The sequence below is a fragment of the Triturus cristatus genome, chromosome 6 (assembly GCF_964204655.1).
Source record: "Triturus cristatus chromosome 6, aTriCri1.1, whole genome shotgun sequence".
Classification (NCBI taxonomy): Eukaryota; Metazoa; Chordata; class Amphibia; order Caudata; family Salamandridae; genus Triturus; species Triturus cristatus.
This window is the reverse complement of record NC_140589.1, coordinates 1,250,426,864-1,250,571,042: the sequence shown is the minus strand read 5'-3', so window position 1 is coordinate 1,250,571,042 and position 144,179 is coordinate 1,250,426,864.

Here is a 144,179-nt window from a genome sequence, read left to right as displayed (position 1 = left end):
TAAAAAGTAGTTATTCAACATGAGGCACAATCCAAATGACATTTTGAATCAATTTTTCTACAGTCCAAAAAATCAATTTTCTGATGAAAAACGATGACCCGTGACCTGTCGAACTTTCTCCAGATGGTCAGAAATGGTAATTTTTTATTGTGTTGTCTTTTGACGGTAACTGACTATTGCATGTTAATTATCACTTTTGGAACTAAAATAAGTGTGTTTAGAGTTGGTTTAATGCCTGAAATTGGTCGAAATAGAAGCTTCTGAGTAGGAGAAAAAGTCTGTAAAAATGGCAATTTTGGTCACATTGAGGCTTTAAAAAGTAGTTATTCAACATGAGGCACAATCCAAATGACATTTTGAATCAATTTTTCTACACTCCAAAAAATCTATTTTCTGATGAAAAACGATGACCCGTGACCTGTCAACTTTCTCCAGATGGTCAGAAATGGTCATTTTTTAATGTTTAATTTTTTGACTGTAAATGACTATTGCATGTGAATTATCACTTTTGGAACTAAAATAAGTGTGTTTAGAGTCATTTTAATGCCTGAAATTGCTCGAAATAGAAGCTTCTGAGTAGTAGAAAAAGTCTGTAAAAATGGCTATTTTGGTCACATTGGGGCTTTAAAAAGTAGTTATTCAACATGAGGCACAATCCACATGACATTTTGAATCAATTTATCTACAGTCCAAAAAATCAATTTTCTGATGAAAAACGATGACCCGTGACCTCTCGAAATTTCTCCAGATGGTCAGAAATGGTTATTTTTTAATGTGTGGTCTTTTGACTGTAAATGACTATTGCATGTGAATTAGAACTCTTGGAACTAAAATAAGTGTGTTTAGAGGCATTTTAATGCCTGAAATTGGTCGAAATAGAAGCTTCTGAGTACCAGAAAAAGTCTGTAAAAATGGCAATTTTGGTCACATTGAGGCTTTAAAAAGTAGTTATTCAACATGAGGCACAATCCAAATGACATTTGAATCAATTTTTCTACAGTCCAAAAAATCAATTTTCTGATGAAAAACGATGACCCGTGACCTGTCGAACTTTCTCCAGATGGTCAGAAATGGTCATTTTTTGATGTGTTGTCTTTTGACTGTAAATGACTATTGCATGTGAATTAGAACTCTTGGAACTAAAATAAGTGTGTTTAGAGTCATTTTAATGCCTGAAATTGGTCGAAATAGAAGCTTCTGAGTACCAGAAAAAATCTCTAAAAATGGCAATTTTGGTCACATTGAGGCTTTAAAAAGTAGTTATTCAACATGAGGCACAATCCAAATGACATTTTGAATCAATTTTTCTACAGTCCAAAAAATCAATTTTCTGATGAAAAACGATGACCCGTGACCTGTCGAACTTTCTCCAGATGGTCAGAAATGGTAATTTTTTATTGTGTTGTCTTTTGACGGTAACTGACTATTGCATGTTAATTATCACTTTTGGAACTAAAATAAGTGTGTTTAGAGTTGGTTTAATGCCTGAAATTGGTCGAAATAGAAGCTTCTGAGTAGGAGAAAAAGTCTGTAAAAATGGCAATTTGGTCACATTGAGGCTTTAAAAAGTAGTTATTCAACATGAGGCACAATCCAAATGACATTTTGAATCAATTTTTCTACACTCCAAAAAATCTATTTTCTGATGAAAAACGATGACCCGTGACCTGTCAACTTTCTCCAGATGGTCAGAAATGGTCATTTTTTAATGTTTAATTTTTTGACTGTAAATGACTATTGCATGTGAATTATCACTTTTGGAACTAAAATAAGTGTGTTTAGAGTCATTTTAATGCCTGAAATTGCTCGAAATAGAAGCTTCTGAGTAGTAGAAAAAGTCTGTAAAAATGGCTATTTTGGTCACATTGGGGCTTTAAAAAGTAGTTATTGAACATGAGGCACAATCCACATGACATTTTGAATCAATTTATCTACAGTCCAAAAAATCAATTTTCTGATGAAAAACGATGACCCGTGACCTCTCGAAATTTCTCCAGATGGTCAGAAATGGTTATTTTTTAATGTGTGGTCTTTTGACTGTAAATGACTATTGCATGTGAATTAGAACTCTTGGAACTAAAATAAGTGTGTTTAGAGGCATTTTAATGCCTGAAATTGGTCGAAATAGAAGCTTCTGAGTACCAGAAAAAGTCTGTAAAAATGGCAATTTTGGTCACATTGAGGCTTTAAAAAGTAGTTATTCAACATGAGGCACAATCCAAATGACATTTGAATCAATTTTTCTACAGTCCACAAAATCAATTTTCTGATGAAAAACGATGACCCGTGACCTGTCGAACTTTCTCCAGATGGTCAGAAATGGTCATTTTTTGATGTGTTGTCTTTTGACTGTAAATGACTGTTGCATGTGAATTAGAACTCTTGGAACTAAAATAAGTGTGTTTAGAGTCATTTTAATGCCTGAAATTGGTCGAAATAGAAGCTTCTGAGTACCAGAAAAAATCTCTAAAAATGGCAATTTTGGTCACATTGAGGCTTTAAAAAGTAGTTATTCAACATGAGGCACAATCCAAATGACATTTTGAATCAATTTTTCTACAGTCCAAAAAATCAATTTTCTGATGAAAAATGATGACCCGTGACCTGTCGAACTTTCTCCAGATGGTAAGAAATGGTCATATCTTAATGTTTAATTTTTTGATGGTAAATGACTATTGCATGTAAATTATCACTTTTGGAACTAAAATAAGTGTGTTTAGAGTCATTTACATGCCTTAAATTGGTCGAAATAGAAGCTTCTGAGTAGGAGAAAAAGTCTGTAAAAATGGCAATTTTAGTCATATTGAGGCTTTAAAAAGTATTTATTCAACATGAGGCACACTCCAAATGACATTTTGAATCAATTTATCTACAGTCCAAAAAATCAATTTTCTGATGAAAAACGATGACCCGTGACCTGTCGAACTTTCTCCAGATGGTCAGAAATGGTCATTTTTTGATGTGTTGTCTTTTGACTGAAAATGACTGTTGCATGTGAATTAGAACTCTTGGAACTAAAATAAGTGTGTTTAGAGTCATTTTAATGCCTGAAATTGGTCGAAATAGAAGCTTCTGAGTACCAGAAAAAATCTCTAAAAATGGCAATTTTGGTCACATTGAGGCTTTAAAAAGTAGTTATTCAACATGAGGCACAATCCAAATGACATTTTGAATCAATTTTTCTACAGTTCAAAAAATCAATTTTCTGATGAAAAACGATGACCCGTGACCTGTCGAACTTTCTCCAGATGGTAAGAAATGGTCATTTTTTAATGTTTAATTTTTTGACGGTAAATGACTATTGCATGTGAATTAGAACTCTTGGAACTAAAATAAGTGTGTTTAGAGGCATTTAAATGCCTTAAATTGGTTGAAATAGAAGCTTCTGAGTAGGAGAAAAAGTCTGTAAAAATGGCAATTTTAGTCACATTGAGGCTTTAAAAAGTATTTATTCAACATGAGGCACACTCCAAATGACATTTTGAATCAATTTATCTACAGTCCAAAAAATCAATTTTCTGATGAAAAACGATGACCCGTGACCTGTCGAAATTTCTCCAGATGGTCAGAAATGGTAATTTTTTTATGTGTTGTCTTTTGACTGTAAATGACTATTGCATGTGAATTAGAACTCTTGGAACTAAAATAAGTGTGTTTAGAGGCATTTTAATGCCTGAAATTGGGCGAAATAGAAGCTTCTGAGTAGCAGAAAAAGTCTGTAAAAATGGCAATTTTGGTCACATCGATGCTTTAAAAAGCAGTTATTCAACATGAGGCACAATCCAAATGACATTTTGAATAAGTTTTTCTACAGTCCAAAAAATCAATTTTCTGATGAAAAACGATGACCCGTGACCTGTCGAACTTTCTCCAGATGGTCAGAAATTGTAATTGTTTTATGTTACATTTTTTGACTGTAAATGACTATTGCATGTGAATTATCACTTTTGGAACTAAAATAAGTGTGTTTAGAGTCATTTTAATGCCTGAAATTGGTCGAAATAGAAGCTTCTGAGTAGGAGAAAAAGTCTGTAAACATGGCAATTTTGGTCACATTGAGGCTTTAAAAATTAATTATTCAACATGAGGCACAATCCAAATGACATTTTGAATCAATTTATCTACAGTCCAAAAAATCAATTTTCTGATGAAAAACGATGACCCGTGACCTCTCGAAATTTCTCCAGATGGTCAGAAATGGTTAAGTTTTTTAATATGTTGTCTTTTGACTGTAAATGACTATTGCATGTGAATTAGAACTCTTGGAACTAAAATAAGTGTGTTTAGAGGCATTTTAATGGCTGTAATTGCTCGAAATAGAAGCTTCTGAGTAGTCAAAAAAGTCTGTAAAAATGGCAATTTTGGTCACATCGAGGCTTTAAAAAGTAGTTATTCAACATGAGGCACAATCCAAATGACATTTTGAATCAATTTTTCTACACTCCAAAAAATCTATTTTCTGATGAAAAACGATCACCCGTGACCTGTCAACTTTCTCCAGATGGTCAGAAATGGTCATTTTTTAATGTTTAATTTTTTGACTGTAAATGACTATTGCATGTGAATTATCACTTTTGGAACTAAAATAAGTGTGTTTAGAGTCATTTTAATGCCTGAAATTGCTCGAAATAGAAGCTTCTGAGTAGTAGAAAAAGTCTGTAAAAATGGCTATTTTGGTCACATTGGGGCTTTAAAAAGTAGTTATTCAACATGAGGCACAATCCACATGACATTTTGAATCAATTTATCTACAGTCCAAAAAATCAATTTTCTGATGAAAAACGATGACCCGTGACCTCTCGAAATTTCTCCAGATGGTCAGAAATAGTTATTTTTTAATGTGTGGTCTTTTGACTGTAAATGACTATTGCATGTGAATTAGAACTCTTGGAACTAAAATAAGTGTGTTTAGAGGCATTTTAATGCCTGAAATTGGTCGAAATAGAAGCTTCTGAGTACCAGAAAAAGTCTGTAAAAATGGCAATTTTGGTCACATTGAGGCTTTAAAAAGTAGTTATTCAACATGAGGCACAATCCAAATGACATTTGAATCAATTTTTCTACAGTCCAAAAAATCAATTTTCTGATGAAAAACGATGACCCGTGACCTGTCGAACTTTCTCCAGATGGTCAGAAATGGTCATTTTTTGATGTGTTGTCTTTTGACTGTAAATGACTATTGCATGTGAATTAGAACTCTTGGAACTAAAATAAGTGTGTTTAGAGTCATTTTAATGCCTGAAATTGGTCGAAATAGAAGCTTCTGAGTACCAGAAAAAATCTCTAAAAATGGCAATTTTGGTCACATTGAGGCTTTAAAAAGTAGTTATTCAACATGAGGCACAATCCAAATGACATTTTGAATCAATTTTTCTACAGTCCAAAAAATCAATTTTCTGATGAAAAACGATGACCCGTGACCTGTCGAACTTTCTCCAGATGGTCAGAAATGGTAATTTTTTATTGTGTTGTCTTTTGACGGTAACTGACTATTGCATGTTAATTATCACTTTTGGAACTAAAATAAGTGTGTTTAGAGTTGGTTTAATGCCTGAAATTGGTCGAAATAGAAGCTTCTGAGTAGGAGAAAAAGTCTGTAAAAATGGCAATTTGGTCACATTGAGGCTTTAAAAAGTAGTTATTCAACATGAGGCACAATCCAAATGACATTTTGAATCAATTTTTCTACACTCCAAAAAATCTATTTTCTGATGAAAAACGATGACCCGTGACCTGTCAACTTTCTCCAGATGGTCAGAAATGGTCATTTTTTAATGTTTAATTTTTTGACTGTAAATGACTATTGCATGTGAATTATCACTTTTGGAACTAAAATAAGTGTGTTTAGAGTCATTTTAATGCCTGAAATTGCTCGAAATAGAAGCTTCTGAGTAGTAGAAAAAGTCTGTAAAAATGGCTATTTTGGTCACATTGGGGCTTTAAAAAGTAGTTATTGAACATGAGGCACAATCCACATGACATTTTGAATCAATTTATCTACAGTCCAAAAAATCAATTTTCTGATGAAAAACGATGACCCGTGACCTCTCGAAATTTCTCCAGATGGTCAGAAATGGTTATTTTTTAATGTGTGGTCTTTTGACTGTAAATGACTATTGCATGTGAATCAGAACTCTTGGAACTAAAATAAGTGTGTTTAGAGGCATTTTAATGCCTGAAATTGGTCGAAATAGAAGCTTCTGAGTACCAGAAAAAGTCTGTAAAAATGGCAATTTTGGTCACATTGAGGCTTTAAAAAGTAGTTATTCAACATGAGGCACAATCCAAATGACATTTGAATCAATTTTTCTACAGTCCACAAAATCAATTTTCTGATGAAAAACGATGACCCGTGACCTGTCGAACTTTCTCCAGATGGTCAGAAATGGTCATTTTTTGATGTGTTGTCTTTTGACTGTAAATGACTGTTGCATGTGAATTAGAACTCTTGGAACTAAAATAAGTGTGTTTAGAGTCATTTTAATGCCTGAAATTGGTCGAAATAGAAGCTTCTGAGTACCAGAAAAAATCTCTAAAAATGGCAATTTTGGTCACATTGAGGCTTTAAAAAGTAGTTATTCAACATGAGGCACAATCCAAATGACATTTTGAATCAATTTTTCTACAGTCCAAAAAATCAATTTTCTGATGAAAAATGATGACCCGTGACCTGTCGAACTTTCTCCAGATGGTAAGAAATGGTCATATCTTAATGTTTAATTTTTTGATGGTAAATGACTATTGCATGTAAATTATCACTTTTGGAACTAAAATAAGTGTGTTTAGAGTCATTTACATGCCTTAAATTGGTCGAAATAGAAGCTTCTGAGTAGGAGAAAAAGTCTGTAAAAATGGCAATTTTAGTCATATTGAGGCTTTAAAAAGTATTTATTCAACATGAGGCACACTCCAAATGACATTTTGAATCAATTTATCTACAGTCCAAAAAATCAATTTTCTGATGAAAAACGATGACCCGTGACCTGTCGAAATTTCTCCAGATGGTCAGAAATGGTAATTTTTTTATGTGTTGTCTTTTGACTGTAAATGACTATTGCATGTGAATTAGAACTCTTGGAACTAAAATAAGTGTGTTTAGAGGCATTTTAATGCCTGAAATTGGGCGAAATAGAAGCTTCTGAGTAGCAGAAAAAGTCTGTAAAAATGGCAATTTTGGTCACATCGATGCTTTAAAAAGTAGTTATTCAACATGAGGCACAATCCAAATGACATTTTGAATAAGTTTTTCTACAGTCCAAAAAATCAATTTTCTGATGAAAAACGATGACCCGTGACCTCTCGAAATTTCTCCAGATGGTCAGAAATGGTTATTTTTTAATGTGTGGTCTTTTGACTGTAAATGACCATTGCATGTGAATTATCACTTTTGGAACTAAAATAAGTGTGTTTAGAGTCGGTTTAATGCCTGAAATTGGTCGAAATAGAAGCTTCTGAGTAGGAGAAAAAGTCTGTAAAAATGGCAATTTTGGTCACATTGAGGCTTTAAAAAGTAGTTATTCAACATGAGGCACAATCCAAATGACATTTTGAATCAATTTTTCTACAGTCCAAAAAATCTATTTTCTGTTAAAAAACGATGACACGTGACCTGTCGAACTTTCTCCAGATGGTCAGAAATGGTAATTTTTTATTGTGTTGTCTTTTGACGGTAACTGACTATTGCATGTTAATTATCACTTTTGGAACTAAAATAAGTGTGTTTAGAGTTGGTTTAATGCCTGAAATTGGTCGAAATAGAAGCTTCTGAGTAGGAGAAAAAGTCTGTAAAAATGGCAATTTTGGTCACATTGAGGCTTTAAAAAGTAGTTATTCAACATGAGGCACAATCCAAATGACATTTTGAATCAATTTTTCTACACTCCAAAAAATCTATTTTCTGATGAAAAACGATGACCCGTGACCTGTCAACTTTCTCCAGATGGTCAGAAATGGTCATTTTTTAATGTTTAATTTTTTGACTGTAAATGACTATTGCATGTGAATTATCACTTTTGGAACTAAAATAAGTGTGTTTAGAGTCATTTTAATGCCTGAAATTGCTCGAAATAGAAGCTTCTGAGTAGTAGAAAAAGTCTGTAAAAATGGCTATTTTGGTCACATTGGGGCTTTAAAAAGTAGTTATTCAACATGAGGCACAATCCACATGACATTTTGAATCAATTTATCTACAGTCCAAAAAATCAATTTTCTGATGAAAAACGATGACCCGTGACCTCTCGAAATTTCTCCAGATGGTCAGAAATGGTTATTTTTTAATGTGTGGTCTTTGACTGTAAATGACTATTGCATGTGAATTAGAACTCTTGGAACTAAAATAAGTGTGTTTAGAGGCATTTTAATGCCTGAAATTGGTCGAAATAGAAGCTTCTGAGTACCAGAAAAAGTCTGTAAAAATGGCAATTTTGGTCACATTGAGGCTTTAAAAAGTAGTTATTCAACATGAGGCACAATCCAAATGACATTTGAATCAATTTTTCTACAGTCCAAAAAATCAATTTTCTGATGAAAAACGATGACCCGTGACCTGTCGAACTTTCTCCAGATGGTCAGAAATGGTCATTTTTTGATGTGTTGTCTTTTGACTGTAAATGACTGTTGCATGTGAATTAGAACTCTTGGAACTAAAATAAGTGTGTTTAGAGTCATTTTAATGCCTGAAATTGGTCGAAATAGAAGCTTCTGAGTACCAGAAAAAATCTCTAAAAATGGCAATTTTGGTCACATTGAGGCTTTAAAAAGTAGTTATTCAACATGAGGCACAATCCAAATGACATTTTGAATCAATTTTTCTACAGTCCAAAAAATCAATTTTCTGATGAAAAATGATCACCCGTGACCTGTCGAACTTTCTCCAGATGGTAAGAAATGGTCATTTTTTAATGTTTAATTTTTTGACGGTAAATGACTATTGCATGTAAATTATCACTTTTGGAACTAAAATAAGTGTGTTTAGAGTCATTTACATGCCTTAAATTGGTCGAAATAGAAGCTTCTGAGTAGGAGAAAAAGTCTGTAAAAATGGCAATTTTAGTCACATTGAGGCTTTAAAATGTATTTATTCAACATGAGGCACACTCCAAATGACATTTTGAATCAATTTATCTACAGTCCAAAAAATCAATTTTCTGATGAAAAACGATGACCCGTGACCTGTCGAAATTTCTCCAGATGGTCAGAAATGGTAATTTTTGTATGTGTTGTCTTTTGACTGTAAATGACTATTGCATGTGAATTAGAACTCTTGGAACTAAAATAAGTGTGTTTAGAGGCATTTTAATGCCTGAAATTGGGCGAAATAAAAGCTTCTGAGTAGCAGAAAAAGTCTGTAAAAATGGCAATTTTGGTCACATCGATGCTTTAAAAGTAGTTATTCAACATGAGGCACAATCCAAATGACATTTTGAATAAGTTTTTCTACAGTCCAAAAAATCTATTTTCTGTTAAAAAACGATGACACGTGACCTGTCGAACTTTCTCCAGATGGTCAGAAATGGTTATTTTTTAATGTGTGGTCTTTTGACTGTAAATGACCATTGCATGTGAATTATCACTTTTGGAACTAAAATAAGTGTGTTTAGAGTCGGTTTAATGCCTGAAATTGGTCGAAATAGAAGCTTCTGAGTAGGAGAAAAAGTCTGTAAAAATGGCAATTTTGGTCACATTGCGGCTTTAAAAAGTAGTTATTCAACATGAGGCACAATCCAAATGACATTTTGAATCAATTTTTCTACAGTCCAAAAAATCTATTTTCTGTTAAAAAACGATGACACGTGACCTGTCGAACTTTCTCCAGATGGTCAGAAATGGTAATTTTTTATTGTGTTGTCTTTTGACGGTAACTGACTATTGCATGTTAATTATCACTTTTGGAACTAAAATAAGTGTGTTTAGAGTTGGTTTAATGCCTGAAATTGGTCGAAATAGAAGCTTCTGAGTAGGAGAAAAAGTCTGTAAAAATGGCAATTTTGGTCACATTGAGGCTTTAAAAAGTAGTTATTCAACATGAGGCACAATCCAAATGACATTTTGAATCAATTTTTCTACACTCCAAAAAATCTATTTTCTGATGAAAAACGATGACCCGTGACCTGTCAACTTTCTCCAGATGGTCAGAAATGGTCATTTTTTAATGTTTAATTTTTTGACTGTAAATGACTATTGCATGTGAATTATCACTTTTGGAACTAAAATAAGTGTGTTTAGAGTCATTTTAATGCCTGAAATTGCTCGAAATAGAAGCTTCTGAGTAGTAGAAAAAGTCTGTAAAAATGGCTATTTTGGTCACATTGGGGCTTTAAAAAGTAGTTATTCAACATGAGGCACAATCCACATGACATTTTGAATCAATTTATCTACAGTCCAAAAAATCAATTTTCTGATGAAAAACGATGACCCGTGACCTCTCGAAATTTCTCCAGATGGTCAGAAATGGTTATTTTTTAATGTGTGGTCTTTTGACTGTAAATGACTATTGCATGTGAATTAGAACTCTTGGAACTAAAATAAGTGTGTTTAGAGGCATTTTAATGCCTGAAATTGGTCGAAATAGAAGCTTCTGAGTACCAGAAAAAGTCTGTAAAAATGGCAATTTTGGTCACATTGAGGCTTTAAAAAGTAGTTATTCAACATGAGGCACAATCTAAATGACATTTGAATCAATTTTTCTACAGTCCAAAAAATCAATTTTCTGATGAAAAACGATGACCCGTGACCTGTCGAACTTTCTCCAGATGGTCAGAAATGGTCATTTTTTGATGTGTTGTCTTTTGACTGTAAATGACTGTTGCATGTGAATTAGAACTCTTGGAACTAAAATAAGTGTGTTTAGAGTCATTTTAATGCCTGAAATTGGTCGAAATAGAAGCTTCTGAGTACCAGAAAAAATCTCTAAAAATGGCAATTTTGGTCACATTGAGGCTTTAAAAAGTAGTTATTCAACATGAGGCACAATCCAAATGACATTTTGAATCAATTTTTCTACAGTCCAAAAAATCAATTTTCTGATGAAAAACGATGACCCGTGACCTGTCGAACTTTCTCCAGATGGTCAGAAATGGTAATTTTTTATTGTGTTGTCTTTTGACGGTAACTGACTATTGCATGTAAATTATCACTTTTGGGACAAAAACAAGTGTGTTTAGAGTCACTTTAATGCCTGAAATTGGTCAAAATAGAAGCTTCTGAATAGGAGAAAAAGTGTGTTATAACGGCAATTTTGGTCACATTGAGGCTTTAAAAAGTAGCTATTCAACATGAGGCACATACCAACTGACATTTTTAATCAATTTTTCTACAGTCCAAAAAATCAATTTTCTGATGAAAAACGATGACCCGTGACCTGTCGAAATTTATCCAGATGGTCAGAAATGGAATTTTTTTAATGTTTAATTTTTTGACTGCAAATGACGATTCCATGTAAATTATCACTTTTGGAACAAAAAAATGTGTGTTTAGAGTCACTTTAATGCCTGAAATTGGTCGAAATAGAAGCTTCTGAATAGGAGAAAAAGTGTGTAATAATGGCAATTTTGGTCACATTGAGGCCTTAAAATGTAGTTATTCAACATGAGGCACATTCCAAATGACATTTTGAATCAATTTTTCTACAGTCCAAAAAATCAATTTTCCGATGAAAAACTATGACTCGTGACGTGCCGAAATTTCTCCAGATGGTGAGAAATGGAAATTTTTTAATGTTTAATATTTTGACTGCTAATGACTATTCCATGTAAATTATCACTTTTGGAACAAAAATAAGTGTGTTTAGAGTCACTTTAATGCCTGAAATTGTTCGAAATAGAAGCTTCTGAATAGGAGAAAAAGTGTGTAATAATGGCAATTTTGGTCACATTGAGGCTTTAAAAAGTAGTTATTCAACATGAGGCACATTCCAAATGACATTTTGAATCAATTTTTCTACAGTCCAAAAAATCAATTTTCTGATGAAAAACATTGACCCGTGACCTGTCGAAATTTCTCCAGATGGTCAGAAATTGAATTTTTTTAATGTTTAATTTTTTGACTGCAAATGACGATTCCATGTAAATTATCACTTTTGGAACAAAAATAAGTGTGTTTAGAGTCACTATAATGACAGAAATTGGTCAAAATAGAAACTTCTGAATAGGAGAAAAAGTCTGTAATTATGGCAATTTTGTACACATTGAGGCTTTAAAAAGTAGTTATTCAACATGAGGCACATTCCAAATGACATTTTGAATCAATTTTTCTACAGTCCAAAAAATCAATTTTCTGATGAAAAACTATGACTCGCGACCTGTCGAAATTTCTCCAGATGGTCAGAAATGGAAATTTTTTAATGTTTATTTTTTTGACTGCTAATGACTATTCCATGTAAATTATCACGTTTGGAACAAAAATAAGTGTGTTTAGAGTCACTTTAATGCCTGAAATTGGTCAAAATAGAAGCTTCTGAATAGGAGAAAAAGTGTGTAATAATGGCAATTTTGGTCTCATTGAGGCCTTAAAATGTCGTTATTCAACATGAGGCACAATCCAAATGAAATTTTGAATCAATTTTTCTACAGTCCCAAAAATCAATTTTCTGATGAAAATCGATGACCCGTGACCTGTCGAAATTTCTCCAGATGGTCAGAAATGGAAATTTTTTAATGTTTAATTTTTTGACTGCAAATGACTATTCCATGTAAATTATCACTTTTGGAACAAAAACAAGTGTGTTTAGAGTCACTTTAATGCCTGAAATTGGTCGAAATAGAAGCTTCTGAATAGGAGAAAAAGAGTGTAATAACGGCAATTTTGGTCACATTGAGGCTTTAAAAAGTAGCTATTCAACATGAGGCACATTCCAACTGACATTTTTAATCAATTTTTCTACGTCCAAAAAATCAATTTTCTGATGAAAAGCGATGACCCGTGACCTGTCGACATTTCTCCAGATGGTCAGAAATGGAAATTTTTTAATGTTTAATTTTTTGACTGCAAATGACTATTCCATGTAAATTATCACTTTTGGAACAAAAATAAGTGTGTTTAGAGTCACTTTAATGCCTGAAAAAGGTCGGAATAGAAGCTTCTGAATAGGAGAAAAAGTCTGTCATAATGGCAATTTTGGTCACATTGAGGCTTTAAAAAGTAGTTATTCAACATGAGGCACAATCCAACTGACATTTTTAATCAATTTTTCTACAGTCCAAAAAATCAATTTTCTGATGAAAAACGATGACCCGTGACCTGTCGAAATTTCTCCAGATGGTCAGAAATGGAAATTTTTTAATGTTTAATTTTTTTACTGCAAATGACTATTCCATGTAAATTATCACTTTTGGAACAAAAACAAGTGTGTTTAGAGTCACTTTAATGCCTGAAATTGGTCGAAATAGAAGCTTCTGAATAGGAAAAAAAGTGTGTAATAATGGCAATTTTGGTCACATTGAGGCTTTAAAAAGTAGTTATTCAACATGAGGCACATTCCAAATGACATTTTGAATCAATTTTTCTACAGTCCAAAAAATCAATTTTCTGATGAAAAACATTGACCCGTGACCTGTCGAAATTTCTCCAGATGGTCAGAAATTGAATTTTTTTAATGTTTAATTTTTTGACTGCAAATGACGATTCCATGTAAATTATCACTTTTGGAACAAAAATAAGTGTGTTTAGAGTCACTATAATGACAGAAATTGGTCAAAATAGAAACTTCTGAATAGGAGAAAAAGTCTGTAATTATGGCAATTTTGTACACATTGAGGCTTTAAAAAGTAGTTATTCAACATGAGGCACATTCCAAATGACATTTTGAATCAATTTTTCTACAGTCCAAAAAATCAATTTTCTGATGAAAAACTATGACTCGCGACCTGTCGAAATTTCTCCAGATGGTCAGAAATGGAAATTTTTTAATGTTTATTTTTTTGACTGCTAATGACTATTCCATGTAAATTATCACGTTTGGAACAAAAATAAGTGTGTTTAGAGTCACTTTAATGCCTGAAATTGGTCAAAATAGAAGCTTCTGAATAGGAGAAAAAGTGTGTAATAATGGCAATTTTGGTCTCATTGAGGCCTTAAAATGTCGTTATTCAACATGAGGCACAATCCAAATGAAATTTTGAATCAATTTTTCTACAGTCCCAAAAATCAATTTTCTGATGAAAATCGATGACCCGTGACCTGTCGAAATTTCTCCAGATGGTCAGAAATGGAAATTTTTTAATGTTTAATTTTTTGACTGCAAATGACTATTCCATGTAAATTATCACTTTTGGAACAAAAACAAGTGTGTTTAGAGTCACTTTAATGCCTGAAATTGGTCGAAATAGAAGCTTCTGAATAGGAGAAAAAGAGTGTAATAACGGCAATTTTGGTCACATTGAGGCTTTAAAAAGTAGCTATTCAACATGAGGCACATTCCAACTGACATTTTTAATCAATTTTTCTACGTCCAAAAAATCAATTTTCTGATGAAAAGCGATGACCCGTGACCTGTCGACATTTCTCCAGATGGTCAGAAATGGAAATTTTTTAATGTTTAATTTTTTGACTGCAAATGACTATTCCATGTAAATTATCACTTTTGGAACAAAAATAAGTGTGTTTAGAGTCACTTTAATGCCTGAAAAAGGTCGGAATAGAAGCTTCTGAATAGGAGAAAAAGTCTGTCATAATGGCAATTTTGGTCACATTGAGGCTTTAAAAAGTAGTTATTCAACATGAGGCACAATCCAACTGACATTTTTAATCAATTTTTCTACAGTCCAAAAAATCAATTTTCTGATGAAAAACGATGACCCGTGACCTGTCGAAATTTCTCCAGATGGTCAGAAATGGAAATTTTTTAATGTTTAATTTTTTTACTGCAAATGACTATTCCATGTAAATTATCACTTTTGGAACAAAAACAAGTGTGTTTAGAGTCACTTTAATGCCTGAAATTGGTCGAAATAGAAGCTTCTGAATAGGAAAAAAAGTGTGTAATAATGGCAATTTTGGTCACATTGAGGCTTTAAAAAGTAGGTTTTCAACATGAGGCACATTCCAACTGACATTTTTAATCAATTTTTCTACAGTCCAAAAAAATCAATTTTCTGATGAAAATCGATGACCCGTGACCTGTCAAAATTTCTCCAGATGGTCAGAAATGGAATTTTTTTAATGTTTAATTTTTTGACTGCAAATGACGATTCCATGTAAATTATCACTTTTGGAACAAAAAAATGTGTGTTTAGAGTCACTTTAATGCCAGAAATTGGTCAAAATAGAAGCTTCTGAATAGGAGAAAAAGTCTGTAATTATGGCAATTTTAGACACATTGAGGCTTTAAAAAGTAGTTATTCAACATGAGACATATTCCAAATGACATTTTGAATCAATTTTTCTACAGTCCAAAAAATCAATTTTCTGATGAAAAACGATGACCCGTGACTTGTCGAAATTTCTCCAGATGGTCAGAAATGGAATTTTTTTAATGTTTAATTTTTTGACTGCTAATTACTATTCCATGTAAATTATCACTTTTGGAACAAAAATAAGTGTGTTTAGAGTCACTTTAATGCCTGAAATAGAAGCTTCTGAATAGGAGAAAAAGTGTGTAATAATGGCAATTTTGGTCACATTGAGGCTTTAAAAAGTAGTTATTCAAAATGAGGCACATTCCAACTGACATTTTTAATCAATTTTTCTACAATCCAAAAAATCAATTTTCTGATGACAATCAATGACCCGTGACCTGTCGAAACTTCTCCAGATGGTGAGAAATGGAAATTTTTTAAAGTTAAATTTTGTGACTGCAAATGACTATTCCATGTAAATTATCACTTTTGGAACAAAAATAGGTGTGTTTAGAGTCACTTTAATGCCTGAAATTGGTCGACATAGAAGCTTCTGAATAGGAGAAAAAGTTTGCAATAATGGCAGTTTTGGTCACATTGAGGCTTCAAAAAGTAGTTATTCAACATGAGGCATATTCCACATGACATTTTGAATGAATTTTTCTACAGTCCAAAAAAATAAATTTTCTGATGAAAATCGATGACCCGTGACCTGTCGAAACTTCTCCAGATGGTCAGAAATGGAAATTTTGTAATGTTTAAGTTTTTTTTACTGTAAATGACTATTCCATGTAAATTATCACTTTTGGAACAAATTAAGTGTGTTTAGAGTCACTTTAATGCCTGAAATTGGTCGAAATAGAAGCTTCTGAATAGGAGAAAAAGTGTGTAATAACGGCAATTTTGGTCACATTGAGGCTTTAAAAAGTAGCTATTCAACATGAGGCACATTCCAACTGACATTTGTAATCAATTTTTCTACAGTCCAAAAAATCAATTTTCTGATGAAAAACGATGACCCGTGGCCTGTCGAAATTTCTCCAGATGGTCAGAAATGGAAATTTTTTAATGTTTAAATTTTTTTACTGCAAATGACTATTCCATGTAAATTATCACTTTTGGATAAAAAATAAGTGTGTTTAGAGTCACTTTAATGCCTGAAATTGGTCGAAATAGAAGCTTCTGAATAGGAAAAAAATTCTCTCATAATGGCAATTTTGGTCACATTGAGGCTTTAAAAAGTAGTTATTCAACATGAGGCACATTCCAAATGACATTTTGAATCAATTTTTCTACAGTCCAAAAAATCTATTTTCTGATGAAAAACGATGACCCGTGACCTGTCGAAATTTCTCCAGATGGTCATAAATGGAATTTTTTTAATGTTTAATATTTTGACTGCAAATGACGATTCCATGTAAATTATCACTTTTGGAACAAAAATAAGTGTGTTTAGAGTCACTATAATGACAGAAATTGGTCAAAATAGAAACTTCTGAATAGGAGAAAAAGTCTGTAATTATGGCAATTTTGGACACATTGAGGCTTTAAAAAGTAGTTATTTAACATGAGGCACATTCCAAATGACATTTTGAATCAATTTTTCTACAGTCCAAAAAATCAATTTTCTGATGAAAAACTATGACTCGTGACGTGTCGAAATTTCTCCAGATGGTCAGAAATGGAAATTTTTTAATGTTTAATATTTTGACTGCTAATGACTATTCCATGTAAATTATCACTTTTGGAACAAAAATAAGTGTGTTTAGAGTCACTTTAATGCCTGAAATTGTTCGAAATAGAAGCTTCTGAATAGGAGAAAAAGTGTGTAATAATGGCAATTTTGGTCACATTGAGGCTTTAAAAAGTAGTTATTCAACATGAGGCACATTCCAAATGACATTTTGAATCAATTTTTCTACAGTCCAAAAAATCAATTTTCTGGTGAAAAACATTGACCCGTGACCTGTCGAAATTTCTCCAGATGGTCAGAAATTGAATTTTTTTAATGTTTAATTTTTTGACTGCAAATGACGATTCCATGTAAATTATCACTTTTGGAACAAAAATAAGTGTGTTTAGAGTCACTATAATGACAGAAATTGGTCAAAATAGAAACTTCTGAATAGGAGAAAAAGTCTGTAATTATGGCAATTTTGTACACATTGTGGCTTTAAAAAGTAGTTATTTAACATGAGGCACATTCCAAATGACATTTTGAATCAATTTTTCTACAGTCCAAAAAATCAATTTTCTGATGAAAAACTATGACTCGCGACCTGTCGAAATTTCTCCAGATGGTCAGAAATGGAAATTTTTTAATGTTTATTTTTTTGACTGCTAATGACTATTCCATGTAAATTATCACGTTTGGAACAAAAATAAGTGTGTTTAGAGTCACTTTAATGCCTGAAATTGGTCAAAATAGAAGCTTCTGAATAGGAGAAAAAGTGTGTAATAACGGCAATTTTGGTCACATTGAGGCTTTAAAAAGTAGTTATTCAACATGAGGCACATTCCAACTGACATTTTTAATCAATTTTTCTACAGTCCAAAAAATCAATTTTCTGATGAAAAACGATGACCCGTGACCTGTCGAAATTTCTCCAGATGGTCAGAAATGGAAATTTTTTAATGTTTAATTTTTTGACTGCAAATGACTTTTCCATGTAAATTATCACTTTTGGAACAAAAACAAGTGTGTTTAGAGTCACTTTAATGCCTGAAATTGGTCGAAATAGAAGCTTCTGAATAGGAGAAAAAGAGTGTAATAACGGCAATTTTGGTCACATTGAGGCTTTAAAAAGTAGCTATTTAACATGAGGCACATTCCAACTGACATTTTTAATCAATTTTTCTACGTCCAAAAAATCAATTTTCTGATGAAAAGCGATGACCCGTGACCTGTCGACATTTCTCCAGATGGTCAGAAATGGAAATTTTTTAATGTTTAATTTTTTGACTGCAAATGACTATTCCATGTAAATTATCACTTTTGGAACAAAAATAAGTGTGTTTAGAGTCACTTTAATGCCTGAAAAAGGTCGGAATAGAAGATTCTGAATAGGAGAAAAAGTCTGTCATAATGGCAATTTTGGTCACATTGAGGCTTTAAAAAGTAGTTATTCAACATGAGGCACAATCCAACTGACATTTTTAATCAATTTTTCTACAGTCCAAAAAATCAATTTTCTGATGAAAATCGATGACCCGTGACCTGTCGAAATTTCTCCAGATGGTCAGAAATGGAAATTTTTTAAAGTTTAATTTTTTTTACTGTAAATGACTATTCCATGTAAATTATCACTTTTGGAACAAAAATAAGTGTGTTTAGAGTCACTTTAATGCCTGAAATTGGTCGAAATAGAAGCTTCTGAATAGGAGAAAAAGTGTGTTATAACGGCAATTTTGGTCACATTGAGGCTTAAAAAAGTAGCTATTCAACATGAGGCACATACCAACTGACATTTTTAATCAATTTTTCTACAGTCCAAAAAATCAATTTTCTGGTGAAAAACGATGACCCGTGACCTGTCGAAATTTCTCCAGATGGTCAGAAATGGAAATTTTTTAATGTTTAATTTTTTTACTGCAAATGACTATTCCATGTAAATTATCACTTTTGGAACAAAAACAAGTGTGTTTAGAGTCACTTTAATGCCTGAAATTGGTCGAAATAGAAGCTTCTGAATAGGAGAAAAAGTGTGTAATAATGGCAATTTTGGTCACATTGAGGCCTTAAAATGTAGTTATTCAACATGAGGCACAATCCAAATGAAATTTTGAATCAATTTTTCTACAGTCCCAAAAATCAATTTTCTGATGAAAATCGATGACCCGTGACCTGTCGAAATTTCTCCAGATGGTCAGAAATGGAAATTTTTTAATGTTTAATTTTTTGACTGCAAATGACTATCCCATGTAAATTATCACTTTTGGATCAAAAATAAGTGTGTTTAGAGTCACTTTAATGCCTGAAATTGGTCGAAATAGAAGCTTCTGAATAGGAAAAAAATTCTGTCATAATGGCAATTTTGGTCACATTGAGGCTTTAAAAAGTAGTTATTCAACATGAGGCACATTCCAAATGACATTTTGAATCAATTTTTCGACAGTCCAAAAAATATATTTTCTGATGAAAAACGATGACCCGTGACCTGTCGAAATTTCTCCAGATGGTCAGAAATGGAATTTTTTTAATGTTTAATTTTTTGACTGCTAATGACTATTCCATGTAAATTATCCCTTTTGGAACAAAAATAAGTGTGTTTAGAGTCACTTTAATGCCTGAAATTGGTCAAAATAGAAGCTTCTGAATAGGAGAAAAAGTGTGTAATAACGGCAATTTTGGTCACATTGAGGCTTTAAAAAGTAGCTATTCAACATGAGGCACATTCCAACTGACAATTTTAATCAATTTTTCTACAGTCCAAAAAATCAATTTTCTGATGAAAATCGATGACCCGTGACCTGTCAAAATTTCTACAGATAGTCAGAAATGGAATTTTTTTAATGTTTAATTTTTTGACTGCAAATGACGATTCCATGTAAATTATCAATTTTGGAACAAAAAAATGTGTGTTTAGAGTCACTTTAATGCCAGAAATTGGTCAAAATAGAAGCTTCTGAATAGGAGAAAAAGTCTGTAATTATGGCAATTTTAGACACATTGAGGCTTTAAAAAGTAGTTATTCAACATGAGGCATATTCCAAATGACATTTTGAATCAATTTTTCTACAGTCCAAAAAATCAGTTTTCTGATGAAAAACGATGACCCGTGACTTGTCGAAATTTCTCCAGATGGTCAGAAATGGAATTTTTTTAATGTTTAATTTTTTGACTGCTAATTACTATTCCATGTAAATTATCACTTTTGGATCAAAAATAAGTGTGTTTAGAGTCACTTTAATGCCTGAAATAGAAGCTTCTGAATAGGAGAAAAAGTGTGTAATAATGGCAATTTTGGTCACATTGAGGCTTTAAAAAGTAGTTATTCAACATGAGGCACATTCCAACTGACATTTTTAATCAATTTTTCTACAGTCCAAAAAATCAATTTTCTAATGAAAATCAATGACCCGTGACCTGTCGAAACTTCTCCAGATGGTCAGAAATGGAAATTTTTTAAAGTTAAATTTTGTGACTGCAAATGACTATTCCATGTAAATTATCTCTTTTGGAACAAAAATAGGTGTGTTTAGAGTCACTTTAATGCCTGAAATTGGTCGACATAGAAGCTTCTGAATAGGAGAAAAAGTTTGCAATAATGGCAGTTTTGGTCACATTGAGGCTTCAAAACGTAGTTATTCAACATGAGGCACATTCCAACTGACATTTTTAATCAATTTTTCTACAGTCCAAAAAAATCAATTTTCTGATGAAAATCGATGACCCGTGACCTGTCGAAACTTCTCCAGATGGTCAGAAATGGAAATTTTTTAATGTTTAATTTTGTGACTGCAAATGACTATTCCATGTAAATTATCACTTTTGGGACAAAAACAAGTGTGTTTAGAGGCATTTTAATGCCTGAAATTGGTCGAAATAGAAGCTTCTGAATAGGAGAAAAAGTGTGTAATAATGGCAATTTTGGTCACATTGAGGCCTTAAAATGTAGTTATTCAACATGAGGCACAATCCAAATGAAATTTTGAATCAATTTTTCTACAGTCCCAAAAATCAATTTTCCGATGAAAATCGATGACCCGTGACCTGTCGAAATTTCTCCAGATGGTCAGAAATGGAATTTTTTTAATGTTTAATTTTTTGACTGCAAATGACGATTCCATGTAAATTATCACTTTTGGAACAAAAAAATGTGTGTTTAGAGTCACTTTAATGCCTGAAATTGTTCGAAATAGAAGCTTCTGAATAGGAGAAAAAGTGTGTAATAATGGCAATTTTGGTCACATTGAGGCTTTAAAAAGTAGTTATTCAACATGAGGCACATTCCAAATGACATTTTGAATCAATTTTTCTACAGTCCAAAAAATCAATTTTCTGATGAAAAACATTGACCCGTGACCTGTCGAAATTTCTCCAGATGGTCAGAAATTGAATTTTTTTAATGTTTAATTTTTTGACTGCAAATGACGATTCCATGTAAATTATCACTTTTGGAACAAAAATAAGTGTGTTTAGAGTCACTATAATGACAGAAATTGGTCAAAATAGAAACTTCTGAATAGGAGAAAAAGTCTGTAATTATGGCAATTTTGTAACTATTGAGGCTTTAATAGTTATTCAACATGAGGCACATTCCAAATGACATTTTGAATCAATTTTTCTACAGTCCAAAAAATCAATTTTCTGATGAAAAACTATGACTCGCGACCTGTCGAAATTTATCCAGATGGTCAGAAATGGAAATTTTTTAATGTTTAGTTTTTTTGACTGCTAATGACTATTCCATGTAAATTATCACGTTTGGAACAAAAATAAGTGTGTTTAGAGTCACTTTAATGCCTGAAATTGGTCAAAATAGAAGCTTCTGAATAGGAGAAAAAGTGTGTAATAACGGCAATTTTGGTCACATTGAGGCTTTAAAAAGTAGTTATTCAACATGAGGCACATTCCAACTGACATTTTTAATCTATTTTTCTACAGTCCAAAAAATCAATTTTCTGATGAAAAACGATGACCCGTGACCTGTCAAAATTTCTCCAGATGGTCAGAAATGGAAATTTTTTAAAGTTACATTTTGTGACTGCAAATGACTATTCCATGTAAATTATCACTTTTGGGACAAAAACAAGTGTGTTTAGAGTCACTTTAATGCCTGAAATTGGTCGAAATAGAAGCTTCTGAATAGGAGAAAAAGTGTGTAATAATGGCAATTTTGGTCACATTGAGGCCTTAAAATGTCGTTATTCAACATGAGGCACAATCCAAATGAAAATTGAATCAATTTTTCTACAGTCCCAAAAATCAATTTTCTGATGAAAATCGATGACCCGTGACCTGTTGAAATTTCTCCAGATGGTCAGAAATGGAAATTTTTTAATGTTTAATTTTTTGACTGCAAATGACTATTCCATGTAAATTATCACTTTTGGAACAAAAACAAGTGTGTTTAGAGTCACTTTAATGCCTGAAATTGGTCGAAATAGAAGCTTCTGAATAGGAGAAAAAGAGTGTAATAACGGCAATTTTGGTCACATTGAGGCTTTAAAAAGTAGCTATTCAACATGAGGCACATTCCAACTAACATTTTTAATCAATTTTTCTACGTCCAAAAAATCAATTTTCTGATGAAAAGCGATGACCCGTGACCTGTCGACATTTCTCCAGATGGTCAGAAATGGAAATTTTTTAATGTTTAATTTTTTGACTGCAAATGACTATTCCATGTAAATTATCACTTTTGGAACAAAAATAAGTGTGTTTAGAGTCACTATAATGACAGAAATTGGTCAAAATAGAAACTTCTGAATAAGAGAAAAAGTCTGTAATTATGGCAATTTTGGACACATTGAGGCTTTAAAAAGTAGTTATTTAACATGAGGCACATTCCAAATGACATTTTGAATCAATTTTTCTACAGTCCAAAAAATCAATTTTCCGATGAAAAACTATGACTCGTGACGTGCCGAAATTTCTCCAGATGGTGAGAAATGGAAATTTTTTAATGTTTAATATTTTGACTGCTAATGACTATTCCATGTAAATTATCACTTTTGGAACAAAAATAAGTGTGTTTAGAGTCACTTTAATGCCTGAAATTGTTCGAAATAGAAGCTTCTGAATAGGAGAAAAAGTGTGTAATAATGGCAATTTTGGTCACATTGAGGCTTTAAAAAGTAGTTATTCAACATGAGGCACATTCCAAATGACATTTTGAATCAATTTTTCTACAGTCCAAAAAATCAATTTTCTGATGAAAAACATTGACCCGTGACCTGTCGAAATTTCTCCAGATGGTCAGAAATTGAATTTTTTTAATGTTTAATTTTTTGACTGCAAATGACGATTCCATGTAAATTATCACTTTTGGAACAAAAATAAGTGTGTTTAGAGTCACTATAATGACAGAAATTGGTCAAAATAGAAACTTCTGAATAGGAGAAAAAGTCTGTAATTATGGCAATTTTGTACACATTGAGGCTTTAAAAAGTAGTTATTCAACATGAGGCACATTCCAAATGACATTTTGAATCAATTTTTCTACAGTCCAAAAAATCAATTTTCTGATGAAAAACTATGACTCGCGACCTGTCGAAATTTCTCCAGATGGTCAGAAATGGAAATTTTTTAATGTTTATTTTTTTGACTGCTAATGACTATTCCATGTAAATTATCACGTTTGGAACAAAAATAAGTGTGTTTAGAGTCACTTTAATGCCTGAAATTGGTCAAAATAGAAGCTTCTGAATAGGAGAAAAAGTGTGTAATAACGGCAATTTTGGTCACATTGAGGCTTTAAAAAGTAGTTATTCAACATGAGGCACATTCCAACTGACATTTTTAATCAATTTTTCTACAGTCCAAAAAATCAATTTTCTGATGAAAAACGATGACCCGTGACCTGTCAAAATTTCTCCAGATGGTCAGAAATGGAAATTTTTTAAAGTTACATTTTGTGACTGCAAATGACTATTCCATGTAAATTATCACTTTTGGGACAAAAACAAGTGTGTTTAGAGTCACTTTAATGCCTGAAATTGGTCGAAATAGAAGCTTCTGAATAGGAGAAAAAGTGTGTAATAATGGCAATTTTGGTCTCATTGAGGCCTTAAAATGTCGTTATTCAACATGAGGCACAATCCAAATGAAATTTTGAATCAATTTTTCTACAGTCCCAAAAATCAATTTTCTGATGAAAATCGATGACCCGTGACCTGTCGAAATTTCTCCAGATGGTCAGAAATGGAAATTTTTTAATGTTTAATTTTTTGACTGCAAATGACTATTCCATGTAAATTATCACTTTTGGAACAAAAACAAGTGTGTTTAGAGTCACTTTAATGCCTGAAATTGGTCGAAATAGAAGCTTCTGAATAGGAGAAAAAGAGTGTAATAACGGCAATTTTGGTCACATTGAGGCTTTAAAAAGTAGCTATTCAACATGAGGCACATTCCAACTGACATTTTTAATCAATTTTTCTACGTCCAAAAAATCAATTTTCTGATGAAAAGCGATGACCCGTGACCTGTCGACATTTCTCCAGATGGTCAGAAATGGAAATTTTTTAATGTTTAATTTTTTGACTGCAAATGACTATTCCATGTAAATTATCACTTTTGGAACAAAAATAAGTGTGTTTAGAGTCACTTTAATGCCTGAAAAAGGTCGGAATAGAAGCTTCTGAATAGGAGAAAAAGTCTGTCATAATGGCAATTTTGGTCACATTGAGGCTTTAAAAAGTAGTTATTCAACATGAGGCACAATCCAACTGACATTTTTAATCAATTTTTCTACAGTCCAAAAAATCAATTTTCTGATGAAAAACGATGACCCGTGACCTGTCGAAATTTCTCCAGATGGTCAGAAATGGAAATTTTTTAATGTTTAATTTTTTTACTGCAAATGACTATTCCATGTAAATTATCACTTTTGGAACAAAAACAAGTGTGTTTAGAGTCACTTTAATGCCTGAAATTGGTCGAAATAGAAGCTTCTGAATAGGAAAAAAAGTGTGTAATAATGGCAATTTTGGTCACATTGAGGCTTTAAAAAGTAGGTTTTCAACATGAGGCACATTCCAACTGACATTTTTAATCAATTTTTCTACAGTCCAAAAAAATCAATTTTCTGATGAAAATCGATGACCCGTGACCTGTCAAAATTTCTCCAGATGGTCAGAAATGGAATTTTTTTAATGTTTAATTTTTTGACTGCAAATGACGATTCCATGTAAATTATCACTTTTGGAACAAAAAAATGTGTGTTTAGAGTCACTTTAATGCCAGAAATTGGTCAAAATAGAAGCTTCTGAATAGGAGAAAAAGTCTGTAATTATGGCAATTTTAGACACATTGAGGCTTTAAAAAGTAGTTATTCAACATGAGACATATTCCAAATGACATTTTGAATCAATTTTTCTACAGTCCAAAAAATCAATTTTCTGATGAAAAACGATGACCCGTGACTTGTCGAAATTTCTCCAGATGGTCAGAAATGGAATTTTTTTAATGTTTAATTTTTTGACTGCTAATTACTATTCCATGTAAATTATCACTTTTGGAACAAAAATAAGTGTGTTTAGAGTCACTTTAATGCCTGAAATAGAAGCTTCTGAATAGGAGAAAAAGTGTGTAATAATGGCAATTTTGGTCACATTGAGGCTTTAAAAAGTAGTTATTCAAAATGAGGCACATTCCAACTGACATTTTTAATCAATTTTTCTACAATCCAAAAAATCAATTTTCTGATGACAATCAATGACCCGTGACCTGTCGAAACTTCTCCAGATGGTGAGAAATGGAAATTTTTTAAAGTTAAATTTTGTGACTGCAAATGACTATTCCATGTAAATTATCACTTTTGGAACAAAAATAGGTGTGTTTAGAGTCACTTTAATGCCTGAAATTGGTCGACATAGAAGCTTCTGAATAGGAGAAAAAGTTTGCAATAATGGCAGTTTTGGTCACATTGAGGCTTCAAAAAGTAGTTATTCAACATGAGGCATATTCCACATGACATTTTGAATGAATTTTTCTACAGTCCAAAAAAATAAATTTTCTGATGAAAATCGATGACCCGTGACCTGTCGAAACTTCTCCAGATGGTCAGAAATGGAAATTTTGTAATGTTTAAGTTTTTTTTACTGTAAATGACTATTCCATGTAAATTATCACTTTTGGAACAAATTAAGTGTGTTTAGAGTCACTTTAATGCCTGAAATTGGTCGAAATAGAAGCTTCTGAATAGGAGAAAAAGTGTGTAATAACGGCAATTTTGGTCACATTGAGGCTTTAAAAAGTAGCTATTCAACATGAGGCACATTCCAACTGACATTTGTAATCAATTTTTCTACAGTCCAAAAAATCAATTTTCTGATGAAAAACGATGACCCGTGGCCTGTCGAAATTTCTCCAGATGGTCAGAAATGGAAATTTTTTAATGTTTAAATTTTTTTACTGCAAATGACTATTCCATGTAAATTATCACGTTTGGAACAAAAATAAGTGTGTTTAGAGTCACTTTAATGCCTGAAATTGGTCAAAATAGAAGCTTCTGAATAGGAGAAAAAGTGTGTAATAACGGCAATTTTGGTCACATTGAGGCTTTAAAAAGTAGTTATTCAACATGAGGCACATTCCAACTGACATTTTTAATCAATTTTTCTACAGTCCAAAAAATCAATTTTCTGATGAAAAACGATGACCCGTGACCTGTCAAAATTTCTCCAGATGGTCAGAAATGGAAATTTTTTAAAGTTACATTTTGTGACTGCAAATGACTATTCCATGTAAATTATCACTTTTGGGACAAAAACAAGTGTGTTTAGAGTCACTTTAATGCCTGAAATTGGTCGAAATAGAAGCTTCTGAATAGGAGAAAAAGTGTGTAATAATGGCAATTTTGGTCTCATTGAGGCCTTAAAATGTCGTTATTCAACATGAGGCACAATCCAAATGAAATTTTGAATCAATTTTTCTACAGTCCCAAAAATCAATTTTCTGATGAAAATCGATGACCCGTGACCTGTCGAAATTTCTCCAGATGGTCAGAAATGGAAATTTTTTAATGTTTAATTTTTTGACTGCAAATGACTATTCCATGTAAATTATCACTTTTGGAACAAAAACAAGTGTGTTTAGAGTCACTTTAATGCCTGAAATTGGTCGAAATAGAAGCTTCTGAATAGGAGAAAAAGAGTGTAATAACGGCAATTTTGGTCACATTGAGGCTTTAAAAAGTAGCTATTCAACATGAGGCACATTCCAACTGACATTTTTAATCAATTTTTCTACGTCCAAAAAATCAATTTTCTGATGAAAAGCGATGACCCGTGACCTGTCGACATTTCTCCAGATGGTCAGAAATGGAAATTTTTTAATGTTTAATTTTTTGACTGCAAATGACTATTCCATGTAAATTATCACTTTTGGAACAAAAATAAGTGTGTTTAGAGTCACTTTAATGCCTGAAAAAGGTCGGAATAGAAGCTTCTGAATAGGAGAAAAAGTCTGTCATAATGGCAATTTTGGTCACATTGAGGCTTTAAAAAGTAGTTATTCAACATGAGGCACAATCCAACTGACATTTTTAATCAATTTTTCTACAGTCCAAAAAATCAATTTTCTGATGAAAAACGATGACCCGTGACCTGTCGAAATTTCTCCAGATGGTCAGAAATGGAAATTTTTTAATGTTTAATTTTTTTACTGCAAATGACTATTCCATGTAAATTATCACTTTTGGAACAAAAACAAGTGTGTTTAGAGTCACTTTAATGCCTGAAATTGGTCGAAATAGAAGCTTCTGAATAGGAAAAAAAGTGTGTAATAATGGCAATTTTGGTCACATTGAGGCTTTAAAAAGTAGGTTTTCAACATGAGGCACATTCCAACTGACATTTTTAATCAATTTTTCTACAGTCCAAAAAAATCAATTTTCTGATGAAAATCGATGACCCGTGACCTGTCAAAATTTCTCCAGATGGTCAGAAATGGAATTTTTTTAATGTTTAATTTTTTGACTGCAAATGACGATTCCATGTAAATTATCACTTTTGGAACAAAAAAATGTGTGTTTAGAGTCACTTTAATGCCAGAAATTGGTCAAAATAGAAGCTTCTGAATAGGAGAAAAAGTCTGTAATTATGGCAATTTTAGACACATTGAGGCTTTAAAAAGTAGTTATTCAACATGAGACATATTCCAAATGACATTTTGAATCAATTTTTCTACAGTCCAAAAAATCAATTTTCTGATGAAAAACGATGACCCGTGACTTGTCGAAATTTCTCCAGATGGTCAGAAATGGAATTTTTTTAATGTTTAATTTTTTGACTGCTAATTACTATTCCATGTAAATTATCACTTTTGGAACAAAAATAAGTGTGTTTAGAGTCACTTTAATGCCTGAAATAGAAGCTTCTGAATAGGAGAAAAAGTGTGTAATAATGGCAATTTTGGTCACATTGAGGCTTTAAAAAGTAGTTATTCAAAATGAGGCACATTCCAACTGACATTTTTAATCAATTTTTCTACAATCCAAAAAATCAATTTTCTGATGACAATCAATGACCCGTGACCTGTCGAAACTTCTCCAGATGGTGAGAAATGGAAATTTTTTAAAGTTAAATTTTGTGACTGCAAATGACTATTCCATGTAAATTATCACTTTTGGAACAAAAATAGGTGTGTTTAGAGTCACTTTAATGCCTGAAATTGGTCGACATAGAAGCTTCTGAATAGGAGAAAAAGTTTGCAATAATGGCAGTTTTGGTCACATTGAGGCTTCAAAAAGTAGTTATTCAACATGAGGCATATTCCACATGACATTTTGAATGAATTTTTCTACAGTCCAAAAAAATAAATTTTCTGATGAAAATCGATGACCCGTGACCTGTCGAAACTTCTCCAGATGGTCAGAAATGGAAATTTTGTAATGTTTAAGTTTTTTTTACTGTAAATGACTATTCCATGTAAATTATCACTTTTGGAACAAATTAAGTGTGTTTAGAGTCACTTTAATGCCTGAAATTGGTCGAAATAGAAGCTTCTGAATAGGAGAAAAAGTGTGTAATAACGGCAATTTTGGTCACATTGAGGCTTTAAAAAGTAGCTATTCAACATGAGGCACATTCCAACTGACATTTGTAATCAATTTTTCTACAGTCCAAAAAATCAATTTTCTGATGAAAAACGATGACCCGTGGCCTGTCGAAATTTCTCCAGATGGTCAGAAATGGAAATTTTTTAATGTTTAAATTTTTTTACTGCAAATGACTATTCCATGTAAATTATCACTTTTGGATAAAAAATAAGTGTGTTTAGAGTCACTTTAATGCCTGAAATTGGTCGAAATAGAAGCTTCTGAATAGGAAAAAAATTCTCTCATAATGGCAATTTTGGTCACATTGAGGCTTTAAAAAGTAGTTATTCAACATGAGGCACATTCCAAATGACATTTTGAATCAATTTTTCTACAGTCCAAAAAATCTATTTTCTGATGAAAAACGATGACCCGTGACCTGTCGAAATTTCTCCAGATGGTCATAAATGGAATTTTTTTAATGTTTAATATTTTGACTGCAAATGACGATTCCATGTAAATTATCACTTTTGGAACAAAAATAAGTGTGTTTAGAGTCACTATAATGACAGAAATTGGTCAAAATAGAAACTTCTGAATAGGAGAAAAAGTCTGTAATTATGGCAATTTTGGACACATTGAGGCTTTAAAAAGTAGTTATTTAACATGAGGCACATTCCAAATGACATTTTGAATCAATTTTTCTACAGTCCAAAAAATCAATTTTCTGATGAAAAACTATGACTCGTGACGTGTCGAAATTTCTCCAGATGGTCAGAAATGGAAATTTTTTAATGTTTAATATTTTGACTGCTAATGACTATTCCATGTAAATTATCACTTTTGGAACAAAAATAAGTGTGTTTAGAGTCACTTTAATGCCTGAAATTGTTCGAAATAGAAGCTTCTGAATAGGAGAAAAAGTGTGTAATAATGGCAATTTTGGTCACATTGAGGCTTTAAAAAGTAGTTATTCAACATGAGGCACATTCCAAATGACATTTTGAATCAATTTTTCTACAGTCCAAAAAATCAATTTTCTGATGAAAAACATTGACCCGTGACCTGTCGAAATTTCTCCAGATGGTCAGAAATTGAATTTTTTTAATGTTTAATTTTTTGACTGCAAATGACGATTCCATGTAAATTATCACTTTTGGAACAAAAATAAGTGTGTTTAGAGTCACTATAATGACAGAAATTGGTCAAAATAGAAACTTCTGAATAGGAGAAAAAGTCTGTAATTATGGCAATTTTGTACACATTGTGGCTTTAAAAAGTAGTTATTTAACATGAGGCACATTCCAAATGACATTTTGAATCAATTTTTCTACAGTCCAAAAAATCAATTTTCTGATGAAAAACTATGACTCGCGACCTGTCGAAATTTCTCCAGATGGTCAGAAATGGAAATTTTTTAATGTTTATTTTTTTGACTGCTAATGACTATTCCATGTAAATTATCACGTTTGGAACAAAAATAAGTGTGTTTAGAGTCACTTTAATGCCTGAAATTGGTCAAAATAGAAGCTTCTGAATAGGAGAAAAAGTGTGTAATAACGGCAATTTTGGTCACATTGAGGCTTTAAAAAGTAGTTATTCAACATGAGGCACATTCCAACTGACATTTTTAATCAATTTTTCTACAGTCCAAAAAATCAATTTTCTGATGAAAAACGATGACCCGTGACCTGTCGAAATTTCTCCAGATGGTCAGAAATGGAAATTTTTTAATGTTTAATTTTTTGACTGCAAATGACTTTTCCATGTAAATTATCACTTTTGGAACAAAAACAAGTGTGTTTAGAGTCACTTTAATGCCTGAAATTGGTCGAAATAGAAGCTTCTGAATAGGAGAAAAAGAGTGTAATAACGGCAATTTTGGTCACATTGAGGCTTTAAAAAGTAGCTATTTAACATGAGGCACATTCCAACTGACATTTTTAATCAATTTTTCTACGTCCAAAAAATCAATTTTCTGATGAAAAGCGATGACCCGTGACCTGTCGACATTTCTCCAGATGGTCAGAAATGGAAATTTTTTAATGTTTAATTTTTTGACTGCAAATGACTATTCCATGTAAATTATCACTTTTGGAACAAAAATAAGTGTGTTTAGAGTCACTTTAATGCCTGAAAAAGGTCGGAATAGAAGATTCTGAATAGGAGAAAAAGTCTGTCATAATGGCAATTTTGGTCACATTGAGGCTTTAAAAAGTAGTTATTCAACATGAGGCACAATCCAACTGACATTTTTAATCAATTTTTCTACAGTCCAAAAAATCAATTTTCTGATGAAAATCGATGACCCGTGACCTGTCGAAATTTCTCCAGATGGTCAGAAATGGAAATTTTTTAAAGTTTAATTTTTTTTACTGTAAATGACTATTCCATGTAAATTATCACTTTTGGAACAAAAATAAGTGTGTTTAGAGTCACTTTAATGCCTGAAATTGGTCGAAATAGAAGCTTCTGAATAGGAGAAAAAGTGTGTTATAACGGCAATTTTGGTCACATTGAGGCTTAAAAAAGTAGCTATTCAACATGAGGCACATACCAACTGACATTTTTAATCAATTTTTCTACAGTCCAAAAAATCAATTTTCTGGTGAAAAACGATGACCCGTGACCTGTCGAAATTTCTCCAGATGGTCAGAAATGGAAATTTTTTAATGTTTAATTTTTTTACTGCAAATGACTATTCCATGTAAATTATCACTTTTGGAACAAAAACAAGTGTGTTTAGAGTCACTTTAATGCCTGAAATTGGTCGAAATAGAAGCTTCTGAATAGGAGAAAAAGTGTGTAATAATGGCAATTTTGGTCACATTGAGGCCTTAAAATGTAGTTATTCAACATGAGGCACAATCCAAATGAAATTTTGAATCAATTTTTCTACAGTCCCAAAAATCAATTTTCTGATGAAAATCGATGACCCGTGACCTGTCGAAATTTCTCCAGATGGTCAGAAATGGAAATTTTTTAATGTTTAATTTTTTGACTGCAAATGACTATCCCATGTAAATTATCACTTTTGGATCAAAAATAAGTGTGTTTAGAGTCACTTTAATGCCTGAAATTGGTCGAAATAGAAGCTTCTGAATAGGAAAAAAATTCTGTCATAATGGCAATTTTGGTCACATTGAGGCTTTAAAAAGTAGTTATTCAACATGAGGCACATTCCAAATGACATTTTGAATCAATTTTTCGACAGTCCAAAAAATATATTTTCTGATGAAAAACGATGACCCGTGACCTGTCGAAATTTCTCCAGATGGTCAGAAATGGAATTTTATTAATGTTTAATTTTTTGACTGCTAATGACTATTCCATGTAAATTATCCCTTTTGGAACAAAAATAAGTGTGTTTAGAGTCACTTTCATGCCTGAAATTGGTCAAAATAGAAGCTTCTGAATAGGAGAAAAAGTGTGTAATAACGGCAATTTTGGTCACATTGAGGCTTTAAAAAGTAGCTATTCAACATGAGGCACATTCCAACTGACAATTTTAATCAATTTTTCTACAGTCCAAAAAATCAATTTTCTGATGAAAATCGATGACCCGTGACCTGTCAAAATTTCTACAGATAGTCAGAAATGGAATTTTTTTAATGTTTAATTTTTTGACTGCAAATGACGATTCCATGTAAATTATCAATTTTGGAACAAAAAAATGTGTGTTTAGAGTCACTTTAATGCCAGAAATTGGTCAAAATAGAAGCTTCTGAATAGGAGAAAAAGTCTGTAATTATGGCAATTTTAGACACATTGAGGCTTTAAAAAGTAGTTATTCAACATGAGGCATATTCCAAATGACATTTTGAATCAATTTTTCTACAGTCCAAAAAATCAGTTTTCTGATGAAAAACGATGACCCGTGACTTGTCGAAATTTCTCCAGATGGTCAGAAATGGAATTTTTTTAATGTTTAATTTTTTGACTGCTAATTACTATTCCATGTAAATTATCACTTTTGGATCAAAAATAAGTGTGTTTAGAGTCACTTTAATGCCTGAAATAGAAGCTTCTGAATAGGAGAAAAAGTGTGTAATAATGGCAATTTTGGTCACATTGAGGCTTTAAAAAGTAGTTATTCAACATGAGGCACATTCCAACTGACATTTTTAATCAATTTTTCTACAGTCCAAAAAATCAATTTTCTAATGAAAATCAATGACCCGTGACCTGTCGAAACTTCTCCAGATGGTCAGAAATGGAAATTTTTTAAAGTTAAATTTTGTGACTGCAAATGACTATTCCATGTAAATTATCTCTTTTGGAACAAAAATAGGTGTGTTTAGAGTCACTTTAATGCCTGAAATTGGTCGACATAGAAGCTTCTGAATAGGAGAAAAAGTTTGCAATAATGGCAGTTTTGGTCACATTGAGGCTTCAAAACGTAGTTATTCAACATGAGGCACATTCCAACTGACATTTTTAATCAATTTTTCTACAGTCCAAAAAAATCAATTTTCTGATGAAAATCGATGACCCGTGACCTGTCGAAACTTCTCCAGATGGTCAGAAATGGAAATTTTTAAAGTTACATTTTGTGACTGCAAATGACTATTCCATGTAAATTATCACTTTTGGGACAAAAACAAGTGTGTTTAGAGGCATTTTAATGCCTGAAATTGGTCGAAATAGAAGCTTCTGAATAGGAGAAAAAGTGTGTAATAATGGCAATTTTGGTCACATTGAGGCCTTAAAATGTAGTTATTCAACATGAGGCACAATCCAAATGAAATTTTGAATCAATTTTTCTACAGTCCCAAAAATCAATTTTCCGATGAAAATCGATGACCCGTGACCTGTCGAAATTTCTCCAGATGGTCAGAAATGGAATTTTTTTAATGTTTAATTTTTTGACTGCAAATGACGATTCCATGTAAATTATCACTTTTGGAACAAAAAAATGTGTGTTTAGAGTCACTTTAATGCCTGAAATTGTTCGAAATAGAAGCTTCTGAATAGGAGAAAAAGTGTGTAATAATGGCAATTTTGGTCACATTGAGGCTTTAAAAAGTAGTTATTCAACATGAGGCACATTCCAAATGACATTTTGAATCAATTTTTCTACAGTCCAAAAAATCAATTTTCTGATGAAAAACATTGACCCGTGACCTGTCGAAATTTCTCCAGATGGTCAGAAATTGAATTTTTTTAATGTTTAATTTTTTGACTGCAAATGACGATTCCATGTAAATTATCACTTTTGGAACAAAAATAAGTGTGTTTAGAGTCACTATAATGACAGAAATTGGTCAAAATAGAAACTTCTGAATAGGAGAAAAAGTCTGTAATTATGGCAATTTTGTAACTATTGAGGCTTTAAAAAGTAGTTATTCAACATGAGGCACATTCCAAATGACATTTTGAATCAATTTTTCTACAGTCCAAAAAATCAATTTTCTGATGAAAAACTATGACTCGCGACCTGTCGAAATTTATCCAGATGGTCAGAAATGGAAATTTTTTAATGTTTAGTTTTTTTGACTGCTAATGACTATTCCATGTAAATTATCACGTTTGGAACAAAAATAAGTGTGTTTAGAGTCACTTTAATGCCTGAAATTGGTCAAAATAGAAGCTTCTGAATAGGAGAAAAAGTGTGTAATAACGGCAATTTTGGTCACATTGAGGCTTTAAAAAGTAGTTATTCAACATGAGGCACATTCCAACTGACATTTTTAATCTATTTTTCTACAGTCCAAAAAATCAATTTTCTGATGAAAAACGATGACCCGTGACCTGTCAAAATTTCTCCAGATGGTCAGAAATGGAAATTTTTTAAAGTTACATTTTGTGACTGCAAATGACTATTCCATGTAAATTATCACTTTTGGGACAAAAACAAGTGTGTTTAGAGTCACTTTAATGCCTGAAATTGGTCGAAATAGAAGCTTCTGAATAGGAGAAAAAGTGTGTAATAATGGCAATTTTGGTCACATTGAGGCCTTAAAATGTCGTTATTCAACATGAGGCACAATCCAAATGAAAATTGAATCAATTTTTCTACAGTCCCAAAAATCAATTTTCTGATGAAAATCGATGACCCGTGACCTGTTGAAATTTCTCCAGATGGTCAGAAATGGAAATTTTTTAATGTTTAATTTTTTGACTGCAAATGACTATTCCATGTAAATTATCACTTTTGGAACAAAAACAAGTGTGTTTAGAGTCACTTTAATGCCTGAAATTGGTCGAAATAGAAGCTTCTGAATAGGAGAAAAAGAGTGTAATAACGGCAATTTTGGTCACATTGAGGCTTTAAAAAGTAGCTATTCAACATGAGGCACATTCCAACTAACATTTTTAATCAATTTTTCTACGTCCAAAAAATCAATTTTCTGATGAAAAGCGATGACCCGTGACCTGTCGACATTTCTCCAGATGGTCAGAAATGGAAATTTTTTAATGTTTAATTTTTTGACTGCAAATGACTATTCCATGTAAATTATCACTTTTGGAACAAAAATAAGTGTGTTTAGAGTCACTTTAATGCCTGAAATTGGTCAAAATAGAAGCTTCTGAATAGGAGAAAAAGTGTGTAATAACGGCAATTTTGGTCACATTGAGGCTTTAAAAAGTAGCTATTCAACATGAGGCACATTCCAACTGACAATTTTAATCAATTTTTCTACAGTCCAAAAAATCAATTTTCGGATGAAAATCGATGACCCGTGACCTGTCAAAATTTCTCCAGATGGTCAGAAATGGAATTTTTTTAATGTTTAATTTTTTGACTGCAAATGACGATTCCATGTAAATTATCACTTTTGGAACAAAAAAAATGTGTGTTTAGAGTCACTTTAATGCCAGAAATTGGTCAAAATAGAAGCTTCTGAATAGGAGAAAAAGTCTGTAATTATGGCAATTTTAGACACATTGAGGCTTTAAAAAGTAGTTATTCAACATGAGGCATATTCCAAATGACATTTTGAATCAATTTTTCTACAGTCCAAAAAATCAATTTTCTGATGAAAAACGATGACCCGTGACTTGTCGAAATTTCTCCAGATGGTCAGAAATGGAATTTTTTTAATGTTTAATTTTTTGACTGCTAATTACTATTCCATGTAAATTATCACTTTTGGAACAAAAATAAGTGTGTTTAGAGTCACTTTAATGCCTGAAATAGAAGCTTCTGAATAGGAGAAAAAGTGTGTAATAATGGCAATTTTGGTCACATTGAGGCTTTAAAAAGTAGTTATTCAAAATGAGGCACATTCCAACTGACATTTTTAATCAATTTTTCTACAATCCAAAAAATCAATTTTCTGATGACAATCAATGACCCGTGACCTGTCGAAACTTCTCCAGATGGTGAGAAATGGAAATTTTTTAAAGTTAAATTTTGTGACTGCAAATGACTATTCCATGTAAATTATCACTTTTGGAACAAAAATAGGTGTGTTTAGAGTCACTTTAATGCCTGAAATTGGTCGACATAGAAGCTTCTGAATAGGAGAAAAAGTTTGCAATAATGGCAGTTTTGGTCACATTGAGGCTTCAAAAAGTAGTTATTCAACATGAGGCATATTCCACATGACATTTTGAATGAATTTTTCTACAGTCCAAAAAAATAAATTTTCTGATGAAAATCGATGACCCGTGACCTGTCGAAACTTCTCCAGATGGTCAGAAATGGAAATTTTGTAATGTTTAAGTTTTTTTTACTGTAAATGACTATTCCATGTAAATTATCACTTTTGGAACAAATTAAGTGTGTTTAGAGTCACTTTAATGCCTGAAATTGGTCGAAATAGAAGCTTCTGAATAGGAGAAAAAGTGTGTAATAACGGCAATGTTGGTCACATTGAGGCTTGAAAAAGTAGCTATTCAACATGAGGCACATTCCAACTGACATTTGTAATCAATTTTTCTACAGTCCAAAAAATCAATTTTCTGATGAAAAACGATGACCCGTGGCCTGTCGAAATTTCTCCAGATGGTCAGAAATGGAAATTTTTTAATGTTTAATATTTTGACTGCTAATGACTATTCCATGTAAATTATCACTTTTGGAACAAAAATAAGTGTGTTTAGAGTCACTATAATGACAGAAATTGGTCAAAATAGAAACTTCTGAATAGGAGAAAAAGTCTGTAATTATGGCAATTTTGTAACTATTGAGGCTTTAAAAAGTAGTTATTCAACATGAGGCACATTCCAAATGACATTTTGAATCAATTTTTCTACAGTCCCAAAAATCAATTTTCTGATGAAAATCGATGACCCGTGACCTGTCGAAATTTCTCCAGATGGTCAGAAATGGAAATTTTTTAATGTTTAATTTTTTGACTGCAAATGACTATCCCATGTAAATTATCACTTTTGGATCAAAAATAAGTGTGTTTAGAGTCACTTTAATGCCTGAAATTGGTCGAAATAGAAGCTTCTGAATAGGAAAAAAATTCTGTCATAATGGCAATTTTGGTCACATTGAGGCTTTAAAAAGTAGTTATTCAACATGAGGCACATTCCAAATGACATTTTGAATCAATTTTTCGACAGTCCAAAAAATATATTTTCTGATGAAAAACGATGACCCGTGACCTGTCGAACTTTCTCCAGATGGTCAGAAATGGTTATTTTTTGATGTGTTGTCTTTTGACTGAAAATGACTGTTGCATGTGAATTAGAACTCTTGGAACTAAAATAAGTGTGTTTAGAGTCATTTTAATGCCTGAAATTGGTCGAAATAGAAGCTTCTGAGTACCAGAAAAAATCTCTAAAAATGGCAATTTTGGTCACATTGAGGCTTTAAAAAGTAGTTATTCAACATGAGGCACAATCCAAATGACATTTTGAATCAATTTTTCTACAGTCCCAAAAATCAATTTTCTGATGAAAATCGATGACCCGTGACCTGTCGAAATTTCTCCAGATGGTCAGAAATGGAAATTTTTTAATGTTTAATTTTTTGACTGCAAATGACTATTCCATGTAAATTATCACTTTTGGAACAAAAACAAGTGTGTTTAGAGTCACTTTAATGCCTGAAATTGGTCGAAATAGAAGCTTCTGAATAGGAGAAAAAGAGTGTAATAACGGCAATTTTGGTCACATTGAGGCTTTAAAAAGTAGCTATTCAACATGAGGCACATTCCAACTGACATTTTTAATCAATTTTTCTACGTCCAAAAAATCAATTTTCTGATGAAAAGCGATGACCCGTGACCTGTCGACATTTCTCCAGATGGTCAGAAATGGAAATTTTTTAATGTTTAATTTTTTGACTGCAAATGACTATTCCATGTAAATTATCACTTTTGGAACAAAAATAAGTGTGTTTAGAGTCACTTTAATGCCTGAAAAAGGTCGGAATAGAAGCTTCTGAATAGGAGAAAAAGTCTGTCATAATGGCAATTTTGGTCACATTGAGGCTTTAAAAAGTAGTTATTCAACATGAGGCACAATCCAACTGACATTTTTAATCAATTTTTCTACAGTCCAAAAAATCAATTTTCTGATGAAAAACGATGACCCGTGACCTGTCGAAATTTCTCCAGATGGTCAGAAATGGAAATTTTTTAATGTTTAATTTTTTTACTGCAAATGACTATTCCATGTAAATTATCACTTTTGGAACAAAAACAAGTGTGTTTAGAGTCACTTTAATGCCTGAAATTGGTCGAAATAGAAGCTTCTGAATAGGAAAAAAAGTGTGTAATAATGGCAATTTTGGTCACATTGAGGCTTTAAAAAGTAGGTTTTCAACATGAGGCACATTCCAACTGACATTTTTAATCAATTTTTCTACAGTCCAAAAAAATCAATTTTCTGATGAAAATCGATGACCCGTGACCTGTCAAAATTTCTCCAGATGGTCAGAAATGGAATTTTTTTAATGTTTAATTTTTTGACTGCAAATGACGATTCCATGTAAATTATCACTTTTGGAACAAAAAAATGTGTGTTTAGAGTCACTTTAATGCCAGAAATTGGTCAAAATAGAAGCTTCTGAATAGGAGAAAAAGTCTGTAATTATGGCAATTTTAGACACATTGAGGCTTTAAAAAGTAGTTATTCAACATGAGACATATTCCAAATGACATTTTGAATCAATTTTTCTACAGTCCAAAAAATCAATTTTCTGATGAAAAACGATGACCCGTGACTTGTCGAAATTTCTCCAGATGGTCAGAAATGGAATTTTTTTAATGTTTAATTTTTTGACTGCTAATTACTATTCCATGTAAATTATCACTTTTGGAACAAAAATAAGTGTGTTTAGAGTCACTTTAATGCCTGAAATAGAAGCTTCTGAATAGGAGAAAAAGTGTGTAATAATGGCAATTTTGGTCACATTGAGGCTTTAAAAAGTAGTTATTCAAAATGAGGCACATTCCAACTGACATTTTTAATCAATTTTTCTACAATCCAAAAAATCAATTTTCTGATGACAATCAATGACCCGTGACCTGTCGAAACTTCTCCAGATGGTGAGAAATGGAAATTTTTTAAAGTTAAATTTTGTGACTGCAAATGACTATTCCATGTAAATTATCACTTTTGGAACAAAAATAGGTGTGTTTAGAGTCACTTTAATGCCTGAAATTGGTCGACATAGAAGCTTCTGAATAGGAGAAAAAGTTTGCAATAATGGCAGTTTTGGTCACATTGAGGCTTCAAAAAGTAGTTATTCAACATGAGGCATATTCCACATGACATTTTGAATGAATTTTTCTACAGTCCAAAAAAATAAATTTTCTGATGAAAATCGATGACCCGTGACCTGTCGAAACTTCTCCAGATGGTCAGAAATGGAAATTTTGTAATGTTTAAGTTTTTTTTACTGTAAATGACTATTCCATGTAAATTATCACTTTTGGAACAAATTAAGTGTGTTTAGAGTCACTTTAATGCCTGAAATTGGTCGAAATAGAAGCTTCTGAATAGGAGAAAAAGTGTGTAATAACGGCAATTTTGGTCACATTGAGGCTTTAAAAAGTAGCTATTCAACATGAGGCACATTCCAACTGACATTTGTAATCAATTTTTCTACAGTCCAAAAAATCAATTTTCTGATGAAAAACGATGACCCGTGGCCTGTCGAAATTTCTCCAGATGGTCAGAAATGGAAATTTTTTAATGTTTAAATTTTTTTACTGCAAATGACTATTCCATGTAAATTATCACTTTTGGATAAAAAATAAGTGTGTTTAGAGTCACTTTAATGCCTGAAATTGGTCGAAATAGAAGCTTCTGAATAGGAAAAAAATTCTCTCATAATGGCAATTTTGGTCACATTGAGGCTTTAAAAAGTAGTTATTCAACATGAGGCACATTCCAAATGACATTTTGAATCAATTTTTCTACAGTCCAAAAAATCTATTTTCTGATGAAAAACGATGACCCGTGACCTGTCGAAATTTCTCCAGATGGTCATAAATGGAATTTTTTTAATGTTTAATATTTTGACTGCAAATGACGATTCCATGTAAATTATCACTTTTGGAACAAAAATAAGTGTGTTTAGAGTCACTATAATGACAGAAATTGGTCAAAATAGAAACTTCTGAATAGGAGAAAAAGTCTGTAATTATGGCAATTTTGGACACATTGAGGCTTTAAAAAGTAGTTATTTAACATGAGGCACATTCCAAATGACATTTTGAATCAATTTTTCTACAGTCCAAAAAATCAATTTTCTGATGAAAAACTATGACTCGTGACGTGTCGAAATTTCTCCAGATGGTCAGAAATGGAAATTTTTTAATGTTTAATATTTTGACTGCTAATGACTATTCCATGTAAATTATCACTTTTGGAACAAAAATAAGTGTGTTTAGAGTCACTTTAATGCCTGAAATTGGTCAAAATAGAAACTTCTGAATAGGAGAAAAAGTCTGTAATTATGGCAATTTTGTACACATTGTGGCTTTAAAAAGTAGTTATTTAACATGAGGCACATTCCAAATGACATTTTGAATCAATTTTTCTACAGTCCAAAAAATCAATTTTCTGATGAAAAACTATGACTCGCGACCTGTCGAAATTTCTCCAGATGGTCAGAAATGGAAATTTTTTAATGTTTATTTTTTTGACTGCTAATGACTATTCCATGTAAATTATCACGTTTGGAACAAAAATAAGTGTGTTTAGAGTCACTTTAATGCCTGAAATTGGTCAAAATAGAAGCTTCTGAATAGGAGAAAAAGTGTGTAATAACGGCAATTTTGGTCACATTGAGGCTTTAAAAAGTAGTTATTCAACATGAGGCACATTCCAACTGACATTTTTAATCAATTTTTCTACAGTCCAAAAAATCAATTTTCTGATGAAAAACGATGACCCGTGACCTGTCGAAATTTCTCCAGATGGTCAGAAATGGAAATTTTTTAATGTTTAATTTTTTGACTGCAAATGACTTTTCCATGTAAATTATCACTTTTGGAACAAAAACAAGTGTGTTTAGAGTCACTTTAATGCCTGAAATTGGTCGAAATAGAAGCTTCTGAATAGGAGAAAAAGAGTGTAATAACGGCAATTTTGGTCACATTGAGGCTTTAAAAAGTAGCTATTTAACATGAGGCACATTCCAACTGACATTTTTAATCAATTTTTCTACGTCCAAAAAATCAATTTTCTGATGAAAAGCGATGACCCGTGACCTGTCGACATTTCTCCAGATGGTCAGAAATGGAAATTTTTTAATGTTTAATTTTTTGACTGCAAATGACTATTCCATGTAAATTATCACTTTTGGAACAAAAATAAGTGTGTTTAGAGTCACTTTAATGCCTGAAAAAGGTCGGAATAGAAGATTCTGAATAGGAGAAAAAGTCTGTCATAATGGCAATTTTGGTCACATTGAGGCTTTAAAAAGTAGTTATTCAACATGAGGCACAATCCAACTGACATTTTTAATCAATTTTTCTACAGTCCAAAAAATCAATTTGCTGATGAAAATCGATGACCCGTGACCTGTCGAAATTTCTCCAGATGGTCAGAAATGGAAATTTTTTAAAGTTTAATTTTTTTTACTGTAAATGACTATTCCATGTAAATTATCACTTTTGGAACAAAAATAAGTGTGTTTAGAGTCACTTTAATGCCTGAAATTGGTCGAAATAGAAGCTTCTGAATAGGAGAAAAAGTGTGTTATAACGGCAATTTTGGTCACATTGAGGCTTAAAAAAGTAGCTATTCAACATGAGGCACATACCAACTGACATTTTTAATCAATTTTTCTACAGTCCAAAAAATCAATTTTCTGGTGAAAAACGATGACCCGTGACCTGTCGAAATTTCTCCAGATGGTCAGAAATGGAAATTTTTTAATGTTTAATTTTTTTACTGCAAATGACTATTCCATGTAAATTATCACTTTTGGATAAAAAATAAGTGTGTTTAGAGTCACTTTAATGCCTGAAATTGGTCGAAATAGAAGCTTCTGAATAGGAAAAAAATTCTCTCATAATGGCAATTTTGGTCACATTGAGGCTTTAAAAAGTAGTTATTCAACATGAGGCACATTCCAAATGACATTTTGAATCAATTTTTCTACAGTCCAAAAAATCTATTTTCTGATGAAAAACGATGACCCGTGACCTGTCGAAATTTCTCCAGATGGTCATAAATGGAATTTTTTTAATGTTTAATATTTTGACTGCAAATGACGATTCCATGTAAATTATCACTTTTGGAACAAAAATAAGTGTGTTTAGAGTCACTATAATGACAGAAATTGGTCAAAATAGAAACTTCTGAATAGGAGAAAAAGTCTGTAATTATGGCAATTTTGGACACATTGAGGCTTTAAAAAGTAGTTATTTAACATGAGGCACATTCCAAATGACATTTTGAATCAATTTTTCTACAGTCCAAAAAATCAATTTTCTGATGAAAAACTATGACTCGTGACGTGTCGAAATTTCTCCAGATGGTCAGAAATGGAAATTTTTTAATGTTTAATATTTTGACTGCTAATGACTATTCCATGTAAATTATCACTTTTGGAACAAAAATAAGTGTGTTTAGAGTCACTTTAATGCCTGAAATTGTTCGAAATAGAAGCTTCTGAATAGGAGAAAAAGTGTGTAATAATGGCAATTTTGGTCACATTGAGGCTTTAAAAAGTAGTTATTCAACATGAGGCACATTCCAAATGACATTTTGAATCAATTTTTCTACAGTCCAAAAAATCAATTTTCTGATGAAAAACATTGACCCGTGACCTGTCGAAATTTCTCCAGATGGTCAGAAATTGAATTTTTTTAATGTTTAATTTTTTGACTGCAAATGACGATTCCATGTAAATTATCACTTTTGGAACAAAAATAAGTGTGTTTAGAGTCACTATAATGACAGAAATTGGTCAAAATAGAAACTTCTGAATAGGAGAAAAAGTCTGTAATTATGGCAATTTTGTACACATTGTGGCTTTAAAAAGTAGTTATTTAACATGAGGCACATTCCAAATGACATTTTGAATCAATTTTTCTACAGTCCAAAAAATCAATTTTCTGATGAAAAACTATGACTCGCGACCTGTCGAAATTTCTCCAGATGGTCAGAAATGGAAATTTTTTAATGTTTATTTTTTTGACTGCTAATGACTATTCCATGTAAATTATCACGTTTGGAACAAAAATAAGTGTGTTTAGAGTCACTTTAATGCCTGAAATTGGTCAAAATAGAAGCTTCTGAATAGGAGAAAAAGTGTGTAATAACGGCAATTTTGGTCACATTGAGGCTTTAAAAAGTAGTTATTCAACATGAGGCACATTCCAACTGACATTTTTAATCAATTTTTCTACAGTCCAAAAAATCAATTTTCTGATGAAAAACGATGACCCGTGACCTGTCGAAATTTCTCCAGATGGTCAGAAATGGAAATTTTTTAATGTTTAATTTTTTGACTGCAAATGACTTTTCCATGTAAATTATCACTTTTGGAACAAAAACAAGTGTGTTTAGAGTCACTTTAATGCCTGAAATTGGTCGAAATAGAAGCTTCTGAATAGGAGAAAAAGAGTGTAATAACGGCAATTTTGGTCACATTGAGGCTTTAAAAAGTAGCTATTTAACATGAGGCACATTCCAACTGACATTTTTAATCAATTTTTCTACGTCCAAAAAATCAATTTTCTGATGAAAAGCGATGACCCGTGACCTGTCGACATTTCTCCAGATGGTCAGAAATGGAAATTTTTTAATGTTTAATTTTTTGACTGCAAATGACTATTCCATGTAAATTATCACTTTTGGAACAAAAATAAGTGTGTTTAGAGTCACTTTAATGCCTGAAAAAGGTCGGAATAGAAGATTCTGAATAGGAGAAAAAGTCTGTCATAATGGCAATTTTGGTCACATTGAGGCTTTAAAAAGTAGTTATTCAACATGAGGCACAATCCAACTGACATTTTTAATCAATTTTTCTACAGTCCAAAAAATCAATTTTCTGATGAAAATCGATGACCCGTGACCTGTCGAAATTTCTCCAGATGGTCAGAAATGGAAATTTTTTAAAGTTTAATTTTTTTTACTGTAAATGACTATTCCATGTAAATTATCACTTTTGGAACAAAAATAAGTGTGTTTAGAGTCACTTTAATGCCTGAAATTGGTCGAAATAGAAGCTTCTGAATAGGAGAAAAAGTGTGTTATAACGGCAATTTTGGTCACATTGAGGCTTAAAAAAGTAGCTATTCAACATGAGGCACATACCAACTGACATTTTTAATCAATTTTTCTACAGTCCAAAAAATCAATTTTCTGGTGAAAAACGATGACCCGTGACCTGTCGAAATTTCTCCAGATGGTCAGAAATGGAAATTTTTTAATGTTTAATTTTTTTACTGCAAATGACTATTCCATGTAAATTATCACTTTTGGAACAAAAACAAGTGTGTTTAGAGTCACTTTAATGCCTGAAATTGGTCGAAATAGAAGCTTCTGAATAGGAGAAAAAGTGTGTAATAATGGCAATTTTGGTCACATTGAGGCCTTAAAATGTAGTTATTCAACATGAGGCACAATCCAAATGAAATTTTGAATCAATTTTTCTACAGTCCCAAAAATCAATTTTCTGATGAAAATCGATGACCCGTGACCTGTCGAAATTTCTCCAGATGGTCAGAAATGGAAATTTTTTAATGTTTAATTTTTTGACTGCAAATGACTATCCCATGTAAATTATCACTTTTGGATCAAAAATAAGTGTGTTTAGAGTCACTTTAATGCCTGAAATTGGTCGAAATAGAAGCTTCTGAATAGGAAAAAAATTCTGTCATAATGGCAATTTTGGTCACATTGAGGCTTTAAAAAGTAGTTATTAAACATGAGGCACATTCCAAATGACATTTTGAATCAATTTTTCGACAGTCCAAAAAATATATTTTCTGATGAAAAACGATGACCCGTGACCTGTCGAAATTTCTCCAGATGGTCAGAAATGGAATTTTTTTAATGTTTAATTTTTTGACTGCTAATGACTATTCCATGTAAATTATCCCTTTTGGAACAAAAATAAGTGTGTTTAGAGTCACTTTAATGCCTGAAATTGGTCAAAATAGAAGCTTCTGAATAGGAGAAAAAGTGTGTAATAACGGCAATTTTGGTCACATTGAGGCTTTAAAAAGTAGCTATTCAACATGAGGCACATTCCAACTGACAATTTTAATCAATTTTTCTACAGTCCAAAAAATCAATTTTCTGATGAAAATCGATGACCCGTGACCTGTCAAAATTTCTACAGATAGTCAGAAATGGAATTTTTTTAATGTTTAATTTTTTGACTGCAAATGACGATTCCATGTAAATTATCAATTTTGGAACAAAAAAATGTGTGTTTAGAGTCACTTTAATGCCAGAAATTGGTCAAAATAGAAGCTTCTGAATAGGAGAAAAAGTCTGTAATTATGGCAATTTTAGACACATTGAGGCTTTAAAAAGTAGTTATTCAACATGAGGCATATTCCAAATGACATTTTGAATCAATTTTTCTACAGTCCAAAAAATCAATTTTCTGATGAAAAACGATGACCCGTGACTTGTCGAAATTTCTCCAGATGGTCAGAAATGGAATTTTTTTAATGTTTAATTTTTTGACTGCTAATTACTATTCCATGTAAATTATCACTTTTGGAACAAAAATAAGTGTGTTTAGAGTCACTTTAATGCCTGAAATAGAAGCTTCTGAATAGGAGAAAAAGTGTGTAATAATGGCAATTTTGGTCACATTGAGGCTTTAAAAAGTAGTTATTCAACATGAGGCACATTCCAACTGACATTTTTAATCAATTTTTCTACAGTCCAAAAAATCAATTTTCTAATGAAAATCAATGACCCGTGACCTGTCGAAACTTCTCCAGATGGTCAGAAATGGAAATTTTTTAAAGTTAAATTTTGTGACTGCAAATGACTATTCCATGTAAATTATCTCTTTTGGAACAAAAATAGGTGTGTTTAGAGTCACTTTAATGCCTGAAATTGGTCGACATAGAAGCTTCTGAATAGGAGAAAAAGTTTGCAATAATGGCAGTTTTGGTCACATTGAGGCTTCAAAACGTAGTTATTCAACATGAGGCACATTCCAACTGACATTTTTAATCAATTTTTCTACAGTCCAAAAAAATCAATTTTCTGATGAAAATCGATGACCCGTGACCTGTCGAAACTTCTCCAGATGGTCAGAAATGGAAATTTTTAAAGTTACATTTTGTGACTGCAAATGACTATTCCATGTAAATTATCACTTTTGGGACAAAAACAAGTGTGTTTAGAGTCACTTTAATGCCTGAAATTGGTCAAAATAGAAGCTTCTGAATAGGAGAAAAAGTGTGTTATAACGGCAATTTTGGTCACATTGAGGCTTTAAAAAGTAGCTATTCAACATGAGGCACATACCAACTGACATTTTTAATCAATTTTTCTACAGTCCAAAAAATCAATTTTCTGATGAAAAACGATGACCCGTGACCTGTCGAAATTTCTCCAGATGGTCAGAAATGGAAATTTTTTAATGTTTAATTTTTTTACTGCAAATGACTATTCCATGTAAATTATCACTTTTGGGACAAAAACAAGTGTGTTTAGAGTCACTTTAATGCCTGAAATTGGTCGAAATAGAAGCTTCTGAATAGGAGAAAAAGTGTGTAATAATGGCAATTTTGGTCACATTGAGGCCTTAAAATGTAGTTATTCAACATGAGGCACAATCCAAATGAAATTTTGAATCAATTTTTCTACAGTCCCAAAAATCAATTTTCTGATGAAAATCGATGACCCGTGACCTGTCGAAATTTCTCCAGATGGTCAGAAATGGAATTTTTTTAATGTTTAATTTTTTGACTGCAAATGACGATTCCATGTAAATTATCACTTTTGGAACAAAAAAATGTGTGTTTAGAGTCACTTTAATGCCTGAAATTGTTCGAAATAGAAGCTTCTGAATAGGAGAAAAAGTGTGTAATAATGGCAATTTTGGTCACATTGAGGCTTTAAAAAGTAGTTATTCAACATGAGGCACATTCCAAATGACATTTTGAATCAATTTTTCTACAGTCCAAAAAATCAATTTTCTGATGAAAAACATTGACCCGTGACCTGTCGAAATTTCTCCAGATGGTTAGAAATTGAATTTTTTTAATGTTTAATTTTTTGACTGCAAATGACGATTCCATGTAAATTATCACTTTTGGAACAAAAATAAGTGTGTTTAGAGTCACTATAATGACAGAAATTGGTCAAAATAGAAACTTCTGAATAGGAGAAAAAGTCTGTAATTATGGCAATTTTGTAACTATTGAGGCTTTGAAAAGTAGTTATTCAACATGAGGCACATTCCAAATGACATTTTGAATCAATTTTTCTACAGTCCAAAAAATCAATTTTCTGATGAAAAACAATGACTCGCGACCTGTCGAAATTTATCCAGATGGTCAGAAATGGAAATTTTTTAATGTTTAGTTTTTTTGACTGCTAATGACTATTCCATGTAAATTATCACGTTTGGAACAAAAATAAGTGTGTTTAGAGTCACTTTAATGCCTGAAATTGGTCAAAATAGAAGCTTCTGAATAGGAGAAAAAGTGTGTAATAACGGCAATTTTGGTCACATTGAGGCTTTAAAAAGTAGTTATTCAACATGAGGCACATTCCAACTGACATTTTTAATCTATTTTTCTACAGTCCAAAAAATCAATTTTCTGATGAAAAACGATGACCCGTGACCTGTCAAAATTTCTCCAGATGGTCAGAAATGGAAATTTTTTAAAGTTACATTTTGTGACTGCAAATGACTATTCCATGTAAATTATCACTTTTGGGACAAAAACAAGTGTGTTTAGAGTCACTTTAATGCCTGAAATTGGTCGAAATAGAAGCTTCTGAATAGGAGAAAAAGTGTGTAATAATGGCAATTTTGGTCACATTGAGGCCTTAAAATGTCGTTATTCAACATGAGGCACAATCCAAATGAAAATTGAATCAATTTTTCTACAGTCCCAAAAATCAATTTTCTGATGAAAATCGATGACCCGTGACCTGTTGAAATTTCTCCAGATGGTCAGAAATGGAAATTTTTTAATGTTTAATTTTTTGACTGCAAATGACTATTCCATGTAAATTATCACTTTTGGAACAAAAACAAGTGTGTTTAGAGTCACTTTAATGCCTGAAATTGGTCGAAATAGAAGCTTCTGAATAGGAGAAAAAGAGTGTAATAACGGCAATTTTGGTCACATTGAGGCTTTAAAAAGTAGCTATTCAACATGAGGCACATTCCAACTAACATTTTTAATCAATTTTTCTACAGTCCAAAAAATCAATTTTCGGATGAAAATCGATGACCCGTGACCTGTCAAAATTTCTCCAGATGGTCAGAAATGGAATTTTTTTAATGTTTAATTTTTTGACTGCAAATGACGATTCCATGTAAATTATCACTTTTGGAACAAAAAAAATGTGTGTTTAGAGTCACTTTAATGCCAGAAATTGGTCAAAATAGAAGCTTCTGAATAGGAGAAAAAGTCTGTAATTATGGCAATTTTAGACACATTGAGGCTTTAAAAAGTAGTTATTCAACATGAGGCATATTCCAAATGACATTTTGAATCAATTTTTCTACAGTCCAAAAAATCAATTTTCTGATGAAAAACGATGACCCGTGACTTGTCGAAATTTCTCCAGATGGTCAGAAATGGAATTTTTTTAATGTTTAATTTTTTGACTGCTAATTACTATTCCATGTAAATTATCACTTTTGGAACAAAAATAAGTGTGTTTAGAGTCACTTTAATGCCTGAAATAGAAGCTTCTGAATAGGAGAAAAAGTGTGTAATAATGGCAATTTTGGTCACATTGAGGCTTTAAAAAGTAGTTATTCAAAATGAGGCACATTCCAACTGACATTTTTAATCAATTTTTCTACAATCCAAAAAATCAATTTTCTGATGACAATCAATGACCCGTGACCTGTCGAAACTTCTCCAGATGGTGAGAAATGGAAATTTTTTAAAGTTAAATTTTGTGACTGCAAATGACTATTCCATGTAAATTATCACTTTTGGAACAAAAATAGGTGTGTTTAGAGTCACTTTAATGCCTGAAATTGGTCGACATAGAAGCTTCTGAATAGGAGAAAAAGTTTGCAATAATGGCAGTTTTGGTCACATTGAGGCTTCAAAAAGTAGTTATTCAACATGAGGCATATTCCACATGACATTTTGAATGAATTTTTCTACAGTCCAAAAAAATAAATTTTCTGAGGAAAATCGATGACCCGTGACCTGTCGAAACTTCTCCAGATGGTCAGAAATGGAAATTTTGTAATGTTTAAGTTTTTTTTACTGTAAATGACTATTCCATGTAAATTATCACTTTTGGAACAAATTAAGTGTGTTTAGAGTCACTTTAATGCCTGAAATTGGTCGAAATAGAAGCTTCTGAATAGGAGAAAAAGTGTGTAATAACGGCAATGTTGGTCACATTGAGGCTTGAAAAAGTAGCTATTCAACATGAGGCACATTCCAACTGACATTTGTAATCAATTTTTCTACAGTCCAAAAAATCAATTTTCTGATGAAAAACGATGACCCGTGGCCTGTCGAAATTTCTCCAGATGGTCAGAAATGGAAATTTTTTAATGTTTAATATTTTGACTGCTAATGACTATTCCATGTAAATTATCACTTTTGGAACAAAAATAAGTGTGTTTAGAGTCACTATAATGACAGAAATTGGTCAAAATAGAAACTTCTGAATAGGAGAAAAAGTCTGTAATTATGGCAATTTTGTAACTATTGAGGCTTTAAAAAGTAGTTATTCAACATGAGGCACATTCCAAATGACATTTTGAATCAATTTTTCTACAGTCCAAAAAATCAATTTTCTGATGAAAAACATTGACCCGTGACCTGTCGAAATTTCTCCAGATGGTCAGAAATTGAATTTTTTTAATGTTTAATTTTTTGACTGCAAATGACGATTCCATGTAAATTATCACTTTTGGAACAAAAATAAGTGTGTTTAGAGTCACTATAATGACAGAAATTGGTCAAAATAGAAACTTCTGAATAGGAGAAAAAGTCTGTAATTATGGCAATTTTGTAACTATTGAGGCTTTAAAAAGTAGTTATTCAACATGAGGCACATTCCAAATGACATTTTGAATCAATTTTTCTACAGTCCCAAAAATCAATTTTCTGATGAAAATCGATGACCCGTGACCTGTCGAAATTTCTCCAGATGGTCAGAAATGGAAATTTTTTAATGTTTAATTTTTTGACTGCAAATGACTATCCCATGTAAATTATCACTTTTGGATCAAAAATAAGTGTGTTTAGAGTCACTTTAATGCCTGAAATTGGTCGAAATAGAAGCTTCTGAATAGGAAAAAAATTCTGTCATAATGGCAATTTTGGTCACATTGAGGCTTTAAAAAGTAGTTATTCAACATGAGGCACATTCCAAATGACATTTTGAATCAATTTTTCGACAGTCCAAAAAATATATTTTCTGATGAAAAACGATGACCCGTGACCTGTCGAAATTTCTCCAGATGGTCAGAAATGGAATTTTTTTAATGTTTAATTTTTTGACTGCTAATGACTATTGCATGTAAATTATCCCTTTTGGAACAAAAATAAGTGTGTTTAGAGTCACTTTAATGCCTGAAATTGGTCAAAATAGAAGCTTCTGAATAGGAGAAAAAGTGTGTAATAACGGCAATTTTGGTCACATTGAGGCTTTAAAAAGTAGCTATTCAACATGAGGCACATTCCAACTGACAATTTTAATCAATTTTTCTACAGTCCAAAAAATCAATTTTCGGATGAAAATCGATGACCCGTGACCTGTCAAAATTTCTCCAGATGGTCAGAAATGGAATTTTTTTAATGTTTAATTTTTTGACTGCAAATGACGATTCCATGTAAATTATCACTTTTGGAACAAAAAAAATGTGTGTTTAGAGTCACTATAATGACAGAAATTGGTCAAAATAGAAACTTCTGAATAGGAGAAAAAGTCTGTAATTATGGCAATTTTGTAACTATTGAGGCTTTAAAAAGTAGTTATTCAACATGAGGCACATTCCAAATGACATTTTGAATCAATTTTTCTACAGTCCCAAAAATCAATTTTCTGATGAAAATCGATGACCCGTGACCTGTCGAAATTTCTCCAGATGGTCAGAAATGGAAATTTTTTAATGTTTAATTTTTTGACTGCAAATGACTATCCCATGTAAATTATCACTTTTGGATCAAAAATAAGTGTGTTTAGAGTCACTTTAATGCCTGAAATTGGTCGAAATAGAAGCTTCTGAATAGGAAAAAAATTCTGTCATAATGGCAATTTTGGTCACATTGAGGCTTTAAAAAGTAGTTATTCAACATGAGGCACATTCCAAATGACATTTTGAATCAATTTTTCGACAGTCCAAAAAATATATTTTCTGATGAAAAACGATGACCCGTGACCTGTCGAAATTTCTCCAGATGGTCAGAAATGGAATTTTTTTAATGTTTAATTTTTTGACTGCTAATGACTATTGCATGTAAATTATCCCTTTTGGAACAAAAATAAGTGTGTTTAGAGTCACTTTAATGCCTGAAATTGGTCAAAATAGAAGCTTCTGAATAGGAGAAAAAGTGTGTAATAACGGCAATTTTGGTCACATTGAGGCTTTAAAAAGTAGCTATTCAACATGAGGCACATTCCAACTGACAATTTTAATCAATTTTTCTACAGTCCAAAAAATCAATTTTCGGATGAAAATCGATGACCCGTGACCTGTCAAAATTTCTCCAGATGGTCAGAAATGGAATTTTTTTAATGTTTAATTTTTTGACTGCAAATGACGATTCCATGTAAATTATCACTTTTGGAACAAAAAAAATGTGTGTTTAGAGTCACTTTAATGCCAGAAATTGGTCAAAATAGAAGCTTCTGAATAGGAGAAAAAGTCTGTAATTATGGCAATTTTAGACACATTGAGGCTTTAAAAAGTAGTTATTCAACATGAGGCATATTCCAAATGACATTTTGAATCAATTTTTCTACAGTCCAAAAAATCAATTTTCTGATGAAAAACGATGACCCGTGACTTGTCGAAATTTCTCCAGATGGTCAGAAATGGAATTTTTTTAATGTTTAATTTTTTGACTGCTAATTACTATTCCATGTAAATTATCACTTTTGGAACAAAAATAAGTGTGTTTAGAGTCACTTTAATGCCTGAAATAGAAGCTTCTGAATAGGAGAAAAAGTGTGTAATAATGGCAATTTTGGTCACATTGAGGCTTTAAAAAGTAGTTATTCAAAATGAGGCACATTCCAACTGACATTTTTAATCAATTTTTCTACAATCCAAAAAATCAATTTTCTGATGACAATCAATGACCCGTGACCTGTCGAAACTTCTCCAGATGGTGAGAAATGGAAATTTTTTAAAGTTAAATTTTGTGACTGCAAATGACTATTCCATGTAAATTATCACTTTTGGAACAAAAATAGGTGTGTTTAGAGTCACTTTAATGCCTGAAATTGGTCGACATAGAAGCTTCTGAATAGGAGAAAAAGTTTGCAATAATGGCAGTTTTGGTCACATTGAGGCTTCAAAAAGTAGTTATTCAACATGAGGCATATTCCACATGACATTTTGAATGAATTTTTCTACAGTCCAAAAAAATAAATTTTCTGATGAAAATCGATGACCCGTGACCTGTCGAAACTTCTCCAGATGGTCAGAAATGGAAATTTTGTAATGTTTAAGTTTTTTTTACTGTAAATGACTATTCCATGTAAATTATCACTTTTGGAACAAATTAAGTGTGTTTAGAGTCACTTTAATGCCTGAAATTGGTCGAAATAGAAGCTTCTGAATAGGAGAAAAAGTGTGTAATAACGGCAATGTTGGTCACATTGAGGCTTGAAAAAGTAGCTATTCAACATGAGGCACATTCCAACTGACATTTGTAATCAATTTTTCTACAGTCCAAAAAATCAATTTTCTGATGAAAAACGATGACCCGTGGCCTGTCGAAATTTCTCCAGATGGTCAGAAATGGAAATTTTTTAATGTTTAATATTTTGACTGCTAATGACTATTCCATGTAAATTATCACTTTTGGAACAAAAATAAGTGTGTTTAGAGTCACTATAATGACAGAAATTGGTCAAAATAGAAACTTCTAAATAGGAGAAAAAGTCTGTAATTATGGCAATTTTGTAACTATTGAGGCTTTAAAAAGTAGTTATTCAACATGAGGCACATTCCAAATGACATTTTGAATCAATTTTTCTACAGTCCAAAAAATCAATTTTCTGATGAAAAACATTGACCCGTGACCTGTCGAAATTTCTCCAGATGGTCAGAAATTGAATTTTTTTAATGTTTAATTTTTTGACTGCAAATGACGATTCCATGTAAATTATCACTTTTGGAACAAAAATAAGTGTGTTTAGAGTCACTATAATGACAGAAATTGGTCAAAATAGAAACTTCTGAATAGGAGAAAAAGTCTGTAATTATGGCAATTTTGTAACTATTGAGGCTTTAAAAAGTAGTTATTCAACATGAGGCACATTCCAAATGACATTTTGAATCAATTTTTCTACAGTCCCAAAAATCAATTTTCTGATGAAAATCGATGACCCGTGACCTGTCGAAATTTCTCCAGATGGTCAGAAATGGAAATTTTTTAATGTTTAATTTTTTGACTGCAAATGACTATCCCATGTAAATTATCACTTTTGGATCAAAAATAAGTGTGTTTAGAGTCACTTTAATGCCTGAAATTGGTCGAAATAGAAGCTTCTGAATAGGAAAAAAATTCTGTCATAATGGCAATTTTGGTCACATTGAGGCTTTAAAAAGTAGTTATTCAACATGAGGCACATTCCAAATGACATTTTGAATCAATTTTTCGACAGTCCAAAAAATATATTTTCTGATGAAAAACGATGACCCGTGACCTGTCGAAATTTCTCCAGATGGTCAGAAATGGAATTTTTTTAATGTTTAATTTTTTGACTGCTAATGACTATTCCATGTAAATTATCCCTTTTGGAACAAAAATAAGTGTGTTTAGAGTCACTTTAATGCCTGAAATTGGTCAAAATAGAAGCTTCTGAATAGGAGAAAAAGTGTGTAATAACGGCAATTTTGGTCACATTGAGGCTTTAAAAAGTAGCTATTCAACATGAGGCACATTCCAACTGACAATTTTAATCAATTTTTCTACAGTCCAAAAAATCAATTTTCTGATGAAAATCGATGACCCGTGACCTGTCAAAATTTCTACAGATGGTCAGAAATGGAATTTTTTTAATGTTTAATTTTTTGACTGCAAATGACGATTCCATGTAAATTATCACTTTTGGAACAAAAAAATGTGTGTTTAGAGTCACTTTAATGCCAGAAATTGGTCAAAATAGAAGCTTCTGAATAGGAGAAAAAGTCTGTAATTATGGCAATTTTAGACACATTGAGGCTTTAAAAAGTAGTTATTCAACATGAGGCATATTCCAAATGACATTTTGAATCAATTTTTCTACAGTCCAAAAAATCAATTTTCTGATGAAAAACGATGACCCGTGACTTGTCGAAATTTCTCCAGATGGTCAGAAATGGAATTTTTTTAATGTTTAATTTTTTGACTGCTAATTACTATTCCATGTAAATTATCACTTTTGGAACAAAAATAAGTGTGTTTAGAGTCACTTTAATGCCTGAAATAGAAGCTTCTGAATAGGAGAAAAAGTGTGTAATAATGGCAATTTTGGTCACATTGAGGCTTTAAAAAGTAGTTATTCAACATGAGGCACATTCCAACTGACATTTTTAATCAATTTTTCTACAGTCCAAAAAATCAATTTTCTAATGAAAATCAATGACCCGTGACCTGTCGAAACTTCTCCAGATGGTCAGAAATGGAAATTTTTTAAAGTTAAATTTTGTGACTGCAAATGACTATTCCATGTAAATTATCTCTTTTGGAACAAAAATAGGTGTGTTTAGAGTCACTTTAATGCCTGAAATTGGTCGACATAGAAGCTTCTGAATAGGAGAAAAAGTTTGCAATAATGGCAGTTTTGGTCACATTGAGGCTTCAAAACGTAGTTATTCAACATGAGGCACATTCCAACTGACATTTTTAATCAATTTTTCTACAGTCCAAAAAAATCAATTTTCTGATGAAAATCGATGACCCGTGACCTGTCGAAACTTCTCCAGATGGTCAGAAATGGAAATTTTTAAAGTTACATTTTGTGACTGCAAATGACTATTCCATGTAAATTATCACTTTTGGGACAAAAACAAGTGTGTTTAGAGTCACTTTAATGCCTGAAATTGGTCAAAATAGAAGCTTCTGAATAGGAGAAAAAGTGTGTTATAACGGCAATTTAGGTCACATTGAGGCTTTAAAAAGTAGCTATTCAACATGAGGCACATACCAACTGACATTTTTAATCAATTTTTCTACAGTCCAAAAAATCAATTTTCTGATGAAAAACGATGACCCGTGGCCTGTCGAAATTTCTCCAGATGGTCAGAAATGGAAATTTTTTAATGTTTAATTTTTTTACTGCTAATGACTATTCCATGTAAATTATCACTTTTGGAACAAAAATAAGTGTGTTTAGAGTCACTATAATGACAGAAATTGGTCAAAATAGAAACTTCTGAATAGGAGAAAAAGTCTGTAATTATGGCAATTTTGTAACTATTGAGGCTTTAAAAAGTAGTTATTCAACATGAGGCACATTCCAAATGACATTTTGAATCAATTTTTCTACAGTCCAAAAAATCAATTTTCTGATGAAAAACATTGACCCGTGACCTGTCGAAATTTCTCCAGATGGTCAGAAATTGAATTTTTTTAATGTTTAATTTTTTGACTGCAAATGACGATTCCATGTAAATTATCACTTTTGGAACAAAAATAAGTGTGTTTAGAGTCACTATAATGACAGAAATTGGTCAAAATAGAAACTTCTGAATAGGAGAAAAAGTCTGTAATTATGGCAATTTTGTAACTATTGAGGCTTTAAAAAGTAGTTATTCAACATGAGGCACATTCCAAATGACATTTTGAATCAATTTTTCTACAGTCCAAAAAATCAATTTTCTGATGAAAAACTATGACTCGCGACCTGTCGAAATTTCTCCAGATGGTCAGAAATGGAAATTTTTTAATGTTTATTTTTTTGACTGCTAATGACTATTCCATGTAAATTATCACGTTTGGAACAAAAATAAGTGTGTTTAGAGTCACTTTAATGTCTGAAATTGGTCAAAATAGAAGCTTCTGAATAGGAGAAAAAGTGTGTAATAACGGCAATTTTGGTCACATTGAGGCTTTAAAAAGTAGCTATTCAACATGAGGCACATTCCAACTGACAATTTTAATCAATTTTTCTACAGTCCAAAAAATCAATTTTCTGATGAAAATCGATGACCCGTGACCTGTCAAAATTTCTCCAGATGGTCAGAAATTGAATTTTTTAAATGTTTAATTTTTTGACTGCAAATGACGATTCCATGTAAATTATCACTTTTGGAACAAAAAAATGTGTGTTTAGAGTCACTTTAATGCCAGAAATTGGTCAAAATAGAAGCTTCTGAATAGGAGAAAAAGTCTGTAATTATGGCAATTTTAGACACATTGAGGCTTTAAAAAGTAGTTATTCAACATGAGGCATATTCCAAATGACATTTTGAATCAATTTTTCTACAGTCCAAAAAAATCAATTTTCTGATGAAAAACGATGACCCGTGACTTGTCGAAATTTCTCCAGATGGTCAGAAATGGAGTTTTTTAATGTTTAATTTTTTGACTGCTAATTACTATTCCATGTAAATTATCACTTTTGGAACAAAAATAAGTGTGTTTAGAGTCACTTTAATGCCTGAAATAGAAGCTTCTGAATAGGAGAAAAAGTGTGTAATAATGGCAATTTTGGTCACATTGAGGCTTTAAAAAGTAGTTATTCAAAATGAGGCACATTCCAACTGACATTTTTAATCAATTTTTCTACAATCCAAAAAATCAATTTTCTGATGACAATCAATGACCCGTGACCTGTCGAAACTTCTCCAGATGGTGAGAAATGGAAATTTTTTAAAGTTAAATTTTGTGACTGCAAATGACTATTCCATGTAAATTATCACTTTTGGAACAAAAATAGGTGTGTTTAGAGTCACTTTAATGCCTGAAATTGGTCGACATAGAAGCTTCTGAATAGGAGAAAAAGTTTGCAATAATGGCAGTTTTGGTCACATTGAGGCTTCAAAAAGTAGTTATTCAACATGAGGCATATTCCACATGACATTTTGAATGAATTTTTCTACAGTCCAAAAAAAAAAATTTTCTGCTGAAAATCGATGACCCGTGACCTGTCGAAACTTCTCCAGATGGTCAGAAATGGAAATTTTGTAATGTTTAAGTTTTTTTTACTGTAAATGACTATTCCATGTAAATTATCACTTTTGGAACAAATTAAGTGCGTTTAGAGTCACTTTAATGCCTGAAATTGGTCGAAATAGAAGCTTCTGAATAGGAAAAAAATTCTCTCATAATGGCAATTTTACACATTGAGGCTTTAAAAAGTAGTTATTCAACATGAGGCACATTCCAAATGACATTTTGAATCAATTTTTCTACAGTCCAAAAAATCTATTTTCTGATGAAAAACGATGACCCGTGACCTGTCGAAATTTCTCCAGATGGTCATAAATGGAATTTTTTTAATGTTTAATATTTTGACTGCAAATGACGATTCCATGTAAATTATCACTTTTGGAACAAAAATAAGTGTGTTTAGAGTCACTATAATGACAGAAATTGGTCAAAATAGAAACTTCTGAATAGGAGAAAAAGTCTGTAATTATGGCAATTTTGGACACATTGAGGCTTTAAAAAGTAGTTATTTAACATGAGGCACATTCCAAATGACATTTTGAATCAATTTTTCTACAGTCCAAAAAATCAATTTTCTGATGAAAAACTATGACTCGTGACGTGTCGAAATTTCTCCAGATGGTCAGAAATGGAAATTTTTTAATGTTTAATATTTTGACTGCTAATGACTATTCCATGTAAATTATCACTTTTGGAACAAAAATAAGTGTGTTTAGAGTCACTTTAATGCCTGAAATTGTTCAAAAATAGAAGCTTCTGAATAGGAGAAAAAGTGTGTAATAATGGCAATTTTGGTCACATTGAGGCTTTAAAAAGTAGTTATTCAACATGAGGCACATTCCAAATGACATTTTGAATCAATTTTTCTACAGTCCAAAAAATCAATTTTCTGATGAAAAACATTGACCCATGACCTGTCGAAATTTCTCCAGATGGTCAGAAATTGAATTTTTTTAATGTTTAATTTTTTGACTGCAAATGACGATTCCATGTAAATTATCACTTTTGGAAGAAAAATAAGTGTGTTTAGAGTCACTATAATGACAGAAATTGGTCAAAATAGAAACTTCTGAATAGGAGAAAAAGTCTGTAATTATGGCAATTTTGTACACATTGAGGCTTTAAAAAGTAGTTATTCAACATGAGGCACATTCCAAATGACATTTTGAATCAATTTTTCTACAGTCCAAAAAATCAATTTTCTGATGAAAAACTATGACTCGCGACCTGTCGAAATTTCTCCAGATGGTCAGAAATGGAATTTTTTTAATGTTTAATTTTTTGACTGCTAATTACTATTCCATGTAAATTATCACTTTTGGAACAAAAATAAGTGTGTTTAGAGTCACTTTAATGCCTGAAATAGAAGCTTCTGAATAGGAGAAAAAGTGTGTAATAATGGCAATTTTGGTCACATTGAGGCTTTAAAAAGTAGTTATTCAACATGAGGCACATTCCAACTGACATTTTTAATCAATTTTTCTACAGTCCAAAAAATCAATTTTCTAATGAAAATCAATGACCCGTGACCTGTCGAAACTTCTCCAGATGGTCAGAAATGGAAATTTTTTAAAGTTAAATTTTGTGACTGCAAATGACTATTCCATGTAAATTATCTCTTTTGGAACAAAAATAGGTGTGTTTAGAGTCACTTTAATGCCTGAAATTGGTCGACATAGAAGCTTCTGAATAGGAGAAAAAGTTTGCAATAATGGCAGTTTTGGTCACATTGAGGCTTCAAAACGTAGTTATTCAACATGAGGCATATTCCACATGACATTTTGAGTGAATTTTTCTACAGTCCAAAAAAATCAATTTTCTGATGAAATTCGATGACCCGTGACCTGTCGAAACTTCTCCAGATGGTCAGAAATGGAAATTTTTTAATGTTTAAGTTTTTTGACTGCAAATGACTATTCCATTTAAATTATCTCTTTTGGAACAAAAATAAGTGTGTTTAGAGTCACTTTAATGCCTGAAATTGGTTGAAATAGAAGCTTCTGAATTGGAGAAAAAGTCTGTAATAATGGCAATTTTGGTCACATTGAGGCTTTAAAAAGTAGTTATTCAACATGAGGCACATTCCAAATGACATTTTGAATAAAGTTTTTTTACAGTTCAAAAAATCAATTTTCTGATGAAAAACGATGACCCGTGACCTGTCGAAATTTCTCCAGATGGTCCGAAATGCAAATTTTTTAATGTTTAATTTTTTTACTGCAAATCACTATTCCATGTAAATTATCACTTTTGGAACAAAAACAAGTGTGTTTAGAGTCACTTTAATGCCTGAAATTGGTCGAAATAGAAGCTTCTGAATAGGAGAAAAAGTGTGTAATAATGGCAATTTTGGTCACATTGAGGCTTTAAAAAGTAGTTATTCAACATGAGGCACATTCCAAATGACATTTTGAATCAATTTTTCTACAGTCCAAAAAATCAATTTTCTGATGAAAAACTATGACTCGTGACGTGTCGAAATTTCTCCAGATGGTCAGAAATGGAAATTTTTTAATGTTTAATATTTTGACTGCTAATGACTATTCCATGTAAATTATCACTTTTGGAACAAAAATAAGTGTGTTTAGAGTCACTTTAATGCCTGAAATTGGTTGAAATAGAAGCTTCTGAATTGGAGAAAAAGTCTGTAATAATGGCAATTTTGGTCACATTGAGGCTTTAAAAAGTAGTTATTCAACATGAGGCACATTCCAAATGACATTTTGAATAAAGTTTTTTTACAGTTCAAAAAATCAATTTTCTGATGAAAAACGATGACCCGTGACCTGTCGAAATTTCTCCAGATGGTCCGAAATGCAAATTTTTTAATGTTTAATTTTTTTACTGCAAATCACTATTCCATGTAAATTATCACTTTTGGAACAAAAACAAGTGTGTTTAGAGTCACTTTAATGCCTGAAATTGGTCGAAATAGAAGCTTCTGAATAGGAGAAAAAGTGTGTAATAATGGCAATTTTGGTCACATTGAGGCTTTAAAAAGTAGTTATTCAACATGAGGCACATTCCAACTGACATTTTTAATCAATTTTTCTACAGTCCAAAAAAATCAATTTTCTGATGAAAATCGATGACCCGTGACCTGTCGAAACTTCTCCAGATGGTCAGAAATGGAAATTTTTAAAGTTACATTTTGTGACTGCAAATGACTATTCCATGTAAATTATCACTTTTGGGACAAAAACAAGTGTGTTTAGAGTCACTTTAATGCCTGAAATTGGTCAAAATAGAAGCTTCTGAATAGGAGAAAAAGTGTGTTATAACGGCAATTTTGGTCACATTGAGGCTTTAAAAAGTAGCTATTCAACATGAGGCACATACCAACTGACATTTTTAATCAATTTTTCTACAGTCCAAAAAATCAATTTTCTGATGAAAAACGATGACCCGTGACCTGTCGAAATTTCTCCAGATGGTCAGAAATGGAAATTTTTTAATGTTTAATTTTTTTACTGCAAATGACTATTCCATGTAAATTATCACTTTTGGGACAAAAACAAGTGTGTTTAGAGTCACTTTAATGCCTGAAATTGGTCGAAATAGAAGCTTCTGAATAGGAGAAAAAGTGTGTAATAATGGCAATTTTGGTCACATTGAGGCCTTAAAATGTAGTTATTCAACATGAGGCACAATCCAAATGAAATTTTGAATCAATTTTTCTACAGTCCCAAAAATCAATTTTCTGATGAAAATCGATGACCCGTGACCTGTCGAAATTTCTCCAGATGGTCAGAAATGGAATTTTTTTAATGTTTAATTTTTTGACTGCAAATGACGATTCCATGTAAATTATCACTTTTGGAACAAAAAAATGTGTGTTTAGAGTCACTTTAATGCCTGAAATTGGTCGAAATAGAAGCTTCTGAATAGGAGAAAAAGTGTGTAATAATGGCAATTTTGGTCACATTGAGGCCTTAAAATGTAGTTATTCAACATGAGGCACAATCCAAATGAAATTTTGAATCGATTTTTCTACAGTCCCAAAAATCAATTTTCTGATGAAAATCGATGACCCGTGACCTGTCGAAATTTCTCCAGATGGTCAGAAATGGAAATTTTTTAATGTTTAATTTTTTGACTGCAAATGACTATTCCATGTAAATTATCACTTTTGGAACAAAAATAAGTGTGTTTAGAGTCACTTTAATGCCTGAAATTGTTCGAAATAGAAGCTTCTGAATAGGAGAAAAAGTGTGTAATAATGGCAATTTTGGTCACATTGAGGCTTTAAAAAGTAGTTATTCAACATGAGGCACATTCCAAATGACATTTTGAATCAATTTTTCTACAGTCCAAAAAATCAATTTTCTGATGAAAAACATTGACCCGTGACCTGTCGAAATTTCTCCAGATGGTCAGAAATTGAATTTTTTTAATGTTTAATTTTTTGACTGCAAATGACGATTCCATGTAAATTATCACTTTTGGAACAAAAATAAGTGTGTTTAGAGTCACTTTAATGCCTGAAATTGGTCAAAATAGAAGCTTCTGAATAGGAGAAAAAGTGTGTAATAACGGCAATTTTGGTCACATTGAGGCTTTAAAAAGTAGTTATTCAACATGAGGCACATTCCAACTGACATTTTTAATCTATTTTTCTACAGTCCAAAAAATCAATTTTCTGATGAAAAACGATGACCCGTGACCTGTCAAAATTTCTCCAGATGGTCAGAAATGGAAATTTTTTAAAGTTACATTTTGTGACTGCAAATGACTATTCCATGTAAATTATCACTTTTGGGACAAAAACAAGTGTGTTTAGAGTCACTTTAATGCCTGAAATTGGTCGAAATAGAAGCTTCTGAATAGGAGAAAAAGTGTGTAATAATGGCAATTTTGGTCACATTGAGGCCTTAAAATGTCGTTATTCAACATGAGGCACAATCCAAATGAAAATTGAATCAATTTTTCTACAGTCCCAAAAATCAATTTTCTGATGAAAATCGATGACCCGTGACCTGTTGAAATTTCTCCAGATGGTCAGAAATGGAAATTTTTTAATGTTTAATTTTTTGACTGCAAATGACTATTCCATGTAAATTATCACTTTTGGAACAAAAACAAGTGTGTTTAGAGTCACTTTAATGCATGAAATTGGTCGAAATAGAAGCTTCTGAATAGGAGAAAAAGAGTGTAATAACGGCAATTTTGGTCACATTGAGGCTTTAAAAAGTAGCTATTCAACATGAGGCACATTCCAACTGACATTTTTAATCAATTTTTCTACGTCCAAAAAATCAATTTTCTGATGAAAAGCGATGACCCGTGACCTGTCGACATTTCTCCAGAAGGTCAGAAATGGAAATTTTTTAATGTTTAATTTTTTGACTGCAAATGACTATTCCATGTAAATTATCACTTTTGGAACAAAAATAAGTGTGTTTAGAGTCACTTTAATGCCTGAAATTGGTCAAAATAGAAGCTTCTGAATAGGAGAAAAAGTGTGTAATAACGGCAATTTTGGTCACATTGAGGCTTTAAAAAGTAGCTATTCAACATGAGGCACATTCCAACTGACAATTTTAATCAATTTTTCTACAGTCCAAAAAATCAATTTTCGGATGAAAATCGATGACCCGTGACCTGTCAAAATTTCTCCAGATGGTCAGAAATGGAATTTTTTTAATGTTTAATTTTTTGACTGCAAATGACGATTCCATGTAAATTATCACTTTTGGAACAAAAAAATGTGTGTTTAGAGTCACTTTAATGCCAGAAATTGGTCAAAATAGAAGCTTCTGAATAGGAGAAAAAGTCTGTAATTATGGCAATTTTAGACACATTGAGGCTTTAAAAAGTAGTTATTCAACATGAGGCATATTCCAAATGACATTTTGAATCAATTTTTCTACAGTCCAAAAAATCAATTTTCTGATGAAAAACGATGACTCGTGACTTGTCGAAATTTCTCCAGATGGTCAGAAATGGAATTTTTTTAATGTTTAATTTTTTGACTGCAAATGACTATTCCATGTAAATTATCACTTTTGGAACAAAAACAAGTGTGTTTAGAGTCACTTTAATGCATGAAATTGGTCGAAATAGAAGCTTCTGAATAGGAGAAAAAGAGTGTAATAACGGCAATTTTGGTCACATTGAGGCTTTAAAAAGTAGCTATTCAACATGAGGCACATTCCAACTGACATTTTTAATCAATTTTTCTACGTCCAAAAAATCAATTTTCTGATGAAAAGCGATGACCCGTGACCTGTCGACATTTCTCCAGATGGTCAGAAATGGAAATTTTTTAATGTTTAATTTTTTGACTGCAAATGACTATTCCATGTAAATTATCACTTTTGGAACAAAAATAAGTGTGTTTAGAGTCACTTTAATGCCTGAAATTGGTCAAAATAGAAGCTTCTGAATAGGAGAAAAAGTGTGTAATAACGGCAATTTTGGTCACATTGAGGCTTTAAAAAGTAGCTATTCAACATGAGGCACATTCCAACTGACAATTTTAATCAATTTTTCTACAGTCCAAAAAATCAATTTTCGGATGAAAATCGATGACCCGTGACCTGTCAAAATTTCTCCAGATGGTCAGAAATGGAATTTTTTTAATGTTTAATTTTTTGACTGCAAATGACGATTCCATGTAAATTATCACTTTTGGAACAAAAAAATGTGTGTTTAGAGTCACTTTAATGCCAGAAATTGGTCAAAATAGAAGCTTCTGAATAGGAGAAAAAGTCTGTAATTATGGCAATTTTAGACACATTGAGGCTTTAAAAAGTAGTTATTCAACATGAGGCATATTCCAAATGACATTTTGAATCAATTTTTCTACAGTCCAAAAAATCAATTTTCTGATTGAAAACGATGACCCGTGACTTGTCGAAATTTCTCCAGATGGTCAGAAATGGAATTTTTTTAATGTTTAATTTTTTGACTGCTAATTACTATTCCATGTAAATTATCACTTTTGGAACAAAAATAAGTGTGTTTAGAGTCACTTTAATGCCTGAAATAGAAGCTTCTGAATAGGAGAAAAAGTGTGTAATAATGGCAATTTTGGTCACATTGAGGCTTTAAAAAGTAGTTATTCAAAATGAGGCACATTCCAACTGACATTTTTAATCAATTTTTCAACAATCCAAAAAATCAATTTTCTGATGACAATCAATGACCCGTGACCTGTCGAAACTTCTCCAGATGGTGAGAAATGGAAATTTTTTAAAGTGAAATTTTGTGACTGCAAATGACTATTCCATGTAAATTATCACTTTTGGAACAAAAATAGGTGTGTTTAGAGTCACTTAATGCCTGAAATTGGTCGACATAGAAGCTTCTGAATAGGAGAAAAAGTTTGCAATAATGGCAGTTTTGGTCACATTGAGGCTTCAAAAAGTAGTTATTCAACATGAGGCATATTCCACATGACATTTTGAATGAATTTTTCTACAGTCCAAAAAAATAAATTTTCTGATGAAAATCGATGACCCGTGACCTGTCGAAACTTCTCCAGATGGTCAGAAATGGAAATTTTGTAATGTTTAAGTTTTTTTTACTGTAAATGACTATTCCATGTAAATTATCACTTTTGGAACAAATTAAGTGTTTTTAGAGTCACTTTATGCCTGAAATTGGTCGAAATAGAAGCTTCTGAATAGGAGAAAAAGAGTGTAATAACGGCAATTTTGGTCACATTGAGGCTTTAAAAAGTAGCTATTCAACATGAGGCACATTCCAACTGACATTTGTAATCAATTTTTCTACAGTCCAAAAAATCAATTTTCTGATGAAAAACGATGACCCGTGGCCTGTCGAAATTTCTCCAGATGGTCAGAAATGGAAATTTTTTAATGTTTAATTTTTTTTACTGCAAATGACTATTCCATGTAAATTATCACTTTTGGATCAAAAATAAGTGTGTTTAGAGTCACTTTAATGCCTGAAATTGGTCGAAATAGAAGCTTCTGAATAGGAAAAAAATTCTCTCATAATGGCAATTTTGGTCACATTGAGGCTTTAAAAAGTAGTTATTCAACATGAGGCACATTCCAAATGACATTTTGAATCAATTTTTCTACAGTCCAAAAAATCTATTTTCTGATGAAAAACGATGACCCGTGACCTGTCGAAATTTCTCCAGATGGTCATAAATGGAATTTTTTTAATGTTTAATATTTTGACTGCAAATGACGATTCCATGTAAATTATCACTTTTGGAACAAAAATAAGTGTGTTTAGAGTCACTATAATGACAGAAATTGGTCAAAATAGAAACTTCTGAATAGGAGAAAAAGTCTGTAATTATGGCAATTTTGGACACATTGAGGCTTTAAAAAGTAGTTATTTAACATGAGGCACATTCCAAATGACATTTTGAATCAATTTTTCTACAGTCCAAAAAAATCAATTTTCTGATGAAAAACTATGACTCGTGACGTGTCGAAATTTCTCCAGATGGTCAGAAATGGAAATTTTTTAATGTTTAATATTTTGACTGCTAATGACTATTCCATGTAAATTATCACTTTTGGAACAAAAATAAGTGTGTTTAGAGTCACTTTAATGCCTGAAATTGTTCGAAATAGAAGCTTCTGAATAGGAGAAAAAGTGTGTAATAATGGCAATTTTGGTCACATTGAGGCTTTAAAAAGTAGTTATTCAACATGAGGCACATTCCAAATGACATTTTGAATCAATTTTTCTACAGTCCAAAAAATCAATTTTCTGATGAAAAACATTGACCCGTGACCTGTCGAAATTTCTCCAGATGGTCAGAAATTGAATTTTTTTAATGTTTAATTTTTTGACTGCAAATGACGATTCCATGTAAATTATCACTTTTGGAACAAAAATAAGTGTGTTTAGAGTCACTATAATGACAGAAATTGGTCAAAATAGAAACTTCTGAATAGGAGAAAAAGTCTGTAATTATGGCAATTTTGTACACATTGAGGCTTTAAAAAGTAGTTATTCAACATGAGGCACATTCCAAATGACATTTTGAATCAATTTTTCTACAGTCCAAAAAATCAATTTTCTGATGAAAAACTATGACTCGCGACCTGTCGAAATTTCTCCAGATGGTCAGAAATGGAAATTTTTTAATGTTTATTTTTTTGACTGCTAATGACTATTCCATGTAAATTATCACGTTTGGAACAAAAATAAGTGTGTTTAGAGTCACTTTAATGCCTGAAATTGGTCAAAATAGAAGCTTCTGAATAGGAGAAAAAGTGTGTAATAACGGCAATTTTGGTCACATTGAGGCTTTAAAAAGTAGTTATTCAACATGAGGCACATTCCAACTGACATTTTTAATCAATTTTTCTACAGTCCAAAAAATCAATTTTCTGATGAAAAACGATGACCCGTGACCTGTCGAAACTTCTTCAGATGGTCAGAAATGGAAATTTTTTAAAGTTAAATTTTGTGACTGCAAATGACTATTCCATGTAAATTATCTCTTTTGGAACAAAAATAAGTGTGTTTAGAGTCACTTTAATGCCTGAAATTGGTTGAAATAGAAGCTTCTGAATTGGAGAAAAAGTCTGTAGTAATGGCAATTTTGGTCACATTGAGGCTTTAAAAAGTAGTTATTCAACATGAGGCACATTCCAAATGACATTTTGAATAAAGTTTTTTTACAGTTCAAAAAATCAATTTTCTGATGAAAAACGATGACCCGTGACCTGTCGAAATTTCTCCAGATGGTCCGAAATGCAAATTTTTTAATGTTTAATTTTTTTACTGCAAATCACTATTCCATGTAAATTATCACTTTTGGAACAAAAACAAGTGTGTTTAGAGTCACTTTAATGCCTGAAATTGGTCGAAATAGAAGCTTCTGAATAGGAGAAAAAGTGGGTAATAATGGCAATTTTGGTCACATTGAGGCTTTAAAAAGTAGTTATTCAACATGAGGCACATTCCAACTGACATTTTTAATCAATTTTTTTACAGTCCAAAAAAATCAATTTTCTGATGAAAATCGATGACCCGTGACCTGTCGAAACTTCTCCAGATGGTCAGAAATGGAAATTTTTTAAAGTTACATTTTGTGACTGCAAATGACTATTCCATGTAAATTATCACTTTTGGGACAAAAACAAGTGTGTTTAGAGTCACTTTAATGCCTGAAATTGGTCGAAATAGAAGCTTCTGAATAGGAGAAAAAGTGTGTAATAATGGCAATTTTGGTCACATTGAGGCCTTAAAATGTAGTTATTCAACATGAGGCACAATCCAAATGAAATTTTGAATCAATTTTTCTACAGTCCCAAAAATCAATTTTCTGATGAAAATCGATGACCCGTGACCTGTCGAAATTTCTCCAGATGGTCAGAAATGGAATTTTTTTAATGTTTAATTTTTTGACTGCAAATGACGATTCCATGTAAATTATCACTTTTGGAACAAATAAATGTGTGTTTAGAGTCACTTTAATGCCTGAAATTGGTCGAAATAGAAGCTTCTGAATAGGAGAAAAAGTGTGTAATAATGGCAATTTTGGTCACATTGAGGCCTTAAAATGTAGTTATTCAACATGAGGCACAATCCAAATGAAATTTTGAATCAATTTTTCTACAGTCCCAAAAATCAATTTTCTGATGAAAATCGATGACCCGTGACCTGTCGAAATTTCTCCAGATGGTCAGAAATGGAAATTTTTTAATGTTTAATTTTTTGACTGCAAATGACTATTCCATGTAAATTATCACTTTTGGAACAAAAATAAGTGTGTTTAGAGTCACTTTAATGCCTGAAATTGTTCGAAATAGAAGCTTCTGAATAGGAGAAAAAGTGTGTAATAATGGCAATTTTGGTCACATTGAGGCTTTAAAAAGTAGTTATTCAACATGAGGCACATTCCAAATGACATTTTGAATCAATTTTTCTACAGTCCAAAAAATCAATTTTCTGATGAAAAACATTGACCCGTGACCTGTCGAAATTTCTCCAGATGGTCAGAAATTGAATTTTTTTATGTTTAATTTTTTGACTGCAAATGACGATTCCATGTAAATTATCACTTTTGGAACAAAAATAAGTGTGTTTAGAGTCACTATAATGACAGAAATTGGTCAAAATAGAAACTTCTGAATAGGAGAAAAAGTCTGTAATTATGGCAATTTTGTACACATTGAGGCTTTAAAAAGTAGTTATTCAACATGAGGCACATTCCAAATGACATTTTGAATCAATTTTTCTACAGTCCAAAAAATCAATTTTCTGATGAAAAACTATGACTCGCGACCTGTCGAAATTTCTCCAGATGGTCAGAAATGGAAATTTTTTAATGTTTATTTTTTTGACTGCTAATGACTATTCCATGTAAATTATCACGTTTGGAACAAAAATAAGTGTGTTTAGAGTCACTTTAATGCCTGAAATTGGTCAAAATAGAAGCTTCTGAATAGGAGAAAAAGTGTGTAATAACGGCAATTTTGGTCACATTGAGGCTTTAAAAAGTAGTTATTCAACACGAGGCACATTCCAACTGACATTTTTAATCAATTTTTCTACAGTCCAAAAAATCAATTTTCTGATAAAAAACGATGACCCGTGACCTGTCAAAATTTCTCCAGATGGTCAGAAATGGAAATTTTTTAAAGTTACATTTTGTGACTGCAAATGACTATTCCATGTAAATTATCACTTTTGGGACAAAAACAAGTGTGTTTAGAGTCACTTTAATGCCTGAAATTGGTCGAAATAGAAGCTTCTGAATAGGAGAAAAAGTGTGTAATAATGGCAATTTTGGTCACATTGAGGCCTTAAAATGTCGTTATTCAACATGAGGCACAATCCAAATGAAATTTTGAATCAATTTTTCTACAGTCCCAAAAATCAATTTTCTGATGAAAATCGATGACCCGTGACCTGTCGAAATTTCTCCAGATGGTCAGAAATGGAAATTTTTTAATGTTTAATTTTTTGACTGCAAATGACTATTCCATGTAAATTATCACTTTTGGAACAAAAACAAGTGTGTTTAGAGTCACTTTAATGCCTGAAATTGGTCGAAATAGAAGCTTCTGAATAGGAGAAAAAGTGGGTAATAATGGCAATTTTGGTCACATTGAGGCTTTAAAAAGTAGTTATTCAACATGAGGCACATTCCAACTGACATTTTTAATCAATTTTTTTACAGTCCAAAAAAATCAATTTTCTGATGAAAATCGATGACCCGTGACCTGTCGAAACTTCTCCAGATGGTCAGAAATGGAAATTTTTAAAGTTACATTTTGTGACTGCAAATGACTATTCCATGTAAATTATCACTTTTGGGACAAAAACAAGTGTGTTTAGAGTCACTTTAATGCCTGAAATTGGTCAAAATAGAAGCTTCTGAATAGGAGAAAAAGTGTGTTATAACGGCAATTTTGGTCACATTGAGGCTTTAAAAAGTAGCTATTCAACATGAGGCACATACCAACTGACATTTTTAATCAATTTTTCTACAGTCCAAAAAATCAATTTTCTGATGAAAAACGATGACCCGTGACCTGTCGAAATTTCTCCAGATGGTCAGAAATGGAAATTTTTTAATGTTTAATTTTTTACTGCAAATGACTATTCCATGTCAATTATCACTTTTGGAACAAAAACAAGTGTGTTTAGAGTCACTTTAATGCCTGAAATTGGTCGAAATAGAAGCTTCTGAATAGGAGAAAAAGTGTGTAATAATGGCAATTTTGGTCACATTGAGGCTTTAAAAAGTAGGTTTTCAACATGAGGCACATTCCAACTGACATTTTTAATCAATTTTTCTACAGTCCAAAAAAATCAATTTTCTGATGAAAATCGATGACCCGTGACCTGTCGAAACTTCTCCAGATGGTCAGAAATGGAAATTTTTTAAAGTTACATTTTGTGACTGCAAATGACTATTCCATGTAAATTATCACTTTTGGGACAAAAACAAGTGTGTTTAGAGTCACTTTAATGCCTGAAATTGGTCGAAATAGAAGCTTCTGAATAGGAGAAAAAGTGTGTAATAATGGCAATTTTGGTCACATTGAGGCCTTAAAATGTAGTTATTCAACATGAGGCACAATCCAAATGAAATTTTGAATCAATTTTTCTACAGTCCCAAAAATCAATTTTCTGATGAAAATCGATGACCCGTGACCTGTCGAAATTTCTCCAGATGGTCAGAAATGGAATTTTTTTAATGTTTAATTTTTTGACTGCAAATGACGATTCCATGTAAATTATCACTTTTGGAACAAATAAATGTGTGTTTAGAGTCACTTTAATGCCTGAAATTGGTCGAAATAGAAGCTTCTGAATAGGAGAAAAAGTGTGTAATAATGGCAATTTTGGTCACATTGAGGCCTTAAAATGTAGTTATTCAACATGAGGCACAATCCAAATGAAATTTTGAATCAATTTTTCTACAGTCCCAAAAATCAATTTTCTGATGAAAATCGATGACCCGTGACCTGTCGAAATTTCTCCAGATGGTCAGAAATGGAAATTTTTTAATGTTTAATTTTTTGACTGCAAATGACTATTCCATGTAAATTATCACTTTTGGAACAAAAATAAGTGTGTTTAGAGTCACTTTAATGCCTGAAATTGTTCGAAATAGAAGCTTCTGAATAGGAGAAAAAGTGTGTAATAATGGCAATTTTGGTCACATTGAGGCTTTAAAAAGTAGTTATTCAACATGAGGCACATTCCAAATGACATTTTGAATCAATTTTTCTACAGTCCAAAAAATCAATTTTCTGATGAAAAACATTGACCCGTGACCTGTCGAAATTTCTCCAGATGGTCAGAAATTGAATTTTTTTAATGTTTAATTTTTTGACTGCAAATGACGATTCCATGTAAATTATCACTTTTGGAACAAAAATAAGTGTGTTTAGAGTCACTATAATGACAGAAATTGGTCAAAATAGAAACTTCTGAATAGGAGAAAAAGTCTGTAATTATGGCAATTTTGTACACATTGAGGCTTTAAAAAGTAGTTATTCAACATGAGGCACATTCCAAATGACATTTTGAATCAATTTTTCTACAGTCCAAAAAATCAATTTTCTGATGAAAAACTATGACTCGCGACCTGTCGAAATTTCTCCAGATGGTCAGAAATGGAAATTTTTTAATATTTATTTTTTTGACTGCTAATGACTATTCCATGTAAATTATCACGTTTGGAACAAAAATAAGTGTGTTTAGAGTCACTTTAATGCCTGAAATTGGTCAAAATAGAAGCTTCTGAATAGGAGAAAAAGTGTGTAATAACGGCAATTTTGGTCACATTGAGGCTTTAAAAAGTAGTTATTCAACACGAGGCACATTCCAACTGACATTTTTAATCAATTTTTCTACAGTCCAAAAAATCAATTTTCTGATAAAAAACGATGACCCGTGACCTGTCAAAATTTCTCCAGATGGTCAGAAATGGAAATTTTTTAAAGTTACATTTTGTGACTGCAAATGACTATTCCATGTAAATTATCACTTTTGGGACAAAAACAAGTGTGTTTAGAGTCACTTTAATGCCTGAAATTGGTCGAAATAGAAGCTTCTGAATAGGAGAAAAAGTGTGTAATAATGGCAATTTTGGTCACATTGAGGCCTTAAAATGTCGTTATTCAACATGAGGCACAATCCAAATGAAATTTTGAATCAATTTTTCTACAGTCCCAAAAATCAATTTTCTGATGAAAATCGATGACCCGTGACCTGTCGAAATTTCTCCAGATGGTCAGAAATGGAAATTTTTTAATGTTTAATTTTTTGACTGCAAATGACTATTCCATGTAAATTATCACTTTTGGAACAAAAACAAGTGTGTTTAGAGTCACTTTAATGCCTGAAATTGGTCGAAATAGAAGCTTCTGAATAGGAGAAAAAGTGGGTAATAATGGCAATTTTGGTCACATTGAGGCTTTAAAAAGTAGTTATTCAACATGAGGCACATTCCAACTGACATTTTTAATCAATTTTTTTACAGTCCAAAAAAATCAATTTTCTGATGAAAATCGATGACCCGTGACCTGTCGAAACTTCTCCAGATGGTCAGAAATGGAAATTTTTAAAGTTACATTTTGTGACTGCAAATGACTATTCCATGTAAATTATCACTTTTGGGACAAAAACAAGTGTGTTTAGAGTCACTTTAATGCCTGAAATTGGTCAAAATAGAAGCTTCTGAATAGGAGAAAAAGTGTGTTATAACGGCAATTTTGGTCACATTGAGGCTTTAAAAAGTAGCTATTCAACATGAGGCACATACCAACTGACATTTTTAATCAATTTTTCTACAGTCCAAAAAATCAATTTTCTGATGAAAAACGATGACCCGTGACCTGTCGAAATTTCTCCAGATGGTCAGAAATGGAAATTTTTTAATGTTTAATTTTTTACTGCAAATGACTATTCCATGTCAATTATCACTTTTGGAACAAAAACAAGTGTGTTTAGAGTCACTTTAATGCCTGAAATTGGTCGAAATAGAAGCTTCTGAATAGGAGAAAAAGTGTGTAATAATGGCAATTTTGGTCACATTGAGGCTTTAAAAAGTAGGTTTTCAACATGAGGCACATTCCAACTGACATTTTTAATCAATTTTTCTACAGTCCAAAAAAATCAATTTTCTGATGAAAATCGATGACCCGTGACCTGTCGAAACTTCTCCAGATGGTCAGAAATGGAAATTTTTTAAAGTTACATTTTGTGACTGCAAATGACTATTCCATGTAAATTATCACTTTTGGGACAAAAACAAGTGTGTTTAGAGTCACTTTAATGCCTGAAATTGGTCGAAATAGAAGCTTCTGAATAGGAGAAAAAGTGTGTAATAATGGCAATTTTGGTCACATTGAGGCCTTAAAATGTAGTTATTCAACATGAGGCACAATCCAAATGAAATTTTGAATCAATTTTTCTACAGTCCCAAAAATCAATTTTCTGATGAAAATCGATGACCCGTGACCTGTCGAAATTTCTCCAGATGGTCAGAAATGGAATTTTTTTAATGTTTAATTTTTTGACTGCAAATGACGATTCCATGTAAATTATCACTTTTGGAACAAATAAATGTGTGTTTAGAGTCACTTTAATGCCTGAAATTGGTCGAAATAGAAGCTTCTGAATAGGAGAAAAAGTGTGTAATAATGGCAATTTTGGTCACATTGAGGCCTTAAAATGTAGTTATTCAACATGAGGCACAATCCAAATGAAATTTTGAATCAATTTTTCTACAGTCCCAAAAATCAATTTTCTGATGAAAATCGATGACCCGTGACCTGTCGAAATTTCTCCAGATGGTCAGAAATGGAAATTTTTTAATGTTTAATTTTTTGACTGCAAATGACTATTCCATGTAAATTATCACTTTTGGAACAAAAATAAGTGTGTTTAGAGTCACTTTAATGCCTGAAATTGTTCGAAATAGAAGCTTCTGAATAGGAGAAAAAGTGTGTAATAATGGCAATTTTGGTCACATTGAGGCTTTAAAAAGTAGTTATTCAACATGAGGCACATTCCAAATGACATTTTGAATCAATTTTTCTACAGTCCAAAAAATCAATTTTCTGATGAAAAACATTGACCCGTGACCTGTCGAAATTTCTCCAGATGGTCAGAAATTGAATTTTTTTAATGTTTAATTTTTTGACTGCAAATGACGATTCCATGTAAATTATCACTTTTGGAACAAAAATAAGTGTGTTTAGAGTCACTATAATGACAGAAATTGGTCAAAATAGAAACTTCTGAATAGGAGAAAAAGTCTGTAATTATGGCAATTTTGTACACATTGAGGCTTTAAAAAGTAGTTATTCAACATGAGGCACATTCCAAATGACATTTTGAATCAATTTTTCTACAGTCCAAAAAATCAATTTTCTGATGAAAAACTATGACTCGCGACCTGTCGAAATTTCTCCAGATGGTCAGAAATGGAAATTTTTTAATATTTATTTTTTTGACTGCTAATGACTATTCCATGTAAATTATCACGTTTGGAACAAAAATAAGTGTGTTTAGAGTCACTTTAATGCCTGAAATTGGTCAAAATAGAAGCTTCTGAATAGGAGAAAAAGTGTGTAATAACGGCAATTTTGGTCACATTGAGGCTTTAAAAAGTAGTTATTCAACACGAGGCACATTCCAACTGACATTTTTAATCAATTTTTCTACAGTCCAAAAAATCAATTTTCTGATAAAAAACGATGACCCGTGACCTGTCAAAATTTCTCCAGATGGTCAGAAATGGAAATTTTTTAAAGTTACATTTTGTGACTGCAAATGACTATTCCATGTAAATTATCACTTTTGGGACAAAAACAAGTGTGTTTAGAGTCACTTTAATGCCTGAAATTGGTCGAAATAGAAGCTTCTGAATAGGAGAAAAAGTGTGTAATAATGGCAATTTTGGTCACATTGAGGCCTTAAAATGTCGTTATTCAACATGAGGCACAATCCAAATGAAATTTTGAATCAATTTTTCTACAGTCCCAAAAATCAATTTTCTGATGAAAATCGATGACCCGTGACCTGTCGAAATTTCTCCAGATGGTCAGAAATGGAAATTTTTTAATGTTTAATTTTTTGACTGCAAATGACTATTCCATGTAAATTATCACTTTTGGAACAAAAACAAGTGTGTTTAGAGTCACTTTAATGCCTGAAATTGGTCGAAATAGAAGCTTCTGAATAGGAGAAAAAGAGTGTAATAACGGCAATTTTGGTCACATTGAGGCTTTAAAAAGTAGCTATTCAACATGAGGCACATTCCAACTGACATTTTTAATCAATTTTTCTACGTCCAAAAAATCAATTTTCTGATGAAAAGCGATGACCCGTGACCTGTCGAAACTTCTCCAGATGGTCAGAAATGGAAATTTTTTAATGTTTAATTTTTTGACTGCAAATGACTATTCCATGTAAATTATCACTTTTGGAACAAAAATAAGTGTGTTTAGAGTCACTTTAATGCCTGAAATTGGTCAAAATAGAAGCTTCTGAATAGGAGAAAAAGTGTGTAATAACGGCAATTTTGGTCACATTGAGGCTTTAAAAAGTAGCTATTCAACATGAGGCACATTCCAACTGACAATTTTAATCAATTTTTCTACAGTCCAAAAAATCAATTTTCTGATGAAAATCGATGACCCGTGACCTGTCAAAATTTCTCCAGATGGTCAGAAATTGAATTTTTTAAATGTTTAATTTTTTGACTGCAAATGACGATTCCATGTAAATTATCACTTTTGGAACAAAAAAATGTGTGTTTAGAGTCACTTTAATGCCAGAAATTGGTCAAAATAGAAGCTTCTGAATAGGAGAAAAAGTCTGTAATTATGGCAATTTTAGACACATTGAGGCTTTAAAAAGTAGTTATTCAACATGAGGCATATTCCAAATGACATTTTGAATCAATTTTTCTACAGTCCAAAAAAATCAATTTTCTGATGAAAAACGATGACCCGTGACTTGTCGAAATTTCTCCAGATGGTCAGAAATGGAGTTTTTTAATGTTTAATTTTTTGACTGCTAATTACTATTCCATGTAAATTATCACTTTTGGAACAAAAATAAGTGTGTTTAGAGTCACTTTAATGCCTGAAATAGAAGCTTCTGAATAGGAGAAAAAGTGTGTAATAATGGCAATTTTGGTCACATTGAGGCTTTAAAAAGTAGTTATTCAAAATGAGGCACATTCCAACTGACATTTTTAATCAATTTTTCTACAATCCAAAAAATCAATTTTCTGATGACAATCAATGACCCGTGACCTGTCGAAACTTCTCCAGATGGTCAGAAATGGAAATTTTTTAAAGTTAAATTTTGTGACTGCAAATGACTATTCCATGTAAATTATCACTTTTGGAACAAAAATAGGTGTGTTTAGAGTCACTTTAATGCCTGAAATTGGTCGACATAGAAGCTTCTGAATAGGAGAAAAAGTTTGCAATAATGTCAGTTTTGGTCACATTGAGGCTTCAAAAAGTGGTTATTCAACATGAGGCATATTCCACATGACATTTTGAATGAATTTTTCTACAGTCCAAAAAAAAAAATTTTCTGATGAAAATCGATGACCCGTGACCTGTCGAAACTTCTCCAGATGGTCAGAAATGGAAATTTTGTAATGTTTAAGTTTTTTTTACTGTAAATGACTATTCCATGTAAATTATCACTTTTGGAACAAATTAAGTGTGTTTAGAGTCACTTTAATGCCTGAAATTGGTCGAAATAGAAGCTTCTGAATAGGAGAAAAAGTGTGTAATAACGGCAATTTTGGTCACATTGAGGCTTTAAAAAGTAGCTATTCAACATGAGGCACATTCCAACTGACATTTGTAATCAATTTTTCTACAGTCCAAAAAATCAATTTTCTGATGAAAAACGATGACCCGTGGCCTGTCGAAATTTCTCCAGATGGTCAGAAATGGAAATTTTTTAATGTTTAAATTTTTTTACTGCAAATGACTATTCCATGTAAATTATCACTTTTGGATCAAAAATAAGTGTGTTTAGAGTCACTTTAATGCCTGAAATTGGTCGAAATAGAAGCTTCTGAATAGGAAAAAAATTCTCTCATAATGGCAATTTTGGTCACATTGAGGCTTTAAAAAGTAGTTATTCAACATGAGGCACATTCCAAATGACATTTTGAATCAATTTTTCTACAGTCCAAAAAATCTATTTTCTGATGAAAAACGATGACCCGTGACCTGTCGAAATTTCTCCAGATGGTCATAAATGGAATTTTTTTAATGTTTAATATTTTGACTGCAAATGACGATTCCATGTAAATTATCACTTTTGGAACAAAAATAAGTGTGTTTAGAGTCACTATAATGACAGAAATTGGTCAAAATAGAAACTTCTGAATAGGAGAAAAAGTCTGTAATTATGGCAATTTTGGACACATTGAGGCTTTAAAAAGTAGTTATTTAACATGAGGCACATTCCAAATGACATTTTGAATCAATTTTTCTACAGTCCAAAAAATCAATTTTCTGATGAAAAACTATGACTCGTGACGTGTCGAAATTTCTCCAGATGGTCAGAAATGGAAATTTTTTAATGTTTAATATTTTGACTGCTAATGACTATTCCATGTAAATTATCACTTTTGGAACAAAAATAAGTGTGTTTAGAGTCACTATAATGACAGAAATTGGTCAAAATAGAAACTTCTGAATAGGAGAAAAAGTCTGTAATTATGGCAATTTTGGACACATTGAGGCTTTAAAAAGTAGTTATTTAACATGAGGCACATTCCAAATGACATTTTGAATCAATTTTTCTACAGTCCAAAAAATCAATTTTCTGATGAAAAACGATGACTCGTGACGTGTCGAAATTTCTCCAGATGGTCAGAAATGGAAATTTTTTAATGTTTAATATTTTGACTGCTAATGACTATTCCATGTAAATTATCACTTTTGGAACAAAAATAAGTGTGTTTAGAGTCACTTTAATGCCTGAAATTGTTCAAAAATAGAAGCTTCTGAATAGGAGAAAAAGTGTGTAATAATGGCAATTTTGGTCACATTGAGGCTTTAAAAAGTAGTTATTCAACATGAGGCACATTCCAAATGACATTTTGAATCAATTTTTCTACAGTCCAAAAAATCAATTTTCTGATGAAAAACATTGACCCATGACCTGTCGAAATTTCTCCAGATGGTCAGAAATTGAATTTTTTTAATGTTTAATTTTTTGACTGCAAATGACGATTCCATGTAAATTATCACTTTTGGAAGAAAAATAAGTGTGTTTAGAGTCACTATAATGACAGAAATTGGTCAAAATAGAAACTTCTGAATAGGAGAAAAAGTCTGTAATTATGGCAATTTTGTACACATTGAGGCTTTAAAAAGTAGTTATTCAACATGAGGCACATTCCAAATGACATTTTGAATCAATTTTTCTACAGTCCAAAAAATCAATTTTCTGATGAAAAACTATGACTCGCGACCTGTCGAAATTTCTCCAGATGGTCAGAAATGGAATTTTTTTAATGTTTAATTTTTTGACTGCTAATTACTATTCCATGTAAATTATCACTTTTGGAACAAAAATAAGTGTGTTTAGAGTCACTTTAATGCCTGAAATAGAAGCTTCTGAATAGGAGAAAAAGTGTGTAATAATGGCAATTTTGGTCACATTGAGGCTTTAAAAAGTAGTTATTCAACATGAGGCACATTCCAACTGACATTTTTAATCAATTTTTCTACAGTCCAAAAAATCAATTTTCTAATGAAAATCAATGACCCGTGACCTGTCGAAACTTCTCCAGATGGTCAGAAATGGAAATTTTTTAAAGTTAAATTTTGTGACTGCAAATGACTATTCCATGTAAATTATCTCTTTTGGAACAAAAATAGGTGTGTTTAGAGTCACTTTAATGCCTGAAATTGGTCGACATAGAAGCTTCTGAATAGGAGAAAAAGTTTGCAATAATGGCAGTTTTGGTCACATTGAGGCTTCAAAACGTAGTTATTCAACATGAGGCATATTCCACATGACATTTTGAGTGAATTTTTCTACAGTCCAAAAAAATCAATTTTCTGATGAAATTCGATGACCCGTGACCTGTCGAAACTTCTCCAGATGGTCAGAAATGGAAATTTTTTAATGTTTAAGTTTTTTGACTGCAAATGACTATTCCATTTAAATTATCTCTTTTGGAACAAAAATAAGTGTGTTTAGAGTCACTTTAATGCCTGAAATTGGTTGAAATAGAAGCTTCTGAATTGGAGAAAAAGTCTGTAATAATGGCAATTTTGGTCACATTGAGGCTTTAAAAAGTAGTTATTCAACATGAGGCACATTCCAAATGACATTTTGAATAAAGTTTTTTTACAGTTCAAAAAATCAATTTTCTGATGAAAAACGATGACCCGTGACCTGTCGAAATTTCTCCAGATGGTCCGAAATGCAAATTTTTTAATGTTTAATTTTTTTACTGCAAATCACTATTCCATGTAAATTATCACTTTTGGAACAAAAACAAGTGTGTTTAGAGTCACTTTAATGCCTGAAATTGGTCGAAATAGAAGCTTCTGAATAGGAGAAAAAGTGTGTAATAATGGCAATTTTGGTCACATTGAGGCTTTAAAAAGTAGTTATTCAACATGAGGCACATTCCAAATGACATTTTGAATCAATTTTTCTACAGTCCAAAAAATCAATTTTCTGATGAAAAACTATGACTCGTGACGTGTCGAAATTTCTCCAGATGGTCAGAAATGGAAATTTTTTAATGTTTAATATTTTGACTGCTAATGACTATTCCATGTAAATTATCACTTTTGGAACAAAAATAAGTGTGTTTAGAGTCACTTTAATGCCTGAAATTGTTCAAAAATAGAAGTTTCTGAATAGGAGAAAAAGTGTGTAATAATGGCAATTTTGGTCACATTGAGGCTTTAAAAAGTAGTTATTCAACATGAGGCACATTCCAAATGACATTTTGAATCAATTTTTCTACAGTCCAAAAAATCAATTTTCTGATGAAAAACATTGACCCATGACCTGTCGAAATTTCTCCAGATGGTCAGAAATTGAATTTTTTTAATGTTTAATTTTTTGACTGCAAATGACGATTCCATGTAAATTATCACTTTTGGAAGAAAAATAAGTGTGTTTAGAGTCACTATAATGACAGAAATTGGTCAAAATAGAAACTTCTGAATAGGAGAAAAAGTCTGTAATTATGGCAATTTTGTACACATTGAGGCTTTAAAAAGTAGTTATTCAACATGAGGCACATTCCAAATGACATTTTGAATCAATTTTTCTACAGTCCAAAAAATCAATTTTCTGATGAAAAACTATGACTCGCGACCTGTCGAAATTTCTCCAGATGGTCAGAAATGGAATTTTTTTAATGTTTAATTTTTTGACTGCTAATTACTATTCCATGTAAATTATCACTTTTGGAACAAAAATAAGTGTGTTTAGAGTCACTTTAATGCCTGAAATAGAAGCTTCTGAATAGGAGAAAAAGTGTGTAATAATGGCAATTTTGGTCACATTGAGGCTTTAAAAAGTAGTTATTCAACATGAGGCACATTCCAACTGACATTTTTAATCAATTTTTCTACAGTCCAAAAAATCAATTTTCTAATGAAAATCAATGACCCGTGACCTGTCGAAACTTCTCCAGATGGTCAGAAATGGAAATTTTTTAAAGTTAAATTTTGTGACTGCAAATGACTATTCCATGTAAATTATCTCTTTTGGAACAAAAATAGGTGTGTTTAGAGTCACTTTAATGCCTGAAATTAGTCGACATAGAAGCTTCTGAATAGGAGAAAAAGTTTGCAATAATGGCAGTTTTGGTCACATTGAGGCTTCAAAACGTAGTTATTCAACATGAGGCATATTCCACATGACATTTTGAGTGAATTTTTCTACAGTCCAAAAAAATCAATTTTCTGATGAAATTCGATGACCCGTGACCTGTCGAAACTTCTCCAGATGGTCAGAAATGGAAATTTTTTAATGTTTAAGTTTTTTGACTGCAAATGACTATTCCATTTAAATTATCTCTTTTGGAACAAAAATAAGTGTGTTTAGAGTCACTTTAATGCCTGAAATTGGTTGAAATAGAAGCTTCTGAATTGGAGAAAAAGTCTGTAATAATGGCAATTTTGGTCACATTGAGGCTTTAAAAAGTAGTTATTCAACATGAGGCACATTCCAAATGACATTTTGAATAAAGTTTTTTTACAGTTCAAAAAATCAATTTTCTGATGAAAAACGATGACCCGTGACCTGTCGAAATTTCTCCAGATGGTCCGAAATGCAAATTTTTTAATGTTTAATTTTTTTACTGCAAATCACTATTCCATGTAAATTATCACTTTTGGAACAAAAACAAGTGTGTTTAGAGTCACTTTAATGCCTGAAATTGGTCGAAATAGAAGCTTCTGAATAGGAGAAAAAGTGTGTAATAATGGCAATTTTGGTCACATTGAGGCTTTAAAAAGAAGTTATTCAACATGAGGCACATTCCAACTGACATTTTTAATCAATTTTTCTACAGTCCAAAAAAATCAATTTTCTGATGAAAATCGATGACCCGTGACCTGTCGAAACTTCTCCAGATGGTCAGAAATGGAAATTTTTAAAGTTACATTTTGTGACTGCAAATGACTATTCCATGTAAATTATCACTTTTGGGACAAAAACAAGTGTGTTTAGAGTCACTTTAATGCCTGAAATTGGTCAAAATAGAAGCTTCTGAATAGGAGAAAAAGTGTGTTATAACGGCAATTTTGGTCACATTGAGGCTTTAAAAAGTAGCTATTCAACATGAGGCACATACCAACTGACATTTTTAATCAATTTTTCTACAGTCCAAAAAATCAATTTTCTGATGAAAAACGATGACCCGTGACCTGTCGAAATTTCTCCAGATGGTCAGAAATGGAAATTTTTTAATGTTTAATTTTTTTACTGCAAATGACTATTCCATGTAAATTATCACTTTTGGGACAAAAACAAGTGTGTTTAGAGTCACTTTAATGCCTGAAATTGGTCGAAATAGAAGCTTCTGAATAGGAGAAAAAGTGTGTAATAATGGCAATTTTGGTCACATTGAGGCCTTAAAATGTAGTTATTCAACATGAGGCACAATCCAAATGAAATTTTGAATCAATTTTTCTACAGTCCCAAAAATCAATTTTCTGATGAAAATCGATGACCCGTGACCTGTCGAAATTTCTCCAGATGGTCAGAAATGGAATTTTTTTAATGTTTAATTTTTTGACTGCAAATGACGATTCCATGTAAATTATCACTTTTGGAACAAAAAAATGTGTGTTTAGAGTCACTTTAATGCCTGAAATTGGTCGAAATAGAAGCTTCTGAATAGGAGAAAAAGTGTGTAATAATGGCAATTTTGGTCACATTGAGGCCTTAAAATGTAGTTATTCAACATGAGGCACAATCCAAATGAAATTTTGAATCAATTTTTCTACAGTCCCAAAAATCAATTTTCTGATGAAAATCGATGACCCGTGACCTGTCGAAATTTCTCCAGATGGTCAGAAATGGAAATTTTTTAATGTTTAATTTTTTGACTGCAAATGACTATTCCATGTAAATTATCACTTTTGGAACAAAAATAAGTGTGTTTAGAGTCACTTTAATGCCTGAAATTGTTCGAAATAGAAGCTTCTGAATAGGAGAAAAAGTGTGTAATAATGGCAATTTTGGTCACATTGAGGCTTTAAAAAGTAGTTATTCAACATGAGGCACATTCCAAATGACATTTTGAATCAATTTTTCTACAGTCCAAAAAATCAATTTTCTGATGAAAAACATTGACCCGTGACCTGTCGAAATTTCTCCAGATGGTCAGAAATTGAATTTTTTTAATGTTTAATTTTTTGACTGCAAATGACGATTCCATGTAAATTATCACTTTTGGAACAAAAATAAGTGTGTTTAGAGTCACTTTAATGCCTGAAATTGGTCAAAATAGAAGCTTCTGAATAGGAGAAAAAGTGTGTAATAACGGCAATTTTGGTCACATTGAGGCTTTAAAAAGTAGTTATTCAACATGAGGCACATTCCAACTGACATTTTTAATCTATTTTTCTACAGTCCAAAAAATCAATTTTCTGATGAAAAACGATGACCCGTGACCTGTCAAAATTTCTCCAGATGGTCAGAAATGGAAATTTTTTAAAGTTACATTTTGTGACTGCAAATGACTATTCCATGTAAATTATCACTTTTGGGACAAAAACAAGTGTGTTTAGAGTCACTTTAATGCCTGAAATTGGTCGAAATAGAAGCTTCTGAATAGGAGAAAAAGTGTGTAATAATGGCAATTTTGGTCACATTGAGGCCTTAAAATGTCGTTATTCAACATGAGGCACAATCCAAATGAAAATTGAATCAATTTTTCTACAGTCCCAAAAATCAATTTTCTGATGAAAATCGATGACCCGTGACCTGTTGAAATTTCTCCAGATGGTCAGAAATGGAAATTTTTTAATGTTTAATTTTTTGACTGCAAATGACTATTCCATGTAAATTATCACTTTTGGAACAAAAACAAGTGTGTTTAGAGTCACTTTAATGCATGAAATTGGTCGAAATAGAAGCTTCTGAATAGGAGAAAAAGAGTGTAATAACGGCAATTTTGGTCACATTGAGGCTTTAAAAAGTAGCTATTCAACATGAGGCACATTCCAACTGACATTTTTAATCAATTTTTCTACGTCCAAAAAATCAATTTTCTGATGAAAAGCGATGACCCGTGACCTGTCGACATTTCTCCAGATGGTCAGAAATGGAAATTTTTTAATGTTTAATTTTTTGACTGCAAATGACTATTCCATGTAAATTATCACTTTTGGAACAAAAATAAGTGTGTTTAGAGTCACTTTAATGCCTGAAATTGGTCAAAATAGAAGCTTCTGAATAGGAGAAAAAGAGTGTAATAACGGCAATTTTGGTCACATTGAGGCTTTAAAAAGTAGCTATTCAACATGAGGCACATTCCAACTGACAATTTTAATCAATTTTTCTACAGTCCAAAAAATCAATTTTCGGATGAAAATCGATGACCCGTGACCTGTCAAAATTTCTCCAGATGGTCAGAAATGGAATTTTTTTAATGTTTAATTTTTTGACTGCAAATGACGATTCCATGTAAATTATCACTTTTGGAACAAAAAAATGTGTGTTTAGAGTCACTTTAATGCCAGAAATTGGTCAAAATAGAAGCTTCTGAATAGGAGAAAAAGTCTGTAATTATGGCAATTTTAGACACATTGAGGCTTTAAAAAGTAGTTATTCAACATGAGGCATATTCCAAATGACATTTTGAATCAATTTTTCTACAGTCCAAAAAATCAATTTTCTGATGAAAAACGATGACCCGTGACTTGTCGAAATTTCTCCAGATGGTCAGAAATGGAATTTTTTTAATGTTTAATTTTTTGACTGCTAATTACTATTCCATGTAAATTATCACTTTTGGAACAAAAATAAGTGTGTTTAGAGTCACTTTAATGCCTGAAATAGAAGCTTCTGAATAGGAGAAAAAGTGTGTAATAATGGCAATTTTGGTCACATTGAGGCTTTAAAAAGTAGTTATTCAAAATGAGGCACATTCCAACTGACATTTTTAATCAATTTTTCTACAATCCAAAAAATCAATTTTCTGATGACAATCAATGACCCGTGACCTGTCGAAACTTCTCCAGATGGTGAGAAATGGAAATTTTTTAAAGTGAAATTTTGTGACTGCAAATGACTATTCCATGTAAATTATCACTTTTGGAACAAAAATAGGTGTGTTTAGAGTCACTTAATGCCTGAAATTGGTCGACATAGAAGCTTCTGAATAGGAGAAAAAGTTTGCAATAATGGCAGTTTTGGTCACATTGAGGCTTCAAAAAGTAGTTATTCAACATGAGGCATATTCCACATGACATTTTGAATGAATTTTTCTACAGTCCAAAAAAATAAATTTTCTGATGAAAATCGATGACCCGTGACCTGTCGAAACTTCTCCAGATGGTCAGAAATGGAAATTTTGTAATGTTTAAGTTTTTTTTACTGTAAATGACTATTCCATGTAAATTATCACTTTTGGAACAAATTAAGTGTGTTTAGAGTCACTTTAATGCCTGAAATTGGTCGAAATAGAAGCTTCTGAATAGGAGAAAAAGAGTGTAATAACGGCAATTTTGGTCACATTGAGGCTTTAAAAAGTAGCTATTCAACATGAGGCACATTCCAACTGACATTTGTAATCAATTTTTCTACAGTCCAAAAAATCAATTTTCTGATGAAAAACGATGACCCGTGGCCTGTCGAAATTTCTCCAGATGGTCAGAAATGGAAATTTTTTAATGTTTAAATTTTTTTACTGCAAATGACTATTCCATGTAAATTATCACTTTTGGATCAAAAATAAGTGTGTTTAGAGTCACTTTAATGCCTGAAATTGGTCGAAATAGAAGCTTCTGAATAGGAAAAAAATTCTCTCATAATGGCAATTTTGGTCACATTGAGGCTTTAAAAAGTAGTTATTCAACATGAGGCACATTCCAAATGACATTTTGAATCAATTTTTCTACAGTCCAAAAAATCTATTTTCTGATGAAAAACGATGACCCGTGACCTGTCGAAATTTCTCCAGATGGTCATAAATGGAATTTTTTTAATGTTTAATATTTTGACTGCAAATGACGATTCCATGTAAATTATCACTTTTGGAACAAAAATAAGTGTGTTTAGAGTCACTATAATGACAGAAATTGGTCAAAATAGAAACTTCTGAATAGGAGAAAAAGTCTGTAATTATGGCAATTTTGGACACATTGAGGCTTTAAAAAGTAGTTATTTAACATGAGGCACATTCCAAATGACATTTTGAATCAATTTTTCTACAGTCCAAAAAAATCAATTTTCTGATGAAAAACTATGACTCGTGACGTGTCGAAATTTCTCCAGATGGTCAGAAATGGAAATTTTTTAATGTTTAATATTTTGACTGCTAATGACTATTCCATGTAAATTATCACTTTTGGAACAAAAATAAGTGTGTTTAGAGTCACTTTAATGCCTGAAATTGTTCGAAATAGAAGCTTCTGAATAGGAGAAAAAGTCTGTAATAATGGCAATTTTGGTCACATTGAGGCTTTAAAAAGTAGTTATTCAACATGAGGCACATTCCAAATGACATTTTGAATCAATTTTTCTACAGTCCAAAAAATCAATTTTCTGATGAAAAACATTGACCCGTGACCTGTCGAAATTTCTCCAGATGGTCAGAAATTGAATTTTTTTAATGTTTAATTTTTTGACTGCAAATGACGATTCCATGTAAATTATCACTTTTGGAACAAAAATAAGTGTGTTTAGAGTCACTATAATGACAGAAATTGGTCAAAATAGAAACTTCTGAATAGGAGAAAAAGTCTGTAATTATGGCAATTTTGTACACATTGAGGCTTTAAAAGTAGTTATTCAACATGAGGCACATTCCAAATGACATTTTGAATCAATTTTTCTACAGTCCAAAAAATCAATTTTCTGATGAAAAACTATGACTCGCGACCTGTCGAAATTTCTCCAGATGGTCAGAAATGGAAATTTTTTAATGTTTATTTTTTTGACTGCTAATGACTATTCCATGTAAATTATCACGTTTGGAACAAAAATAAGTGTGTTTAGAGTCACTTTAATGCCTGAAATTGGTCAAAATAGAAGCTTCTGAATAGGAGAAAAAGTGTGTAATAACGGCAATTTTGGTCACATTGAGGCTTTAAAAAGTAGTTATTCAACATGAGGCACATTCCAACTGACATTTTTAATCAATTTTTCTACAGTCCAAAAAATCAATTTTCTGATGAAAAACGATGACCCGTGACCTGTCGAAACTTCTTCAGATGGTCAGAAATGGAAATTTTTTAAAGTTAAATTTTGTGACTGCAAATGACTATTCCATGTAAATTATCTCTTTTGGAACAAAAATAGGTGTGTTTAGAGTCACTTTAATGCCTGAAATTGGTCGACATAGAAGCTTCTGAATAGGAGAAAAAGTTTGCAATAATGGCAGTTTTGGTCACATTGAGGCTTCAAAACGTAGTTATTCAACATGAGGCATATTCCACATGACATTTTGAGTGAATTTTTCTACAGTCCAAAAAAATCAATTTTCTGATGAAATTCGATGACCCGTGACCTGTCGAAACTTCTCCAGATGGTCAGAAATGGAAATTTTTTAATGTTTAAGTTTTTTGACTGCAAATGACTATTCCATGTAAATTATCTCTTTTGGAACAAAAATAAGTGTGTTTAGAGTCACTTTAATGCCTGAAATTGGTTGAAATAGAAGCTTCTGAATTGGAGAAAAAGTCTGTAGTAATGGCAATTTTGGTCACATTGAGGCTTTAAAAAGTAGTTATTCAACATGAGGCACATTCCAAATGACATTTTGAATAAAGTTTTTTTACAGTTCAAAAAATCAATTTTCTGATGAAAAACGATGACCCGTGACCTGTCGAAATTTCTCCAGATGGTCCGAAATGCAAATTTTTTAATGTTTAATTTTTTTACTGCAAATCACTATTCCATGTAAATTATCACTTTTGGAACAAAAACAAGTGTGTTTAGAGTCACTTTAATGCCTGAAATTGGTCGAAATAGAAGCTTCTGAATAGGAGAAAAAGTGGGTAATAATGGCAATTTTGGTCACATTGAGGCTTTAAAAAGTAGTTATTCAACATGAGGCACATTCCAACTGACATTTTTAATCAATTTTTTTACAGTCCAAAAAAATCAATTTTCTGATGAAAATCGATGACCCGTGACCTGTCGAAACTTCTCCAGATGGTCAGAAATGGAAATTTTTAAAGTTACATTTTGTGACTGCAAATGACTATTCCATGTAAATTATCACTTTTGGGACAAAAACAAGTGTGTTTAGAGTCACTTTAATGCCTGAAATTGGTCAAAATAGAAGCTTCTGAATAGGAGAAAAAGTGTGTTATAACGGCAATTTTGGTCACATTGAGGCTTTAAAAAGTAGCTATTCAACATGAGGCACATACCAACTGACATTTTTAATCAATTTTTCTACAGTCCAAAAAATCAATTTTCTGATGAAAAACGATGACCCGTGACCTGTCGAAATTTCTCCAGATGGTCAGAAATGGAAATTTTTTAATGTTTAATTTTTTTACTGCAAATGACTATTCCATGTCAATTATCACTTTTGGAACAAAAACAAGTGTGTTTAGAGTCACTTTAATGCCTGAAATTGGTCGAAATAGAAGCTTCTGAATAGGAGAAAAAGTGTGTAATAATGGCAATTTTGGTCACATTGAGGCTTTAAAAAGTAGGTTTTCAACATGAGGCACATTCCAACTGACATTTTTAATCAATTTTTCTACAGTCCAAAAAAATCAATTTTCTGATGAAAATCGATGACCCGTGACCTGTCGAAACTTCTCCAGATGGTCAGAAATGGAAATTTTTTAAAGTTACATTTTGTGACTGCAAATGACTATTCCATGTAAATTATCACTTTTGGGACAAAAACAAGTGTGTTTAGAGTCACTTTAATGCCTGAAATTGGTCGAAATAGAAGCTTCTGAATAGGAGAAAAAGTGTGTAATAATGGCAATTTTGGTCACATTGAGGCCTTAAAATGTAGTTATTCAACATGAGGCACAATCCAAATGAAATTTTGAATCAATTTTTCTACAGTCCCAAAAATCAATTTTCTGATGAAAATCGATGACCCGTGACCTGTCGAAATTTCTCCAGATGGTCAGAAATGGAATTTTTTTAATGTTTAATTTTTTGACTGCAAATGACGATTCCATGTAAATTATCACTTTTGGAACAAATAAATGTGTGTTTAGAGTCACTTTAATGCCTGAAATTGGTCGAAATAGAAGCTTCTGAATAGGAGAAAAAGTGTGTAATAATGGCAATTTTGGTCACATTGAGGCCTTAAAATGTAGTTATTCAACATGAGGCACAATCCAAATGAAATTTTGAATCAATTTTTCTACAGTCCCAAAAATCAATTTTCTGATGAAAATCGATGACCCGTGACCTGTCGAAATTTCTCCAGATGGTCAGAAATGGAAATTTTTTAATGTTTAATTTTTTGACTGCAAATGACTATTCCATGTAAATTATCACTTTTGGAACAAAAATAAGTGTGTTTAGAGTCACTTTAATGCCTGAAATTGTTCGAAATAGAAGCTTCTGAATAGGAGAAAAAGTGTGTAATAATGGCAATTTTGGTCACATTGAGGCTTTAAAAAGTAGTTATTCAACATGAGGCACATTCCAAATGACATTTTGAATCAATTTTTCTACAGTCCAAAAAATCAATTTTCTGATGAAAAACATTGACCCGTGACCTGTCGAAATTTCTCCAGATGGTCAGAAATTGAATTTTTTTAATGTTTAATTTTTTGACTGCAAATGACGATTCCATGTAAATTATCACTTTTGGAACAAAAATAAGTGTGTTTAGAGTCACTATAATGACAGAAATTGGTCAAAATAGAAACTTCTGAATAGGAGAAAAAGTCTGTAATTATGGCAATTTTGTACACATTGAGGCTTTAAAAAGTAGTTATTCAACATGAGGCACATTCCAAATGACATTTTGAATCAATTTTTCTACAGTCCAAAAAATCAATTTTCTGATGAAAAACTATGACTCGCGACCTGTCGAAATTTCTCCAGATGGTCAGAAATGGAAATTTTTTAATATTTATTTTTTTGACTGCTAATGACTATTCCATGTAAATTATCACGTTTGGAACAAAAATAAGTGTGTTTAGAGTCACTTTAATGCCTGAAATTGGTCAAAATAGAAGCTTCTGAATAGGAGAAAAAGTGTGTAATAACGGCAATTTTGGTCACATTGAGGCTTTAAAAAGTAGTTATTCAACACGAGGCACATTCCAACTGACATTTTTTTTTTTTTTTTTTTTTTTTTTTTTTGAAACCGTTTATTGCATCCATAAAAAGGTTACAGGTATGGGCCTACAACCGCACGGCCGGCCGCTAAAGCATCACAAATATAGTACATACAGACAGTAAAGGTCTCTCAGCGGTGTACAGTAGAAACACAGGAGTAATCAACGGTGCAGGCCTCACGGCGTCCTGCCACGGAGTACGGTTTCATTTTAAGGACTAACAACATCAACAAAAAACCACAACCGCAAGGCAACCCGAGATTCAAGATGACAACACTTGCTCCGTAGTGGGGGATCCAGACTGGCAGGAAAGATCTGAAGAGGGGGATGGGAGGAGATCAAGGACTGGGGGGCCGCGTGCCCGCGGCCGAGCAAGAGGGTCCAGCTAGGGAGACGGAGCAGGCGAGGCAGCCGGCAGCTGTGGTGGCTCACAAATGCCCCCACGGTAGGCGTTCCAGGGGCCCCAGATTTTCACCCACGCCCCAGGCTTACCCCTCGCCACATACACCACCCTTTCACGGAACATACACCAATCCATGTGCTCTTTCCAGGCCGACACCGCAGGGGGCCTCTGGGATCCCCACAATTGAGCAATATCACGTTTCGCTATCATGTATCCCAGAGTCACCCACCGCGTCTGCGGAACCGAGTAGCCATTCGGTTCCCATACATTCAACAAGCACCTCCTCGCTTCGGGCAGCAGCGCTACACGCGTGACCACACGCAGGACCTCATGCACACCACGCCAGAATCGCTCCACCTTCGGGCACTCCCACAGTATATGCATAAAAGTCGCCAACGCACCACATCCACGCTTACACAGTCCGTCCATGGCAAAACCCATACGTAGAAGCCTCGGCCCCGTCACGTAGACCCGGTGAAGAATCTTGAGCTGGACGAAACGAAGGCGAGCCGGGATGGCCACCTCTTTCGGAGAGGCCACCGCGGACATCCAATCCTCGTCGTCCAGCTCCAGCCCGTCGGCCACCCAAGCCTCGCGTAGACTAGTTAACAGGCACGATCTATCATTAATCAGCTTCTTGTATATGAGGGAGATCGTGCTGTCCGGGACATGGCCATCCAGCACTCTGTCCTCCAGGGGGGAAGACTCCGGAATGGATGCAACATCCGGGAAGACGGAGCCCAGCGCATGGCGGACCTGCAGGTACCGAAAGTACTCACTGCCCTGCAGCTGGAACTCCGCCTGCAGCGTCTCAAAAGTTTTGAATCCCCCCCTCGTCCAAAGATCCCCCACTGTGCTGATTCCGATCGTGTCCCACTTCTCGAAGCCCTTCGATGTCCACAGGGAGCCCAGTCTCTCAGAGGCATACAGTGGAGACGCCCGGGTCAAACGGTCCTTCCACCCCATAGCTGCATTAGCCGCGTGCCAAACCCGCACCATTACACGCGTCGGTCCCGTCAGACGGGAGCCAGGCGCACCAGAGTACAGCGCTCGATTGTAATCTCCACCGGGCAGGAGCATCTTGTCCATCTCGAATGCCGGGTTTAGGGCGGGCCCGTAAAGGCCATGATTAATTGCAGCTAGCTGGGAGGCCCAGTAATACCGTTTAATGTCCGGGAGGGCGACCCCTCCATCGTACCACGGGAGCGTCAGTTTAGCCAGAGCAATACGCGGCCTCCCGTCCCAGAACAGGCGCCGCTGAAGGCCCTCCACCTCACGAAAGTAGCGTGCCGGGACCATATCCATAGTGTTCTGGAGGGCGTAGAGGAAGCGCGGCAAGGACATCATTTTAAACAAGGCCGCTCGACCGAGCGGCGAGAGCGGGAGACGCCGCCAGCGCACCACATCCTCCTTCAAACGCTGGAGAGGGGGCAGCAGATTCCGCTCATAGCGGGCCTCCGGGTCAAGAGTGATATATATACCCAAGTACCGGAAACCCTGGGAGGCAATCTGGATCGGGCAGTCCCGCGGCAGGACCGGAGCCTCCCCGGAAAGCACGTAGACGCAGGATTTCGCCCAGTTAATGACTAGGCCTGAGTTGCGACCGAAGGAGCGCAGAACATCAACTAGGACGATCAGGGACTTGCGCGGGGAGGTGAGATACAAAAGGATATCGTCCGCGTAGAGGGACACGCGGTCCTCGTGCTCGGGGGTCCAGCGGAGACCACGGATGGAAGGGTGCCACCGCAGCCACTCCGCCAGGGGCTCCAGGGCCAGGGCGAACAGAAGAGGCGACAGGGGACAACCCTGTCGCGTGCCCCGCCCCAGCGCGAACGGGGTCGACACACGCCCGTTCACCACCACCTGCGCCATCGGGCCCGAATATAGTAATTTGACCCAGCTGATGAAACCCGGGCCGAACCCAAACTTCGCGAGCATCGCCCAGAGATATGGCCATTCGAGCGTATCAAACGCCATGGTGGCGTCCAAGGACGCCAAGATGGCTGGCTCCCGCACAAATGGGACACGCGCGAGCACGCCGTGCAAGCGCCGTAGATTAAGAGCCGTATTGCGGTGTGGGATAAAGCCCGATTGGTCTTGATGGACCAAATCGCCCACCACGCCAACCAACCGGTTAGCCAACACCTTGGCGAGGATTTTGGGCTCCGCGTTCAAAAGCGAAATCGGCCGATAGGATGTGACCCGTTCACGGGGCTTCCCCTCCTTGTGGATTACCACAATTGTGGCCAGACGCTGGTCCGGCGGGAGGGAGCCCCGCGAGTGGGCCGCGAGGAACATCGCTCGCAGGTGGGGTGCCAGCACATCCGGGCGTAACTTATATAGCTCAATGGGAATGCCATTGGGGCCCATGGCCTTGCCGGATGAAATCGAGCGAATAGCCGAGGCAATTTCGTCCGAGGTGGGAGGGACGTCTAGCGAATCTCTGTCTTCCGCCGTAAGGGAGGGGAGTGCAATATCCCGAAGCAGGGCACGGGAGTCCGCCTCCGAACAGGGAGAAGCAGGGGAGTAGACTCCGCGGAAATAATCCGCGAAACAGGAGACAATGGCTTCCGGCTCCGTGGCACACGCACCATCCACACTCTCAATCAAAGGCACCACTCGGCTCGCTCTCTCTCTCTTATCCAACCACGCAATCAATTTACCGGCCTTATCACCCACATCATACAAGCGCCCCTGCTGCTCTCTACCAAGGCCCCTGGCCGCCTCCGTGACGAGGGCCCGGTAGGCCGCCTGCTTTAACTGCAGAACATGTAACTTGGCGTCTGTTACCCCGTTCCCCAGGTCACCCTCCAATTCCGCAATCTCGGCCTCCAACCGGGTCACCTCCTCCCGCTCACGCCGCCGGGCACTGGCAATAAAGGAGAGGGCCTCCCCTCTAAGAACCACTTTGAAAGCCTCCCATAGGGAGATGGCAGATGGGACCGACCCCACATTCTCCTCAAAATAGCGCTGCAAGGATGTGACCAAGTCGGCACGAATGGTGGGGTCGCGCAGATACCAGGCGTTAATCGGGGCCACCCTGCCATCCCCCCTCGGGAAGACATCGAAATGCAACAACAATGGGGAGTGGTCTGAAATACCCCGTGCCAGATGGCGCACCTCTCCCACCCTCCCCGCATGGGCCGCTGGGACAAGGATGTAATCAAGCCGCGAAAGACTACCATGGGCCCCCGAGTGGAAGGTGTATTGTTGCAATACGGGATGCTTTAAGCGCCAACAATCCACCAGGCCCAGTGTGTCTAAAAGGCCAGGCAGCCACGCCTGTGCCCGGGGGAGGTCCCTAGGGGGATGGCGATCCATAGATCCAGAAACAACCGCATTAAAGTCCCCTCCAACCACCAATAGGCCACTCGGAAGTTCCAGAAGGAGGCGCCCCAGGTCCGCAAATGTAGTGGCCTGTAGCCCAGGCGGGACGTACACCGACACAAAACTGAACACTCTACCCTCCATACGTCCCGCCAGAGCAGTGTAACGTCCCCTCTCATCGTGGTGCACCTCATCAATCTCCAACGGGAGCGAGTTCCTAACCATAATACCCACCCCCCGCGAGCCTGAGGTGAAGCCAGAGTGGGCCGCCAAACGATATCCCCTCCGATTCATTGCATGAAAGGTGTTACCTATAAGGTGCGTCTCTTGCAGAAAGACAACATCTGGGGAAATACGTTTTAAATACTGCAGGACCACACCACGCTTAATCCTATCCCCCAGGCCGTTAACATTCCATGACAACACAGTCAAGTCCCTACCCCCCATCGTACGTCGAAACAATCGGTCGTCCCCCACCGAGCAGTCTAAAGACAACAAAACAGTCGCAGGATTGCCTTGCGGTACAAACAAACAACACACCCCCCCCACCCCCCGGTCCCAACAAAACTCCCCCCTCCCTGCACCCCTGCATGAGCCCAGACAGCCCCCCCAAAGTGCAGTGTGCCTGTCGCCCCATAGCTAAATACTAATTAGTCCCCCAGAGGAGGAGGGAAGCCCCCAGCAGACCCCACATGACCTCCATGGGAGGGGAACCTACAGAAGCAGTATGTGGTGAAGGAACAATGTCCCGAGTAAGGCAATACAGTCACCCCTCAATTCTGAACCAGCGGGCCCTCCTCGCCAGCTGCGCTCCCCCCACCCCCCCGGCCCCGATCCCCAGGCAAGGTGTCCAACCAGTCCCCAGCCGCCTCGGGCCGGTCGAAGAAGTGCGTGCGACCATCCACCTCCACCCGCAGCTTAGCCGGGAAGAGCATTGAGTACTTAAGATTTAGGTCCCTTAAACGACGTTTGATGCCAATAAAGCTCTGCCGCTGCTTCTGGACTGCCGGGGTAAAGTCTGGGTAGAAGTTTACGTCCATGTTGTCCAACCTGACCGGTCCCTGTTGCCTGGAGGTCTGGAGGATGGCATCTCGGTCCCAAAAATTAAAGATTCGGGCAATAAGGGGCCGCGGCGGGGCACCGGTCTTAGGGCGGCCCCCGGGGACCCGGTGGGCACGTTCCACCGCAAAAAACTTACTCAGCCCCCGGGGCTGGAGATGGGTCAGGATCAAGTCTTCCACGAAGAGATCCGCCGCCTCCGCCTCACGTCCCTCCGGCACACCAATAATGCGGATATTATTCCTCCGGGCGCGACCCTCGGAATCCTCCAGTCGCCGGTCCATCAGGGCGCTCGCCTGGCCAAGCCGGCGCACCTCCTTCTGGAGGGCCACCACGTCAGTCGTGAGGCTCGTTGTGGTGTGGGTCAGGGAATCGACTCGGTCGTTCGTCTTTGACAAGTCCGCCCTCACAAGGCCCACATCCACCAGGACCGAGTCAATTTTTTGCGACAAGGTATCAAAACGCTGGTCCACTGAGGCCTTCAGTTCAGCGATGGCGCCCATGACGTCCCGGAGGGTTAGATCCACTGGATGGGCAGGTGTCTCCGTCGGTCCCACCGGGGATGACCGCGTTGTCTCCGGAGAACCCTTTTGGAGCGTGTAGCGGTCCATACTATTGGCCTGGTGCGCCGTGCCACGGCGGGTCGTCTTCACCTTCGCCCGGTCGCCATCTTGTTTGGTGGCCATGCTGGCCCTTCCACCGTCGCGCCAAGATCTCCAAACGGGCCGTCACACCAGATCACGGGTGTCAAGGGGGCGACCACAGAGCCGCGGGTCGACCCACCGCCGGCGGGCCAGCTGGGTACCTGGACAAGGCCACACCACCGCACCCCGCTCCGCAGCCCGACCTCGCCAGAGAGCAAGGAGGGCGCAAAAGCGAAAGTGAAAGCGCGGGGTGCGCGAGTCGCCCAGCCCCGCTCGCCGCTGTTATTCACCTTGTCCCCGGATCGCGCCACTACTCCAATCCGGGGGGCCGGCGAGGAGAAGGCCGCAACCTTCAGTCGATGTTCCCACCGGTGTTCGGGGTCCGATTCGAGCCCAAAAAACGGGTAGTGCCTCAGCTCGGGTTCCCTGACACAGTCCCCTTAACAAGGACAGGATATTTCCAGGATTTATTCAGGAGGTCGCGGAGGTCCTCGGGAGCCTCGCACCTACGCGGCCATCTTGGTTGCGCGCTAGGCTCCTCTCCCAACTGACATTTTTAATCAATTTTTCTACAGTCCAAAAAATCAATTTTCTGATAAAAAACGATGACCCGTGACCTGTCAAAATTTCTCCAGATGGTCAGAAATGGAAATTTTTTAAAGTTACATTTTGTGACTGCAAATGACTATTCCATGTAAATTATCACTTTTGGGACAAAAACAAGTGTGTTTAGAGTCACTTTAATGCCTGAAATTGGTCGAAATAGAAGCTTCTGAATAGGAGAAAAAGTGTGTAATAATGGCAATTTTGGTCACATTGAGGCCTTAAAATGTCGTTATTCAACATGAGGCACAATCCAAATGAAATTTTGAATCAATTTTTCTACAGTCCCAAAAATCAATTTTCTGATGAAAATCGATGACCCGTGACCTGTCGAAATTTCTCCAGATGGTCAGAAATGGAAATTTTTTAATGTTTAATTTTTTGACTGCAAATGACTATTCCATGTAAATTATCACTTTTGGAACAAAAACAAGTGTGTTTAGAGTCACTTTAATGCCTGAAATTGGTCGAAATAGAAGCTTCTGAATAGGAGAAAAAGTGGGTAATAATGGCAATTTTGGTCACATTGAGGCTTTAAAAAGTAGTTATTCAACATGAGGCACATTCCAACTGACATTTTTAATCAATTTTTTTACAGTCCAAAAAAATCAATTTTCTGATGAAAATCGATGACCCGTGACCTGTCGAAACTTCTCCAGATGGTCAGAAATGGAAATTTTTAAAGTTACATTTTGTGACTGCAAATGACTATTCCATGTAAATTATCACTTTTGGGACAAAAACAAGTGTGTTTAGAGTCACTTTAATGCCTGAAATTGGTCAAAATAGAAGCTTCTGAATAGGAGAAAAAGTGTGTTATAACGGCAATTTTGGTCACATTGAGGCTTTAAAAAGTAGCTATTCAACATGAGGCACATACCAACTGACATTTTTAATCAATTTTTCTACAGTCCAAAAAATCAATTTTCTGATGAAAAACGATGACCCGTGACCTGTCGAAATTTCTCCAGATGGTCAGAAATGGAAATTTTTTAATGTTTAATTTTTTACTGCAAATGACTATTCCATGTCAATTATCACTTTTGGAACAAAAACAAGTGTGTTTAGAGTCACTTTAATGCCTGAAATTGGTCGAAATAGAAGCTTCTGAATAGGAGAAAAAGTGTGTAATAATGGCAATTTTGGTCACATTGAGGCTTTAAAAAGTAGGTTTTCAACATGAGGCACATTCCAACTGACATTTTTAATCAATTTTTCTACAGTCCAAAAAAATCAATTTTCTGATGAAAATCGATGACCCGTGACCTGTCGAAACTTCTCCAGATGGTCAGAAATGGAAATTTTTTAAAGTTACATTTTGTGACTGCAAATGACTATTCCATGTAAATTATCACTTTTGGGACAAAAACAAGTGTGTTTAGAGTCACTTTAATGCCTGAAATTGGTCGAAATAGAAGCTTCTGAATAGGAGAAAAAGTGTGTAATAATGGCAATTTTGGTCACATTGAGGCCTTAAAATGTAGTTATTCAACATGAGGCACAATCCAAATGAAATTTTGAATCAATTTTTCTACAGTCCCAAAAATCAATTTTCTGATGAAAATCGATGACCCGTGACCTGTCGAAATTTCTCCAGATGGTCAGAAATGGAATTTTTTTAATGTTTAATTTTTTGACTGCAAATGACGATTCCATGTAAATTATCACTTTTGGAACAAATAAATGTGTGTTTAGAGTCACTTTAATGCCTGAAATTGGTCGAAATAGAAGCTTCTGAATAGGAGAAAAAGTGTGTAATAATGGCAATTTTGGTCACATTGAGGCCTTAAAATGTAGTTATTCAACATGAGGCACAATCCAAATGAAATTTTGAATCAATTTTTCTACAGTCCCAAAAATCAATTTTCTGATGAAAATCGATGACCCGTGACCTGTCGAAATTTCTCCAGATGGTCAGAAATGGAAATTTTTTCATGTTTAATTTTTTGACTGCAAATGACTATTCCATGTAAATTATCACTTTTGGAACAAAAATAAGTGTGTTTAGAGTCACTTTAATGCCTGAAATTGTTCGAAATAGAAGCTTCTGAATAGGAGAAAAAGTGTGTAATAATGGCAATTTTGGTCACATTGAGGCTTTAAAAAGTAGTTATTCAACATGAGGCACATTCCAAATGACATTTTGAATCAATTTTTCTACAGTCCAAAAAATCAATTTTCTGATGAAAAACATTGACCCGTGACCTGTCGAAATTTCTCCAGATGGTCAGAAATTGAATTTTTTTAATGTTTAATTTTTTGACTGCAAATGACGATTCCATGTAAATTATCACTTTTGGAACAAAAATAAGTGTGTTTAGAGTCACTATAATGACAGAAATTGGTCAAAATAGAAACTTCTGAATAGGAGAAAAAGTCTGTAATTATGGCAATTTTGTACACATTGAGGCTTTAAAAAGTAGTTATTCAACATGAGGCACATTCCAAATGACATTTTGAATCAATTTTTCTACAGTCCAAAAAATCAATTTTCTGATGAAAAACTATGACTCGCGACCTGTCGAAATTTCTCCAGATGGTCAGAAATGGAAATTTTTTAATATTTATTTTTTTGACTGCTAATGACTATTCCATGTAAATTATCACGTTTGGAACAAAAATAAGTGTGTTTAGAGTCACTTTAATGCCTGAAATTGGTCAAAATAGAAGCTTCTGAATAGGAGAAAAAGTGTGTAATAACGGCAATTTTGGTCACATTGAGGCTTTAAAAAGTAGTTATTCAACACGAGGCACATTCCAACTGACATTTTTAATCAATTTTTCTACAGTCCAAAAAATCAATTTTCTGATAAAAAACGATGACCCGTGACCTGTCAAAATTTCTCCAGATGGTCAGAAATGGAAATTTTTTAAAGTTACATTTTGTGACTGCAAATGACTATTCCATGTAAATTATCACTTTTGGGACAAAAACAAGTGTGTTTAGAGTCACTTTAATGCCTGAAATTGGTCGAAATAGAAGCTTCTGAATAGGAGAAAAAGTGTGTAATAATGGCAATTTTGGTCACATTGAGGCCTTAAAATGTCGTTATTCAACATGAGGCACAATCCAAATGAAATTTTGAATCAATTTTTCTACAGTCCCAAAAATCAATTTTCTGATGAAAATCGATGACCCGTGACCTGTCGAAATTTCTCCAGATGGTCAGAAATGGAAATTTTTTAATGTTTAATTTTTTGACTGCAAATGACTATTCCATGTAAATTATCACTTTTGGAACAAAAACAAGTGTGTTTAGAGTCACTTTAATGCCTGAAATTGGTCGAAATAGAAGCTTCTGAATAGGAGAAAAAGAGTGTAATAACGGCAATTTTGGTCACATTGAGGCTTTAAAAAGTAGCTATTCAACATGAGGCACATTCCAACTGACATTTTTAATCAATTTTTCTACGTCCAAAAAATCAATTTTCTGATGAAAAGCGATGACCCGTGACCTGTCGAAACTTCTCCAGATGGTCAGAAATGGAAATTTTTTAATGTTTAATTTTTTGACTGCAAATGACTATTCCATGTAAATTATCACTTTTGGAACAAAAATAAGTGTGTTTAGAGTCACTTTAATGCCTGAAATTGGTCAAAATAGAAGCTTCTGAATAGGAGAAAAAGTGTGTAATAACGGCAATTTTGGTCACATTGAGGCTTTAAAAAGTAGCTATTCAACATGAGGCACATTCCAACTGACAATTTTAATCAATTTTTCTACAGTCCAAAAAATCAATTTTCTGATGAAAATCGATGACCCGTGACCTGTCAAAATTTCTCCAGATGGTCAGAAATTGAATTTTTTAAATGTTTAATTTTTTGACTGCAAATGACGATTCCATGTAAATTATCACTTTTGGAACAAAAAAATGTGTGTTTAGAGTCACTTTAATGCCAGAAATTGGTCAAAATAGAAGCTTCTGAATAGGAGAAAAAGTCTGTAATTATGGCAATTTTAGACACATTGAGGCTTTAAAAAGTAGTTATTCAACATGAGGCATATTCCAAATGACATTTTGAATCAATTTTTCTACAGTCCAAAAAAATCAATTTTCTGATGAAAAACGATGACCCGTGACTTGTCGAAATTTCTCCAGATGGTCAGAAATGGAGTTTTTTAATGTTTAATTTTTTGACTGCTAATTACTATTCCATGTAAATTATCACTTTTGGAACAAAAATAAGTGTGTTTAGAGTCACTTTAATGCCTGAAATAGAAGCTTCTGAATAGGAGAAAAAGTGTGTAATAATGGCAATTTTGGTCACATTGAGGCTTTAAAAAGTAGTTATTCAAAATGAGGCACATTCCAACTGACATTTTTAATCAATTTTTCTACAATCCAAAAAATCAATTTTCTGATGACAATCAATGACCCGTGACCTGTCGAAACTTCTCCAGATGGTCAGAAATGGAAATTTTTTAAAGTTAAATTTTGTGACTGCAAATGACTATTCCATGTAAATTATCACTTTTGGAACAAAAATAGGTGTGTTTAGAGTCACTTTAATGCCTGAAATTGGTCGACATAGAAGCTTCTGAATAGGAGAAAAAGTTTGCAATAATGGCAGTTTTGGTCACATTGAGGCTTCAAAAAGTGGTTATTCAACATGAGGCATATTCCACATGACATTTTGAATGAATTTTTCTACAGTCCAAAAAAAAAAAATTTCTGATGAAAATCGATGACCCGTGACCTGTCGAAACTTCTCCAGATGGTCAGAAATGGAAATTTTGTAATGTTTAAGTTTTTTTTACTGTAAATGACTATTCCATGTAAATTATCACTTTTGGAACAAATTAAGTGTGTTTAGAGTCACTTTAATGCCTGAAATTGGTCGAAATAGAAGCTTCTGAATAGGAGAAAAAGTGTGTAATAACGGCAATTTTGGTCACATTGAGGCTTTAAAAAGTAGCTATTCAACATGAGGCACATTCCAACTGACATTTGTAATCAATTTTTCTACAGTCCAAAAAATCAATTTTCTGATGAAAAACGATGACCCGTGGCCTGTCGAAATTTCTCCAGATGGTCAGAAATGGAAATTTTTTAATGTTTAAATTTTTTTACTGCAAATGACTATTCCATGTAAATTATCACTTTTGGATCAAAAATAAGTGTGTTTAGAGTCACTTTAATGCCTGAAATTGGTCGAAATAGAAGCTTCTGAATAGGAAAAAAATTCTCTCATAATGGCAATTTTGGTCACATTGAGGCTTTAAAAAGTAGTTATTCAACATGAGGCACATTCCAAATGACATTTTGAATCAATTTTTCTACAGTCCAAAAAATCTATTTTCTGATGAAAAACGATGACCCGTGACCTGTCGAAATTTCTCCAGATGGTCATAAATGGAATTTTTTTAATGTTTAATATTTTGACTGCAAATGACGATTCCATGTAAATTATCACTTTTGGAACAAAAATAAGTGTGTTTAGAGTCACTATAATGACAGAAATTGGTCAAAATAGAAACTTCTGAATAGGAGAAAAAGTCTGTAATTATGGCAATTTTGGACACATTGAGGCTTTAAAAAGTAGTTATTTAACATGAGGCACATTCCAAATGACATTTTGAATCAATTTTTCTACAGTCCAAAAAATCAATTTTCTGATGAAAAACTATGACTCGTGACGTGTCGAAATTTCTCCAGATGGTCAGAAATGGAAATTTTTTAATGTTTAATATTTTGACTGCTAATGACTATTCCATGTAAATTATCACTTTTGGAACAAAAATAAGTGTGTTTAGAGTCACTATAATGACAGAAATTGGTCAAAATAGAAACTTCTGAATAGGAGAAAAAGTCTGTAATTATGGCAATTTTGGACACATTGAGGCTTTAAAAAGTAGTTATTTAACATGAGGCACATTCCAAATGACATTTTGAATCAATTTTTCTACAGTCCAAAAAATCAATTTTCTGATGAAAAACGATGACTCGTGACGTGTCGAAATTTCTCCAGATGGTCAGAAATGGAAATTTTTTAATGTTTAATATTTTGACTGCTAATGACTATTCCATGTAAATTATCACTTTTGGAACAAAAATAAGTGTGTTTAGAGTCACTTTAATGCCTGAAATTGTTCAAAAATAGAAGCTTCTGAATAGGAGAAAAAGTGTGTAATAATGGCAATTTTGGTCACATTGAGGCTTTAAAAAGTAGTTATTCAACATGAGGCACATTCCAAATGACATTTTGAATCAATTTTTCTACAGTCCAAAAAATCAATTTTCTGATGAAAAACATTGACCCATGACCTGTCGAAATTTCTCCAGATGGTCAGAAATTGAATTTTTTTAATGTTTAATTTTTTGACTGCAAATGACGATTCCATGTAAATTATCACTTTTGGAAGAAAAATAAGTGTGTTTAGAGTCACTATAATGACAGAAATTGGTCAAAATAGAAACTTCTGAATAGGAGAAAAAGTCTGTAATTATGGCAATTTTGTACACATTGAGGCTTTAAAAAGTAGTTATTCAACATGAGGCACATTCCAAATGACATTTTGAATCAATTTTTCTACAGTCCAAAAAATCAATTTTCTGATGAAAAACTATGACTCGCGACCTGTCGAAATTTCTCCAGATGGTCAGAAATGGAATTTTTTTAATGTTTAATTTTTTGACTGCTAATTACTATTCCATGTAAATTATCACTTTTGGAACAAAAATAAGTGTGTTTAGAGTCACTTTAATGCCTGAAATAGAAGCTTCTGAATAGGAGAAAAAGTGTGTAATAATGGCAATTTTGGTCACATTGAGGCTTTAAAAAGTAGTTATTCAACATGAGGCACATTCCAACTGACATTTTTAATCAATTTTTCTACAGTCCAAAAAATCAATTTTCTAATGAAAATCAATGACCCGTGACCTGTCGAAACTTCTCCAGATGGTCAGAAATGGAAATTTTTTAAAGTTAAATTTTGTGACTGCAAATGACTATTCCATGTAAATTATCTCTTTTGGAACAAAAATAGGTGTGTTTAGAGTCACTTTAATGCCTGAAATTGGTCGACATAGAAGCTTCTGAATAGGAGAAAAAGTTTGCAATAATGGCAGTTTTGGTCACATTGAGGCTTCAAAACGTAGTTATTCAACATGAGGCATATTCCACATGACATTTTGAGTGAATTTTTCTACAGTCCAAAAAAATCAATTTTCTGATGAAATTCGATGACCCGTGACCTGTCGAAACTTCTCCAGATGGTCAGAAATGGAAATTTTTTAATGTTTAAGTTTTTTGACTGCAAATGACTATTCCATTTAAATTATCTCTTTTGGAACAAAAATAAGTGTGTTTAGAGTCACTTTAATGCCTGAAATTGGTTGAAATAGAAGCTTCTGAATTGGAGAAAAAGTCTGTAATAATGGCAATTTTGGTCACATTGAGGCTTTAAAAAGTAGTTATTCAACATGAGGCACATTCCAAATGACATTTTGAATAAAGTTTTTGTACAGTTCAAAAAATCAATTTTCTGATGAAAAACGATGACCCGTGACCTGTCGAAATTTCTCCAGATGGTCCGAAATGCAAATTTTTTAATGTTTAATTTTTTTACTGCAAATCACTATTCCATGTAAATTATCACTTTTGGAACAAAAACAAGTGTGTTTAGAGTCACTTTAATGCCTGAAATTGGTCGAAATAGAAGCTTCTGAATAGGAGAAAAAGTGTGTAATAATGGCAATTTTGGTCACATTGAGGCTTTAAAAAGTAGTTATTCAACATGAGGCACATTCCAAATGACATTTTGAATCAATTTTTCTACAGTCCAAAAAATCAATTTTCTGATGAAAAACTATGACTCGTGACGTGTCGAAATTTCTCCAGATGGTCAGAAATGGAAATTTTTTAATGTTTAATATTTTGACTGCTAATGACTATTCCATGTAAATTATCACTTTTGGAACAAAAATAAGTGTGTTTAGAGTCACTTTAATGCCTGAAATTGTTCAAAAATAGAAGTTTCTGAATAGGAGAAAAAGTGTGTAATAATGGCAATTTTGGTCACATTGAGGCTTTAAAAAGTAGTTATTCAACATGAGGCACATTCCAAATGACATTTTGAATCAATTTTTCTACAGTCCAAAAAATCAATTTTCTGATGAAAAACATTGACCCATGACCTGTCGAAATTTCTCCAGATGGTCAGAAATTGAATTTTTTTAATGTTTAATTTTTTGACTGCAAATGACGATTCCATGTAAATTATCACTTTTGGAAGAAAAATAAGTGTGTTTAGAGTCACTATAATGACAGAAATTGGTCAAAATAGAAACTTCTGAATAGGAGAAAAAGTCTGTAATTATGGCAATTTTGTACACATTGAGGCTTTAAAAAGTAGTTATTCAACATGAGGCACATTCCAAATGACATTTTGAATCAATTTTTCTACAGTCCAAAAAATCAATTTTCTGATGAAAAACTATGACTCGCGACCTGTCGAAATTTCTCCAGATGGTCAGAAATGGAATTTTTTTAATGTTTAATTTTTTGACTGCTAATTACTATTCCATGTAAATTATCACTTTTGGAACAAAAATAAGTGTGTTTAGAGTCACTTTAATGCCTGAAATAGAAGCTTCTGAATAGGAGAAAAAGTGTGTAATAATGGCAATTTTGGTCACATTGAGGCTTTAAAAAGTAGTTATTCAACATGAGGCACATTCCAACTGACATTTTTAATCAATTTTTCTACAGTCCAAAAAATCAATTTTCTAATGAAAATCAATGACCCGTGACCTGTCGAAACTTCTCCAGATGGTCAGAAATGGAAATTTTTTAAAGTTAAATTTTGTGACTGCAAATGACTATTCCATGTAAATTATCTCTTTTGGAACAAAAATAGGTGTGTTTAGAGTCACTTTAATGCCTGAAATTAGTCGACATAGAAGCTTCTGAATAGGAGAAAAAGTTTGCAATAATGGCAGTTTTGGTCACATTGAGGCTTCAAAACGTAGTTATTCAACATGAGGCATATTCCACATGACATTTTGAGTGAATTTTTCTACAGTCCAAAAAAATCAATTTTCTGATGAAATTCGATGACCCGTGACCTGTCGAAACTTCTCCAGATGGTCAGAAATGGAAATTTTTTAATGTTTAAGTTTTTTGACTGCAAATGACTATTCCATTTAAATTATCTCTTTTGGAACAAAAATAAGTGTGTTTAGAGTCACTTTAATGCCTGAAATTGGTTGAAATAGAAGCTTCTGAATTGGAGAAAAAGTCTGTAATAATGGCAATTTTGGTCACATTGAGGCTTTAAAAAGTAGTTATTCAACATGAGGCACATTCCAAATGACATTTTGAATAAAGTTTTTTTACAGTTCAAAAAATCAATTTTCTGATGAAAAACGATGACCCGTGACCTGTCGAAATTTCTCCAGATGGTCCGAAATGCAAATTTTTTAATGTTTAATTTTTTTACTGCAAATCACTATTCCATGTAAATTATCACTTTTGGAACAAAAACAAGTGTGTTTAGAGTCACTTTAATGCCTGAAATTGGTCGAAATAGAAGCTTCTGAATAGGAGAAAAAGTGTGTAATAATGGCAATTTTGGTCACATTGAGGCTTTAAAAAGAAGTTATTCAACATGAGGCACATTCCAACTGACATTTTTAATCAATTTTTCTACAGTCCAAAAAAATCAATTTTCTGATGAAAATCGATGACCCGTGACCTGTCGAAACTTCTCCAGATGGTCAGAAATGGAAATTTTTAAAGTTACATTTTGTGACTGCAAATGACTATTCCATGTAAATTATCACTTTTGGGACAAAAACAAGTGTGTTTAGAGTCACTTTAATGCCTGAAATTGGTCAAAATAGAAGCTTCTGAATAGGAGAAAAAGTGTGTTATAACGGCAATTTTGGTCACATTGAGGCTTTAAAAAGTAGCTATTCAACATGAGGCACATACCAACTGACATTTTTAATCAATTTTTCTACAGTCCAAAAAATCAATTTTCTGATGAAAAACGATGACCCGTGACCTGTCGAAATTTCTCCAGATGGTCAGAAATGGAAATTTTTTAATGTTTAATTTTTTTACTGCAAATGACTATTCCATGTAAATTATCACTTTTGGGACAAAAACAAGTGTGTTTAGAGTCACTTTAATGCCTGAAATTGGTCGAAATAGAAGCTTCTGAATAGGAGAAAAAGTGTGTAATAATGGCAATTTTGGTCACATTGAGGCCTTAAAATGTAGTTATTCAACATGAGGCACAATCCAAATGAAATTTTGAATCAATTTTTCTACAGTCCCAAAAATCAATTTTCTGATGAAAATCGATGACCCGTGACCTGTCGAAATTTCTCCAGATTTTCAGAAATGGAATTTTTTTAATGTTTAATTTTTTGACTGCAAATGACGATTCCATGTAAATTATCACTTTTGGAACAAAAAAATGTGTGTTTAGAGTCACTTTAATGCCTGAAATTGGTCGAAATAGAAGCTTCTGAATAGGAGAAAAAGTGTGTAATAATGGCAATTTTGGTCACATTGAGGCCTTAAAATGTAGTTATTCAACATGAGGCACAATCCAAATGAAATTTTGAATCAATTTTTCTACAGTCCCAAAAATCAATTTTCTGATGAAAATCGATGACCCGTGACCTGTCGAAATTTCTCCAGATGGTCAGAAATGGAAATTTTTTAATGTTTAATTTTTTGACTGCAAATGACTATTCCATGTAAATTATCACTTTTGGAACAAAAATAAGTGTGTTTAGAGTCACTTTAATGCCTGAAATTGTTCGAAATAGAAGCTTCTGAATAGGAGAAAAAGTGTGTAATAATGGCAATTTTGGTCACATTGAGGCTTTAAAAAGTAGTTATTCAACATGAGGCACATTCCAAATGACATTTTGAATCAATTTTTCTACAGTCCAAAAAATCAATTTTCTGATGAAAAACATTGACCCGTGACCTGTCGAAATTTCTCCAGATGGTCAGAAATTGAATTTTTTTAATGTTTAATTTTTTGACTGCAAATGACGATTCCATGTAAATTATCACTTTTGGAACAAAAATAAGTGTGTTTAGAGTCACTTTAATGCCTGAAATTGGTCAAAATAGAAGCTTCTGAATAGGAGAAAAAGTGTGTAATAACGGCAATTTTGGTCACATTGAGGCTTTAAAAAGTAGTTATTCAACATGAGGCACATTCCAACTGACATTTTTAATCTATTTTTCTACAGTCCAAAAAATCAATTTTCTGATGAAAAACGATGACCCGTGACCTGTCAAAATTTCTCCAGATGGTCAGAAATGGAAATTTTTTAAAGTTACATTTTGTGACTGCAAATGACTATTCCATGTAAATTATCACTTTTGGGACAAAAACAAGTGTGTTTAGAGTCACTTTAATGCCTGAAATTGGTCGAAATAGAAGCTTCTGAATAGGAGAAAAAGTGTGTAATAATGGCAATTTTGGTCACATTGAGGCCTTAAAATGTCGTTATTCAACATGAGGCACAATCCAAATGAAAATTGAATCAATTTTTCTACAGTCCCAAAAATCAATTTTCTGATGAAAATCGATGACCCGTGACCTGTTGAAATTTCTCCAGATGGTCAGAAATGGAAATTTTTTAATGTTTAATTTTTTGACTGCAAATGACTATTCCATGTAAATTATCACTTTTGGAACAAAAACAAGTGTGTTTAGAGTCACTTTAATGCATGAAATTGGTCGAAATAGAAGCTTCTGAATAGGAGAAAAAGAGTGTAATAACGGCAATTTTGGTCACATTGAGGCTTTAAAAAGTAGCTATTCAACATGAGGCACATTCCAACTGACATTTTTAATCAATTTTTCTACGTCCAAAAAATCAATTTTCTGATGAAAAGCGATGACCCGTGACCTGTCGACATTTCTCCAGATGGTCAGAAATGGAAATTTTTTAATGTTTAATTTTTTGACTGCAAATGACTATTCCATGTAAATTATCACTTTTGGAACAAAAATAAGTGTGTTTAGAGTCACTTTAATGCCTGAAATTGGTCAAAATAGAAGCTTCTGAATAGGAGAAAAAGAGTGTAATAACGGCAATTTTGGTCACATTGAGGCTTTAAAAAGTAGCTATTCAACATGAGGCACATTCCAACTGACAATTTTAATCAATTTTTCTACAGTCCAAAAAATCAATTTTCGGATGAAAATCGATGACCCGTGACCTGTCAAAATTTCTCCAGATGGTCAGAAATGGAATTTTTTTAATGTTTAATTTTTTGACTGCAAATGACGATTCCATGTAAATTATCACTTTTGGAACAAAAAAATGTGTGTTTAGAGTCACTTTAATGCCAGAAATTGGTCAAAATAGAAGCTTCTGAATAGGAGAAAAAGTCTGTAATTATGGCAATTTTAGACACATTGAGGCTTTAAAAAGTAGTTATTCAACATGAGGCATATTCCAAATGACATTTTGAATCAATTTTTCTACAGTCCAAAAAATCAATTTTCTGATGAAAAACGATGACCCGTGACTTGTCGAAATTTCTCCAGATGGTCAGAAATGGAATTTTTTTAATGTTTAATTTTTTGACTGCTAATTACTATTCCATGTAAATTATCACTTTTGGAACAAAAATAAGTGTGTTTAGAGTCACTTTAATGCCTGAAATAGAAGCTTCTGAATAGGAGAAAAAGTGTGTAATAATGGCAATTTTGGTCACATTGAGGCTTTAAAAAGTAGTTATTCAAAATGAGGCACATTCCAACTGACATTTTTAATCAATTTTTCTACAATCCAAAAAATCAATTTTCTGATGACAATCAATGACCCGTGACCTGTCGAAACTTCTCCAGATGGTGAGAAATGGAAATTTTTTAAAGTGAAATTTTGTGACTGCAAATGACTATTCCATGTAAATTATCACTTTTGGAACAAAAATAGGTGTGTTTAGAGTCACTTAATGCCTGAAATTGGTCGACATAGAAGCTTCTGAATAGGAGAAAAAGTTTGCAATAATGGCAGTTTTGGTCACATTGAGGCTTCAAAAAGTAGTTATTCAACATGAGGCATATTCCACATGACATTTTGAATGAATTTTTCTACAGTCCAAAAAAATAAATTTTCTGATGAAAATCGATGACCCGTGACCTGTCGAAACTTCTCCAGATGGTCAGAAATGGAAATTTTGTAATGTTTAAGTTTTTTTTACTGTAAATGACTATTCCATGTAAATTATCACTTTTGGAACAAATTAAGTGTGTTTAGAGTCACTTTAATGCCTGAAATTGGTCGAAATAGAAGCTTCTGAATAGGAGAAAAAGAGTGTAATAACGGCAATTTTGGTCACATTGAGGCTTTAAAAAGTAGCTATTCAACATGAGGCACATTCCAACTGACATTTGTAATCAATTTTTCTACAGTCCAAAAAATCAATTTTCTGATGAAAAACGATGACCCGTGGCCTGTCGAAATTTCTCCAGATGGTCAGAAATGGAAATTTTTTAATGTTTAAATTTTTTTACTGCAAATGACTATTCCATGTAAATTATCACTTTTGGATCAAAAATAAGTGTGTTTAGAGTCACTTTAATGCCTGAAATTGGTCGAAATAGAAGCTTCTGAATAGGAAAAAAATTCTCTCATAATGGCAATTTTGGTCACATTGAGGCTTTAAAAAGTAGTTATTCAACATGAGGCACATTCCAAATGACATTTTGAATCAATTTTTCTACAGTCCAAAAAATCTATTTTCTGATGAAAAACGATGACCCGTGACCTGTCGAAATTTCTCCAGATGGTCATAAATGGAATTTTTTTAATGTTTAATATTTTGACTGCAAATGACGATTCCATGTAAATTATCACTTTTGGAACAAAAATAAGTGTGTTTAGAGTCACTATAATGACAGAAATTGGTCAAAATAGAAACTTCTGAATAGGAGAAAAAGTCTGTAATTATGGCAATTTTGGACACATTGAGGCTTTAAAAAGTAGTTATTTAACATGAGGCACATTCCAAATGACATTTTGAATCAATTTTTCTACAGTCCAAAAAAATCAATTTTCTGATGAAAAACTATGACTCGTGACGTGTCGAAATTTCTCCAGATGGTCAGAAATGGAAATTTTTTAATGTTTAATATTTTGACTGCTAATGACTATTCCATGTAAATTATCACTTTTGGAACAAAAATAAGTGTGTTTAGAGTCACTTTAATGCCTGAAATTGTTCGAAATAGAAGCTTCTGAATAGGAGAAAAAGTCTGTAATAATGGCAATTTTGGTCACATTGAGGCTTTAAAAAGTAGTTATTCAACATGAGGCACATTCCAAATGACATTTTGAATCAATTTTTCTACAGTCCAAAAAATCAATTTTCTGATGAAAAACATTGACCCGTGACCTGTCGAAATTTCTCCAGATGGTCAGAAATTGAATTTTTTTAATGTTTAATTTTTTGACTGCAAATGACGATTCCATGTAAATTATCACTTTTGGAACAAAAATAAGTGTGTTTAGAGTCACTATAATGACAGAAATTGGTCAAAATAGAAACTTCTGAATAGGAGAAAAAGTCTGTAATTATGGCAATTTTGTACACATTGAGGCTTTAAAAAGTAGTTATTCAACATGAGGCACATTCCAAATGACATTTTGAATCAATTTTTCTACAGTCCAAAAAATCAATTTTCTGATGAAAAACTATGACTCGCGACCTGTCGAAATTTCTCCAGATGGTCAGAAATGGAAATTTTTTAATGTTTATTTTTTTGACTGCTAATGACTATTCCATGTAAATTATCACGTTTGGAACAAAAATAAGTGTGTTTAGAGTCACTTTAATGCCTGAAATTGGTCAAAATAGAAGCTTCTGAATAGGAGAAAAAGTGTGTAATAACGGCAATTTTGGTCACATTGAGGCTTTAAAAAGTAGTTATTCAACATGAGGCACATTCCAACTGACATTTTTAATCAATTTTTCTACAGTCCAAAAAATCAATTTTCTGATGAAAAACGATGACCCGTGACCTGTCGAAACTTCTTCAGATGGTCAGAAATGGAAATTTTTTAAAGTTAAATTTTGTGACTGCAAATGACTATTCCATGTAAATTATCTCTTTTGGAACAAAAATAGGTGTGTTTAGAGTCACTTTAATGCCTGAAATTGGTCGACATAGAAGCTTCTGAATAGGAGAAAAAGTTTGCAATAATGGCAGTTTTGGTCACATTGAGGCTTCAAAACGTAGTTATTCAACATGAGGCATATTCCACATGACATTTTGAGTGAATTTTTCTACAGTCCAAAAAAATCAATTTTCTGATGAAATTCGATGACCCGTGACCTGTCGAAACTTCTCCAGATGGTCAGAAATGGAAATTTTTTAATGTTTAAGTTTTTTGACTGCAAATGACTATTCCATGTAAATTATCTCTTTTGGAACAAAAATAAGTGTGTTTAGAGTCACTTTAATGCCTGAAATTGGTTGAAATAGAAGCTTCTGAATTGGAGAAAAAGTCTGTAGTAATGGCAATTTTGGTCACATTGAGGCTTTAAAAAGTAGTTATTCAACATGAGGCACATTCCAAATGACATTTTGAATAAAGTTTTTTTACAGTTCAAAAAATCAATTTTCTGATGAAAAACGATGACCCGTGACCTGTCGAAATTTCTCCAGATGGTCCGAAATGCAAATTTTTTAATGTTTAATTTTTTTACTGCAAATCACTATTCCATGTAAATTATCACTTTTGGAACAAAAACAAGTGTGTTTAGAGTCACTTTAATGCCTGAAATTGGTCGAAATAGAAGCTTCTGAATAGGAGAAAAAGTGGGTAATAATGGCAATTTTGGTCACATTGAGGCTTTAAAAAGTAGTTATTCAACATGAGGCACATTCCAACTGACATTTTTAATCAATTTTTTTACAGTCCAAAAAAATCAATTTTCTGATGAAAATCGATGACCCGTGACCTGTCGAAACTTCTCCAGATGGTCAGAAATGGAAATTTTTAAAGTTACATTTTGTGACTGCAAATGACTATTCCATGTAAATTATCACTTTTGGGACAAAAACAAGTGTGTTTAGAGTCACTTTAATGCCTGAAATTGGTCAAAATAGAAGCTTCTGAATAGGAGAAAAAGTGTGTTATAACGGCAATTTTGGTCACATTGAGGCTTTAAAAAGTAGCTATTCAACATGAGGCACATACCAACTGACATTTTTAATCAATTTTTCTACAGTCCAAAAAATCAATTTTCTGATGAAAAACGATGACCCGTGACCTGTCGAAATTTCTCCAGATGGTCAGAAATGGAAATTTTTTAATGTTTAATTTTTTTACTGCAAATGACTATTCCATGTCAATTATCACTTTTGGAACAAAAACAAGTGTGTTTAGAGTCACTTTAATGCCTGAAATTGGTCGAAATAGAAGCTTCTGAATAGGAGAAAAAGTGTGTAATAATGGCAATTTTGGTCACATTGAGGCTTTAAAAAGTAGGTTTTCAACATGAGGCACATTCCAACTGACATTTTTAATCAATTTTTCTACAGTCCAAAAAAATCAACTTTCTGATGAAAATCGATGACCCGTGACCTGTCGAAACTTCTCCAGATGGTCAGAAATGGAAATTTTTTAAAGTTACATTTTGTGACTGCAAATGACTATTCCATGTAAATTATCACTTTTGGGACAAAAACAAGTGTGTTTAGAGTCACTTTAATGCCTGAAATTGGTCGAAATAGAAGCTTCTGAATAGGAGAAAAAGTGTGTAATAATGGCAATTTTGGTCACATTGAGGCCTTAAAATGTAGTTATTCAACATGAGGCACAATCCAAATGAAATTTTGAATCAATTTTTCTACAGTCCCAAAAATCAATTTTCTGATGAAAATCGATGACCCGTGACCTGTCGAAATTTCTCCAGATGGTCAGAAATGGAATTTTTTTAATGTTTAATTTTTTGACTGCAAATGACGATTCCATGTAAATTATCACTTTTGGAACAAATAAATGTGTGTTTAGAGTCACTTTAATGCCTGAAATTGGTCAAAATAGAAGCTTCTGAATAGGAGAAAAAGTGTGTAATAATGGCAATTTTGGTCACATTGAGGCCTTAAAATGTAGTTATTCAACATGAGGCACAATCCAAATGAAATTTTGAATCAATTTTTCTACAGTCCCAAAAATCAATTTTCTGATGAAAATTGATGACCCGTGACCTGTCGAAATTTCTCCAGATGGTCAGAAATGGAAATTTTTTAATGTTTAATTTTTTGACTGCAAATGACTATTCCATGTAAATTATCACTTTTGGAACAAAAATAAGTGTGTTTAGAGTCACTTTAATGCCTGAAATTGTTCGAAATAGAAGCTTCTGAATTAGGCCTGGGCAAAAATTTCGTTCCGTTCGCGGAAATTGCGATATTTTGACATTTTTGCGTTCCGCGGAGAGCGCGAAAATGTCAAAAATTCCGGTTTCCGCAGCTTGGCGATAATTTGTTTCTTGCTCGCGCTGTAAAATGATACATTCTCGCGCGCGCGCGATCGCCTTACCTGAATCCCTGCGTTCGCCGACAAGTTTTCTTGATCCGGTCGCGTTCTCCATGAGATGTTGTATTGTTTTTAGCCATTTGCGCTGTCTCGCGACAGTTCGCGCCCGCAGTGACGTCATGCGTCGCGCGATCACGTCTTTCTTCTCGCGATCATGCACCGCGAGAACAACTCAAAACAAGATGGCCGCGCCCGCAAGCAGCCACATGGGTAAGTTGGCGACCCGCAACCATGCAGAAAATCGCGCGAACATGCCGGAAAAAAACTTCCGCATCTTCGCGATATTTCTGCTTGTTTGCGATAATTTTAAACATTCTCGCGATAATTTGCGAAGGTTAATTCCGCAAATTCCGCCCACCCCTATTCTGAATAGGAGAAAAAGTGTGTAATAATGGCAATTTTGGTCACATTGAGGCTTTAAAAAGTAGTTATTCAACATGAGGCACATTCCAAATGACATTTTGAATCAATTTTTCTACAGTCCAAAAAATCAATTTTCTGATGAAAAACATTGACCCGTGAACTGTCGAAATTTCTCCAGATGGTCAGAAATTGAATTTTTTTAATGTTTAATTTTTTGACTGCAAATGACGATTCCATGTAAATTATCACTTTTGGAACAAAAATAAGTGTGTTTAGAGTCACTATAATGACAGAAATTGGTCAAAATAGAAACTTCTGAATAGGAGAAAAAGTCTGTAATTATGGCAATTTTGTACACATTGAGGCTTTAAAAAGTAGTTATTCAACATGAGGCACATTCCAAATGACATTTTGAATCAATTTTTCTACAGTCCAAAAAATCAATTTTCTGATGAAAAACTATGACTCGCGACCTGTCGAAATTTCTCCAGATGGTCAGAAATGGAAATTTTTTAATGTTTATTTTTTTGACTGCTAATGACTATTCCATGTAAATTATCACGTTTGGAACAAAAATAAGTGTGTTTAGAGTCACTTTAATGCCTGAAATTGGTCAAAATAGAAGCTTCTGAATAGGAGAAAAAGTGTGTAATAACGGCAATTTTGGTCACATTGAGGCTTTAAAAAGTAGTTATTCAACATGAGGCACATTCCAACTGACATTTTTAATCAATTTTTCTACAGTCCAAAAAATCAATTTTCTGATGAAAAACGATGACCCGTGACCTGTCAAAATTTCTCCAGCTGGTCAGAAATGGAAATTTTTTAAAGTTACATTTTGTGACTGCAAATGACTATTCCTTGTAAATTATCACTTTTGGGACAAAAACAAGTGTGTTTAGAGTCACTTTAATGCCTGAAATTGGTCGAAATAGAAGCTTCTGAATAGGAGAAAAAGTGTGTAATAATGGCAATTTTGGTCACATTGAGGCCTTAAAATGTCGTTATTCAACATGAGGCACAATCCAAATGAAATTTTGAATCAATTTTTCTACAGTCCCAAAAATCAATTTTCTGATGAAAATCGATGACCCGTGACCTGTCGAAATTTCTCCAGATGGTCAGAAATGGAATTTTTTTAATGTTTAATTTTTTGACTGCAAATGACGATTCCATGTAAATTATCACTTTTGGAACAAAAACAAGTGTGTTTAGAGTCACTTTAATGCCTGAAATTGGTCGAAATAGAAGCTTCTGAATAGGAGAAAAAGAGTGTAATAACGGCAATTTTGGTCACATTGAGGCTTTAAAAAGTAGCTATTCAACATGAGGCACATTCCAACTGACATTTTTAATCAATTTTTCTACGTCCAAAAAATCAATTTTCTGATGAAAAGCGATGACCCGTGACCTGTCGACATTTCTCCAGATGGTCAGAAATGGAAATTTTTTAATGTTTAATTTTTTGACTGCAAATGACTATTCCATGTAAATTATCACTTTTGGAACAAAAATAAGTGTGTTTAGAGTCACTTTAATGCCTGAAATTGGTCAAAATAGAAGCTTCTGAATAGGAGAAAAAGTGTGTAATAGCGGCAATTTTGGTCACATTGAGGCTTTAAAAAGTAGCTATTCAACATGAGGCACATTCCAACTGACAATTTTAATCAATTTTTCTACAGTCCAAAAAATCAATTTTCTGATGAAAATCGATGACCCGTGACCTGTCAAAATTTCTCCAGATGGTCAGAAATGGAATTTTTTTAATGTTTAATTTTTTGACTGCAAATGACGATTCCATGTAAATTATCACTTTTGGAACAAAAAAATGTGTGTTTAGAGTCACTTTAATGCCAGAAATTGGTCAAAATAGAAGCTTCTGAATAGGAGAAAAAGTCTGTAATTATGGCAATTTTAGACACATTGAGGCTTTAAAAAGTAGTTATTCAACATGAGGCATATTCCAAATGACATTTTGAATCAATTTTTCTACAGTCCAAAAAATCAATTTTCTGATGAAAAACGATGACCCGTGACTTGTCGAAATTTCTCCAGATGGTCAGAAATGGAGTTTTTTAATGTTTAATTTTTTGACTGCTAATTACTATTCCATGTAAATTATCACTTTTGGAACAAAAATGAGTGTGTTTAGAGTCACTTTAATGCCTGAAATAGAAGCTTCTGAATAGGAGAAAAAGTGTGTAATAATGGCAATTTTGGTCACATTGAGGCTTTAAAAAGTAGTTATTCAAAATGAGGCACATTCCAACTGACATTTTTAATCAATTTTTCTACAATCCAAAAAATCAATTTTCTGATGACAATCAATGACCCGTGACCTGTCGAAACTTCTCCAGATGGTGAGAAATGGAAATTTTTTAAAGTTAAATTTTGTGACTGCAAATGACTATTCCATGTAAATTATCACTTTTGGAACAAAAATAGGTGTGTTTAGAGTCACTTTAATGCCTGAAATTGGTCGACATAGAAGCTTCTGAATAGGAGAAAAAGTTTGCAATAATGGCAGTTTTGGTCACATTGAGGCTTCAAAAAGTAGTTAGTCAACATGAGGCATATTCCACATGACATTTTGAATGAATTTTTCTACAGTCCAAAAAAATAAATTTTCTGATGAAAATCGATGACCCGTGACCTGTCGAAACTTCTCCAGATGGTCAGAAATGGAAATTTTGTAATGTTTAAGTTTTTTTTACTGTAAATGACTATTCCATGTAAATTATCACTTTTGGAACAAATTAAGTGCGTTTAGAGTCACTTTAATGCCTGAAATTGGTCGAAATAGAAGCTTCTGAATAGGAGAAAAAGTGTGTAATAACGGCAATTTTGGTCACATTGAGGCTTTAAAAAGTAGCTATCAACATGAGGCACATTCCAACTGACATTTGTAATCAATTTTTCTACAGTCCAAAAAATCAATTTTCTGATGAAAAACGATGACCCGTGGCCTGTCGAAATTTCTCCAGATGGTCAGAAATGGAAATTTTTTAATGTTTAAATTTTTTTACTGCAAATGACTATTCCATGTAAATTATCACTTTTGGATCAAAAATAAGTGTGTTTAGAGTCACTTTAATGCCTGAAATTGGTCGAAATAGAAGCTTCTGAATAGGAAAAAAATTCTCTCATAATGGCAATTTTACACATTGAGGCTTTAAAAAGTAGTTATTCAACATGAGGCACATTCCAAATGACATTTTGAATCAATTTTTCTACAGTCCAAAAAATCTATTTTCTGATGAAAAACGATGACCCGTGACCTGTCGAAATTTCTCCAGATGGTCATAAATGGAATTTTTTTAATGTTTAATATTTTGACTGCAAATGACGATTCCATGTAAATTATCACTTTTGGAACAAAAATAAGGGTGTTTAGAGTCACTATAATGACAGAAATTGGTCAAAATAGAAACTTCTGAATAGGAGAAAAAGTCTGTAATTATGGCAATTTTGGACACATTGAGGCTTTAAAAAGTAGTTATTTAACATGAGGCACATTCCAAATGACATTTTGAATCAATTTTTCTACAGTCCAAAAAATCAATTTTCTGATGAAAAACTATGACTCGTGACGTGTCGAAATTTCTCCAGATGGTCAGAAATGGAAATTTTTTAATGTTTAATATTTTGACTGCTAATGACTATTCCATGTAAATTATCACTTTTGGAACAAAAATAAGTGTGTTTAGAGTCACTTTAATGCCTGAAATTGTTCGAAATAGAAGCTTCTGAATAGGAGAAAAAGTGTGTAATAATGGCAATTTTGGTCACATTGAGGCTTTAAAAAGTAGTTATTCAACATGAGGCACATTCCAAATGACATTTTGAATCAATTTTTCTACAGTCCAAAAAATCAATTTTCTGATGAAAAACATTGACCCGTGACCTGTCGAAATTTCTCCAGATGGTCAGAAATTGAATTTTTTTAATGTTTAATTTTTTGACTGCAAATGACGATTCCATGTAAATTATCACTTTTGGAACAAAAATAAGTGTGTTTAGAGTCACTATAATGACAGAAATTGGTCAAAATAGAAACTTCTGAATAGGAGAAAAAGTCTGTAATTATGGCAATTTTGTACACATTGAGGCTTTAAAAAGTAGTTATTCAACATGAGGCACATTCCAAATGACATTTTGAATCAATTTTTCTACAGTCCAAAAAATCAATTTTCTGATGAAAAACTATGACTCGCGACCTGTCGAAATTTCTCCAGATGGTCAGAAATGGAAATTTTTTAATGTTTATTTTTTTGACTGCTAATGACTATTCCATGTAAATTATCACGTTTGGAACAAAAATAAGTGTGTTTAGAGTCACTTTAATGCCTGAAATTGGTCAAAATAGAAGCTTCTGAATAGGAGAAAAAGTGTGTAATAACGGCAATTTTGGTCACATTGAGGCTTTAAAAAGTAGTTATTCAACATGAGGCACATTCCAACTGACATTTTTAATCAATTTTTCTACAGTCCAAAAAATCAATTTTCTGATGAAAAACGATGACCCGTGACCTGTCGAAACTTCTCCAGATGGTCAGAAATGGAAATTTTTTAAAGTTAAATTTTGTGACTGCAAATGACTATTCCATGTAAATTATCTCTTTTGGAACAAAAATAGGTGTGTTTAGAGTCACTTTAATGCCTGAAATTGGTCGACATAGAAGCTTCTGAATAGGAGAAAAAGTTTGCAATAATGGCAGTTTTGGTCACATTGAGGCTTCAAAACGTAGTTATTCAACATGAGGCATATTCCACATGACATTTAGAGTGAATTTTTCTACAGTCCAAAAAAATCAATTTTCTGATGAAATTCGATGACCCGTGACCTGTCGAAACTTCTCCAGATGGTCAGAAATGGAAATTTTTTAATGTTTAAGTTTTTTGACTGCAAATGACTATTCCATGTAAATTATCTCTTTTGGAACAAAAATAAGTGTGTTTAGAGTCACTTTAATGCCTGAAATTGGTTGAAATAGAAGCTTCTGAATTGGAGAAAAAGTCTGTAATAATGGCAATTTTGGTCACATTGAGGCTTTAAAAAGTAGTTATTCAACATGAGGCACATTCCAAATGACATTTTGAATAAAGTTTTTTTACAGTTCAAAAAATCAATTTTCTGATGAAAAACGATGACCCGTGACCTGTCGAAATTTCTCCAGATGGTCCGAAATGCAAATTTTTTAATGTTTAATTTTTTTACTGCAAATCACTATTCCATGTAAATTATCACTTTTGGAACAAAAACAAGTGTGTTTAGAGTCACTTTAATGCCTGAAATTGGTCGAAATAGAAGCTTCTGAATAGGAGAAAAAGTGGGTAATAATGGCAATTTTGGTCACATTGAGGCTTTAAAAAGTAGTTATTCAACATGAGGCACATTCCAACTGACATTTTTAATCAATTTTTTTACAGTCCAAAAAAATCAATTTTCTGATGAAAATCGATGACCCGTGACCTGTCGAAACTTCTCCAGATGGTCAGATATGGAAATTTTTAAAGTTACATTTTGTGACTGCAAATGACTATTCCATGTAAATTATCACTTTTGGGACAAAAACAAGTGTGTTTAGAGTCACTTTAATGCCTGAAATTGGTCAAAATAGAAGCTTCTGAATAGGAGAAAAAGTGTGTTATAACGGCAATTTTGGTCACATTGAGGCTTTAAAAAGTAGCTATTCAACATGAGGCACATACCAACTGACATTTTTAATCAATTTTTCTACAGTCCAAAAAATCAATTTTCTGATGAAAAACGATGACCCGTGACCTGTCGAAATTTCTCCAGATGGTCAGAAATGGAAATTTTTTAATGTTTAATTTTTTTACTGCAAATGACTATTCCATGTCAATTATCACTTTTGGAACAAAAACAAGTGTGTTTAGAGTCACTTTAATGCCTGAAATTGGTCGAAATAGAAGCTTCTGAATAGGAGAAAAAGTGTGTAATAATGGCAATTTTGGTCACATTGAGGCTTTAAAAAGTAGGTTTTCAACATGAGGCACATTCCAGCTGACATTTTTAATCAATTTTTCTACAGTCCAAAAAAATCAATTTTCTGATGAAAATCGATGACCCGTGACCTGTCGAAACTTCTCCAGATGGTCAGAAATGGAAATTTTTTAAAGTTACATTTTGTGACTGCAAATGACTATTCCATGTAAATTATCACTTTTGGGACAAAAACAAGTGTGTTTAGAGTCACTTTAATGCCTGAAATTGGTCGAAATAGAAGCTTCTGAATAGGAGAAAAAGTGTGTAATAATGGCAATTTTGGTCACATTGAGGCCTTAAAATGTAGTTATTCAACATGAGGCACAATCCAAATGAAATTTTGAATCAATTTTTCTACAGTCCCAAAAATCAATTTTCTGATGAAAATCGATGACCCGTGACCTGTCGAAATTTCTCCAGATGGTCAGAAATGGAATTTTTTTAATGTTTAATTTTTTGACTGCAAATGACGATTCCATGTTAATTATCACTTTTGGAACAAATAAATGTGTGTTTAGAGTCACTTTAATGCCTGAAATTGGTCGAAATAGAAGCTTCTGAATAGGAGAAAAAGTGTGTAATAATGGCAATTTTGGTCACATTGAGGCCTTAAAATGTAGTTATTCAACATGAGGCACAATCCAAATGAAATTTTGAATCAATTTTTCTACAGTCCCAAAAATCAATTTTCTGATGAAAATCGATGACCCGTGACCTGTCGAAATTTCTCCAGATGGTCAGAAATGGAAATTTTTTAATGTTTAATTTTTTGACTGCAAATGACTATTCCATGTAAATTATCACTTTTGGAACAAAAATAAGTGTGTTTAGAGTCACTTTAATGCCTGAAATTGTTCGAAATAGAAGCTTCTGAATAGGAGAAAAAGTGTGTAATAATGGCAATTTTGGTCACATTGAGGCTTTAAAAAGTAGTTATTCAACATGAGGCACATTCCAAATGACATTTTGAATCAATTTTTCTACAGTCCAAAAAATCAATTTTCTGATGAAAAACATTGACCCGTGAACTGTCGAAATTTCTCCAGATGGTCAGAAATTGAATTTTTTTAATGTTTAATTTTTTGACTGCAAATGACGATTCCATGTAAATTATCACTTTTGGAACAAAAATAAGTGTGTTTAGAGTCACTATAATGACAGAAATTGGTCAAAATAGAAACTTCTGAATAGGAGAAAAAGTCTGTAATTATGGCAATTTTGTACACATTGAGGCTTTAAAAAGTAGTTATTCAACATGAGGCACATTCCAAATGACATTTTGAATCAATTTTTCTACAGTCCAAAAAATCAATTTTCTGATGAAAAACTATGACTCGCGACCTGTCGAAATTTCTCCAGATGGTCAGAAATGGAAATTTTTTAATGTTTATTTTTTTGACTGCTAATGACTATTCCATGTAAATTATCACGTTTGGAACAAAAATAAGTGTGTTTAGAGTCACTTTAATGCCTGAAATTGGTCAAAATAGAAGCTTCTGAATAGGAGAAAAAGTGTGTAATAACGGCAATTTTGGTCACATTGAGGCTTTAAAAAGTAGTTATTCAACATGAGGCACATTCCAACTGACATTTTTAATCAATTTTTCTACAGTCCAAAAAATCAATTTTCTGATGAAAAACGATGACCCGTGACCTGTCAAAATTTCTCCAGCTGGTCAGAAATGGAAATTTTTTAAAGTTACATTTTGTGACTGCAAATGACTATTCCTTGTAAATTATCACTTTTGGGACAAAAACAAGTGTGTTTAGAGTCACTTTAATGCCTGAAATTGGTCGAAATAGAAGCTTCTGAATAGGAGAAAAAGTGTGTAATAATGGCAATTTTGGTCACATTGAGGCCTTAAAATGTCGTTATTCAACATGAGGCACAATCCAAATGAAATTTTGAATCAATTTTTCTACAGTCCCAAAAATCAATTTTCTGATGAAAATCGATGACCCGTGACCTGTCGAAATTTCTCCAGATGGTCAGAAATGGAATTTTTTTAATGTTTAATTTTTTGACTGCAAATGACGATTCCATGTAAATTATCACTTTTGGAACAAAAACAAGTGTGTTTAGAGTCACTTTAATGCCTGAAATTGGTCGAAATAGAAGCTTCTGAATAGGAGAAAAAGAGTGTAATAACGGCAATTTTGGTCACATTGAGGCTTTAAAAAGTAGCTATTCAACATGAGGCACATTCCAACTGACATTTTTAATCAATTTTTCTACGTCCAAAAAATCAATTTTCTGATGAAAAGCGATGACCCGTGACCTGTCGACATTTCTCCAGATGGTCAGAAATGGAAATTTTTTAATGTTTAATTTTTTGACTGCAAATGACTATTCCATGTAAATTATCACTTTTGGAACAAAAATAAGTGTGTTTAGAGTCACTTTAATGCCTGAAATTGGTCAAAATAGAAGCTTCTGAATAGGAGAAAAAGTGTGTAATAGCGGCAATTTTGGTCACATTGAGGCTTTAAAAAGTAGCTATTCAACATGAGGCACATTCCAACTGACAATTTTAATCAATTTTTCTACAGTCCAAAAAATCAATTTTCTGATGAAAATCGATGACCCGTGACCTGTCAAAATTTCTCCAGATGGTCAGAAATGGAATTTTTTTAATGTTTAATTTTTTGACTGCAAATGACGATTCCATGTAAATTATCACTTTTGGAACAAAAAAATGTGTGTTTAGAGTCACTTTAATGCCAGAAATTGGTCAAAATAGAAGCTTCTGAATAGGAGAAAAAGTCTGTAATTATGGCAATTTTAGACACATTGAGGCTTTAAAAAGTAGTTATTCAACATGAGGCATATTCCAAATGACATTTTGAATCAATTTTTCTACAGTCCAAAAAATCAATTTTCTGATGAAAAACGATGACCCGTGACTTGTCGAAATTTCTCCAGATGGTCAGAAATGGAGTTTTTTAATGTTTAATTTTTTGACTGCTAATTACTATTCCATGTAAATTATCACTTTTGTAACAAAAATGAGTGTGTTTAGAGTCACTTTAATGCCTGAAATAGAAGCTTCTGAATAGGAGAAAAAGTGTGTAATAATGGCAATTTTGGTCACATTGAGGCTTTAAAAAGTAGTTATTCAAAATGAGGCACATTCCAACTGACATTTTTAATCAATTTTTCTACAATCCAAAAAATCAATTTTCTGATGACAATCAATGACCCGTGACCTGTCGAAACTTCTCCAGATGGTGAGAAATGGAAATTTTTTAAAGTTAAATTTTGTGACTGCAAATGACTATTCCATGTAAATTATCACTTTTGGAACAAAAATAGGTGTGTTTAGAGTCACTTTAATGCCTGAAATTGGTCGACATAGAAGCTTCTGAATAGGAGAAAAAGTTTGCAATAATGGCAGTTTTGGTCACATTGAGGCTTCAAAAAGTAGTTAGTCAACATGAGGCATATTCCACATGACATTTTGAATGAATTTTTCTACAGTCCAAAAAAATAAATTTTCTGATGAAAATCGATGACCCGTGACCTGTCGAAACTTCTCCAGATGGTCAGAAATGGAAATTTTGTAATGTTTAAGTTTTTTTTACTGTAAATGACTATTCCATGTAAATTATCACTTTTGGAACAAATTAAGTGCGTTTAGAGTCACTTTAATGCCTGAAATTGGTCGAAATAGAAGCTTCTGAATAGGAGAAAAAGTGTGTAATAACGGCAATTTTGGTCACATTGAGGCTTTAAAAAGTAGCTATTCAACATGAGGCACATTCCAACTGACATTTGTAATCAATTTTTCTACAGTCCAAAAAATCAATTTTCTGATGAAAAACGATGACCCGTGGCCTGTCGAAATTTCTCCAGATGGTCAGAAATGGAAATTTTTTAATGTTTAAATTTTTTTACTGCAAATGACTATTCCATGTAAATTATCACTTTTGGATCAAAAATAAGTGTGTTTAGAGTCACTTTAATGCCTGAAATTGGTCGAAATAGAAGCTTCTGAATAGGAAAAAAATTCTCTCATAATGGCAATTTTACACATTGAGGCTTTAAAAAGTAGTTATTCAACATGAGGCACATTCCAAATGACATTTTGAATCAATTTTTCTACAGTCCAAAAAATCTATTTTCTGATGAAAAACGATGACCCGTGACCTGTCGAAATTTCTCCAGATGGTCATAAATGGAATTTTTTTAATGTTTAATATTTTGACTGCAAATGACGATTCCATGTAAATTATCACTTTTGGAACAAAAATAAGGGTGTTTAGAGTCACTATAATGACAGAAATTGGTCAAAATAGAAACTTCTGAATAGGAGAAAAAGTCTGTAATTATGGCAATTTTGGACACATTGAGGCTTTAAAAAGTAGTTATTTAACATGAGGCACATTCCAAATGACATTTTGAATCAATTTTTCTACAGTCCAAAAAATCAATTTTCTGATGAAAAACTATGACTCGTGACGTGTCGAAATTTCTCCAGATGGTCAGAAATGGAAATTTTTTAATGTTTAATATTTTGACTGCTAATGACTATTCCACGTAAATTATCACTTTTGGAACAAAAATAAGTGTGTTTAGAGTCACTTTAATGCCTGAAATTGTTCGAAATAGAAGCTTCTGAATAGGAGAAAAAGTGTGTAATAATGGCAATTTTGGTCACATTGAGGCTTTAAAAAGTAGTTATTCAACATGAGGCACATTCCAAATGACATTTTGAATCAATTTTTCTACAGTCCAAAAAATCAATTTTCTGATGAAAAACATTGACCCGTGACCTGTCGAAATTTCTCCAGATGGTCAGAAATTGAATTTTTTTAATGTTTAATTTTTTGACTGCAAATGACGATTCCATGTAAATTATCACTTTTGGAACAAAAATAAGTGTGTTTAGAGTCACTATAATGACAGAAATTGGTCAAAATAGAAACTTCTGAATAGGAGAAAAAGTCTGTAATTATGGCAATTTTGTACACATTGAGGCTTTAAAAAGTAGTTATTCAACATGAGGCACATTCCAAATGACATTTTGAATCAATTTTTCTACAGTCCAAAAAATCAATTTTCTGATGAAAAACTATGACTCGCGACCTGTCGAAATTTCTCCAGATGGTCAGAAATGGAAATTTTTTAATGTTTATTTTTTTGACTGCTAATGACTATTCCATGTAAATTATCACGTTTGGAACAAAAATAAGTGTGTTTAGAGTCACTTTAATGCCTGAAATTGGTCAAAATAGAAGCTTCTGAATAGGAGAAAAAGTGTGTAATAACGGCAATTTTGGTCACATTGAGGCTTTAAAAAGTAGTTATTCAACATGAGGCACATTCCAACTGACATTTTTAATCAATTTTTCTACAGTCCAAAAAATCAATTTTCTGATGAAAAACGATGACCCGTGACCTGTCGAAACTTCTCCAGATGGTCAGAAATGGAAATTTTTTAAAGTTAAATTTTGTGACTGCAAATGACTATTCCATGTAAATTATCTCTTTTGGAACAAAAATAGGTGTGTTTAGAGTCACTTTAATGCCTGAAATTGGTCGACATAGAAGCTTCTGAATAGGAGAAAAAGTTTGCAATAATGGCAGTTTTGGTCACATTGAGGCTTCAAAACGTAGTTATTCAACATGAGGCATATTCCACATGACATTTAGAGTGAATTTTTCTACAGTCCAAAAAAATCAATTTTCTGATGAAATTCGATGACCCGTGACCTGTCGAAACTTCTCCAGATGGTCAGAAATGGAAATTTTTTAATGTTTAAGTTTTTTGACTGCAAATGACTATTCCATGTAAATTATCTCTTTTGGAACAAAAATAAGTGTGTTTAGAGTCACTTTAATGCCTGAAATTGGTTGAAATAGAAGCTTCTGAATTGGAGAAAAAGTCTGTAATAATGGCAATTTTGGTCACATTGAGGCTTTAAAAAGTAGTTATTCAACATGAGGCACATTCCAAATGACATTTTGAATAAAGTTTTTTTACAGTTCAAAAAATCAATTTTCTGATGAAAAACGATGACCCGTGACCTGTCGAAATTTCTCCAGATGGTCCGAAATGCAAATTTTTTAATGTTTAATTTTTTTACTGCAAATCACTATTCCATGTAAATTATCACTTTTGGAACAAAAACAAGTGTGTTTAGAGTCACTTTAATGCCTGAAATTGGTCGAAATAGAAGCTTCTGAATAGGAGAAAAAGTGGGTAATAATGGCAATTTTGGTCACATTGAGGCTTTAAAAAGTAGTTATTCAACATGAGGCACATTCCAACTGACATTTTTAATCAATTTTTTTACAGTCCAAAAAAATCAATTTTCTGATGAAAATCGATGACCCGTGACCTGTCGAAACTTCTCCAGATGGTCAGATATGGAAATTTTTAAAGTTACATTTTGTGACTGCAAATGACTATTCCATGTAAATTATCACTTTTGGGACAAAAACAAGTGTGTTTAGAGTCACTTTAATGCCTGAAATTGGTCAAAATAGAAGCTTCTGAATAGGAGAAAAAGTGTGTTATAACGGCAATTTTGGTCACATTGAGGCTTTAAAAAGTAGCTATTCAACATGAGGCACATACCAACTGACATTTTTAATCAATTTTTCTACAGTCCAAAAAATCAATTTTCTGATGAAAAACGATGACCCGTGACCTGTCGAAATTTCTCCAGATGGTCAGAAATGGAAATTTTTTAATGTTTAATTTTTTTACTGCAAATGACTATTCCATGTCAATTATCACTTTTGGAACAAAAACAAGTGTGTTTAGAGTCACTTTAATGCCTGAAATTGGTCGAAATAGAAGCTTCTGAATAGGAGAAAAAGTGTGTAATAATGGCAATTTTGGTCACATTGAGGCTTTAAAAAGTAGGTTTTCAACATGAGGCACATTCCAGCTGACATTTTTAATCAATTTTTCTACAGTCCAAAAAAATCAATTTTCTGATGAAAATCGATGACCCGTGACCTGTCGAAACTTCTCCAGATGGTCAGAAATGGAAATTTTTTAAAGTTACATTTTGTGACTGCAAATGACTATTCCATGTAAATTATCACTTTTGGGACAAAAACAAGTGTGTTTAGAGTCACTTTAATGCCTGAAATTGGTCGAAATAGAAGCTTCTGAATAGGAGAAAAAGTGTGTAATAATGGCAATTTTGGTCACATTGAGGCCTTAAAATGTAGTTATTCAACATGAGGCACAATCCAAATGAAATTTTGAATCAATTTTTCTACAGTCCCAAAAATCAATTTTCTGATGAAAATCGATGACCCGTGACCTGTCGAAATTTCTCCAGATGGTCAGAAATGGAATTTTTTTAATGTTTAATTTTTTGACTGCAAATGACGATTCCATGTAAATTATCACTTTTGGAACAAATAAATGTGTGTTTAGAGTCACTTTAATGCCTGAAATTGGTCGAAATAGAAGCTTCTGAATAGGAGAAAAAGTGTGTAATAATGGCAATTTTGGTCACATTGAGGCCTTAAAATGTAGTTATTCAACATGAGGCACAATCCAAATGAAATTTTGAATCAATTTTTCTACAGTCCCAAAAATCAATTTTCTGATGAAAATCGATGACCCGTGACCTGTCGAAATTTCTCCAGATGGTCAGAAATGGAAATTTTTTAATGTTAAATTTTTTGACTGCAAATGACTATTCCATGTAAATTATCACTTTTGGAACAAAAATAAGTGTGTTTAGAGTCACTTTAATGCCTGAAATTGTTCGAAATAGAAGCTTCTGAATAGGAGAAAAAGTGTGTAATAATGGCAATTTTGGTCACATTGAGGCTTTAAAAAGTAGTTATTCAACATGAGGCACATTCCAAATGACATTTTGAATCAATTTTTCTACAGTCCAAAAAATCAATTTTCTGATGAAAAACATTGACCCGTGACCTGTCGAAATTTCTCCAGATGGTCAGAAATTGAATTTTTTTAATGTTTAATTTTTTGACTGCAAATGACGATTCCATGTAAATTATCACTTTTGGAACAAAAATAAGTGTGTTTAGAGTCACTATAATGACAGAAATTGGTCAAAATAGAAACTTCTGAATAGGAGAAAAAGTCTGTAATTATGGCAATTTTGTACACATTGAGGCTTTAAAAAGTAGTTATTCAACATGAGGCACATTCCAAATGACATTTTGAATCAATTTTTCTACAGTCCAAAAAATCAATTTTCTGATGAAAAACTATGACTCGCGACCTGTCGAAATTTCTCCAGATGGTCAGAAATGGAAATTTTTTAATGTTTATTTTTTTGACTGCTAATGACTATTCCATGTAAATTATCACGTTTGGAACAAAAATAAGTGTGTTTAGAGTCACTTTAATGCCTGAAATTGGTCAAAATAGAAGCTTCTGAATAGGAGAAAAAGTGTGTAATAACGGCAATTTTGGTCACATTGAGGCTTTAAAAAGTAGTTATTCAACATGAGGCACATTCCAACTGACATTTTTAATCAATTTTTCTACAGTCCAAAAAATCAATTTTCTGATGAAAAACGATGACCCGTGACCTGTCAAAATTTCTCCAGATGGTCAGAAATTGAAATTTTTTAAAGTTACATTTTGTGACTGCAAATGACTATTCCATGTAAATTATCACTTTTGGGACAAAAACAAGTGTGTTTAGAGTCACTTTAGTGCCTGAAATTGGTCGAAGTAGAAGCTTCTGAATAGGAGAAAAAGTGTGTAATAATGGCAATTTTGGTCACATTGAGGCCTTAAAATGTCGTTATTCAACATGAGGCACAATCCAAATGAAATTTTGAATCAATTTTTCTACAATCCCAAAAATCAATTTTCTGATGAAAATCGATGACCCGTGACCTGTCGAAATTTCTAGAGATGGTCAGAAATGGAATTTTTTTAATGTTTAATTTTTTGACTGCAAATGACTATTCCATGTAAATTATCACTTTTGGAACAAAAACAAGTGTGTTTAGAGTCACTTTAATGCCTGAAATTGGTCGAAATAGAAGCTTCTGAATAGGAGAAAAAGAGAGTAATAACGGCAATTTTGGTCACATTGAGGCTTTAAAAAGTAGCTATTCAACATGAGGCACATTCCAACTGACATTTTTAATCAATTTTTCTACGTCCAAAAAATCAATTTTCTGATGAAAAGCGATGACCCGTGACCTGTCGACATTTCTCCAGATGGTCAGAAATGGAAATTTTTTAATGTTTAATTTTTGACTGCAAATGACTATTCCATGTAAATTATCACTTTTGGAACAAAAATAAGTGTGTTTAGAGTCACTTTAATGCCTGAAATTGGTCAAAATAGAAGCTTCTGAATAGGAGAAAAAGTGTGTAATAACGGCAATTTTGGTCACATTGAGGCTTTAAAAAGTAGCTATTCAACATGAGGCACATTCCAACTGACAATTTTAATCAATTTTTCTACAGTCCAAAAAATCAATTTTCTGATGAAAATCGATGACCCGTGACCTGTCAAAATTTCTCCAGATGGTCAGAAATGGAATTTTTTTAATGTTTAATTTTTTGACTGCAAATGACGATTCCATGTAAATTATCACTTTTGGAACAAAAAATGTGTGTTTAGAGTCACTTTAATGCCAGAAATTGGTCAAAATAGAAGCTTCTGAATAGGAGAAAAAGTCTGTAATTATGGCAATTTTAGACACATTGAGGCTTTAAAAAGTAGTTATTCAACATGAGGCATATTCCAAATGACATTTTGAATCAATTTTTCTACAGTCCAAAAAATCAATTTTCTGATGAAAAACGATGACCCGTGACTTGTCGAAATTTCTCCAGATGGTCAGAAATGGAGTTTTTTAATGTTTAATTTTTTGACTGCTAATTACTATTCCATGTAAATTATCACTTTTGGAACAAAAATAAGTGTGTTTAGAGTCACTTTAATGCCTGAAATAGAAGCTTCTGAATAGGAGAAAAAGTGTGTAATAATGGCAATTTTGGTCACATTGAGGCTTTAAAAAGTAGTTATTCAAAATGAGGCACATTCCAACTGACATTTTTAATCAATTTTTCTACAATCCAAAAAATCAATTTTCTGATGACAATCAATGATCCGTGACCTGTCGAAACTTCTCCAGATGGTGAGAAATGGAAATTTTTTAAAGTTAAATTTTGTGACTGCAAATGACTATTCCATGTAAATTATCACTTTTGGAACAAAAATAGGTGTGTTTAGAGTCACTTTAATGCCTGAAATTGTTCGAAATAGAAGCTTCTGAATAGGAGAAAAAGTCTGTAATTATGGCAATTTTGTACACATTGAGGCTTTAAAAAGTAGTTATTAAACATGAGGCACATTCCAAATGACATTTTGAATCAATTTTTCTACAGTCCAAAAAATCAATTTTCTGATGAAAAACGATGACCCGTGGCCTGTCGAAATTTCTCCAGATGGTCAGAAATGGAAATTTTTTAATGTTTAAATTTTTTTACTGCAAATGACTATTCCATGTAAATTATCACTTTTGGATCAAAAATAAGTGTGTTTAGAGTCACTTTAATGCCTGAAATTGGTCGAAATAGAAGCTTCTGAATAGGAAAAAAATTCTCTCATAATGGCAATTTTACACATTGAGGCTTTAAAAAGTAGTTATTCAACATGAGGCACATTCCAAATGACATTTTGAATCAATTTTTCTACAGTCCAAAAAATCTATTTTCTGATGAAAAACGATGACCCGTGACCTGTCGAAATTTCTCCAGATGGTCATAAATGGAATTTTTTTAATGTTTAATATTTTGACTGCAAATGACGATTCCATGTAAATTATCACTTTTGGAACAAAAATAGGTGTGTTTAGAGTCACTATAATGACAGAAATTGGTCAAAATAGAAACTTCTGAATAGGAGAAAAAGTCTGTAATTATGGCAATTTTGGACACATTGAGGCTTTAAAAAGTAGTTATTTAACATGAGGCACATTCCAAATGACATTTTGAATCAATTTTTCTACAGTCCAAAAAATCAATTTTCTGATGAAAAACTATGACTCGTGACGTGTCGAAATTTCTCCAGATGGTCAGAAATGGAAATTTTTTAATGTTTAATATTTTGACTGCTAATGACTATTCCATGTAAATTATCACTTTTGGAACAAAAATAAGTGTGTTTAGAGTCACTTTAATGCCTGAAATTGTTCGAAATAGAAGCTTCTGAATAGGAGAAAAAGTGTGTAATAATGGCAATTTTGGTCACATTGAGGCTTTAAAAAGTAGTTATTCAACATGAGGCACATTCCAAATGACATTTTGAATCAATTTTTCTACAGTCCAAAAAATCAATTTTCTGATGAAAAACATTGACCCATGACCTGTCGAAATTTCTCCAGATGGTCAGAAATTGAATTTTTTTAATGTTTAATTTTTTGACTGCAAATGACGATTCCATGTAAATTATCACTTTTGGAAGAAAAATAAGTGTGTTTAGAGTCACTATAATGACAGAAATTGGTCAAAATAGAAACTTCTGAATAGGAGAAAAAGTCTGTAATTATGGCAATTTTGTACACATTGAGGCTTTAAAAAGTAGTTATTCAACATGAGGCACATTCCAAATGACATTTTGAATCAATTTTTCTACAGTCCAAAAAATCAATTTTCTGATGAAAAACTATGACTCGCGACCTGTCGAAATTTCTCCAGATGGTCAGAAATGGAAATTTTTTAATGTTTATTTTTTTGACTGCTAATGACTATTCCATGTAAATTATCACGTTTGGAACAAAAATAAGTGTGTTTAGAGTCACTTTAATGCCTGAAATTGGTCAAAATAGAAGCTTCTGAATAGGAGAAAAAGTGTGTAATAACGGCAATTTTGGTCACATTGAGGCTTTAAAAAGTAGTTATTCAACATGAGGCACATTCCAACTGACATTTTTAATCAATTTTTCTACAGTCCAAAAAATCAATTTTCTGATGAAAAACGATGACCCGTGACCTGTCAAAATTTCTCCAGATGGTCAGAAATGGAAATTTTTTAAAGTTACATTTTGTGACTGCAAATGACTATTCCATGTAAATTATCACTTTTGGGACAAAAACAAGTGTGTTTAGAGTCACTTTAATGCCTGAAATTGGTCGAAATAGAAGCTTCTGAATAGGAGAAAAAGTGTGTAATAATGGCAATTTTGGTCACATTGAGGCCTTAAAATGTCGTTATTCAACATGAGGCACAATCCAAATGAAATTTTGAATCAATTTTTCAACAGTCCCAAAAATCAATTTTCTGATGAAAATCGATGACCCGTGACCTGTCGAAATTTCTCCAGATGGTCAGAAATGGAAATTTTTTAATGTTTAATTTTTTGACTGCAAATGACTATTCCATGTAAATTATCACTTTTGGAACAAAAACAAGTGTGTTTAGAGTCACTTTAATGCCTGAAATTGGTCGAAATAGAAGCTTCTGAATAGGAGAAAAAGAGTGTAATGCCGGCAATTTTGGTCACATTGAGGCTTTAAAAAGTAGCTATTCAACATGAGGCACATTCCAACTGACATTTTTAATCAATTTTTCTACGTCCAAAAAATCAATTTTCTGATGAAAAGCGATGACCCGTGACCTGTCGACATTTCTCCAGATGGTCAGAAATGGAAATTTTTTAATGTTTAATTTTTTGACTGCAAATGACTATTCCATGTAAATTATCACTTTTGGAACAAAAATAAGTGTGTTTAGAGTCACTTTAATGCCTGAAAAAGGTCGGAATAGAAGCTTCTGAATAGGAGAAAAAGTCTGTAATTATGGCAATTTTGGTCACATTGAGGCTTTAAAAAGTAGTTATTCAACATGAGGCACAATCCAACTGACATTTTTAATCAATTTTTCTACAGTCCAAAAAATCAATTTTCTGATGAAAATCGATGACCCGTGACCTGTCGAAATTTCTCCAGATGGTCAGAAATGGAAATTTTTTAAAGTTTAATTTTTTTTACTGTAAATGACTATTCCATGTAAATTATCACTTTTGGAACAAAAATAAGTGTGTTTAGAGTCACTTTAATGCCTGAAATTGGTCGAAATAGAAGCTTCTGAATAGGAGAAAAAGTGTGTTATAACGGCAATTTTGGTCACATTGAGGCTTAAAAAAGTAGCTATTCAACATGAGGCACATACCAACTGACATTTTTAATCAATTTTTCTACAGTCCAAAAAATCAATTTTCTGATGAAAAACGATGACCCGTGACCTGTCGAAATTTCTCCAGATGGTCAGAAATGGAAATTTTTTAATGTTTAATTTTTTTACTGCAAATGACTATTCCATGTAAATTATCACTTTTGGAACAAAAACAAGTGTGTTTAGAGTCACTTTAATGCCTGAAATTGGTCGAAATAGAAGCTTCTGAATAGGAAAAAAAGTGTGTAATAATGGCAATTTTGGTCACATTGAGGCTTTAAAAAGTAGGTTTTCAACATGAGGCACATTCCAACTGACATTTTTAATCAATTTTTCTACAGTCCAAAAAAATCAATTTTCTGATGAAAATCGATGACCCGTGACCTGTCGAAACTTCTCCAGATGGTCAGAAATTGAATTTTTTTTAAGTTACATTTTGTGACTGCAAATGACTATTCCATGTAAATTATCACTTTTGGGACAAAACAAGTGTGTTTAGAGTCACTTTAATCCCTGAAATTGGTCGAAATAGAAGCTTCTGAATAGGAGAAAAAGTGTGTAATAATGGCAATTTTGGTCAAATTGAGGCCTTAAAATGTAGTTATTCAACATGAGGCACAATCCAAATGAAATTTTGAATCAATTTTTCTACAGTCCAAAAAATCAATTTTCTGATGAAAAACATTGACCCGTGACCTGTCGAAATTTCTCCAGATGGTCAGAAATTGAATTTTTTTAATGTTTAATTTTTTGACTGCAAATGACGATTCCATGTAAATTATCACTTTTGGAACAAATATAAGTGTGTTTAGAGTCACTATAATGACAGAAATTGGTCAAAATAGAAACTTCTGAATAGGAGAAAAAGTTTGCAATAATGGCAGTTTTGGTCACATTGAGGCTTCAAAACGTAGTTATTCAACATGAGGCATATTCCACATGACATTTTGAGTGAATTTTTCTACAGTCCAAAAAAATCAATTTTCTGATGAAATTCGATGACCCGTGACCTGTCGAAACTTCTCCAGATGGTCAGAAATGGAAATTTTTTAATGTTTAAGTTTTTTGACTGCAAATGACTATTCCATGTAAATTATCTCTTTTGGAACAAAAATAAGTGTGTTTAGAGTCACTTTAATGCCTGAAATTGGTTAAAATAGAAGCTTCTGAATTGGAGAAAAAGTCTGTAATAATGGCAATTTTGGTCACATTGAGGCTTTAAAAAGTAGTTATTCAACATGAGGCACATTCCAAATGACATTTTGAATAAAGTTTTTTTACAGTTCAAAAAATCAATTTTCTGATGAAAAACGATGACCCGTGACCTGTCGAAATTTCTCCAGATGGTCCGAAATGCAAATTTTGTAATGTTTAATTTTTTTACTGCAAATCACTATTCCATGTAAATTATCACTTTTGGAACAAAAACAAGTGTGTTTAGAGTCACTTTAATGCCTGAAATTGGTCGAAATAGAAGCTTCTGAATAGGAGAAAAAGTGTGTAATAATGGCAATTTTGGTCACATTGAGGCTTTAAAAAGTAGTTATTCAACATGAGGCACATTCCAACTGACTTTTTTAATCAATTTTTCTACAGTCCAAAAAAATCAATTTTCTGATGAAAATCGATGACCCGTGACCTGTCGAAACTTCTCCAGATGGTCAGAAATGGAAATTTTTAAAGTTACATTTTGTGACTGCAAATGACTATTCCATGTAAATTATCACTTTTGGGACAAAAACAAGTGTGTTTAGAGTCACTTTAATGCCTGAAATTGGTCAAAATAGGAGCTTCTGAATAGGAGAAAAAGTGTGTTATAACGGCAATTTTGGTCACATTGAGGCTTTAAAAAGTAGCTATTCAACATGAGGCACATACCAACTGACATTTTTAATCAATTTTTCTACAGTCCAAAAAATCAATTTTCTGATGAAAAACGATGACCCGTGACCTGTCGAAATTTCTCCAGATGGTCAGAAATGGAAATTTTTTAATGTTTAATTTTTATACTGCAAATGACTATTCCATGTAAATTATCACTTTTGGGACAAAAACAAGTGTGTTTAGAGTCACTTTAATGCCTGAAATTGGTCGAAATAGAAGCTTCTGAATAGGAGAAAAAGTGTGTAATAATGGCAATTTTGGTCACATTGAGGCCTTAAAATGTAGTTATTCAACATGAGGCACAATCCAAATGAAATTTTGAATCAATTTTTCTACAGTCCCAAAAATCAATTTTCTGATGAAAAACATTGACCCGTGACCTGTCGAAATTTCTCCAGATGGTCAGAAATTGAATTTTTTTAATGTTTAATTTTTTGACTGCAAATGACGATTCCATGTAAATTATCACTTTTGGAACAAAAATAAGTGTGTTTAGAGTCACTATAATGACAGAAATTGGTCAAAATAGAAACTTCTGAATAGGAGAAAAAGTCTGTAATTATGGCAATTTTGTACACATTGAGGCTTTAAAAAGTAGTTATTCAACATGAGGCACATTCCAAATGACATTTTGAATCAATTTTTCTACAGTCCAAAAAATCAATTTTCTGATGAAAAACTATGACTCGCGACCTGTCGAAATTTATCCAGATGGTCAGAAATGGAAATTTTTTAATGTTTATTTTTTTGACTGCTAATGACTATTCCATGTAAATTATCACGTTTGGAACAAAAATAAGTGTGTTTAGAGTCACTTTAATGCCTGAAATTGGTCAAAATAGAAGCTTCTGAATAGGAGAAAAAGTGTGTAATAACGGCAATTTTGGTCACATTGAGGCTTTAAAAAGTAGTTATTCAACATGAGGCACATTCCAACTGACATTTTTAATAAATTTTTCTACAGTCCAAAAAATCAATTTTCTGATGAAAAACGATGACCCGTGACCTGTCAAAATTTCTCCAGATTGTCAGAAATGGAAATTTTTTAAAGTTACATTTTGTGATTGCAAATGACTATTCCATGTAAATTATCACTTTTGGGACAAAAACAAGTGTGTTTAGAGTCACTTTAATGCCTGAAATTGGTCGAAATAGAAGCTTCTGAATAGGAGAAAAAGTGTGTAATAATGGCAATTTTGGTCACATTGAGGCCTTAAAATGTCGTTATTCAACATGAGGCACAATCCAAATGAAATTTTGAATCAATTTTTCTACAGTCCCAAAAATCAATTTTCTGATGAAAATCGATGACCCGTGACCTGTTGAAATTTCTCCAGATGGTCAGAAATGGAAATTTTTTAATGTTTAATTTTTTGACTGCAAATGACTATTCCATGTAAATTATCACTTTTGGAACAAAAACAAGTGTGTTTAGAGTCACTTTAATGCCTGAAATTGGTCGAAATAGAAGCTTCTGAATAGGAGAAAAAGAGTGTAATAACGGCAATTTTGGTCACATTGAGACTTTAAAAAGTAGCTATTCAACATGAGGCACATTCCAACTGACATTTTTAATCAATTTTTCTACGTCCAAAAAATCAATTTTCTGATGAAAAGCGATGACCCGTGACCTGTCGACATTTCTCCAGATGGTCAGAAATGGAAATTTTTTAATGTTTAATTTTTTGACTGCAAATGACTATTCCATGTAAATTATCACTTTTGGAACAAAAATAAGTGTGTTTAGAGTCACTTTAATGCCTGAAATTGGTCAAAATAGAAGCTTCTGAATAGGAGAAAAAGTGTGTAATAACGGCAATTTTGGTCACATTGAGGCTTTAAAAAGTAGCTATTCAACATGAGGCACATTCCAACTGACAATTTTAATAAATTTTTCTACAGTCCAAAAAATCAATTTTCTGATGAAAATCGATGACCCGTGACCTGTCAAAATTTCTCCAGATGGTCAGAAATGGAATTTTTTTAATGTTTAATTGTTTGACTGCAAATGACGATTCCATGTAAATTATCACTTTTGGAACAAAAAAATGTGTGTTTAGAGTCACTTTAATGCCAGAAATTGGTCAAAATAGAAGCTTCTGAATAGGAGAAAAAGTCTGTAATTATGGCAATTTTAGACACATTGAGGCTTTAAAAAGTAGTTATTCAACATGAGGCATATTCCAAATGACATTTTGAATCAATTTTTCTACAGTCCAAAAAATCAATTTTCTGATGAAAAACGATGACCCGTGACTTGTCGAAATTTCTCCAGATGGTCAGAAATGGAATTTTTTTAATGTTTAATTTTTTGACTGCTAATTACTATTCCATGTAAATTATCACTTTTGGAACAAAAATAAGTGTGTTTAGAGTCACTTTAATGCCTGAAATAGAAGCTTCTGAATAGGAGAAAAAGTGTGTAATAATGGCAATTTTGGTCACATTGAGGCTTTAAAAAGTAGTTATTCAAAATGAGGCACATTCCAACTGACATTTTTAATCAATTTTTCTACAATCCAAAAAATCAATTTTCTGATGACAATCAATGACCCGTGACCTGTCGAAACTTCTCCAGATGGTGAGAAATGGAAATTTTTTAAAGTTAAATTTTGTGACTGCAAATGACTATTCCATGTAAATTATCACTTTTGGAACAAAAATAGGTGTGTTTAGAGTCACTTTAATGCCTGAAATTGGTCGACATAGAAGCTTCTGAATAGGAGAAAAAGTTTGCAATAATGGCAGTTTTGGTCACATTGAGGCTTCAAAAAGTAGTTATTCAACATGAGGCATATTCCACATGACATTTTGAATGAATTTTTCTACAGTCCAAAAAAAAAAAATTTCTGATGAAAATCGATGACCCGTGACCTGTCGAAACTTCTCCAGATGGTCAGAAATGGAAATTTTGTAATGTTTAAGTTTTTTTTACTGTAAATGACTATTCCATGTAAATTATCACTTTTGGAACAAATTAAGTGTGTTTAGAGTCACTTTAATGCCTGAAATTGGTCGAAATAGAAGCTTCTGAATAGGAGAAAAAGTGTGTAATAACGGCAATTTTGGTCACATTGAGGCTTTAAAAAGTAGCTATTCAACATGAGGCACATTCCAACTGACATTTGTAATCAATTTTTCTACAGTCCAAAAAATCAATTTTCTGATGAAAAACGATGACCCGTGGCCTGTCGAAATTTCTCCAGATGGTCAGAAATGGAAATTTTTTAATGTTTAATTTTTTTTACTGCAAATGACTATTCCATGTAAATTATCACTTTTGGATCAAAAATAAGTGTGTTTAGAGTCACTTTAATGCCTGAAATTGGTCGAAATAGAAGCTTCTGAATAGGAAAAAAATTCTCTCATAATGGCAATTTTGGTCACATTGAGGCTTTAAAAAGTAGTTATTCAACATGAGGCACATTCCAAATGACATTTTGAATCAATTTTTCTACAGTCCAAAAAATCTATTTTCTGATGAAAAACGATGACCCGTGACCTGTCGAAATTTCTCCAGATGGTCATAAATGGAATTTTTTTAATGTTTAATATTTTGACTGCAAATGACGATTCCATGTAAATTATCACTTTTGGAACAAAAATAAGTGTGTTTAGAGTCACTATAATGACAGAAATTGGTCAAAATAGAAACTTCTGAATAGGAGAAAAAGTCTGTAATTATGGCAATTTTGGACACATTGAGGCTTTAAAAAGTAGTTATTTAACATGAGGCACATTCCAAATGACATTTTGAATCAATTTTTCTACAGTCCAAAAAATCAATTTTCTGATGAAAAACTATGACTCGTGACGTGTCGAAATTTCTCCAGATGGTCAGAAATGGAAATTTTTTAATGTTTAATATTTTGACTGCTAATGACTATTCCATGTAAATTATCACTTTTGGAACAAAAATAAGTGTGTTTAGAGTCACTTTAATGCCTGAAATTGTTCGAAATAGAAGCTTCTGAATAGGAGAAAAAGTGTGTAATAATGGCAATTTTGGTCACATTGAGGCTTTAAAAAGTAGTTATTCAACATGAGGCACATTCCAAATGACATTTTGAATCAATTTTTCTACAGTCCAAAAAATCAATTTTCTGATGAAAAACATTGACCCGTGACCTGTCGAAATTTCTCCAGATGGTCAGAAATTGAATTTTTTTAATGTTTAATTTTTTGACTGCAAATGACGATTCCATGTAAATTATCACTTTTGGAACAAAAATAAGTGTGTTTAGAGTCACTATAATGACAGAAATTGGTCAAAATAGAAACTTCTGAATAGGAGAAAAAGTCTGTAATTATGGCAATTTTGTACACATTGAGGCTTTAAAAAGTAGTTATTCAACATGAGGCACATTCCAAATGACATTTTGAATCAATTTTTCTACAGTCCAAAAAATCAATTTTCTGATGAAAAACTATGACTCGCGACCTGTCGAAATTTCTCCAGATGGTCAGAAATGGAAATTTTTTAATGTTTATTTTTTTGACTGCTAATGACTATTCCATGTAAATTATCACGTTTGGAACAAAAATAAGTGTGTTTAGAGTCACTTTAATGCCTGAAATTGGTCAAAATAGAAGCTTCTGAATAGGAGAAAAAGTGTGTAATAACGGCAATTTTGGTCACATTGAGGCTTTAAAAAGTAGTTATTCAACATGAGGCACATTCCAACTGACATTTTTAATCAATTTTTCTACAGTCCAAAAAATCAATTTTCTGATGAAAAACGATGACCCGTGACCTGTCAAAATTTCTCCAGATGGTCAGAAATGGAAATTTTTTAAAGTTACATTTTGTGACTGCAAATGACTATTCCATGTAAATTATCACTTTTGGGACAAAAACAAGTGTGTTTAGAGTCACTTTAATGCCTGAAATTGGTCGAAATAGAAGCTTCTGAATAGGAGAAAAAGTGTGTAATAATGGCAATTTTGGTCACATTGAGGCCTTAAAATGTCGTTATTCAACATGAGGCACAATCCAAATGAAATTTTGAATCAATTTTTCTACAGTCCCAAAAATCAATTTTCTGATGAAAATCGATGACCCGTGACCTGTCGAAATTTCTCCAGATGGTCAGAAATGGAAATTTTTTAATGTTTAATTTTTTTACTGCAAATGACTATTCCATGTAAATTATCACTTTTGGAACAAAAACAAGTGTGTTTAGAGTCACTTTAATGCCTGAAATTGGTCGAAATAGAAGCTTCTGCATAGGAAAAAAAGTGTGTAATAATGGCAATTTTGGTCACATTGAGGCTTTAAAAAGTAGGTTTTCAACATGAGGCACATTCCAACTGACATTTTTAATAAATTTTTCTACAGTCCAAAAAAATCCATTTTCTGATGAAAATCGATGACCCGTGACCTGTCGAAACTTCTCCAGATGGTCAGAAATGGAAATTTTTTTAAGTTACATTTTGTGACTGCAAATGACTATTCCATGTAAATTATCACTTTTGGGACAAAAACAAGTGTGTTTAGAGTCACTTTAATGCCTGAAATTGGTCGAAATAGAAGCTTCTGAATAGGAGAAAAAGTGTGTAATAATGGCAATTTTGGTCACATTGAGGCCTTAAAATGTAGTTATTCAACATGAGGCACAATCCAAATGAAATTTTGAATCAATTTTTCTACAGTCCCAAAAATCAATTTTCTGATGAAAATCGATGACCCGTGACCTGTCGAAATTTCTCCAGATGGTCAGAAATGGAATTTTTTTAATGTTTAATTTTTTGACTGCTAATGACTATTCCATGTAAATTATCCCTTTTGGAACAAAAATAAGTGTGTTTAGAGTCACTTTAATGCCTGAAATTGGTCAAAATAGAAGCTTCTGAATAGGAGAAAAAGTGTGTAATAACGGCAATTTTGGTCACATTGAGGCTTTAAAAAGTAGCTATTCAACATGAGGCACATTCCAACTGACAATTTTAATCAATTTTTCTACAGTCCAAAAAATCAATTTTCTGATGAAAATCGATGACCCGTGACCTGTCAAAATTTCTACAGATGGTCAGAAATGGAATTTTTTTAATGTTTAATTTTTTGACTGCAAATGACGATTCCATGTAAATTATCACTTTTGGAACAAAAAAATGTGTGTTTAGAGTCACTTTAATGCCAGAAATTGGTCAAAATAGAAGCTTCTGAATAGGAGAAAAAGTCTGTAATTATGGCAATTTTAGACACATTGAGGCTTTAAAAAGTAGTTATTCAACATGAGGCATATTCCAAATGACACTTTGAATCAATTTTTCTACAGTCCAAAAAATCAATTTTCTGATGAAAAACGATGGCCCGTGACTTGTCGAAATTTCTCCAGATGGTCAGAAATGGAATTTTTTTAATGTTTAATTTTTTGACTGCTAATTACTATTCCATGTCAATTATCACTTTTGGAACAAAAATAAGTGTGTTTAGAGTCACTTTAATGCCTGAAATAGAAGCTTCTGAATAGGAGAAAAAGTGTGTAATAATGGCAATTTTGGTCACATTGAGGCCTTAAAATGTAGTTATTCAACATGAGGCACAATCCAAATGAAATTTTGAATCAATTTTTCTACAGTCCCAAAAATCAATTTTCTGATGAAAATCGATGACCCGTGACCTGTCGAAATTTCTCCAGATGGTCAGAAATGGAAATTTTTTAATATTTAATTTTTTGACTGCAAATGACTATTCCATGTAAATTATCACTTTTGGAACAAAAATAAGTGTGTTTAGAGTCACTTTAATGCCTGAAATTGTTCGAAATAGAAGCTTCTGAATAGGAGAAAAAGTGTGTAATAATGGCAATTTTGGTCACATTGAGGCTTTAAAAAGTAGTTATTCAACATGAGGCACATTCCAAATGACATTTTGAATCAATTTTTCTACAGTCCAAAAAATCAATTTTCTGATGAAAAACATTGACCCGTGACCTGTCGAAATTTCTCCAGATGGTCAGAAATTGAATTTTTTTAATGTTTAATTTTTTGACTGCAAATGACGATTCCATGTAAATTATCACTTTTGGAACAAAAATAAGTGTGTTTAGAGTCACTATAATGACAGAAATTGGTCAAAATAGAAACTTCTGAATAGGAGAAAAAGTCTGTAATTATGGCAATTTTGTACACATTGAGGCTTTAAAAAGTAGTTATTCAACATGAGGCACATTCCAAATGACATTTTGAATCAATTTTTCTACAGTCCAAAAAATCAATTTTCTGATGAAAAACTATGACTCGCGACCTGTCGAAATTTATCCAGATGGTCAGAAATGGAAATTTTTTAATGTTTATTTTTTTGACTGCTAATGACTATTCCATGTAAATTATCACGTTTGGAACAAAAATAAGTGTGTTTAGAGTCACTTTAATGCCTGAAATTGGTCAAAATAGAAGCTTCTGAATAGGAGAAAAAGTGTGTAATAACGGCAATTTTGGTCACATTGAGGCTTTAAAAAGTAGTTATTCAACATGAGGCACATTCCAACTGACATTTTTAATCAATTTTTCTACAGTCCAAAAAATCAATTTTCTGATGAAAAACGATGACCCGTGACCTGTCAAAATTTCTCCAGATGGTCAGAAATGGAAATTTTTTAAAGTTACATTTTGTGACTGCAAATGACTATTCCATGTAAATTATCACTTTTGGGACAAAAACAAGTGTGTTTAGAGTCACTTTAATGCCTGAAATTGGTCGAAATAGAAGCTTCTGAATAGGAGAAAAAGTGTGTAATAATGGCAATTTTGGTCACATTGAGGCCTTAAAATGTCGTTATTCAACATGAGGCACAATCCAAATGAAATTTTGAATCAATTTTTCTACAGTCCCAAAAATCAATTTTCTGATGAAAATCGATGACCCGTGACCTGTTGAAATTTCTCCAGATGGTCAGAAATGGAAATTTTTTAATGTTTAATTTTTTGACTGCAAATGACTATTCCATGTAAATTATCACTTTTGGAACAAAAACAAGTGTGTTTAGAGTCACTTTAATGCCTGAAATTGGTCGAAATAGAAGCTTCTGAATAGGAGAAAAAGAGTGTAATAACGGCAATTTTGGTCACATTGAGGCTTTAAAAAGTAGCTATTCAACATGAGGCACATTCCAACTGACATTTTTAATCAATTTTTCTACGACCAAAAAATCAATTTTCTGATGAAAAGCGATGACCCGTGACCTGTCGACATTTCTCCAGATGGTCAGAAATGGAAATTTTTTAATGTTTAATTTTTTGACTGCAAATGACTATTCCATGTAAATTATCACTTTTGGAACAAAAATAAGTGTGTTTAGAGTCACTTTAATGCCTGAAATTGGTCAAAATAGAAGCTTCTGAATAGGAGAAAAAGTGTGTAATAACGGCAATTTTGGACACATTGACGCTTTAAAAAGTAGCTATTCAACATGAGGCACATTCCAACTGACAATTTTAATCAATTTTTCTACAGTCCAAAAAATCAATTTTCTGATGAAAATCGATGACCCGTGACCTGTCAAAATTTCTCCAGATGGTCAGAAATGGAATTTTTTTAATGTTTAATTTTTTGACTGCAAATGACGATTCCATGTAAATTATCACTTTTGGAACAAAAAAATGTGTGTTTAGAGTCACTTTAATGCCAGAAATTGGTCAAAATAGAAGCTTCTGAATAGGAGAAAAAGTCTGTAATTATGGCAATTTTAGACACATTGAGGCTTTAAAAAGTAGTTATTCAACATGAGGCATATTCCAAATGACATTTTGAATCAATTTTTCTACAGTCCAAAAAATCAATTTTCTGATGAAAAACGATGACCCGTGACTTGTCGAAATTTCTCCAGATGGCCAGAAATGGAATTTTTTTAATGTTTAAT